The sequence below is a fragment of the Dendrobates tinctorius genome, unplaced genomic scaffold (genome assembly GCF_039654945.1).
Source record: "Dendrobates tinctorius isolate UK_male_01 unplaced genomic scaffold, ASM3965494v1 ptg000013l, whole genome shotgun sequence".
NCBI lineage: Eukaryota > Metazoa > Chordata > Amphibia > Anura > Dendrobatidae > Dendrobates > Dendrobates tinctorius.
In genome coordinates this window covers 8,372,259-8,516,437 of record NW_027361681.1, presented here as the reverse complement: position 1 = coordinate 8,516,437, position 144,179 = coordinate 8,372,259, and the positions used below count along the sequence as shown (strand labels likewise).

Sequence of the window (144,179 nt, the reverse complement as noted above, 5' to 3'; positions counted from 1 at the left end):
CGCCAGCGTTATTGCAGCGCCTTGCCAGCGGCTCAGTGGTTGCCACACTGCAGTTGCAGATTTACTCTGCGTCCGCGGTTGCGACGCTTCGCACCTTATTTGACGGTAGGTCTTGACGGAGTAGTCCTGCTGTTTAAGGCTACTCCTGTGACCGCGAATACCGCGACTGTATCGCTGTGTGTCTGTGACTCTGAACAGACTCAGCGTTTAATTGGAGCTTACTTGCCTGCAGCTCTGTGAGTATAACAGAGCTTGCTTTTGTGCACTGGGTGCCGTCTAACCCTGTGCACATTACCGCCTTGTGCTCTGCCTCTCTAGCAGCGGTTTTTCCATCCACCGCACGGTGGACCCCGGGTGGCGAAGGCACTTTATTTATTTTTTATTTAGTGTCTTCCGCCACTCCTAACATAAACATATTTGTAGCTTTTTGTCGCCAGGCTGATTCCCTGGCTTTGCCATCCATACTTAAATTGCGGACTCTCTGTTTCAAAACAGAAGATACAATAGCATACGTATTAGTCCTCTTAACCTAAATAACACCACAGGTCACATTCCGTAATACATCAATGCCAAAAAATGCCAAAAAATAAATTAATGGCACAAGGAATGTAGAAAAAAGATAAGAAAATTTTATTTAAATTATCACATTACATAAAAATACATAAAGTGCCTCAAATTCTAGAAGTCGCAAGCAGTAAACACACTGACTCAATAAAAAAGCTGCTTACTGATACATCAGATATCCGTATTGAATAGCCACTAACCTATCACAATCATTATCTATAGTCCATTAATAATAACAATGCCTACAATGCATAATCATCCTAAAGCAGTAGTGCCTGGACAACAGACCAATGAGAGGTAAAAGCAGCGAATCAAAACGATCACAATGCCAGCAAAAAAGTGCAATAGATATATTACCAGAATGCGTGTTTGAATCTGCCACTGTGACCCACCCCGATGCGCGTTTCGCCTGTTCTTCTTCCGGGGGCGTGTTGTAATGGGAGGCAGAATGTCATTAAATACACCCGGTAGCCAATCCTATCATCCCATCATCAGTGACGTAGCCCATATATTATTAAACACTTACGTGTGTGCAACATGTAAAAAGTTCCACCCATATGTTGTTAGAAAGCCAGGAGTATGACGGCGCATCCGAAGCCACGAACGCTCCTAAATGAACCACCCACTTCCAGACATGCAGTAGTAACGCAAGCATTCCATCTGGTCAGAAACCGGGCGGAAGTCAGGCGCCACCATCTTGTTGCCGGGACTGGGAGATTCAGGGCGGTCTAGGCAATGCATGCGCACACCCACCGGCTGTGAACGTGATAAATAAAGTGCCTGCAGTGTCAGCAAAGATTAATATTGGTTCATTGTATATATAATTACAAATTACTGGGCTTAAATGACATGTACACCTGATCTTAATGTGAATGTACCAAAACTCAGAAGTATTATACTTAATTAAAAATATCCATATAGCACTTATGCAAATAATAATACAGCTTAAGTGAAAATAAGGAAGTGCAATCTACATTATTAAATAACATATACCATAAAGTGCTGCAATGTTACTAAAGTGAAATTCACATGATAAATAATATAGTGCATATTATAGTGCATATTGATATTAAAATACAAAAATAAAATAAAGATAATAAGTAAAAAATAAAAAATAAATACAGGCAAGGTCACCACAATGAGAAGAAAAAATTGACAATGTTGTTAAATAAAAAATCATCCTATTAACAACTATAATTGTGTCATAAATACAACACCATATTCATATAGCAAAGCACATACAAAATGTGAAGGACTGGAAAACGAACTCTTTGCTGCCATAATGTTCCAGATATTGCAGATATTGCAGGTAATCTTCTCATACATCCATATGAACACATAAATAGGATGAAGTTCAAGCTTGTAGATGATCCTCATAAGATACATGAAACCAATTGGCTTAACCGGAATATAAAGACGAACCTAATGAAACAAAATTAAATTACTAAAAGCAATTAATAAATTAAAACCAAAAAACCCTGGATGAGGTACATCGATGACATTTGGTTCATCTGGGAGGCATCCAATCTTGAATTATCTGTATTTATGGATTCCCTCAATAATAATGACTTATAATGTCAAACTTACCTTCAAGACAGGTAGAACCATTGAATTTTTGGATCTTTTAATCAAGGCTGATGAAAAAGGTGTTTTGTCTACTGATTTATTTAGAAAACCAACTTCAACAAACTCCTTTCTACATGCTACGTCCTCGCACCCCCCGGCAACTATCAGGGGTATTCCAGTGGGACAATTCCTGCGAGCTAAAAGAATTTGTACAAGCGTTGAAGACTTTCAATTACAAGCAAAGGATCTTTCTCGGAGATTCTATGAAAGAGGCTAAAGCAAAAAAAAGTGTACGAAGAGGATATCAGCGAGCTTTGAATACATCGAGAAGTGATCTTCTATATAAACAAAAAACTCAGGATGTAGGCATAGCTAATCAGGTGCGTATGATAATAATAATAATAATAATCTTTATTTATATAGCGCCAACATATTCCGCAGCGCTTTACAGTTGAACAGTTTTAAACACAACAGTCATAAGTAACAACGTTAACAATACAATAATTAAAGCAAAATAAGATGACCCTGCTTGTGGGAGCTTACAATCTACAATGAGGTGGGGGAGATACAAAGCACAGGTTTGTATTTACAATGATGTATTTACAATGATGGTCCAGCCATCTTCAGGGGGTGGGGGTTAGATGGAGATAGTGAATGGGCTACACACACACACACAAACATAACATGACTTTGATTACTGAATGTGATAGGCCGCTCTGAACAGATGCGTTTTGAGCGAGCGCCTAAAACTATGCAAATTGTGGATGGTCCTAATATCTTGGGGTAGAGCATTCCAGAGAATTGGCGCAGCATGGGAGAAGTCTTGGAGTCAGGAGTGGGAGGTACGGATTAGGGCAGAGGTTAGTCGAAAGTCATTTGCAGAGCGCAGCGGTCGGTTAGGCCGATAGACAGAAATGAGGGAGGAGATGTAAGGGGGTGCCGCACTGTGGAGCGCTTTGTGGGTGAGAACAAGTACTTTGAATTGTACCCTGTAATGAATTGGCAGCCAGTGTAACGACTGGCGAAGAGCGGACGCGTCTGAGTAACGATTAGCCAGATGGACAACCCTGGCTGCTGCATTAAGGATAGACTGGAGAGGGGAGAGTCGAGTGAGAGGGAGGCCAATTAATAGAGCATTACAGTAGTCCAGGTGGGAGTGGATCAGGGCGACAGTGAGAGTTTTTGTTGTTTCCATGGTGAGAAAAGGGCGGATTCTAGAGATGTTCTTTAGGTGTAAGCGGCACGAGCGGGCAAGAGATTGTATATGGGAGGTGAAGGAGAGATTGGAGTCAAACATAACACCCAGATAGCGCGCCTGCTGTCGGGGTGTTATTATGGTGCCACCCACAGAGAGGGAAATGTCAGATTTAGGGAGGTTGGTAGATGGTGGGAGCAGAAGAAGTTCAGTTTTGGAGAGGTTGAGTTTCAGATAGAGAGCAGACATGATGTTGGAGACTGCAGACAGACAGTCAGTGGCGTTCTGTAGTACAGTGGAGGTAAGGTCAGGGGATGATGTGTACAGTTGTGTGTCATCAGCATAAAGATGGTACTGAAAGCCAAATCTGCTGATGGTCTGTCCAATTGGGGCCGTGTAGAGAGAGAAGAGAAGGGGGCCAAGGACTGAGCCCCGAGGTACCCCAACAGTGAGAGGAAGAGGAGATGAAGTGGAGCCAGAAAACAGAACACTGAAGGAGCGGTCGGAAAGATAGGAGGAGAACCAGGAAAGAGCAGTGTCCTTAATGCCTAGTGACTGGAGCCTAGAGAGTAGGAGAGGATGGTCAACAGTGTCAAAAGCTGCAGAAAGGTCGAGAAGAATGAGCAGAGAGTGGTCACCATTACGTTTTGCTGTGAGAAGGTCATTGGTCACTTTGATGAGTGCAGTTTCTGTCGAATGTAGGGGGCGGAAACCGGACTGTGAAGGGTCTAGGAGGGAGTGAGTGGAGAGGTAACGGGTAAGGCGGGAGTATATCAGGCGCTCCAAGAGTTTAGAGATGAAAGGGAGATTGGAGACTGGTCTGTAGTTGTTTGTGCAGGATGGGTCAAGGGTGGGTTTCTTTAGTAATGGAGTAATGATAGAGTGTTTGAAGGAGGAGGGGAAAATGCCAGAGGAGAGGGAGAGATTAAAGATTGTAGTTAGGGGAGTTGTGACGACTGGAGAGAGAGACTGGAGGAGATGTGAGGGAATGGGGTCGGTTGTGCATGTAGTCGGACGAGAAGAGGAGAGGAGCCTGGAGACTTCTTCTTCTGTGATGGGATCGAATGTGGAGAGTGAGCCAGGGGAAATGCAGGGAGGGATGGGAGTCACTGAATTTGGTGATTGGGAGCGGATTTCCTGACGGATATTGTCTATTTTCTCTATAAAGTGGGAGGCAAGGTCATCAGCGCAAATGTCTGTGATAGGGGCTTGTGCTTTTGGCCTGAGGAGAGAGTGAAAGGTGTCAAAAAGTTTCTTGGGGTTGTTGGATAGTGAGGAGATCAGGGTGGTGAAGTAGGTCTGTTTGGCGAGGTGAAGGGCAGAGTTATATGTCCTTAACATAAATTTGAAGTGTATGAAGTCTTCTGGTGTGCGTGTTTTCCTCCATAAGCGTTCAGCACACCTAGAGCATCGCTGGAGAAATCGGGTTTGCGATGTGAGCCAGGGCTGTTTCACTCTGTGTTTGGAGGTTCTGAGGGTGAGGGGAGCTACTTGGTCAAGGGTGCTTCTAAGAGTGTCATTGAAGTGATGTACAGCCAGATCAGGACAGGACAAAGAAGAGATTGGGGACAATGATGAGTGTAGGGAGTCTGAAAGTGTATGAGGGTTAATGGCTTGTAGATTTCTGACTGAATGGTAGGTAGGAGGGTGCTGGGGTGAGCGAGGATTTGTGAGTGTAAAGGAGAGAATGTTGTGGTCAGAGAGGGGAAGCGGTGAGTTATCTAGGTGGGAGATTGAGCAGAGCCGGGCGAAAACCAGGTCCAGGGTGTTACCGTCTTTGTGTGTTTCAGAGGTTGAGAGCTGAGAGAGGCCTAGAGAAGTGGTTAGTGATAGAAGCTGGAATGCAGATGTGGAAGTGGGGCTGTTAATGGGGATGTTGAAGTCTCCCAGGATAAGGGTTGGTAGTTCTGAGAACATGAAGTGCGGCAGCCAGGCAGAGAAATGGTCCAGGAAGTGGGTGGGTGAGCCTGGGGGCCGGTATATGACCGCTACTCTGAGGGAGAGGGGACGGAAGAGCCTGATGGTGTGGACTTCAAAAGAAGGGAATGAGAGTGATGGAACTGGGGGGATGACCTGGAAAGTGCATTGTGGGGACAGGAGTATGCCGACTCCACCACCAGGTCTGTTTGTCGGTCTCGGGGAATGGGAGAATTGTAAGCCACCATGGGAAATGGCAGCAGGAGAGACAGTGTCAGAATCCTGAATCCAGGTTTCCGTGAGGGCCAACAGATTCAGAGAGTTTTTCAGAAAGTAATTGTGTAGGAAAGGAAGCTTGTTGCATACAGACCGTGGATTCCAAAGGGCACAATTGAAAGAAGGAGATGAAGGAGTGCAAATAATATTAGTAAGATTATTAAGGTTTTGATGTGAGGTAGGGTAGGGGTTGAGGTTGGGGGATGGTGGACCGGGGTTGGGGGAGATGTCCCCTGAAATCAGTAGGAGCAGGAAGATAAAGAGCAAGTAGTTTTTGGAATTGTATGAAGATTGTTTGTGCAGTGTGTTCGGGCAAGATGGCCTGAGGTTTTTTAAGAAGGTGAGAAGTGCATGGGAGCTGTACATGGGAGAAGGACAGAGAGAGGAGCTGATGTATATGAGTTGTGATGGAGGGGGGATTGGTCGGTGAAAGTGGATTGCAAGAGAACATAGGAGGATAGGAATAAGGCACATGGATAAAAGGGACAGCAGAGTGTGGGTTACCTGGCTCCTGCCCTGACTAACTGCCATGTAATAAATGCTGTATCACGACGCTTATCTTCGTGATGCTTTGCTTCTGTGATGCGTGCACCCCCACATCTCTCTATATTTGTGCCACTTGCTATGGTATGTTGTAATGTATGATTACAACATTCCATAACAAGTGGCACAAATATAGAGATATCTTTCAGAAACATTGGAAAATACTCCAGATAGATCCCATTTTGAAAAAAATTTTGCCTGAAATACCTCTTGTGGTGGCTAGGTTATCTAAAAATCTACGAGATTTGTTAGTGCATAGTTTGTACAATCCAGCAGGTGATAGAGCATTGAAGGATGTTAGCGATCCAGGTTTTTATCCATGTGGCCTCTGTAAGGCTTGTCTCAATCATACCAAGATCAAAATTTTTTGTAATTTTGATAATACCAAAATTTACAATATTAGAAAACATATCACCTGTGCCTCTCGTGGTGTAATATACCACGCTACCTGTCCTTGCAATAAAATTTATGTGGGGTTAACCACACGTGAATTGAAAATACAGACACGAGAACACTATCGAGACATCACCAATGCCAAGACTATTGAGGATGAATCTACTTTAAAAAGTAGATTTTAGCATTTTAAGCATTTTAAGCATTTTAGGAAATACCATCAATGCAATCCCAATGGTTTGAAGATAAAAGGTATTGATTTGGTGACACTGGGGGTTAGAGGTGGTAACATCAGTAAAAATTTTGGCACAAATTGAGAGTAGGTGGATTTACAGACTAGGCACTTTATCACCTCAGGGGCTTAATGAGGGTTTTGGCTTTGGGGCTTTTCTGTAGTTATTTAATGTCTAAGGCAATCTTGTCTCCACGGAAGTTTTTTAGGGGGGGGTTTTGGTTTTAATTTATTAATTGCTTTTTAGTAATTTAATTTTGTTTCATTAGGTTCATCTTTATATTCCGGTTAAGCCAATTGGTTTCATGTATCTTATGAGGATCATCTACAAGCTTGAACTTCATCCTATTTATGTGTTCATATGGATGTATGAGAAGATTACCTGCAATATCTGCAATATCTGGAACATTATGGCAGCAAAGAGTTCGTTTTCCAGTCCTTCATATTTTTTTTGTGTTTTGCTTTATGAATATGGTGTTGTATTTATGACACAATTATAGTTGTTAATAGGATGATTTTTTATTTAACAACAATGTCAATTTTTTCTTCTCATTGTGGTGACCTTGCCTGTATTTATTTTTTATTATTTACTTTTTATCTTTATTTTATTTTTGTATTTTAATATCAATATGCACTATAATATGCACTATATTATTTATCATGTGAATTTCACTTTAGTAACATTGCAGCACTTTATGGTATATGTTATTTAATAATGTAGATTCCACTTCCTTATTTTCACTTAAGCTGTATTATTATTTGCATAAGCGCTATATGGATATTTTTAATTAAGTATAATACTTCTGAGTTTTGGTACATTCACATTAAGATCAGGTGTATATGTCATTTAAGCCCAGTAATTTGTAATTATATATACAATGACACAATATTAATGTTTGTTAAGGCTACTTTCACACATTAGGTTTTCGGCGTCAGGCGCGATCCGGCGTCGTGCCGGAATGCCGGATCCGGCAAATGTTTTGTAAAACCTGATGTGCCGGATCCGGTTTTCTGCCGGATCCGTCTTGTTCTTGACAGACAAAACCGGATCCGTCTCATCCGGTTCATCCGTTTTTCTATCCGTTTTTCGACGGATTACGCCGGATCTGGTTTTTAAAATTGACCCTTGTGGCCTTCCGAACGGGATTGGCTACTGGAAAACTATATATAGCATGTTCCTACAGCCCTTCTTTGACAGGTTGTAGTGGGCAGAGCTACTGAGCATGCTCAGACCAAAAAAACCGGATCCGGCCACCGGATCCGGCTTTTGCCGCATCAGGCGCATTGCGGCGCTCATAGGCTTTCATTGTGTGAAAAAGCCGGGCGCGCCGGATCCGGCGTGTCCGGCTTTTTCGCCGGAGACAAAAAACGTTACAGTAGCCGTTTTTTCCAGACGCCGGATCGCGACACATTGCCGGATCCGGCGAAAACCGGATGAAACGCATGGCCATCCGGCGCGATCCGGCGCAAATGCAAGTCAATGGGGGGGAAACCGGATCCGGCATTGCATTTCGCCGGATCCGGTTTCTGTCAAAAGCGCCGGATCGCGCCTGATGGCGAAAACCTGATGTGTGAAAGAGGCCTAACACTGCAGGCACTTTATTTATTTATCACGTTCACAGCCGGTGGGTGTGCGCATGCGTCGCCTAGACCGCCCTGAATCTCCCAGTCCCGGCAACAAGATGGTGGCGCCTGACTTCCGCCCGGTTTCTGACCAGGTGGAATGCTTGCGTTACTACTGCATGTCTGGAAGTGGGTGGTTCATTTAGGAGCGTTCGTGGCTTCGGATGCGCTGTCATACTCCTGGCTTTCTAACAACATATGGGTGGAACTTTTTACACGTTGCACACACGTAAGTGTTTAATAATATATGGGCTACGTCACTGATGATGGGATGATTGGATTGGCTATCGGGTGTATATAATGACATTCTGCCTCCCATTACAACACGCCCCCGGAAGAAGAACAGGTGAAACGCACGTCGGGGTGGGTCGCAGTGGCAGATTCAAACATGCATTCTGGTAATATATCTATTGCACTTTTTTGCTGGCATTGTGATCGTTTTGATTCACTGCTTTTACCTCTCATTGGTCTGTTGTCCAGGCACTACTGCTTTAGGATGATTATGCATTGTAGGCATTGTTATTATTAATGGACTATAGATAATGATTGTTATAGGTTAGTGGCTATTCAATACGGATATCTGATGTATCAGTAAGCACCTTTTTTATTGAGTCAGTGTGTTTACTGCTTGCGACTTCTAGAATTTGAGGCACTTTATGTATTTTTATGTAATGTGATAATTTAAATAAAATTTTCTTATCTTTTTTCTACATTCCTTGTGCCATTAATTTATTTTTTGGCATTTTTTGTCATATTCATGTATCTGTAGCTTTTTACTTCTTAGGGATTACCCTGTGCTATCACAACATCCAGGTCTTTTGCACAGCTCAACCTCACGTTTAACCTCTTAACGACCGCCGATACGCCTTTTAACGGTGGTTGTTAAGGGTACATATTCCTCAGCGACGCTTTTTAACAACGCTGAGAAATAAGTGTATAGTGTCCCCCAGCATCGGAAAATCTCCGTGGTCTCAGCTACCGGGGGTTAGCCCAGACCCTGTAAAACATAATCAGGGATGGTTTTTACGGTCGTCTGTCACGTGATCGCCGCTATTCACCGAATAATGACGATCGCAAAAAAAAGACTGATTTAAAATTAATTTCTCTCTCCTCTAATATGATCTAGCATATCAGGGAAGAGAGAAATGGGGTCCCCCCAACCTCCCCTGATATCTCCGTCATTCCTGGATTCTTCTGCTCCATCCCCCAGATGTCATGATCCAGGTTGGATTATGACAGATAAATGCACAAGTAACCTTTTTTTTTCCTTAAGCTGTGTGCTTAAAGGTAGTTTTGCCCCCGGTGGCCATTAGGGTCATTTCACTGTGGTGATTTCAGTTCTAGTTTTGCCCCCGGTGGCCGTTAGGGTCATTGCACTCTGGTTACTTTGGTTTAGTGCACGTGATTATCACTAACAGGTGTGATTGCTCTGGTTTAACTATATAGGAGTGTCTTGTTCTCTCACTCACTGTTGGTGATATTGCTCATTTACAACAAGTCTGGTGGAGGAAGGAACTACAGAGGGGAGTTCCTTGCAGCTCAGTAGAGCTCTGGTGTAAAGTCTGGTGAAGGAATGAATTACAGAGAGGTGTCCCTTGCAGCTCTGACAAAGCTTGGAGAAGTAGCAGTGATTCTGGAGGAAAGCTGCATTCTGGTGGTGGACTCTGTTGCTGGGAGCAAGAGCAACAGAGGAAAGCTAAGTGGTATTATCCCTGTTTGTGACTTCCCTTATATGTGTTTCAGTGCAGTGGTGGGATTAGTTTCTGCACCGTCCATTTCACTAGAAAGGGCTAGGTGCAGGGTGAGCTAGGGTTCTTAGGTTCCAGCTCGGCGACAGGTGCGGAGCCTGTATACTTTAGGGACTGTTAGGAGTGTAGAGACTGGCTCAGGGGAGTGCAGGAGGTCTCCACGTCCCCGTTCCCTATCGCAGGGCCCTCCATTGTATCGGTTTCCCTGGTGTTTCCCCTTATTATTTAAATTCGCCCTGCTGGAGGCAGTGTATCCAGTTTCACGTGTAATTCTGAAATTCGCCTGCTGGAGGTGGTGTATCCAGCTGCACGTTATATTATTTAAATTCGCCCTATTGGAGGTGGTGTATCCAGGGTCACGTGTGTGAGAGAAATTTGCCCCGCTGGAGGCGGTGTGTCCAGCCACACGTTGACCATCACACCAGCCCTCCGTGTCATCTTCCTGGAAAAAAATGGCAGGCGGGTGCACTGAATGTGCGATAGCTGTTTTTTGTCAACTATGCTTCCTCCGGCAGTGGAAGAAGAGTAGTTTATGCAAAACAGTTGTCACTCATTCATTCCTTTATGTCTCCTCACATGATGCCCAAATAAACTTGCCGTTTTTACACATATCAGTGGTGGGTGCCACTTTCTTCTACTTTTCATTCTTTTGTTTTGCTTGTATTTTCCCCACAACACATGGAAATTTGACTATTTTACTTGCTGCCTAAGTTATTCCACTCCTTGACACATGTCATTTTGTAAGATAATAAATTCTGTTTCTTCTATTTCACCCGTTAGAAGCTACAAGGTATTCCTACGCAGTTTATTTATTGCTCTGTGTTAGAAAATAGACTAGTTTACTAAAAAGGCTGCCCAATACTGGACAACACCTTCCTAAAGTAATCAGCACCCCATAGTGAATAAAAGCAATATACACTAATTTCCTGTAGAATCACCATTCTATGGAAGTTGGCGCTGCTGCTTCATGAGGATCATGTGCCATTGTTATTTCACATGATGGCTGCAACTACTCAGCAGCCACTGATTGTCTGTAGCTCATCGATATTCCATCAGAGTAGTCATCCACTCTGATAAAGTACTAGATGCTACTGTAACAAGGTGGCACGGCGTCGTAGTCATGACCGAGTCTATTAAAGCAGCAGTCCATAACCACCCCATCCCCTTGCACATGAAAAAGACAGGTGCGCTCCCAGTCCTACAGCACAGTCAGTTACCTTCTTTTCACGCTCACTGCAGCCACTGGGGATGAGGATCCAGGAAAACACCACAAGCACAGTTCTGATCATACAGGGACAACTTTACTGCACATGAAACAATGCTTCCTGCCCTGTCCCTGCAACTACTTGGGGCCGGTTAGCATCAGTGGCTCCTTTCTGAACTTGAGAGCCACAACAGTCTTTCTGAAGATGGTCCCACTGTCCTAGGGTCCGTCCACACTGCCCGGCAGACTGAGGCAGCGGTCTGCGGCAACTTTATCCCCTTGACTGGGGCACCTTCTGCTCTTGGCTGTGGAGAGCGTCCTGCCCTGGGCAAGCCTGCCCAGTCTCTGCTCCAAAAGCAGGAAATTCCTGCCTTGTAAGCTTGCTGGACCAGCCCCTCTTTCTTAATCCCTTCTATCCTTAAACTAATTTAATACAATTGCAATGACATGTGATGTACAAAGAATTACACATTACATTGTACACATTACAAATAACGGGACAATATAAGAACATTGAAGAACCACACATGACAGTAATAAAACAGCAATAAACACCAAAGTGCCCCATGGAATACACGTACAAAATGTTCAGGATAGAGGTTTGTGAGGGTCCCTGCCACCTCCTTACACTACAAACCAGTCAGATGTTTCGCTGAGAATGTGCTGCTGTGACAGGTGGGTATACATTGTTATTATCATGCATGGGACCCTGAATTGATTCATCAGTGACAAACCCTGACAAAAAGAAATATGTTGTGCTCAGCGTTATATACTAAAAGGAGAAGAAGAGACATTTGGTTTTCAATAGATTATATCATCTGTGGTATCGGTTTCTGAAGAAATGTATGGGTGTGAATTCACTGTGGCTTGAAAAAACTATTGCTGCACAGTTAACATTGCTTTTGCCTCGCTAGCTAAAAGTTGAGCATGTGCTAATTATCTTATTACTCAAGAACGTTTTGCAATTATAGGAAGAACAAAATACAATCTGAAAAATAGTTTTCTTTAAGATTGTATCAACATATCGTGGATCCATTAAAGAGGCATTCTCAAAGTGCTACTTTATATAAAGCTATATTCGGAAATGAACTGGCAAATAATTCTTCAGTTTAAAAATTAATATTTAAAGATTCACTTTATGGACTTAATAAGACTGACACAACACAAGGAGATGGCATCAAAATGGTAGATTCTAAATTCAAGTTACCCCTTTTAAAAACTAGACCCGATACAAGGCAAAAGCAGTTATGACAGATATTTTACAAAGTATTATTTCTTAAGGGGAACCTGTCATGCCTACAAACATTTACTTGCAGACACTTACAGGGTTAATATGCAGGTAAAGAGCTGTAGAATCATGTAGCTGCTTGCTTTCAGTCATATGGTATTGGCTACCGTCACCACTCTCTATACAGTGAGAGCGACTATGTTCACTCTCTGGTACTTTGACAGCCTGCGCTGCACACATATACATTGCACACATATATGCTGCACATACACTCCCCCGTATACACTGCACAACTACGTTCCACCCAAATACACTGCACACATACGCTCCACCCATATACTTTGCACACATACATTGAACACAAACGCTGTACACATATACCCTGCACATATGCACTGCACACATACGCTCCACCCATATACACTACACACATACACTACACACATATGCTCCACCCCTGTATACTGCACACATACACTCCACCCATATACACTGCACACATACACTCCACACCTATACACTGCACACATGCACACTCCACCCATATACACTGCACACATACACTGCATACATATACACTGCACACATATTCTGCACCCATATGCACTGCACACATATGCTCCACCCATATACACTGCACACATGCACTACACACATTTGCTCCACCCATATACACTGCACACATACACTCCACACCTATACACTGCACACATGCACACTCCACCCATATGCACTGCACACATATGCTCCACCCATATACACTGCACACATGCACTACACACATTTGCTCCACCCATATACACTGCACACATACACTCCACACCTATACACTGCACACATGCACACTCCACCCATATGCACTGCACACATATGCTCCACCCATATACACTGCACACATGCACTACACACATTTGCTCCACCCATATACACTGCACACATACACTCCACACCTATACACTGCACACATGCACACTCCACCCATATACACTGCACACATACGCTGCATACATATACACTGCACACATATGCTCCACCCATATACACTGCACACATGCACTACACACCTATACACTGCACACATACGCTCCACCCATATACACTCCACCTATATACATTGCGCACATACGCTGCTTCATATATACTGTACACATACACTGATCATATACGCTCCACCCATATACACTGCACACATGCACTCCACCCATATACACTGCACCTATATACATTGCGCACATACGCTGCACTCATATATACTGTACACATACACTGATCATATACGCTCCACCCATATACACTGCACACATGCACTCTACCCATATACACTGCACACATGCACTCCACCCATATACACTGCACACATGCACTCCACCCATATGCACTGCACACATGCACTGCACACATATGCTCCACCCATATATATTGCACACATATGCTGCACCCATACACTCCACCCATATATATACACTGCACACATATACTGCACACATATATTGCACACATACACTCCACCCATATACTGCAGAGCAGGCTGTAAATCAGTCCTGGGGAGTGTTCACAGCCATGCACGCTGCATCATGACTGCAACCTTTCTCTGCACTGCCCCTTTGACTAGATGCAAGTGACTACAGGGAGAATATAAATCCATTTTCTTCTGTAGCTGCTCCAATAAGGCATCCAAGCAAGATTTTGATGCCTTGTATCTGTATATTATCCCTATACCCTTCAGGTAAATAGCAGTTTTAGACATGAGAGGCTCCCTTTACGGCCAGGGTCATATCACAATACCTCTGCTCAGAGTGTCTGGGTATCCATGAAGGAACTCTGTCATCCTATCCTATGCTGGGGCGTACTGAGCTGTCAGTGATTTGATTGACAGCTCAATTGACCTATCTGAGATTGGGAGGTGCAGAGATTTCCCCAGGTGCTGCCTGTTCTTAGTAATTGCCATGCTATTTAGGTGAGCTGTCTGCCCCAGATCACTGCCAGTCAAAAGCTTATGCTCTCTGGTATGTGTTTGCTTGATTCCTGTGCTGCAAATTCTGAACTACTGTTGCCTGACCTTTGGGCTGTGTCCAGACTACCCATTTGTTATTGCCCCTTTGCATATCCGCTATTTCTCTGGTAGTCTGATCCTGCGGCTGCCGCGCGCTCCTCTCTCTGCCTCCTCCCGGCCGCAGCTTACCCTTCCTCCGGCATCCTGCTTCCCTCTGCGCCGCCGTCCTCGGTCCTCCCCGGCTCCTCTTCTCTGTCCGGCGGTCCCCTTCGTCCGGTCTTCCGGACCGCGCCGGGTGCACGCTCCCGCCCCTCCTGCTCGGCGGGCGCGCGCACATACTGTGCCTGGGCACGCGCGCTCCTCCTCCTCCTCCTGAGGACGCGCGCCTGCTCCTCCTCCACTTTAGGTCACGACCCGGAAGTCCTCCTACTAGCCCCTATATCTGGCCGCCTCTTCCTGCCAGCGGTGCCTGAGTATCACTGCTTTTCCCTAGTGATTCTGGCCGCCCTCTATGCACGCTATCGCATCCTGTCCATCCGTTGCTCGTTCACCTCTCCATTTTTCCTCTCTCCTAGGTCCTGTGTCTCCAAGCCGTGCCCGCCTGTCCTGTGTCTCCCAGCCGTGCCCGCCTGTCCTGTGCCTCCCAGCCGTGCCCACCTGTCCTGTGTCTCCCAGCCGTGCCCGCCTGTCCTGTGTCTCCCAGCCGTGCCCGCCTGTCCTGTGTCTCCCAGCCGTGCCCGCCTGTCCTGTGTCTCCAAGCCGGTACCGTCAGTCCTGTACCCCCAACTCGGCTCTAGTTGTCTGTCTGTCGTTACTCTCCAGGGTACCAGCTGCCGTGGTAATAGTTACCCGCGGGCTTGCCCCAAACGCTCCCTGTATAGGGGGTGGTCCACCTGGTCAGCTCGCCCCCGGGAGGTTCGTTGCCACGGTCTAGCGGGTCCACCCCAGGTGTACCTCACAGAATACTCAGGCCATGGATTCCGCTGGTACCCCGACCCAAAAGGAACTTTTGTTCCTTCGTGAGAATCAGGCGAGGATCATGTCGTTCCTCAAGTCTATGGAGTCCAGACTTTCATCTCTGCAAACCTCCGATCCGGGGATTGCCTCCCAAATCTCCGGCTTACAGCAGGAGCTTGCTCAGCAGCGCGACACCCAGGCCCATATTTTAAACTACATAGCCTCTGTAGATAACCGCCTTCTAGCTCTACAGACGGCGGCCGCTGTCCCTGTGCCTGCGGCAGCTTCCCAGTCCTCGCCCCGCTTGGCTAAACCCCCACTCTATAGTGGGGATCCCAAGCTCTGTCGGGGGTTCATTAACCAGTGTCAGTTGCACTTCGAGCTGGCACCCCTGCAGTATCCCTCCGACCGGGCCAAGGTGGCCTTTATGATTTCCCACTTAGAGGGTGAGGCATTGGCTTGGGTGAATCCTTTGTGGGAGCGAGATGACCCGATAGTCTCCCAGCTCGCAACCTTCTTGGAGACATTCCGCAAGGTCTTTGATGAGCCCGGGCGTCTGGTCTCCGCTACCGAGTCCTTATTCTGCCTTCGCCAGGGTGCGCTCTCTGTGGGACAGTACGCCATCCAGTTCCGTACGTTGTCTTCTGAACTAGGATGGAACAATGAGGCTTTAGTAGGGGCTTTTTGGCGTGGCTTGTCGCCCCGAATCAAAGATGAGTTGGCAGGCAGGGATACACCTACTTCTTTGGAAGATCTCATCTCGCTGGCAACGCGAATTGACCTGCGTTTCCGCGAGCGTTCCCGCGAGGCCGTCAGGGAGAGAAGACCCACTCGGTTCTCTCCTCCGATGCGCAGTCCTCCCCACGCTCGGCCTTCCACCTCGGCGTCAGCCCCTGAACCCATGCAGGTTGACCGACTCAGGCCCGCAGAGCTACGCCGCCAGGAGAGACTCACTCATGGTCTCTGTCTCTATTGTGGCAGTGCCTCCCACCTTCTACGTTCCTGCCCTGTGAGGCCGGGAAACTCCTCCGCCTAGGACAGGTAAGAGAGGCCTCCCTAGGTGCCTTCGACACCTCTCTACCTTTGACCCTTCCTGTTTTGTTTATCCAGGGATCCAAACGTTTCTCGGAGCTAGCCTATATTGACTCAGGGGCTGCTGGTAATTTCATCCAACTCGAGGCGGTGAAGAGATTGGGGATACCTGTTAGGTCCTTGGAGGTTCCCCGGCAGTTAGCCTCAGTTGACGGGATTCCCTTGCGCGAGACCGTAACGTTGGTCACTGAAGAGCTGGAATTACAGATCGGGGTCCTGCACCGTGAGAGAATAACCTTCTTCGTGCTGCGTCTCTATCCCACACCTTGCTCCTGGGCCTTCCGTGGTTGAGGATGCATGAACCTGTCCTAGATTGGCGGACCGGAGACATCCTTCGCTGGGGCTGCGTTTGCCAGACTAGATGTCTTCGTCCAGTACAACCCCTCAAATGCTCGTCTCCTGTCTCGGGTCCTGCGGATTTGCCCTCGGTCTATTGGGCTTTTTCAGATGTCTTTGATAAGAAAGAGGCAGAGGCTCTTCCACCGCACCGGCAATATGATTGCCCCATCGAGCTTGTTCCCGGCTCGACTCCGCCCCGGGGGCGAATCTATCCGTTGAGTCCACTTGAGTCCCAGGCCATGTCTGAATATGAGAATTTGGCCAAAGGCTTCATCCGAAAGTCTTCTTCTCCCGCTGGGGCTGGCTTCTTTTTTGTTAAGAAAAAGGACGGGTCTCTCCGCCCCTGTATTGACTATCGAGGTCTTAACCAGATTACCATCAAGAACAGATATCCTCTGCCTCTCATCCCCGAGCTGTTCGACCGGCTGCGAGGTGCGCGAATCTTCTCTAAATTGGATCTCCGTGGAGCCTATAATCTCGTCCGTATTCGCTCCGGAGATGAATGGAAGACCGCCTTCAACACCAGGGATGGACACTACGAGTACCTCGTCATGCCCTTCGGGTTGTGCAACGCTCCCGCAGTTTCTCAAGAATTCGTGAACGACATCTTCCGAGACCTTCTGTACTCCAGTGTGGTTGTATACCTTGACGATATCCTGATCTTCTCTCCCGATCTGTCAACCCACAGAAGAGATGTCCGCCGAGTGCTGTTCCGATTGAGGGAGAATCGCCTGTACGCCAAATTGGAGAAGTGCGTCTTTGAACAGTCCTCCCTTCCATTTTTGGGATATATCATCTCCGACTTCGGCCTGCGTATGGATCCGGCGAAGGTGTCTGCCGTGCTCAACTGGCCACGTCCCCAAGGGGTGAAAGCCGTTCAGCGATTTCTCGGCTTCGCAAATTATTATCGGCAGTTCATCCCTCATTTTTCCTCATTGGCCGGCTCTATCTCATCTTTGATTCGTAAAGGAGCCAACCCGCACGTCTGGACCCCTGAAGCAGAGGAGGCCTTCCTATCTCTAAAACGAGCTTTTACCACGGCTTCTGTACTCCATCGTCCTGAGGCCAACAAACCGTTCGTCCTCGAAGTGGATGCATCAGCAACTGGAGCCGGAGCGGTTTTGTCTCAAAAATCTTCTTCCGGTAAACTCGTCACGTGCGGCTTCTTTTCCAAGTCCTTTTCCACCCCAGAGCGGAATTATTCCATAGGGGACCGAGAACTGCTGGCCATCAAGTTAGCTCTAGAAGAGTGGAGATACTTATTGGAGGGCGCCGCACATCCCTTCACAATCTTCACAGATCATAAGAATCTAGCTTATCTTCGGTCTGCGCAGAGACTCAACCCACGCCAGGCCAGGTGGTCTCTGTTCTTCGCTCGATTCGATTTTGATCTACATTTTCGCCCAGGCAACAAGAACCTCAAAGCTGACGCCTTGTCCAGATCCTTCCTTCCCTCAGATGTCGAAGAAGAACCCACGCATATCTTGGATCCATCCCGGCTCATCACGGTGGCACCACTTTCTCTTCTCTCACCTCCACCTGGCAAGACTTTTGTGCCGGAGAAGGACCGAGGACGAATCCTTCACTGGGGACATGCTTCCAAGCTGGCTGGCCATCTCGGGATTAAGAAGACACTTCACCTGGTATCCCGCTACTACTGGTGGCCGACTCTTCCCCAGGATGTCCGGGATTTCGTCGCCTCCTGTCTCTCCTGTGCCAAGATCAAGGTGCCTAGGCAGCTACCTTCTGGGCTTCTACACCCGCTTCCTATACCCTCGTCCCCCTGGCAACACATTGCCATGGACTTTATTACGGACCTACCCCACTCTGCCAACTGTACAGTCGTCCTAGTGGTGGTTGATAGGTTTTCTAAGATGGCACACTTCGTTCCCCTTTCCGGCTTACCATCAGCTCCAGCCTTGGCGAAGATCTTTGTTCAGCACATCTTCCGTCTTCATGGACTGCCCCAACATATTGTTTCTGACAGAGGAGTCCAATTTACCTCTCGCTTCTGGAGAGCCCTATGCAGATCAATGGATGTCACTCTCGACTTCTCCTCATCTTACCACCCCCAGTCCAACGGTCAGGCTGAACGGACAAATCAGTGCTTGGTGAACTACCTCCGGCATTTTTCCAATGTCCACCAGAACGACTGGGCTGAACTTCTCCCGTGGGCTGAGTTCGCCTATAATAACCACGCCAGCGAGTCTTCAGGCAAGTCCCCTTTCTTTATCGTCTATGGGCAACATCCTGGTGTACCTCTACCGGTTCCTCCTGCCTCGGGTGTACCGGCGGCTGACCTTCTGACCGGGGAATTCTCCAGGATCTGGCAGGAGACCAAGGCCGCTCTCGAGTTGGTACGTAACAGAGTTAAGAGACACGCCGACAAAAGACGCCTGGATGCTCCGCCATATCACCCTGGTGATAAAGTTTGGCTGGCCTCCAAGTTTATTCGCCTCAAGGTTCCTTCCCATAAACTGGGTCCCCGTTATATTGGACCTTTTGAGATCTTGTCCCGTATTAATGATGTCTCCTATAAACTACGGCTTCCTGCCTCTCTCCGTATCCCTAATGCCTTTCATGTGTCCTTGCTAAAACCAGTCGTCTTCAATCGTTTCCTTTCTAAGGCCCCTCACTCACCTCCGCCTGTCTCCGCAGACGATGTATTTGAGGTTAAAGATATTTTGGCCATGAGGAAGCAAAAGGGGAGAACCTTTTTCTTGGTTGATTGGAAGGGCTTTGGTCCCGAGGAGAGGTCCTGGGAGCCCCAAGAGAACATCCAGGCCCCTCGAATCTTGGCCAAATTCTTTTCCGGACTGCGGAGGGGGGCGCGTAAGGAGGGGGGTACTGTCACGCGGCGGCTGCCGCGCGCTCCTCTCTCTGCCTCCTCCCGGCCGCAGCTTACCCTTCCTCCGGCATCCTGCTTCCCTCTGCGCCGCCGTCCTCGGTCCTCCCCGGCTCCTCTTCTCTGTCCGGCGGTCCCCTTCATCCGGTCTTCCGGACCGCGCCGGGTGCACGCTCCCGCCCCTCCTGCTCGGCGGGCGCGCGCACATACTGTGCCTGGGCACGCGCGCTCCTCCTCCTCCTCCTGAGGACGCGCGCCTGCTCCTCCTCCACTTTAGGTCACGACCCGGAAGTCCTCCTACTAGCCCCTATATCTGGCCGCCTCTTCCTGCCAGCGGTGCCTGAGTATCACTGCTTTTCCCTAGTGATTCTGGCCGCCCTCTATGCACGCTATCGCGTCCTGTCCATCCGTTGCTCGTTCACCTCTCCATTTTTCCTCTCTCCTAGGTCCTGTGTCTCCAAGCCGTGCCCGCCTGTCCTGTGTCTCCCAGCCGTGCCCGCCTGTCCTGTGTCTCCCAGCCGTGCCCGCCTGTCCTGTGTCTCCCAGCCGTGCCCGCCTGTCCTGTGTCTCCCAGCCGTGCCCGCCTGTCCTGTGTCTCCCAGCCGTGCCCGCCTGTCCTGTGTCTCCAACCCGGTACCGTCAGTCCTGTACCCCCAACTCGGCTCTAGTTGTCTGTCTGTCGTTACTCTCCAGGGTACCAGCTGCCGTGGTAATAGTTACCCGCGGGCTTGCCCCAAACGCTCCCTGTATAGGGGGTGGTCCACCTGGTCAACTCGCCCCCGGGAGGTTCGTTGCCACGGTCTAGCGGGTCCACCCCAGGTGTACCTCACACACTGTGATTTGACTTACACTTTTGTTTTTTCCCTTAGTTTATTGCATGCTCTCTTGGTACTGACCACGGAATGTCTGACTTCTCTGCCTCATGGCCTGTCCATGAATTGTGACTAGCATCACATTTTGACTGGCCCAATCCTTTTTTTTTCCTCAGCAATGGATCCAGTTTGTACACTCTGTGATCAGGTGACAAATCTGACCCAGATGATTCAAGATACGGCCAGGGAACACCAAAGACTAGAATCTTCATAGTCCCAGCTGCAGGGTCAGTTTTTTTGTACTATGTATGCTTCCCAAAGCTCTCCACTATCAACTGTAGCAATGACTCCAGTAGTGGCACTTCCTGACAATTTTTTTGGGGGGAGAAAGATCAGTTTAGGGTTTTCAGGGAGAGCTGCAGACTATTTTTTACCTTATGACCCTGGTCTTCTGGGGATGAGTCCCAGCAGGTGGGAATAATCATGTCCGTATTGCGAGAGGGTCCTTGGACTTATGCATTCTTTGTTTCTACTAGACTTCGAACGTTCTTCTGTTGATGCCTTTTTTGACGCCTTAGGGATGATCCATGATGAACCTGACAGGGTCCAGGGCACAGAGGCAAAGATCATGAACCTGACGCAGGGGGGGCTGCATCACAGATGACAATAGTTCAGAGTTCTGGCAAAAGTTCTCTGAGATTTTGTGGAATGATGCAGCTCTCAGGTGTCAATTTCACCTTGGCCTTTCAGATACTCTTAAAGATGCTCTTGCTCTGCATACTCCACCCTGTTCCCTGGGGGAGGCCATGACTCAGTCCATTTGAATAGATCTTGGAATTCGAGATAGATGTGATGAACGACAGGGGGCTTCAGGCATCCTGCCCAAGTCTGTTCACTTGCCAGAGACAGAACCAATGGAGATTAAAGCAGACCGCTCTCGGGATGTGGTGAGGAGGAGTCAGCGTGATCTCGGACTCTGCCTTTATTTTGGTCATGCTGGATATTTCCTCAAATACTGCTTGATAAGCCCTCAAGCCAGCAATCCATCAGGAAACGTCTATGTCTGGGTGCTCTTAGAGGAGGTCACCCAGACTTCCTGGTGCCCTTTTACTACTCAGATAAAGTACTGCTGAAAGTGGAACTTTGTTTTCAGAACCTGTGGTTTCTGCTCTTGCTTTCATTGACTGTGGGTCTGCCACCAATTTAATTGATTCTGGATTGGTTCTTAAATTAGGATTAGGGACAGTAGATTGGATAGACCCATTCAAATTCTGGCCAATGACAGGACATCGTTGCTTCAGGACTTTGTCCAGTTGGTAACGGTGGAATTGACGATTAGAGTGGGAACTCTTCACTCAGAGTCCATCTCCTGCTATTTGTTGGATAATTTACCTGCTGGATTGGTGTTGGGAATTCCATGGCTATCTATAATCCTGTTAATGACTTAGGTCAGAAGGATATTGTTTAATGGAGTTCCTACTGTCATAAGAAATGTCTTAGTTCTGAACAAATTTGCTCTTCTAGTCTGGAGGGTTTGCCGGCGTTCCTCAAAGTCTTTGGAGATGTGTTCTCAGAGAAAGAGGCAGAGATACTACCTCCCCTTGGTCCTTATGATTGTGCTATAAATCTTATTCCTAATGCCAAGTTGCCTAAAGCTTGCCTGTATAATTTGTCAAAACCTGAATGGACCGCTATGAAAGAATATGTAAATTAAAATTTACAGAAGGGTCATATCCGGCCTCCTCCTCGCCTGTAGCTGCGAGCTTCTTTTTTGTGGCCTACATCCTTGCCTCTATTTCCGTGAACTCAGCAAACTTACAGTTAAGAATACTTACCAGCTTCCACTCATCCCCAACCTATATAATCAGCTTACAAAATGTTTTTCTAAACTTGACGTTAAAGGGGCTTATAATTAGATAAGTATCTGGGAGGGTGATGAGTGGAAAACAGTGTTTTCAACGATGGAGGGTTTATTTGAAAATCTTGTCATGCATTTGTTTACAATGGATCTGCAGTCTTTCTGAACATTCTGAATGACAGTTTCTCAGATATTATTAGAAGGCTTATTGTGGTATACCTTGATGACATTCACAGCAGGAACATGTTCGGTTTGTTTTACAAAAACTCAGAACATTTTTTGTTTGCTAAATTGGGAAAATGTAGTTTTTCTGTTCTGGAAATATTGTTCCTGGGGTTCACTTTATCAACTGAAGGGTTTAAGATGGAACCTGGGAAGGTGCAGGCTATAGTTGATTGGGTTCAACCTCGTGACCTGAAAGGATTGCAACGATTATTAGGATTTGCTAATTACCATATTTTTCGGACTATAAGATGCACCAGACCATAAGACGCAGCTAGGTTTAAAAGGAGGAAATTAGAAAAAAAATTGAAGTAAAAAATGTAATCAATTCTGCACTAATCCCCATCCTGGGATGCATGGCCCCCTCATCTATATCCTGATATACACGACCCTCTCATCCCCTTCCTGGTATGCATGACCTCCTCATCCCCATCCTATCCTGGTATGCATGGCCCCATCATCTCCATCTTTACATGCATGGCCCTCACATATCTAGCCTGGTAGGCATGTCCCCCTTATCGCTAGCCTGGTATGCAGGGCCTCCATCTCCATCCTGTTATGATTGACCCCCATACTCATCATGGTATACATGGCCCCCATCAGAAAAGCATAAAATAAAACCATAAACCATTATACTTACCTTTCCTGCGCCCCCCTTGCAGCATCTTGTTCTGATGCCAGCAGCTGATTTATGTGTGTAACCGCGCATGGCAGTGGCATCATGTGCTGCTTACAAGCCAAGGACAGCTGCCGGAATATTCACTGCCATCCACGCCAGGACTATGTGCATGGAGAGCAGTGAATATTCATTGCTATTTAATAGCGAGCACCCTGTTAGCCGCAGCCGCCTACTTTCTGCACCTGTTGGCTTTCACGCGTGCCGCTACTAAAGGTAATGAATATTCACTGCATTCCACGCCTATGGGAGTGGAGCAAAGTGAATATTCATTGCCTTAAGTAGCGAGCACACGCAAATGCCTTGACAGCTGCAGGAAGTTGCAGGCTACTTTTTGAGGGCTGTTTTTTCTGTGTGATGCATATGTAGTGCTGAACAGCCCGCTTTCCATTATAGGCGTTTTTAAATAGGCTGTCATCCAGACACTCTGCATCGCACTTTCCTGTGTGACTTATGTCCTAAGCAAGCTTCATCTGTGTGCTTTTTTCCACTTAGCAGCTAACACCTTTATCATCACTGCTATAGTGATAGTGTGACTGTTTTCATCAGTGTAGGGCACCTGCGATGCTCCAGCCTTTATCTTTGGGAGCCTGCTGTATCCTACTAGTGCATTAGTCATTGGACAAGGTTTGGTGAGGCTATTTTTCATGATGTGTTTCTGCTTAGACTAACAGCATGTGCACTATTAAAGAGTGGAATGCAGTGAATATTAATTTCTTTTTAGCAATGGGCACAGGAGAGAGCAGCAGCCTCCATCTCCTTCCTCCTGTTATTATCATTATTTATTATTATGGCGCTTTACATGTGAGGAGGGGTATACATAATACATACAAGTACAGTAATCTTAAACAATACAAGTCATGACTGGTACAGGATGAGAGAGGACCCTGCCCGCGAGGGCTCACAATCTACAACGGGATTGGTGAGGATAGAGTAAGCGAGGGTAGAGCTGGTCGTGCAGCGGTTTGGTGGATCGGTGGTTGCTGCAAGTTGTAGGCTTGTCAGAAGAGGTAGGTCTTCAAGTTATTTTTGAAGGCTTCCATGGTAGGCGAGAGTCTGATATGTTGTGGTAGAGAGTTCCAGAGCAGAGGGGATGCGCGGGAGAAATCTTGTATGCGATTGTGGGAAGCGGAGAGTACAGAAGGAGATCTTGTGAGGATCGGAGGTTTCGTGCAGGTAAATACCGGGAGACTAGGTCACAGATGTACGGAGGACTCAGGTTGTGGATGGCTTTGTATGTCATGGTTAGGGTTTTGAACTGGAGTCTTTGGGTAATGGGGAGCCAGTGCAGGGATTGACAGAGGGGAGAGGCTGGGGAATAGCGGGGGGACAGGTGGATTAGTTGGGCACCAGAGTTAAGAATAGATTGGAGGGGTGCGAGAGTGCTAGAGGGGAGACCACAGAGCAGGAGATTGCAGTAGTCAAGGCGGGAGATGATGAGGGCATGGACTAGGGTTTTTGCAGATTCTTGGTTGAGGAATGAACGGATCCGTGAGATATTTTTGAGTTGAAGTCGGCAGGAAGCGGAAAGGGCTTGGATATGTGGTTTGAAAGAGAGATCAGTGTCAAGGATAACCCCGAGGCAGCGAGCTTGTGGGACTGGAGAGAGTGGGCAGCCGTTTACTTTAATGGATAGGTCTGTTGGGGGGGGTCATGTGAGATGGGTGAAAGATGATTAATTCTGTTTTGTCCATATTAAGTTTCAGAAATCCAGCGGAGAAGGATGAAATAGCTGACAGACATTGAGGGATTCTGCTTAGTAGGGAGGTGATATCTGGTCCAGAGATGTAGATCTGTGTGTCATCGGCATAGAGATGATACTGAAAGCCATGAGATTCTATGAGCTGTCCGAGGCCGAAGGTGTAAATGGAGAAGAGCAGGGGCCCTAGGACTGAACCTTGCGGGACTCAGATGGATAGGGGGCGCGGTGAGGAGGTGGTGTGCGAATGGGGGACGCTGAATGTACGGTCTGCTAGGTATGACGCAATCCAAGATAGGGCCAAGTCTGTGATATCAAGAGATGAGAGGGTCTGTAGTAATAGGGAATGGTCCACTGTGTCAAAGGCAGAGGACAGGTCCAGGAGGAGGAGGACAGAGTAGTGTTGCTTGGCCTTGGCGGCTAGTAGGTCATTGGTGACCTTAGTTAGGGCAGTTTCAGTGGAGTGGTGTGGCCGGAAGCCGGATTGCAAGTGGTCAAGGAGGGAGCAAGAAGAGAGGTGGGAGGATAGTTCAAGATGGACGTGTTGTTCCAGTAGTTTTGAGGCATAGGGGAGAAGTGATATAGGGCGATAGCTAGATACAGAGGATGGGTCAAGAGAGGGCTGTGACCCCTGCTCCACCGCTGCAGCTCCCCCACCTTCCCACCACAGCCAGAGCAGGTACATCCAGACTATTAGACACCCCCCAATTTTCCTCAACGTTTTTGGAGGAAAAAAGTATGTCTTAGGCCGGCGTCACACTAGAGAGGAATACGGACGAGTGAGAGGCGATAAAAAAGCGCATTGCCCACGGACCAATGATTCTCTATGGGGTAGCTCCCATCAGCCGTATTTTTCTCACATATTTTCTACGGTCAGTGCCAATCATAGAATCGTAGAGTTGGAAGGGACCTCCTGGGCCATCTGGTCCAACCCCCTGCTCAAAGCAGGATTCGCTAAATCATCCCAGTTAGATGTCTGTCCAGCCTCTGTTTGAAGACTTCCATTGAAGGAGAACTCACCACTTCTCGTGGCAGCCTGTTCCACTCATTGATCACTCTAACTGTCAAAAAGTTTTTTCTAATATCTAATCTGTGCCTCCTCCCATTCAGCTTCATCCCATTGCTTCTGCATGCTGCGATTGTCAGCGTATTGCGACCGTAGTACGCCAGTGCAAGTCTATGGGTGCGCTAAAAATACACATTACACACGGACCACACGTGTGACTTGCGACAAATACCCACCCGGTGTCTTTAAGAAAAGCCGGCAATTCAGTGAGCTATACAGTAAAATTACACTGACAGGTTTAATAAAGAAACGAAAGAATAGATCTAGACACATAGAATACATATATATATGTATATATATATATGCATATACATGTCATTGAGACACATATATATTTATACTTCATAGCAGAATAGCCGCTAATTCAATTGCCGGTTTCTGTCAAATCATTCCCCAACCCGATAAGAAATGACACATGGTTTACATACAGTAAACCATTTAATTTCTTGCTTTTTTCATATGTCCCTGACTAATAATTAGATGATGGTTTGTGTGCAAAATTTGGGACGTCTAGGTGTTAATTTAAGGGGTTAATTCGTTGAAAAAAAAATGTGTGGGCTCCCGCTGTAATTTGTCAACCAGAGAGGTAAAGCAGGTGAGTGAAGGCAGATTTTAATAGCCATGAGAGAGACCATTGTTTTTGGCCCCCCCCCCCCCCCGGCTACAAAAATCTGCCCCCAGACACCCCAGAAATGGCGCATCTATAAGATGTGCCAATTCTGGCACTTGAAAAAATTTTGGGCACTCAACTTTTGCGATATGTGAAGGATTTTATTTGCAGTCACAAGTATTAGACATTTCGGCTATGACAATAAGCCTTCATCAGTACACAAGACTGCTCATGTTCAAAGAATCATTGAATATTTGAATGCGGTATCTACATGCGGCACTAGCGGTGGATACCGCATTCCTCCAGGCCACACAGCGCCACCACCCACCAACGACCGCTATCCACACACAACCAAAGCTGTCACCGTCCAATAGCTGATATAAATATATTAATCCCATGTGTGAGATTGACCTTTCAAGGGATTCCACTTTATAATACACATATGCTGAGGATATTATACTGATGTCCATTCTTCTAATTTTCTGCCCAGATCTTTTGTGGACCTTTTGGCCCATATATTTCTTATGAGTGGTGCTTCATTCAAATATTCAATGATTCTTATTGTCATACCCGAAACGCCTAATATTTGAGACTGCAAATAAAATCCTTCACATATCGCAAAAGTTGAGTGACAAAAATTTTTTCAATTACTTACTCTGGTGTGGGAACCTTCTTTTTGTGCCCCTACTCAGTAGTGCCACGATATATTTGAAATTCTGGCACTGATCCTTTCTATTCCCATTGCCATGTAGCGATGGCGAGTGGGTTAATATAACAAAGAGGTTAATGTCACCATTCGATTGTAAGGTGACATTAAGCCGATTAATAATGGAGAGGTGTCAATAAGACACCGATCCATTATTAACCCTATAGTAAGAAAGGGTTAAAAACCACACACACAGACATTAATTAAAAAGTCTTTTAATGAAATAAATACACCAAGTTTTTGACAAATTTTTATTAGTCTGGTAATCCAAAATAAAACCATGACCTGCAACAAAAATAACATAAAAAAATCACCAATATCCTTACCTCTCCGCTGTTCAGTCATGTCCCACGCTGCAATCCATCAGAAGGGGTTAAATAGTTTTCAACGAGGATCGGTGCTAATGCGACCAGCCTCACTGTAATCTACTACAAAATGAATTGATTCAGCTCTGCGCAGCCTCAATGGCTGCCTGTAGATGATCTAATTACTGTGGGAACGTTTCTGACTTTTTTCCCACGGTCATTAGTTCATTCACAGATCAGCCAGGGACTCCTGCTGACATCACTGAGGCTGCGGGGATACATATTTATTCTTTTGTTTGCATTTGAAAACCTGTCATTGGGCTCCATTATATGTCCGTTTTGCAAGCCTGAGAGAAAAAAACGGTATACGGATGCCATACGGATTACATACGAATGCTAACATGAGAAAAATACGTGGCCACACCCTGACAACAGATGACATATGGAGCACTATTTAGGGACCATTTATGCGTATTACGGACGTAAAATACGGTTCCGTATTTTTCTACCTTGTGTGTGACTCCAGCCTTATAGTCCAAAAAATACAGTACTATAGAAATTTTAGGGGTTTTTCTCAGATCGTTAAAGACCTCACACGTAAGGGGGTGGATCTTAAGGTTTGGTCGTTAGATGCTGATGGCTCTTTTGATAAGCTAAATGAGTGCTTCTGGTCCGCTCCAGTTTTAATTCAACCCGATCTCCAGAAAAAAATTCTTCATAGAGGTAGATGCCTCAGAGGTTGGAGTAGGGGCTGTTTTTTCTCAAGGTTCCAAAACTCTGAACAAGTTGCGACCATGTGCATTTTTCTCTAGGAAATTTTCATCTGTGAGAGAAATTATGAAGTGAATCGCAAGCTGCTCACTGTCAAGTTAGCCTTTGAAAAATAGAGACTTTTATTGATTGAGCTATTCATCCTGTTACTGTGGTGGCAAATCATAAAAATTTAGTTTATATTGAATCTGCTAAATATTTAACCCTGAGACAGAACAGATGGTCCTTATTTTTTTCTAGATTCAGTATTTTCATCACGTTCAGAATGGGGTCTAAGGACGTTAGGGCTGGCGCTTTGTTAAGCAGCCTTGATTCCATTTGTCATCCATCCTCCATTCTTCCTCTAGGAATTGTGATTTGTATCCTCAGAATTGGAAGCTGAAATTTGCGAGGTCTAGTCGTTGGCCCCACCTGCTACTGTTAAATCTAAATTATTTGTCCCTGTGTATGTAAAATGACGTCTATTGCAAGAGTTTCATTATTCAGTCTTAAATGGTCATCCGGGGGTCACTGCTACAACGGAAAGCTGTTGTTAGACTCTTTTGGTGGCCATCCAATAACAATATTAAGGATTCTGTATTATCTTGTGAGATTTGCGCACATGCTAAAATTTGTCATAATCTGCCGACTGGAGAACTGGCTCCATTGCCTATTGCAGAAAGACCATTGACTCATTTGTTTATGGATTTCATTACTGATTTGTCGTTGTCTGGTGGAAAAACTATTATTTGGGTGATAGTAAGCAAGGTCATGGAATGCATGGCATTCCTTAGAACATTGTATCTGATAGTGGGGTACAGTTTGTGTCTAAAATTTGGAGAGTGTTTTGTAGGAAATTGTGGATTGATTTGTCGTTTTCCTCTGCTTACCAAAATGAAACGAATGATAAGACAGAGGACAAATCAATCACTAGAACAAATTTTAAGATGGTTTGTTACAGCTCCTTGGGAAAACTGGTCCTCATTTTTGCCTCTTGGTGACTTCGCCTTTAATAATCGGTTCAATCTGTCCACTGGAACCTCGCCTTTCTTATGTAATTATAGGTTTCATTCTCATTTTGGGGCAGGGGGGCCGGTCGCTGCTGCGTCATATGTAGCGAGATCGCTGTTGCGTCACAAAATTGGTGACGCATTAGCGATCTCGCTATGTGAGACGGGGCCTTAAGTTCACAGATGTCTGACTGCATTCGGTTGACAGTCCAGTGTCTCACACACATTCCTAGATTTGTATGGGTTTGCATGATCTGAATTGCGGAGTCACTCACAGGATGCTGTGATTTTTTTTTTTTAATCATTCTGAATTGGCATGAGAAAAAAATAGCAGCTCTGCACAACCCCTAGTACAACATTGAACCAAGTGCTATCTGATGTCAGATAGCACTCTGCAGTGTTATACGCTTGGGCGAGCGAGTATAGGAGAACAATTTGTTTTAAAACGTTTGAGCTTAAAGATATTAAACCTCCGAAGGCGCCTAAATGGGAAGTCATTTATTACAGTCTCAGCATTATGAAACATTACAAAACACGCCACTAACATAAGGGAAAATTTGATGATTACAGTATAGATTTTGTTAGTCATGAATGTTGGAAGAGATGATCCATAGGATTCCTGTGGATCTTCGGAAACCAGTAGAATGTAGGCAACAGGAGGTTCAGAGCTTGAATGGCCTCTAGCATACATTTAGGGATAATCCCTTCCGTAACGGCTTTCTCCAATATTGAGAGTAGTTAGTAATGGGAAAGGTAGTAATAGGATTAAAGCTCTGAACCCCCAGTTGCCTACATTCTGCTTGCTCCCGAAGATCAACAAGAATCCCGTGGACCCTCCTGGAAGACCAATAGAAGCAGGTAATGGTGGTCTCTGTGAAATTACTGTTTATACTCATGTATAAGCCGATTTTTTTCACCCTTTTTTTGAGCTGAAAACACCCCCCTCGGCTTATACACGAGTCAATTGTCTCAAAAACGACAAGGGAGGGGAAGCATCAGGTCACAGAGGCAGTAGTCAGCGGTTGTGGATAAAGCCTGTGCCACTGCTGTAATAGCGCACAGTGCTAGCTGCAGCCACCGGCTTCCAGTGCACATCATACTCACCTACCTACGCGCCCTCGCTCGTTGGCACTGCATTTCGTTCGTTCCAGTGCCAGCAGCTCTTCCGGCCGAGCGATCACGTGGCCCCGCTCACTAAGGTAATGAATATGCGCGCCTCCCAACTCCCATAGGCGTGGAGTGCATATTCATTACGTTAATGAGCGGAGCCACATGATTGCTTGGCCGGAAGAGATGCTGGTGCCGCAACGAGATGCAGTGCCAGCAAGGGCGCGCAGGCAGATAAATAGGATGTTTATTTTCTTTTTAACAAGAATCATGGATACAAGGAAAGGGGATAAATAGCCATGCATTCCAGGACAGCGATGGGCGAGCCATGCATACAATTGCAGGGACAGGGGAGCCATGCATACAATGACAGGGACGGGGGAGCCATACATAAGTAGGAAGGTGGACCGGGCCGGTGGTACCTTTCTTGTGCGCGTGGGAAAGCAGGAGACTTGGCGGGAAGACAGAGGGCGCAGCAGGAAAAGATTGGTTCACTCTCCTGTCAGCGACGCGATACCCCAGTCCAAAGCTGCATTTCCCCGGCCTATGCGCGTACTGACTGTGAGCAGCCAAAAGCTGTGGTTCCACTCACCCCTGACACCGATAATCCTACTCTCACCGTCCCGCTGATTACCACGGGCTTGCGGCCTAAGACTGATCTGGTGCCTGATCTGGTGCCTCACACAGAGCAGGGCAGTTTCACCTCTGCTGTCACCGATGTATTGCGCCACGCTTCGGTGTTCTCACAGACTGCGACACCTCAGGTTCGTCAACTCGGGAACACAGAACCACACTTAGGAGAGCTAGGATACACCGCCTTAGTTGTGAGCCAGTTCCTCGACTATCTGCAGGATCACACCAGAGACTTCACGCGTCACTTACATGGACGCCACCATGGGATTACAAGCCTTCACAGCCAGGACACCACCAGACTGATAAGTATACCTGTTTCATGAATCATTGTTCTTATTCAGACGTAATTTTCACGTTTACGCCCTATTAACCCAATACCTCTCTGGGTGGAGTATTCCCTGTAATAAACCCGTTAACTCTTGTTCTACCTCCTGCTTGTCACTGCATCCTCCGTTTCCTGCTATCTCAAACATACAATGACAAGGACGGGGGAGCCATGCATACAATGACAGGGACGGGGGAGCCATGCATACCAGGACAGCGACGGGGGAGCCATGCATACAAGCACAGGGACGGAGGAGCCATGCATACAAGGACAGGGATGGGGGAGCCATGCATACAAGGATAGGGATGAGGGGACAATACATACCCAGCTTATACTTGAGTCAATAAGCTTACCCAGTTTTTCATGGCAAAATTAGGTGCCTCGGCTTATACTGGGGTCGGCTTATACTCGAGTATATACGGTATATGTGATACTGTTAACTATTTTCTGAAACCATTGGTTGCAACATTGCCATCTTACAAAGACACCATGGTGGCATTATGTAGATTGGGCAGTATGTTTCTATCGGACAACAGAATGATGGTTACAGCCGACGTTGAGTCGCTTTACACATCAATCGGATAGATGGACTGGCAGCTACTGCACCTTGAATCTTGCTTCGCCATACTTCTCATCTTACTTGAATTAATACTTACGAACAACTGCTTCATGTTTAATAAGCAAATTTTTCTGCAATTACAAGGCACTGCTATGGGTGCCTCATGTGCACCTTCCTACACCAATCTATTTTTAGGGGCGTGGGAGAGGGACATTCCAGCTTTTTTCCCCACGATTCCAAAAATACAAAAGTAAATACAAGAAAAAAGACTTACTGCCCACTGTGCTTCTATTTACTGCTGCGTAAACTCACCCGTTTTGGGTTTACGAGCCGCAGCGAGGATTTTGACCAAATGAATGTCCTTCCATGTGGCGAGTCCGCATGTACTGACAAACAAGTGCGGTAATTAGAATGCAGCGTTTTGGACTCAGCGAAAATAAGCTGCCTCCAAAATATTGCTATTCCTGATGGTGGCGATGTAGCCTTTGGGATTGTTGTGTCTAGAACAATCTGATCTGTAAAACTGACACATTATTTAACTCCTTAAGTGAACACCAAAGAAATAAACATTGTGAAGATTGTTTTTTCATCATGCAACTGAACAAAACGCAGAATAAAATTCTATAAAAAAGTCACATGTAAATAGAAATGGTATAGCTGGAAACATCTTGTCCTGTAAAAAATAAGCCTTCACTTAGCTCTGTCAATGGAGAAATAAAAAAAAAAAAGCTATACTGTAGGTGTCAGACTATAGTGTTGCAAAACCATTATTTTTCTACAACATTGCTTTTGTGTAAAATAAGCAAAAGAAAAAAAAATATATAAATATGGTATCACTGTAATTATACTGACTCAAAGAATAAAGTTTCCTTATCACTTTTACCACAAGGCGAACAGCATAAATAAAAAAAAAAGAAAAAAACAAACATTCTGCTCCCAAAAAACTGAATAGAAAGCTAGACTGTCATTAGGTAAACTCTCAAAATTTTTTTTGCAAAAAAACATTTTTTTAGTGTGTAATAGCCCAAATCATAAGAAAACTATAGAAATCTGCTATTGCTACACTCGTTTTGACCTGAAGAATAAAACCGCCTAATCACTTATACTGCAAAATGAACGGTGTAAAATAAAAAAATAAGTAAAACAGGGTCAGTTTTTTGTACTATGTATGCTTCCCAAAGCTCTCCACTATCGACTGTAGCAATGACTCCAGTAGTGGCACTTCCTGACAATTTTTTTGGGGGGAGAAAGATCAGTTTAGGGTATTCAGGGAGAGCTGCAGACTATTTTTTACCTTATGACCCTGGTCTTCTGGGGATGAGTCCCAGCGGGTGGGAATAATCATGTCCGTATTGCGAGAGGGTCCTTGGACTTATGCATTCTTTGTTTCTACTAGCCTTCGAACGGTCTTCTGTTGATGCCTTTTTTGACGCCTTAGGGATGATCCATGATGAACTTGACAGGGTCCAGGGCACAGAGGCAAAGATCATGAACCTGACGCTGGGAGGGCCGCATCACAGATGACTATAGTTCAGAGTTCTGGCAAAAGTTCTCTGAGATTTTGTGGAATGATGCAGCTCTCAGGTGTCAGTTTCACCTCGGCCTTTCAGATACTCTTAAAGATGCTCTTGCTCTGCGTACTACACCCTGTTCCCTGGGGGGGCCATGACTCAGTCCATTTGAATAGATCACGGAATTTGAGATAGATGTGATGAACGACAGGGGGTTTCAGGCATCCTGCCCATGTCTGTTCACTTGCCAGAGACAGAACCAATGGAGATTAAAGCAGACCGCTCTCAGGACGTGGTGAGGAGGAGTCAGCGTGATCTCGGACTCTGCCTTTATTTTGGTCATGCTGGATATTTCCTCAAATACTGCTCGATAAGCCCTCAAGCCAGCAATCCATCAGGAAACGTCTATGTCTGGGTGATTTTAGAGGAGGTCACCCAGACTTCCAGGTGCCCTTTTACTACTCAGATAAAGTACTGCTGAAAGTGGAACTTTGTTTTCAGAACCTGTGGTTTCTGCTCTTGCTTTTATTGACTGTGGGTCTGCCACCAATTTAATTGATTCTGGATTGGTTCTTAAATTAGGATTAGGGACAGTAGATTGGATAGACCCATTCAAATTGTGGCCAATGACAGGACATCGTTGCTTCAGGGCTTTGTCCAGCTGGTAACGGTGGAATTGACGCTTAGAGTGGGAACTCTTCACTCAGAGTCCATCTCCTGCTATGTGTTGGATAATTTACCTGCTGGATTGGTGTTGGGAATTCCATGGCTATCTATAATCCTGTTAATGATTTAGGTCAGAAGGATATTGTTTAATGAAGTTCCTACTGTCATAAGAAATGTCTTAGTTCTGTACAAATTTGCTCTTCTAGTCTGGAGGGTTTGCCGGCGTTCCTCAAAGTCTTTGGAGATGTGTTCTCAGAAAAAGAGGCAGAGATACTACCTCCCCTTGGTCCTTATGATTGTGCTATAAATCTTATTCCTAATGCCAAATTGCATAAAGCTTGCCTGTATAATTTGTCAGGACATGAATGGACCGCTATGAAAGAATATGTAAATTAAAATTTACAGAAGGGTCATATCCGGCCTCCTCCTCGCCTGTAGCTGTGAGGTTCTTTTTTGTGGCCTACATCCTTGCCTCTATTTCCGTGAACTCAGCAAACTTACAGTTAAGAATACTTACCAGCTTCCACTCATCCCCAACCTATATAATCAGCTTGCGAAATGTTTTTCTAAACTTGACGTTAAAGGGGCTTATAATTTGATGAGTATCTGGGAGGGTGATTAGTGGAAAACAGTGTTTTTTAACAATGGAGGGTTTATTTGAAAATCTTGTCATGCATTTGTTTACAATGGATCTGCAGTCTTTCTGAACATTCTGAATGACAGTTTCTCAGATATTATTAGAAGGCTTATTGTGGTATACCTTGATGACATGCACAGTAGGAACATGTTCGGTGTGTTTTACAAAAACTCAGAACATTTTTTTGTTTGCTAAATTGGGAAAATGTAGTTTTTCTGTTCTGGAAATATTGTTCCTGGGGTTCATTTTATCAACTGAAGGGTTTAAGATGGAACCTGGCAAGGTGCAGGCTATAGTTGATTGGGTTCAACCTCGTGACCTGAAAGGATTGCAACGATTATTAGGATTTGCTAATTACCATATTTTTCGGACTATAAGATGCACCAGACCTTAAGACGCAGCTATGTTTTAAATGAGGAAATTAGAAAAGAAAATGAAGTAAAAAATGTTATCAATTCTGCACTAATCCCCATCCTGGGATGCATGGCCCCTTCATCTATATCCTGATATGCACAACGCTCTCATCCCCATCCTGCTATGCATAACCTCCTCATCCCCATCCTATCCTGGTATGCATGGCTCCATCATCTCCATCTTTACATGCATGGCCCTCACATATCTAGCCTGGTAGGCATGTCCCCCTTATCGCTAGCCTGGTATGCAGGGCCTCCATCTCCATCCTGTTATGATTGACCCCCATACTCATCATGGTATACATGGCCCCCATCAGAAAAGCATAAAATAAAACCATAAACCATTATACTTACCTTTCCTGCGCCCCCTTGCAGTATCTTGTTCTGATGCCAGCAGCTGATTTATGTGTGTAACAGCGCATGGCAGTGGCATCATGTGCTGTTTACAAGCCAAGGACAGCTGCCGGAATATTCACTGCCATCCACGCCAGGACTATGTGCATGGAGAGCAGTGAATATTCATTGCTATTTAATAGCGAGCACCATGTTAGCCGCAGCCGCCTACTTCTTGCACCTGCTGGCTATCACGCGTGCCGCTACTAAAGGTAATGAATATTCACTGCATTCCACGCCTACGGGAGTGGAGCAAAGTGAATATTCATTGCCTTAAGTAGCGAGAACATGCAAACGCCTTGGCAGCTGCAGGCTACTTTTTGATGGCTGTTTTTTCTGTGTGATGCATATATAGTGCTGAACAGCCCGCTTTCCATTATAAAAATGGTGGGGGGAACAAGAGGCGCAATAGTGCCCTATCACTAGTGACACTTGAAGTATGAGCGGTATAATACAGTTCCACTCACCTATTCCAGTTGTGTAACCCACAACTGGCTTGAGAGCATATCACAGAATCAGCTGCTGCAGGACCTCCACCAACCACTCGCACGTGGAAAAACCTTTAAAGTTGTGGGAAGCAGGGTGTGTTGCAGTCCGCGCTGCCGAGATTCACAAATCACCTGGGATACAAGATGTTATAGCAGTGTACTCCTTTATTTCCTCCTACGCGTTTCGGCGCCCTTCCTGGCACCTTCCTCAGGGTACCGGGAGACTAGGTCACAGATGTACGGAGGACTCAGGATGTGGATGGCTTTGTATGTCATGGTTAGGGTCTTGAACTGGAGTCTTTGGGTAATGGGGAGCCAGTGCAGGGATTGACAGAGGGGAGAGGCCGGGGAATAGCGGGGGGACAGGTGGATTAGTCAGGCAGCAGAGTTAAGAATAGATTGGAGGGGTGCAAGAGTGCTAGAGGGGAGGCCACAAAGCAGGAGGTTGCAGTAGTCAAGGTGGGAGATGATGAGGGCATGGACTAGGGTTTTTGCAGATTCTTGGTTGAGGAATGTACGGATCCATGAGATATTTCTGAGTTGGAGTCAGCAGGAAGCGGAAAGAGCTTGGATATGTGGTTTGAAAGAGAGATCAGTGTCAAGGATAACCCCAAGGCAGCGAGCTTGTGGGACTGGAGAGAGTGGGCAGCCGTTTACTTTAATGGATAGGTCTGTTGGGGGGGTGACATGAGATGGGTGAAAGATGATTAATTCTGTTTTGTCCATATTAAGTTTTAGAAATCTAGCGGAGAAGGATGAAATAGCAGACAGACATTGAGGGATTCTGTTTAGTAGGGAGGTGATATCTGGTCCAGAGATGTAGATCTGTGTGTCATCAGCATAGAGGTGATACTGCAAGCCATGAGATTCTATGAGCTGTCCGAGGCCGAAGGTGTAAACGGAGGAGAGCAGGGGCCCTAGGACTGAACCTTACGGGACTCCGACGGATAGGGGGCGCGGTGAGGAGGTGGTGTGCGAATGGGAGACGCTGAATGTCCGGTCTGCTAGGTATGACGCAATCCAAGATAGGGCCAAGTCTGTGATACCAAGAGATGAGAGGGTCTGTAGTAATAGGGAATGGTCCACTGTGTCAAAGGCAGAGGACAGGTCCAGGAGGAGGAGGACAGAGTAGTGTCGCTTGGCCTTGGCGGCTAGTAGGTCATTGGTGACCTTAGTTAGGGCAGTTTCAGTGCAGTGGTGTGGCCGGAAGCTGGAGTGCAATTGGCCAAGGAGGGAGCAAGAAGAGAGGTGGGAGGATAGTTCAAGATGGACGTGTTGTTCCAGTAGTTTTGAGGCATAGGGGAGAAGTGATATAGGGCGATAGCTAGATACACAGGATGGGTCAAGAGAGGGCTGTGACCCCTGCTCCACCGCTGCAGCTCCCCCACCTTCCCACCACAGCCAGAGCAGGTACATCCAGACTATTAGACACCCCCCCCATTTTCCTCAACATTTTTGGAGGAAAAAGTATGTCTTAGGCCGGCGACACACTAGAGAGGAATAAGGATGAGTGAGAGGCAATAAAAAAAGCGCATTGACGACGGACCAATGATTCTCTATGGGGTAGCTCCCATCAGCCGTATTTTTCGCGCGGATTTTCTACAGTCCGTGCCAATTGCAGCATGAGAAAAAAATAGCAGATCTGCACAGCCCCTAGTACAACATTGAACCAAGTGCTATCTGATGTCAGATAGCACTCTGCAGTGTTATACGCTTGGGCGAGCGAGTATAGGAGAACAATTTGTTTTAAAACATTTGAGCTTAAAGATATTAAACCTCCGAAGGCGCCTAAATGGGAAGTCAATTATTACAGTCTCAGCATTATGAAACATTACAAAACACGGCACTAACATAGGGGAAAATTTGATGATTACAGTAAAGTATAGATTTTGTTAGTCATGAATGTTGGAAGAGATGATCTACAACAGGCAGCCCTTAATAAAAATAAGGAACTAGAGCTTTGTGTTTCCTCTTTATTAATACCTCATTGTCATTTTATTATAGTAATTGTCAGGAAATGCTTGACTAAATATTGGTTTATCAAATCAATATAGAAAACCATACTGATGAAGAAATATGGTGGAAGGTAAGCAGAAAAAAAACACTAAGGTATCATAAAGCAAAAATATTTATTTAAACAGACATAATAGCAGTGCAATAGTAAAATCACAATAGCGTAGATACCTCACAAACATAGGAGAAAGACTGACAATATAGCCCATGCAAACCAGCCAACATGCAATTGCAATACAGGGAAGTGGGATGAAGAAAGGCCCTGTATTATCCCTCAGCATGTATAGTCCAGGAGGTAAATATATAGTCTCTGTCCAAAAACTGCAAGAATGTGACTATTGGAGACGTTTTAACCGTAGACTAAATAAGGAGGCTACAATGTAAAGTGCATGTGCATAGTAGCAGCCACCAATATTTTTCCTAATATAGTGACAGTGCTAGAAGTAAAAGCAGACGGGCCAAGTAAGTAAAGATAAAGTTATATTATCTAGAAAAATGCATGGCAGTGGCCACGGGTATGTCAGGCATTCCCCAAACCCGATGCGCGTTTCAAATCCGCTTCCTCAGGGGGGCATGTCAGGGAGGGAGACGCCGGATGTTATAAGGATGGTATCCTATCAGAGCGTGGACCGCATAGTAACGAGGTATGGGGTACAGCTCATGCAGGCTCGTGGTCAGTATGATCTGGCGCGATACGTCATGTGCACACTCCCATCACGTGACTCGCCGCTTCTGGTCGGTGACATGCAGTCCAGCACCGCAGTCAGGGAAATGACTGCCATGCATGCCAACAATGTCTGTGGTGCCGAGATCGGTATGAGTCAGGGGGCAGTGCACAATGATATGTACACACGACTGCCGTCAGCCACAAAAGCAGAAAAAGAATGGAGGGGCTGCCTAAGCAATTATAACGAGTCTGAATGGACTCACATTAACCACATATGTGGAAAGGGAAAGGGTAAAAGAAATGATGGCGACTATATAATAGGCCATATGGGGGATGAAAAATGAAAATATTAGATACAAAGTAAAAAGCAAAGAAGGGCTATAATGAAATAAAATAGAAAAACAAAGATATGTGAGATAATATGTGGGGAAGATAAAGTGTCATGTGGAGTGGTAGGTAAATAAGATACAAGATGGCTGTGGCGACAACTAGCAAAAAAAAGGTGAAATGGGTTGACATACTTTAATAAGGGAAGGTGATACAAATCAAGACACATGTAAAGAGGTGAGAATGCATGATAAAAACAGTGAATATTAGTCTAAAAAAAATTATGTATAGGTACAAATCAAATACATAATCAAGTATAAAAAATGAAGTCTTGCAGGAGGGTCCATAGGATTCCAGTGGATCTTCGGAAACCAGTAGAATGTAGGCAACAGGAGGTTCAGAGCTTGAATGGCCTCTAGCACACATTTAGGGATAATCCCTTCCGTAACGGCTTTCTCCAATATAGAGAGAAGTTAGTAATGGGAAAGGTAGTAATAGGATTAAAGCTCTGAACCCCCAGTTGCCTACATTCTGCTTGCTCCCGAAGATCCACAAGAATCCCATGGACCCTCCTGGAAGACCAATAGAAGCAGGTAACGGTGGTCTCTGTGAAATTACTGTTTATACTCGTGTATAAGACGATTTTTTTTTTTTTACCCTTTTTTTGTGCTGAAAACACCCCCCTCGGCTTATACACAAGTCAATTGTCTCAAAAACGGCGAGGAAGGGGAAGCAGCAGGTCACAGAGGTAGTAGCCAGCGGTTGTGGATAAAGCCTGTGCCGCTGCTGTAATAGCACAGTGCTAGCTGCAGCCACCAGCTTCCAGTACACATCATACTCACCTACCTACGCGCCCTCGCTCGCTGGCACTGCATTTCGTTCTTTCCAGCGCCAGCAGCTCTTCCGGCCGAGCGATCACGTGGCCCCACTCACTAAGGTAATTAATATGAGCGCCTCCCCACTCCCATAGGCGTGGATTGCATATTCATTACGTTAATGAGCGGAGCCACGATGGCTTGGCCGGAAGAGATGCTGGTGCCGCAACGAGATGCAGTGCCAGCAGATAAATAGGATGCTTATTTATTTTCTTTTTAACAAGAATCATGCATAAAAGGATAGGGGATAAATAGCCATGCATTCCAGGACAGGGACGGGGGAACCATGCATACAATGACAGGGACGGGGGAGCCATATAATAAGTAGGAAGGTGGACCGGGCCGGTGGTACCTTTCTTGCGCGCGTGGGACATCAGGAGACTTGGCGGGAAGACAGAGTGCGCAGCAGGAAAAGATTGGTTCACTCTCCTGTCAGCAACGCGATACCCCAGTCCAAAGCTGCATTTCCCCGGCCTATGCGCGTACTGACTGTGAGCAGCCAAAAGCTGTGGTTCCTCTCACCCCCGACACCGATAATCCTACTCTCACCGTCCCGCTGATTACCGCGGGCTTGCGGCCTAAGACTGATCTGGTGCCTCACACAAAGCAGGACAGTTTCACCTCCACTGTCACCGATGTATTGCGCCACGCTTCGGTGTTCTCACAGACTGCGACACCTCAGGTTCGTCAACTCGGGAACGCAGGACCACACTTAGGAGAGCTAGGATACACCGCCTTAGTTGTGAGCCAGTTCCTCTACTATCTGCAGGATCACGCCAGAGACTTCATGCGTCACTTACATGGACGCCACCGTGGGATTACAAGCCTTCACAGCCAGGACACCACCAGACTGATAAGTATACCTGCTTCATGAATCATTTGTTCTTATTCAGACATAATTTTCACGTTTATGCCCTATTAACCCAATACCTCTCTGGGTGTATTCCCTGTAATAAACCCGTTAAGTCTTGTTCTGCCTCCTGCTTGTCACTGCATCCTCTGTTTCCTGCTATCTCACACATACAATGACAAGGACGGGGGAGCCATGCATACAATGACAGGGACAGGGGAGCCATGCATACCAGGACAGCGACGGGCGAGCCAGGCATACAAGGATAGGGATGAGGGGACAATGCATACCCAGCTTATACTTGAGTCCATAAGCTTACCCAGTTTTTCATGGCAAAATTAGGTGCCTCGGCTTATACTCGAGTATATACGGTATATGTGATACTGTTAACTATTTTCTGAAACCATTGGTTGCAACATTGCCATCTTACAAAGACACCATGGCGGCATTATGTAGATTGGACAGTATGTTTCTATCGGACAACAGGATGATGGTTACAGCCGACGTTGAGTCGCTTTACACATCAATCGGATAGATGGACTGGCAGCTACTGCACCTCGAATCTTGCTTCGCCATACTTCTCATCTTACTTGAATTAATACTTACGCACAACTGCTTCATGTTTAATAAGCAAATTTTTCTGCAATTACAAGGCACTGCTATGGGTGCCTCATGTGCACCCTCCTACACCAATCTATTTTTAGGGGCATGGGAGAGGGACATTCCAGCTTTCATCCCCACGATTCCAAAAATACAAAAGTACAAGAATTAAGACTTACTGCTCACTGTGCTTCTATTTACTGCTGCGTAAACTCACCCGTTTTGGGTTTACGAGCCGCAGCGAGGATTTTGACCAAATGAATGTTCCTTCCATGTGGTGAGTCTGCATGTACTGACAAACAAGTGCGGTAATTAGAATGCAGCGTTTTGGACTCAGCGAAAATAAGCTGCCTCCAAAATATTGCTAATCCTGATGGTGGCGATGTAGCCTTTGGGATTGTTGCGTCCAGAACAATCTGATCTGTAAAACTGACACATTATTTAACTCCTTAAGTGAACACCAAAGAAATAAACATTGTGAAGATTGTTTTTTCATCATGCAACTGAACAAAACGTAGAATAAAATTCAATAAAAAAGTCTCACATGTAAATAGAAATGGTATAGCTGGAAACATCTTGTCCTGTAAAAAATAAGCCTTCACTTAGATCTGTCAATGGAGAAATAAAAAAAAAAAGCTATACTGTAGGTGTCAGACGTGTTGCAAAACCATTATTTTTCTACAACATTGTTTTTGTGTAAAATAAGCAAAAGAAAAAAAATATATATAAATATGGTATCACTGTAATTATACTGACTCAAAGAATAAAGTTGCCTTATCACTTTTACCACAAGGCGAACAGCATAAATAAAAAAAAAAGAAAAAAACAAACATTCTGCTCCCAAAAAACTGAATAGAAAGCTAGACTGTCATTAGCTAAACTCAAAATTTTTTTTTGCAAAAAAACATTTTTTTAGTGTGTAATAGCCCAAATCATAAGAAAACTATAGAAATCTGCTATTGCTACACTCGTTTTGACCTGAAGAATAAAGCCGCCTAATCACTTATACTGCAAAATGAACGGTGTAAAATAAAAAAAATAAGTAAAACCCATTCTATAACTACTATTGATTTGCTCAGTCTGTCTCCCAAGGATCGCTGTAAGGCTCGGATCCCGTTTATCCTGTGCTCTACGCTGAGCAGCTAAATCTGAGTTTCCGTGTTAACCTCTGAAATAGATGATTCACACAAAATCCCCAGAGGGAGATGGAGTCATTTCAGACTGTCTTGCCTTTGATCCGGTGGTGTCCGACCATTTAGGTGTCTTTTTAGGCATGCACAAAAGCACAGTTGCTCACAGTTTTGGACATCTGTCATGATTCAGACCGGGTTTTTCCTGTCTCTCCTTTTCCTGGTCTGGTCATGTCAAGGGTTAACTTTCTCTTCCTTGTTCTGGTGTCAGGTCTGCTATTTCTCTGTGCTGCATCCTGCTGGCATTGTCAGTTATATTTTTTTGCCTACGGCGAGAGTAGCTGACTCTGGTGATACCCTGATTTTTCCTGTGTACGGCGATATGCATGGGGCCACTGTTTTGGGCTTCCATTCATGGCCCTGCTTTTCTGAATTTTCCTGCATGATATTGATCTGGTAACGTTCTTCCCCTTGCTTTCTCATAATCGGGCTCTTTGAACGCTGGTTACTGCATTGACTGTTTGGCTATTTGGTTTGTCGGTGTTGTACTAGGTTGCTTATTCTAGCCCCAGCTTGTTTTTCATGTTCATTACAATTCCCTGTGCCATTATCTTGGCATGGATGTTTTTAGCCCATTATTTTGGTTCTTTGTGGAGTGGTCATTACGGCATTATTACAGTTTATCTTTTTGTATGCTTTTTGATCTGCTACTCTATTTACCTGGATATCTTGGGGTTTCTCCCTCATGAGCCATATTATTGTGGGATTCATTTTTCATATGGTGATTCTTTTACCAGATATATTATGTTGTGTATTATATATTTAATGCAGGTGACCGAGTGGCTATAGCCACATTTTTACTTGTCTTAATGTTCCTTGTTTTTGTGTGCCAATAAAATGCATACCTGCTTTTCATTATTATTACTATCATGCTCTTTATTTTTTGGTGTAGTGTGCATGCTTTACAGTAGTGCTTTTTCTCGTCTTCCTGGTTCCACACCTCCTTAATTTCATGTTTATATGTTGTTGGTGCGCCTGGTCTCTTTTTTACATATTGGGTTTCAGGAGAAAGGTCTTTCCCAGTTGGTTGGCGATGTCTTCTGGGATAAAGAAGTGGGAAAGTAACAAGAGACCGGTTTCATGTTTGGAGGTCCCTCCTCTGCTTCCGATTGCCTCTTTCTGGCCAAAAAGATCATGCTTTTCCCTATTAAGAACAATGTCACTGTCAGATCCATGGATCCTGCCGGAGAGATCCCAGACCTTTGACGCAAGGGTCAATATTCCACACTCAAGTGAAAGGCTTCCATCTAGCAGCGAGGAATTTGAAAGGGCAATATTGAGTAGCAAATTTTTGCCAGGGTTAGTTTCCACCTTCCTAAGAAATAGAAAACTGATAAGAATTTATGTAAAAATGTCTTGGGATCTTTAGGGAATCCATTTCCATACCTGGCAAACCAGGTGGTCATTGTTTGAACTCCGGGTGCCATGACAACCATTAGCTTCCCCATGATTGGGGCTGCCAATGTCGTGAGAGAGGGAGGCCTTCTAAATGCCGCAATCGCGCCATCTGGAGGGTTAAACAGACAACGGCAGTGTTGTCATGGTCCCTGACTGTTACCGAAGGAGTTCGGCTATCAGCTAAGTCGAAATCCCTGCGGTGATTGTGCAAAGTAGTGCTGCTGCTTCAGAACCTCCGGCCAATCACATGCTGTGATTGGTTAGTCACATTAACTAACCAATCATAGCGGTCGGTCAGAGAGCAGGGACCACTATAATTTGTCATGCCCTTCAGCTGTTTGTGACTTCTGCCGGCATAGTATTGTCAGTGTATTTACGAACAATGACAGTTCAATTTTATGACTGGTAGATCCATGATAATACGGGAAAGGACAACTGCTTATGACATATATCTGTTATTGGGTGTTAAGGGGTTAAAGGCCTATTTACATAGGCAGACTACAATAAACAATGTACACTACACAGTCAAATTATTAGACATTGTTATGGAAGTTTTTTTGGCATATCTACAAGCTCTCCATATTGATGTGTATGAATGCAACTAAACTGAATAAAAAAAAGAAGTGCCAGCCGACAGAGCAGAAATGGATCAAAGCGGACTATAGAAAGGAGATTCTACGCAAGATAAATTGATTCTTTTATTCTGTTTCTCACCACAAGTTTGAATCATTCTGTGCCTTGCATACCGGCCCATTGAGCAGAAAAGGCTTACGTGGAAGAGATGGGATAGGATGTCCTTTTCACCCCTACAAAGTGTTGGACTCTCCTTTCTTTGGTTGCTTTGATCTATTTCTGCTGTCGGCCGCCGCTCCTTTTTTTCATTTTGGTTGCATTTACAGAATTTTGGTGTCCAGAGCCCAGGACAACCAGATTTGGAAGCAAAAGGCTTTCATGGATTCATTTCCCAGCTGAGTGGCAGCCACAGCCACTCTCCGAGTGCAAGTCTGTTTTCCCATTTACTCGTCTTGTCAGAATTCTTCGGTTTAGCTCCTTTTTTGTGCGTTTTCATTCCAGATTGATGTCTGCCAGTTATGGAAACATCTGAGTAACCTCACTCTGTGTTTTTCTTGCAGAACAAGGGTTTTCTGGTTGGACCACAACCAAATCAGACAATTATGGTATGGCAAATCCACTCATTTGAAAAGTCGTTTTTTTATTGCAAACCACTGTTGATTTTCATTTTTTATGACTTTATATTAACGCTCAAAATTTTAATGTATTCATATATTAAACAGTGCAGATGGAATGCCTGCAAATAAATGAAAACTTCACAGACTTAAGATCGACTCTTGGAGATGCCTATTCAAAGAATCTGTTCCTATCACAAATCAATGTAAAAAAAAATCATCAGCACAAGATTGTCTGTAATTAGCTACAGCAATGATTGCATTTATTTTTGCATGTTAATATATGTAGTGGTGAATGTTAATGCTTTGCCTTTAAATAAAAAGGCTATAAAACCTCGCAAATAAGTCAACAGCAGTTAAATTGATCCATTGCGAAACATTTTTTTAACCCCATCCAGACAGAGCCCCATTTTTCAAGACTGACGTGTTACCTTATGGGGCAACAATTCTGGAATGCTTCTTCAGATCCCAGTGATAGAGATTTTTTTTTATGACACTTTATACTTCCTACTGGTGGTAAACTAAAGTGGGTAGGAATTGCATTTATTTATGAAGATATCGGAGATTTAGTAAAAAAAAATTATCAATGATTAAACTTTGAATTTTTATGCCCTTATAGCAGAGAGTCATAACATACAAAATTAATTACCGTAGTAAGTAACATCTCCGATATGTTTAAACATCCTTTTATTTTAAGGCTAAGAGTGCTCAGATGGGAAGGAGCGCTTTTTGACAATTAGTGCGCTATTTTTGCTGGTAAAGGTTGCGAACACAATATTGCACTTGCAGAGCCCCAGAAGTATCCAAACAGCAGAAAACCCCCTTACAACTGCCCCCCCCTATTTTGGAAACTACACACTCATGGAATTAACCTATGGGTTTAGTGAGCATTCTGAACCCAAATGGGCTTCACAAAAGTTTATATTTCTGAAATGTGAAAATGAAAAAAAATTATTTTTCCCCACTGAAATGTTGTTTTAGGCTCAATACATTTGATTCTCAAAAGGGCAATAGGAGAAAATGGATCCCACAATTTGTTGAATCAAAAACTACTGTATGGATACATGGCAAGGCTCGGAAGATAAGAAATGATATTTGGCTTTTACATGGCAAATTTGAACAGGACAGTTTGTTGGCACCACTTGCAAAGCACCCGAGGTGCTAGAACAGAAAATTCCTAAAGTGACCCCATTTCAAAAACTAAACCTCTGAAGAAGTCTCCTCACTCCGGCAAACCAGGACTGGCTTGTCACTCTCCATAAGGAGAAACCATATCCCTTAGATCCCATTAAGAGGCTTCTCATACAGCCAAATCACATCTGATACTTCGCACTGATGAGGGGCAATACTCTGAAACACAGTGTCTGCAAATTGAGATACTGGCTTGGCTTTTATCCTAAGTCATATGGCAAAAGGGTAGATATTGACTTGTAAGATTGCTACTTCCAATAGGTGGCGCTAGAATTCTAATCCTCTTCCTCTCTGAAGAGGCAATTTGCATATTTAATTTCCCAGAGGAGCACGCATGGCATATAAGTCTCCTCACTCTGACATGCCAGGCCTGGCTTGTTACTCTCGACAGGGAGAAATCTTACCCATTAAATCTCATTTTCACAGGGAGTAATTTAAGAAAATGGGCTGCAAAATTTGTAAAGCAATTTCTCCAGGATGAAGCAATACCAGATATGTGGCCAGAAACTACTGTTTTTGAGCCCTGCTGTGTGCACAAGGGAAGAAAAGCCGCTTGACTTTTAGCGTACATAATTGGCAACCACAAACTTTTCTGCCACTTCCAGAGCCCATATGGTGCCAAAACCACAAAAAACTCCCAAAGTGACCCCATTTTGGAACCTAGACCCCTCAGGGAATTCTTTTAGGGGCATAATGAACATTTTTACCCCATAGGTTTAAACTGCTGTGGCAGTGGCCAGAACTGAGCGATGCATGGGCAGCACACAGCAGCCGATGGCGAGTGCTGCACTACATTCACTTCAATGGTAGATAATTCACAATACTCGGCTGCTAAGCAGCGTACGGAGCTGCAGCGTTCAGCCTGTAAATCTCTCAGGTCCGGCTGCTGCCGGAGAAGTTTTCAGCTGATCGGTAGGTGCGCGGGGTGTTAGACCCCCACCAATCTCATATTGATGACCTAGTCACTGGAGAGCACTGTCTTACATGTGGGCACGAACTGTGGTTTGGGCACTGTGTTGGCGCACAAGTGGGGCCATTTGGCTTTGGTAGTGTGGATCTTACTGGATTGGTTTTGGGAGCCAAGTCATAGTTCCAGCTCCTCTGTGCGAGTAATAATGCAGAAAACCTATACATTTTTTGTTGACTGACAACAGATTTGAGTGAGGGCTTTGGTATGACTTAGTTTTTATTGGAGGCAGCAGGGGATAACCTTTTTTTAATCATTTTTCCTTCTGATTTTTGAGAGACAAAATTAACAAAACACAGAAATTTTGAAAAGACCCATATTTTATGCTGATCACCAATAAGACGACTTTGGGTAGATTTGACTACAGCAATGCCAGGATTAGGTAGGGGTTTTTTTTTTATTTTTTTTTTTATTTTTTTAAGATTCTGCAATTTTTTGCCCACTAAAACACTGACAAATATATTTGCTTTTGAATCGCAATATTCTGCGAAGCTTATTTTTCTGCTGAATAAGCTATCCTGCTTCTTGCAGGACTAGTTTAAGTATTTATTGGTACTACACTACAGTATGTGACATTTGTTTAATGGCTTCTTTTTGGTTGGTACAGTGAGAAAAAAAACTGCAATTCATTAACTGCTTTTATGCCATTCATTGTGCGGTAAGAGTGATAAGTACTTGTGCAGTACAATTACATCAATACCAGATTAATATGTTTTTTTGCTACTTTTACACCTAATTTGTTTTTGCATTGCTATATTCTGATAGTGGTAACTTATTTTCCCGCCGGCAGAGCTTTATTAGCGCGTTTCCTTTCGCATATTTTCAGCTATACTAATAAAATCTATTAAATTAAAACATGGCAATGTTCTTACATACTTTTTCCTTACTTTTTTATTATAACTACATTTTGTTGGATTTTTTTTCTACATTTTTAGTACTTTGTGCCACTATGGGACTTGTCTTTCATTAGTCTGATTGGTGGTTTATTACCCTGCAATACTTATGTTTTGGATGCCATTAGTTTATCATCTTGGGGGTGTAGAAGATGGCCATGGCAACCCAAGGTAAAGAGGGGGAGCCCTTCATCAAATAACTATCTAGATGGTGATGTAACTACAGAGATAAATGGCGTAGTCTGCGCTAGCACCGATTGCAGCCGTTGTAGCACTGCACCGTACATTTTTGGAAGTTCGCGGTAAAGAGTTGCACATGTACAGCAGATATCGGAGGGGCAAAGAGCATAACATGAGACAACAGCTAAATCTGCCAAGGTTGCAAAAACAAGAACCTATTTCAAGAAATTCGTAGGAAATTCTCCATATACTGAAAACTCATCATCACCTAACACACAGGTTCAATAAAAAAACAAAAATCAGTTAGTGACCAGTTTGTTGACTGGGCTAAGGACAAATATTGGTTGGCATTCACTGGAACCAATGAAATCTTCCAGTAGCTCTGAATTATTCTGAGGAGCTGTGTCACTCTGTGCCGATGAGCTGTAGGGATATAGGTCATCTTCTAAAGTGGCCACGAAGGCCCCTGGATCTACAGACGATGATGCAGGATGGCTTGACGGAAGGTCAAAAAGAGAAAGCAAAGGGTTCCCCATGTACTGCATTAGCTGCTTATCTACAGGCAAAATACAAACAATTAGTACAGTACCAAACTAAGTATTACAGAAAAACTATACTATACATTAGTTACAGCATACCACAGAAAAAAACCAAAGCTGAATCAAGAGTTAATGAAATGAATAAAAAGATAAGTATCAATATAATAACATTACGGGTATTCAGGAAAGGGACACAGACCCAAACAGGGGACTGTGTACAAAGCAATATCATGCATGTACATGAAACAGACCATACATGGATTACAACAGAATATACAACACTATAATGATAGAGATCGAGATCTATATCTAGCCGCAATATGCATAATGATGGAGTACCATGAAATTCCTTCTATGATGGTGAATTCCCATCTGCATGGTGCCCACCCTGTTGCGCGTTTTGCCGCTAGCCTTCGTCTGGGGCTGGCAGCATCCAGGGTGCAGCAGTTTAAATAGTGCATTCATTCAATGGCTGTGGCCAAACAAAAATAGGCACATACGCCGTCCTGGAGGACCTGGAAGTATCCCGCAGCCCGCTTCAGGGAGACCACGACGTCATGAGTAAATAAGATTTCATGTGATCAAGTGTCATGATAACCATAAAGATACGGAGGCTGGAGAAGACCAGGACTCTGGGGGCATATGCGCACTGTCCAGGCCACAAAAGAGCCACAGAAGAGCAATGTATGCATTGTATTTAAAAATAACACCACTATGTGGTGATAGATGAAGCCACTATGGAAGTAAATAAGTGAAGTGTACAAGGTCACAGATGACCAGACAATTGGATGCAGTGAGAAAGACATAGGAAGGAAAGAGGGGAAAGATAAGTGAATAGAAAATGTTAGATGCAATGAATGTGTGTGAACATAGGAACCATAAGGGTAAGTATAGCTGTGTAACAGTAAGGAAAGATGAGAACCAAGGGGAAATGTGGAAACAAGGTTCCACAAAGGCGAATAATGAAGAAAGCTGCATTTGCGGCTGCATAATGAATGCACAAAATGAAATAAAGCCCATAATACAAAGTGTTAGTGTATGATACATTACACAAAATTAGGTACTAAATGTCCACTTTGCTAGAATCAAAGGGAGAGTCATCAGGAATCCATACAACCAACACTATAGAGCAGATAAAGATGAAGACAATGCAGAAAACGAAGGATAAAACAAATTAAAAACAAGAACGTATAAAAATATAACAGCCATGCCTGAAGGAATGTGATCAGAGGAAAAGGATAAAACTAGGGCTTTCATTGAGTCATAGAAGGTGTACGGTTTTAAACGGAAAAGGTAATATAAAAAAAACCCCGCTATTAACCTGCAGGTCATATAATAACTAATAATTGATTTTGCCAGTGTGGAGTCTGCAAGTAAAAATTTGCCAAGAACTTTCTGACCAATCCCTCATGTAGGAAAAATGTGAATGAAGATTGGTGATGAAACACACATGCAAATTAGGTGTAGGTACATTGCTAGCACAACAGCTGATGGCGTGACTTGTGTTTGGCATGATGAGTGCGTTAAGGCCTCTTTCACACATCAGTTTTTTGCAGTCAGGCGCGATCCGGCCTTTTTTTGTAAAACCGGATCCGGCGAAATGCAATGCCGGATCCAGTTTTTCCCCATTGACTCGCATTGCGTTTCATCCGTTTTTTGCCGGATCCGGCTACTTGTCTCATTCTGGCATCTGGAAAAAACGGCTACTGTAACGTTTTTTGTCTCCGGTGAAAAAGCCGGAAGCGCCGGATCCGACGCTTCCGGCTTTTTGCCACAATGAAAGTCTATGGGCGCCGGATCCAGAAAAAGACGGATCCAGCCACCGGATCCGTTTTTTTTAAGTCTGCGCATGCTCAGATCCAATTGGCCAGCCCCCAGGAAACAGATATAACCTGCTAGACGGATCCAGCAGAAAAACAGATCCATTTCTACAGTTCTCCAAAATTTATGCAGGATCCGTTTTTTCTAAAAATAGCCGGATCCTGCCTGACGGCAAAAAACTGATGTGTGAAAGTAGCCTTAATCATCCGATAGCTGTAACCTTGGACATCAAATCTGTGCGTGAAGTCCTGAGCCTGTCTCCAAAAGTCCACGTTTGCAGAGCATAGATGTCGCATGTGAAGAGGTTGGCCAGTAGGTATGGCCTGTATTTTGGAGAAAGGATGTGAAGATGTAGCATGGAGTAATGAATTATCAGATTTGCAGTGCATATCAGTTCGTAAAAATTTGGGATGGTCCCGTGTAATCATTACATCCAGGAAGTCAATGGATTGTCGCTCGTACTTATAAGTAATATGTATATTGTACTGATTGGACTTCAACAAGCACATTAAAGTCTTTCAGTTTTGTAGGGGAACCTTGCCAAATCAAAAATAGGTCGTCAATGTACCACGTCTAAAAAGGGGCATGGTCCATCGATACACAGCAATCTGACAGGAAGAGGTCCCGCTTCCACAGCCCCAAGGGTGGGTGTCATCCAGACAAGCGAATTCACAAACATAGTTCTCACTCTTTATGCATTTGTGGCTATAATACTTTTACTACTTTACTATTGTGATTTCATGTCTTGGACCATATTAATATGTACACACTTGGATATCTACACTGATATAAATACATGAGGGTGTAATCTTTACATAGTCTTTTTCTATCACTATATAGTATTTCACACTATTTTATGTGCCTCACACATTGCATCTTACTACATTGTATTCTTTTATACCTCACATGTACTTGCATGACATTGCTTTGTACACAGTCTCTTGTTTGGGAATATATATATATATATATATATATATATATATATATATATATATATATATATATATATATATATATATATTTATTTTATTTATTTTTAAATGTAACGGTCATTCATACAATATTACTAATCATTGAGAAAGATTTCTTTTGTTTCCTGTAAGATTAGTTACACAATATAACACTTTAATGTGGGCAGTTGGCAGATTATACGACATCCTATATGCATGAGTAATTACAGTAAGGCCTCGTCACATTTCGATAAACACCAATTCCAGCGTGAAAATAGCCACAGTGAATAACGGTGACCCATTAAATCGAAAAACTCTTAATTTAGTAATTCTATCAAAAGAATAGTTAAAATTCACAGAGTACCTAGAAAGGGGGACTACCACCCCACCCAGAATAGGTTAAAGGCTATACTGCTATTTGAATATGAAAACATGGAAAAACATGCAAGAAAAAGAGAATTTCTATTGGTCTGTCAAACTAAATGGGTCTAGATTTAGTATATGGTATTTTTCTTCACATTGGAATTAATTTTACCTTTATGCCATGTGATCCTTTACTTAATGTATTACACTTTCTTGTACATACATGACAGATTCCATCTTTGTTCTTACAATCTGTCACTTTATATAAAAAAACGATTTTTACTGATCGTCCTTTACTCTTTATTGCTGCTGACACACTTGTCTCACTAGATTCAAGCTCTAATGGCACAGTGCACTTTTCTGTCTTGCGATCTGCAGATACTGATCACTGGTCTTTTTTCATCTTCTGCTCCTTAGGCTGGTTTCACATTTGTGTTCAGGAGGGCTGTGGATGGCTGCCTACTTCGTCCTTTCTTCCTCCCTGAAGCTCCGCCTACGATCCTCCTACTTCTGCTTTTCCATGCAGTCGCCACACATGTCTAATCGCTGCATGCGGACGCATCCACATACAACGCATGTTCATGCGTATCCAATGTTAAAGATAGGTACGCAGGGAAACGCAGGACGCATACAGAAGTAGGCAGAGCTTCAGGGAGGAAGAAAGGAGGAAGTAGGCAGCCATCCACAGCCCTCCTGAACACAAATGTGAACCTAGCCTTAGACAGTGAGCAAGCGTAGCCTCTTAAGTCTCAGGAACTTCTGGAAGCGTTTGGCATTGACCGCATGCGTTCTACTGTGCGTGTCAGTAAGCACTATCCAGGAAGTTTGATTTGCATATGGAGAGTAGCGTACCCGACAAGCTCCACAAGTGTGCTCGTCCGTCGGCTTGTATTTTCATTGGTATACACCATATATAAAAAGGCTGGTCACCCTTTACCCGGATGAGCCCCTGGAAGAAACAAGTAGTGAAACATGCGTTGGGGGGGAGGGAGACGCAGCTCCATCCAGGTTTTCTGCGCCTGCACTATTGCAGTCCAGTTGAATAGGTATTTTATCACTTATGACATCTATATTTATGGCTGTCAGATGCACATGACACTTTACACTCCTGGGTATACACATACTCTAATGTGGTCTAAGTAGACTTATCACATTAAAGAGAAGCGTCAGTTATACCACAACTATCTTACCTATATTATATGTCTATGGGGCCACATGATTATATTAAGTCAGTCTGACTTTTTTCAGTATTTTGCATTTATAACAGGTTTGTTTACCATCGTTTATGGCTATATATGGTGTGTTCTAACTAATAATGAATGTTTGGAGGTATCTTTCGGAACCTTTTGATATAACCACAGGTGAGGCCATCTGATACCGATCGGATTACGGTTCTATTTCTCCTGCATGTTTTTCCATGTTTTCTTCTGACTCGTATAGCAATATAGCCTTTAAACTATTCTGGGTGGGGTGGTAGTCCCCCTGACTAAGTACTCTGTGAATTTTAATAAACGTAGTTAGTAGTATACACAGTTCCTGGTTCTGTTATTGTATATTTGTAGCAAGCTTGGATCTGTTACTGCTTCTATGGGGTATTCCAAGCCCTACACAAATTTCATATAGAGCGATGTATTAAGTCCATCTATTGTGGACAACAACTGGATTTCTATGTGCGATGCTAATGATGGACGTACCATACATTAGTTATGTCACTCAATGCTGCCCACCTGCAGGACTATGCGGTTACTGACAGCTCAGTGTATCTGGCATTCTAAAACAGTGTGCGATCCCATTATGCCAACTTTATCATTTTAAACCCTTGTTAAATCTACTCCATTTATGAAGCAGTCAGATAAGTGCAAAGGCTCCGATTTATGAACGTATTCTGCTGGCATGCAACACCTTCAAATGCAGCCAAATTTTTGTCCAACTCAAAAGTTGAGCAAAAATTTTTCTACTTTTGGTGTTTTCACACGAGTCCCGTCCATCCCATGTAACTAAACCTGCCCATCCGATTCATTAAAACTTATGCTAAAAGTGCTTTAAATTTCGCAAGAAATGTATTCCAGTCAGGAAGGGCACAGCACATATTATTGAGACTAATTAATTTAGTTGCAAATGCATCTTAGACTCGTTTTACTCCAATATGCCCCTACATTAAGATTTTAGTGATATGCACCGATACAAATAGGCTGCTAATCATAGGTCACTGCTTTGTGTTTGCCCTCCAGGACAAAATTTTCCAGCTAGTCTCTGTCTATGCCGCAGCCCTACGTCTCCCATGCGAGGACTATGCCGCAGCCCGTCTCCCATGCGAGGTCTATGCCACAACCCCACATGTCTATGCCACAGCCCTATGTCTCCCTTGTGAGGTCTGAGCCACAGCCCTATGTCTCCTGTCAAGTATATAGAGCAGTCTCTGTGTCCTCTACGTGATTTATATACAGTAGTCTTGGTGCCCCCTATATGATGTATATACAGCGGTCTCATATACGAAATCTCAACATATATTACAATACCGTGGTGTTGCAGAATATAGTGTAAGCGATCAAACGAAGTTAAAGCCCCCAAGGGAATTTTTATTCCATTATTTTTCAGTATGCAATATAGTAAAATTAATGGTGTCATTCAAAACTGCAATGTGTCCTACAAAAACATGGGGAGGACAGGAAAAAGATAAAAGCACCAAAATTAAAATTTGTCTTGTTCAGAAGAGGTTAAGGCCAGCATCTTGTCTTTTTTTCTATGTTGAAGCAGTGCTTTAAGGTAATGTTCTCTACTCACTCTCTGGCGTCTTCAACTTTCTACGGTGCTGCACTGGTCCCGCAACGCGATCTTGTGACCACATCTTTTGACTGGTCGAAAGTCAGAAGTTACGTCACACAGTCTCAATGCAAGTCTATGAGCTTGTGAACTAGGCTCCTATAGAATTTGAGCTGTGACATTCAGCTCACTCCATGAAACACTGGAGCAGCCAGCAGCTCATATAGTGCTGGAGATGAACGTGAGCGGTGATAACAGATGAAGACACTGGAAGGTGACTATAACACAGGGGGGGTAGAGGACTTGGATTTGAAAGTGCACTCTAGCGGTAAAATAAAAATAAAAGCTGGAGGGAGCTTTAAGCAATATATTTGCTTTACAAGATGTACTCTTTATTCAGAGCAGATCTGAACATGTGCTCCTGCCCCAGTTAGTCACGGTGTTCTTCAATGCACTCATAACAGGTCATCTGCTGCAGAATCAATACAGTTACAGCATGGACCATCAGGATCCAGTGTCTCAGCCTATTGTCAGGTGCATACGACTGACAGTGATTGGACGCGTGCTGTGGTATCCATCCACCATAGGGACCCCCTGCTGCGCTCTCCTATACAGTTAAACATGGCAAATGCAAAACAGACAGATGGAGGGCAAAGGACCCCTCTAAGGGCTTTATTCACCAATCCAAAAACAATACTTGTTAACTGAACAGTTATTGGTTAACTCGAACCTTTATTCATATGATCATCGCTGTCCAACACCACAATCTCTCCTGGGGTCTGTGTTAGATCCTACAGATAAAGTACACACAATTACAAATCAAATACATTTAAATGCATACATGTAGTACATATATTATAAATATATCTACAAAAGAATGGTAAATGTACTCACATCGACTATGCTGGTGGTTGTATCAACAACTGGAGTATCTGAGGATGACAAGTCAGGTTTAAAAAGCTGCAAAAAGTTGGAGAATAAAGGAGATTTGTCCACAAGATTCATTTTATGTTCTAGCGGCACTTAGCAGTATAAATTAGATAATTTAGAAATTCGGGATCTAAACAGAGAAATGTGCTGGACACAGACAAGATCAGGGGCAAACATTTCATTTCAGAAATGAAGGCCCCCATACTCTGACCAGCTTGTTTAGCGGATAGTTTTTAATCCCCTTGTACACATACAGTGGGGAAAATAAGTATTTGATACACTGACAGTTTTGCATACTTTCCCACCTACAAAGAATGGAGAGGACTAACTTTTATCGTATGTAAAATATCATTGTATGATATTTACATAATTAATTTGCATTTTATTGAATTAAATAAGTATTTTATACAATAGAGAAACAGAACTTAATGTTTAGTACAGAAACAATTGGTCAGACGTTTCCTGTAGTTCTTGACCAAGTTTGCAAACACAGCAGCAGAAATTTTGGCCCACTCCTCCATAAAGATCTTCTCCAAATTATTATTACAGTTAGGTCCATATATATATTTGGACAGAGACAACATTTTTCTAATTTTGGTTCTAGACATTACCACAATGAATTTTAAACAAAACAATTTGGATGCAGTTGAAGTTCAGACTTTCAGCTTTCATTTGAGGGTATCCACATTAACATTGGATGAAGGGTTTAGGAGTTTCAGCTCCTTAGCATGTGCCACCCTGTTTTTAAAGGGACCAAAAGTAATTGGACAGTTGACTCCAAGGCTATTTCATGGACAGGTGTGGGCAATCCCTTCGTTATGTCATTCTCAATTAAGCAGATAAAAGGCCTGGAGTTGATTTGAGGTGTGGTGCTTGCATTTGGAAGGTTTTGCTGTGAATAAAACATGCGGTCAAAGGAGCTCTACATGCAGGTGAAACAAGCCATCCTTAAGCTGCAAAAACAGAAAATACCCAACCGAGAAATTGCTACAACATTAGGAGTGGCAAAATCTACAGTTTGGTACATCCTGAGAAAGAAAGCACTGGTGAACTCAATGAAAAAAGACCTGGGTGCCCACGGAAGACAACAGTGGTGGATGATCACAGAATAGTCTCCATGGTGAAGAGAAACCCCTTCACAACAGCCAACCAAGTGAACAACACTCTCCAGGAGGTAGGCGTATCAATATCCAAATCTACCATAAAGAGAAGACTGCTTGAAAGTAAATACAGAGGGTTCACTGCACGGTGCCAGCCACTCATAAGCATCAAGAATAAAAGGGCTAGACTGGACTTTGCTAAAAAACATCTAAAAAAGCCAGCACAGTTCTGGAAGAACATTCTTTGGACAGATGAAACCAAGATCAACCTCTGCCAGAATGATGGAAAGAGAATAGTATGGCAAAGGCGTGGTACAGCTTATGATCCAAAGCATACCACATCATTTGTAAAACACGGCAGAGGCAGTGTGATGGCTTGGGCATGCATGACTGCCAGTGGCACTGGGTCACTAGTGTTTATTGATGATGTGACACAGGACAGAAGCAGCCGAATGAATTCTGAGGTATTCAGAGCCATACTGTGTGCTCAGATCCAGCCAAATGCAGCCAAACTGATAGGTCTTCGTTTCATACTACAGATGGACAATGACCCAAAACATAAAGCCAAAGCAACCCAGGCGTTTATTAAAGCAAAGAAGTGGAATATTCTTGAATGGCCAAGTCAGTCACCTGATCTCAATCCAATTGAGCATGCATTTCACTTGTTAAAGACTAAACTTCAGACAGAAAGGCCCACAAACAAACAGCAAATGAAAACCACCGCAGTGAAGGCCTGGCAGAGCATCTAAAAGGAGGAAACAGCGTCTGGTGATGTCCATGAGTTCAAGACTTCAGGCAGTCATTGCCAACAAAGGGTTTTCAATCAAGTACTAGAAATGAACATTTTATTCACATTTATTTAATCTGTCCAGTTACTTTTGGCTCCTTTAAAACAGGGTGGCACATGTTAAGGAGCAGAAACTCCTAAACCGTTCATCCAATTTTAATGTGGATACCCTCAAATGAAAGCTGAAAGTCTGAACTTCAACTGCATCTGAATTGTTTTGTTTAAAATTCATTGTGGTAATGTCTAGAACCAAAATTAGAAAAAATGTCTCTGTCCAAATATATATGGACCTAACTATTATTATTTATATAGCATCATTGATTGCATGGTGCTGTACATGAGAAGGTGTTACATACAAATTACAGTTATCACTTACAGTAAACAAACTAACAATCACAGACTGATATAGAGTGGAGAAAGGACCCTGCCTTTGCGGGCCAACATTCTACAGGATGGTGGGGAAAAAAACAGTAGGTTAGGGGGTTGCAGCAGCTCCAGTAGTGGTGTGGAGGCAGCAGGGTCTTTGCAGGCTGTAAGCTTTCCTGAAGAGGTGGGTTTTCAGGTTCCGTCTGAAGGATCCGAGTGTGGTTGATAGCCGGACGTGTTGGGGCAAGGAATTCCAGAGGATGGGGGCTATTCGGGAGAAGCCTTGGAGGCGGTTGGGTGAGGAGCGAATAAGTGTGGAGGAGAGAAGGAAGTCTTGGGAGGATCGGAGATTACGTGAGGGAAGATATCGGGATATTAGTTCAGAGATATATGGAGGAGACAGGTTACGGTTGGCCTTGTAGGTCAGTATTAGTAATTTGAATTGGATACGCTGAGGGAGTGGGAGCCGGTGAAGAGATTTGCAGAGGGAAGAAGCGAAGGAGTAGTGAGGAGAGAGATGAATTAGTCGGGCAGCAGAGTTAAGGATGGACTGGCGAGGTGCGAGGGTGTTAGCAGGGAGGCCACAGAAAAGAATGTTGCAGTAGTCGAGACGGGAGATAAGTCCATGCACAAGCATTTTAGTAGAGTGAGGGTTGAGGAAGGGACGGATTCTGGAAATATTTTTGAGCTGGAGGCGGCAGGAGGTGGAGAGAGCTTGGATGTGCGGTTTGAAAGAGAGGGCGGAGTCAACGGTTACTCCAAGGCAGCGGACCTCCACTACGCGTGGAAAGAGTGATGTCGTCAATTGTTATAGATAGGTCAGGTAAGGAAGATCTGTGAGATGGAAAGATGATCAGTTCAGATAGTATTAAGTTACGTACCGGTAACGGTATTTTTCGGAAGCCCATGACAGCACCACGAGAGAGGGGATCCGCCCCATAGGAACAGGAAACCTACAGATACAAAAAGGGCGGCACCTCTCCCACGCATCAGTTGGATTACAGAGCTTGAGAGGCTACCATGGTTAGTACACAACATATAATATATACAACCTATCTACCCTATTTACCAGAACTATTTTATACCATCTCCCCCATAAGGTGACTTTATGAACAATCTTCTAAAGGAGTGCACCCCTATATGTGAACAAGGGAGGGAACTAAGGGTGCTGTCATGGGCTTCCGAAAAATACAGTTACCGGTACGTAACTTAATACTTTATTCGGACTCCCATGACAGCACCACGAGAGAATTACAGAGATGTAAACTAACTTAGGGAGGGACTACAGCCTGCAGCACCCTTAGCTCGAAGGTGAGGTCTGAGGAGGCCCCTCATGTCTAACCGATAGTGGTTAAAGAAGGTAGAAGGAGATGACCAGGTGGCCGCCTTACATATTTGATCAATTGATACTCCAGATCTTTCTGCCCAGGATGATGCCATGGCCCGAGTGGAATGCGCCCTCAGATTCTGTGGAGCTGGCCCGCCACCTGCTGTGTAGGCAAGAGAGATAGCCTCCCTAATCCACCTTGCTAACGTGCGTTTTGATACTCTGTATCCTTTCCTGGGACCTTGGAAGGATAGGAATAATGCGTTTTCCTTCTTCCAAGGATCCGTGGCTGCTAAATATGTAAGTAAGCACCTCCTAATATCTAATGCCTGAAGTTTCTGCTCTTTAGGGTTGGTTGGATTAGGGAGGAAGGAAGGCAGAACTATCTCCTGTGTCCTGTGGAATTGTGTTGCTACCTTGGGAAGGTATGCTGGATCTGGCCTTAGGATTACCCTATCTTGTAAGAACTCTGTGTAAGGGGGCAATCTGGAAAGTGCCTGTATGTCGCTCACCCTACGTGCGGATGTTATCGCTACCAGAAATGCTGTCTTAAGAGATATAATCTTTAGTGAGGCAGAATCTAAAGGTTCAAACGGACTTTCCGTCATGGCTGTAAGGACTAAGTTTAAGTCCCACGGCACACATCTGTCTTTGTGTATAGGTCTCGATCTGGCCGCTGCTCTGATGAACCTTGCTACCCAATAATTTTTTGCAATATCACCTGCAAACAGGGCCCCTAAGGCTGAAACCTGCACTTTTAATGTACTTGTGGAGAGACCCAATTCGAAACCTTTCTGGAGAAATTCCAGAATATGTTTCGTGGGAATTCCGTCTCTGACGTCAAAGTGAAAGGTGGACAGGAAACGTTTCCAGGTTCTAGCATAGATGTTAGTGGTAGTTAATTTTCTGCTCTTTAGGAGGGTGTCAATTAAGTTCTTGGAGAACCCTCTATCTTTTAATAGTGACCTTTCAAACACCACGCCGTCAAATGAAGTCCCGCTACTTGTGGGTGGCTGACTGGCCCCTGGTAGAGGAGATCCGGAAGGTTCGGCAGTACCCAGGGATCGCCTACCGACATGGTCCTCAACCATGCGAACCAGGTCCTCCTGGGCCAAAAGGGGGCAATTAGTATGACTTTTGCCCGATCCTCTCTGATCTTCATGACTACCAGAGGAAGAAGATTCAATGGCGGGAAGGCGTATGCCAGAGAAAAGTCCCATCTTATCAGGAGGGCATCCACCGCCAGGGGATTTTCCCTGGGGTTCAGAGAGCAGAACGATCTTTCTTTTCTGTTTTCTCTGGTGGCAAAGAGGTCTACCTCTGGCCGACCCCATCTGCGGACAATCTGGTGGTAAATATCTTTGTTCAAAGACCATTCTCCTTGTCTTAGAGCCTTGCGGCTTAAAAAGTCTGCTCTTACATTGTCCTTTCCGCTGATGTGGAGCGCGGTTAAAGACAGAAAATTTCTCTCTGCTATCTGGAGGAGCCGTTCTGTTATCTGCATTAGCGCGCTGGAGCGGGTTCCACCTTGGTGGTTGACATATGCTACCGCTACTTGGTTGTCCGAGTGTATCCTCACATGATGGCCCTGTAGATACATAATGAGTTTTTTGACTGCCCGTTCTATCGCCAATAGCTCTCTCTGGTTGGATGAGATTTCAGAATCAGAATCCCACTGTCCCTGTAACACTATGTCCCCCATATGGGTTCCCCAACCAAAGGAACTTGCGTCTGTGGTTATAATACGGGTTATCTGTGTTATCCAGGGCACCCCTGATGCTAGGTTCTCGCTATCGAGCCACCATCTCAGTGATGTAACAGCTGAGGGGCTTAGCAACATTCGACCTTGTAAGGAGCCTTCCAGGGCCCTGCTATTAACCAAGACGTCGTTTTGAAGGGCTCTGGTGTGGAATTGTGCCCACCTAACTGCTGGGATGCATGAAGTTAGAGAGCCTAACAGGGACATGGCCTGTCTGAGGGTCATAGATGGATTATCAATTGCCCGAAGAACCTGCTCCTGTATTTTTTGTAATTTATCTAGTGGCAGCAGGCACTGCTGAGTCTCTGAATTTAGTAATAAGCCTAGAAACTTCTGTATTTTCAAGGGCTGGAGTCGGGATTTCTCGTAGTTTAAAATCCATCCGAGGTTTTGTAACCTGGATCTAGCTTTTTCTATCTGGGATCTACAATGACCCACTGATTTTCCCACAATCAAGAAATCGTCTAAATATGGAATGATTAAGACGTCAACCTCCCGTAAATGAGCCATAACTTCGGCCACTATCTTTGTAAATACCCTGGGTGCTGCCGAGAGACCAAAGGGAAGGGCTCTATACTGATAATGACGCACTGTGCCATCTACTGAAACTGCCACCCTCAGGAACTGTTGGAAGTCTGTATGGATAGGTACATGATAGTACGCATCTTTCAAATCTATGACTGCCATAAAACAACATTTAAACAATATTTTTATTGTTGTATTAATGGACTCCATTTTAAATGTACGATTAATCAAAAACTCGTTAAGGGAACGAAGGTTTATAATCGTTCTGAATGTCTTATCAGGTTTCTGGATTAGAAACAGGGGAGAGTAAAACCCTCTTCCTCTTTCAGCTTCTGGAACCTCTACCAGGACATTTTTTTGGCATAGGCTCAAGACTTCCGCTTCTAAGGCCGCTTGTTCGAGATGAGAAGATCTTAAGGGGGTTAGTTTAAAGGTATCCTGCGGGATCTGGGTAAATTCCAATCTAAGCCCGGTGGATATTACCTTGCGCACCCAGTCACTATTTGTAATCTGTGACCATGCCAGGAAGAAGGATGACAGTCTACCCCCCACGGGAATTGCTAGTCATTGATTTGGTCTCTTTTGATCTCTCGACGAGCGTGTGAACATATAGCCCGTACCTCTTCTCCTTCTGTCTTCCCATCTGGGGCGATCTCTAAAAGGCGAAGAGTTGCGCCTTCTCCCCTGGGCGAATCTCCTTCTACCAAATGGACGACGGTAGGACGCAGACGAAAGGTTTGGGAATTTTTTCTTGTCGTCTCCCGCCTTCTCGAGCAGCTCGTCTAGGACAGTGCCGAACAAATATTCGCCCTCACATGGAATCGCACAGAGCTTTGCTCTGGACTGAATGTCTCCCTGCCAGCACTTTAGCCACAGGGCTCTGCGAGCTGCATTAGAGAGACCTGCTGCTCTGGCGGCCATTCTCACTGCATCCGCTGAGGCATCTGCTAGGAAGGCTGCTCCCTCTTGGATGGTCGGTAGGGCCCCAAGAATTGTCTGTCTTGATGTACCCTGTTTTAATTGTGACTCCAACTGGTCCAACCAGACCATCATGGACCTGGCCGTGCACGTTGAAGCCACTGCTGGTCTTAAGGACCCGGCCGCCATTTCCCAGGTGTTTTTAAGGAAAGTATCAGCCTTTCTGTCTAGGGGATCTTTAAGGGATCCCAAGTCCTCAAAGGGCAGCGAGGATTTTTTCGATGCCTTTGCGATGGCTGCGTCTAATTTGGGGGCTCTGTCCCACGTATTCACTGCCGGATCGTCGAAGGGGTATCTGCGTTTGAGGGCTGGTGGTAGTGACCCTCTTTTATCCGGCTTTTTCCACTCTCTGTGGATCAGATCCTGGATTTTTTGATTTAACGGGAAGACTCTCCGCTTCCTCTGTTCCAGCCCACAGAACATGACATCCTGCATGGACAATTGGGGCTTAGGCTCCTCTACCTCCATTGTCCCTCTGACTGCTTTGACCAGCTTGTCTACCCGGTCAAGAGGCAGACAAAATCGCCCCGAGTCCTCTTCTCCTGAGGAGGACAAGGGAGATGAAGCCTGGGAGTCTATGCTTTTTCTCCACTCTACCGAGGAATCCGACTCCGCCGGGACCTCGCCCCTTAGACTTCCCGGCTGGGATAAGGACTTTAGGGTTTCCCTCATTTCTGCCCTGACAATGTCCCTTAAACTCGCCGCTACCGCGGGCGACTCTTCTGCCACTGTCTGCTGAATACAGAGGGGGGGGGGGCACAATTTTTTGAGGCACGCGTCCGGTAACGGGCATGCACAGAGTGCGCATTCCCTATGTTTAGTTTTACTTGTAGCTTTTTTCCCCCTAGAAAAAAACACAGAAGGGGGGTCCCGTCACTGAGAGAACTTTCACGAAGATCACTTACCAGTGCCACAATCAAGTACCGGAGAATGAGGGGGATTCCTTTCAGCCGATGCTCCTGTCTGCCTGGAGGAGCTCTTACGAGTGGACTGCTCACCTCGTCCCGGCCGCTCATTACTGTCACGGGACACTTTCTTTTTCTGTTTGACCTGCCGAAGGTCATCCAGGGGCGGCAGTGATGTTTGCCGCTGCTGTCGCCCTTGCTTCTGCCGCTGCTGCTGCTCTCGATTACTCTCCATTACCACTGCTGCTGCTGTACGCTGCTGCTTGTAATAATGTGGCCAAGGCAAGGTACCCTGCCGGGGTCCTGCCTAAATACCCCTCCTCCGGTCAGCAGTATCTATGCCGCGCCCCTCCCCCCCTTAACAGGGCTCCCTACCCCAGCTGGTGCCCGACCCGGTCCGAAAGCCGACGCCATCGGTGTTTCCGATGGGCGCCGCCATCTTGGATCCTTCGCGCATGCGCAGTGGCGCGCTGACCCGGAAGCGCATCCTCCGCCCGCCCCCTGACGTCACCGCTACCCCGGGAAAGACCGGAAGCCACGCGGGACGCCCTGGAAGCAGCGCCACCCGGTCACAGCCCCCTGCAGCCGCGCTGCCGTCGTACCTGCGCCGCCGGGAACCCCCGGGGGGAAAATACTTACCGGCGGCGGCCTAATCCCGGAGATGGACATCCTCCGGACGCCGCTCCCTGCTGCACACGCCACCGCCGTGACACCCATCCTGGGCCACCGTGGCGTCCTCCAGGAGATCCGCACCAGGCCGAGGTAGGAGACCCCCTCGCTACCGGTATCGGCTGGCCGGCCTGGGATCCGGTTCTTCTGTAGGATCCCGTCCCCTCAGGAACAGGAAACCAAACTGATGCGTGGGAGAGGTGCCGCCCTTTTTGTATCTGTAGGTTTCCTGTTCCTATAGGGCGGATCCCCTCTCTCGTGGTGCTGTCATGGGAGTCCGAATAAATGGCTGATCGACACTCCGGGATTCTGGAGAGCAAAGAGGTGACATCTGGGCCAGAGAGGTAGATCTGAGTATCATCGGCATAAAGGTGGTACTGGAATCCGTGGGACTTTATGAGTTGCCCCAGGCCAAGTGTATAGATTGAGAAGAGTAGGGGTCCTACAACAGAGCCTTGGGGGACGCTAACAGAGAGAGGGTGGGATGAGGAGGTAGGATAGGGCGAGGTCTTCGGTGCCAAAGGAAGAGGATCTGTAGTAGGAGGCAGTGGTCAACTGTGTCGAAGGCAGAGGACAGGTCTAGAAGGAGTATAGAGTATTGTCCATTCGCTTTGGCTGTAAGTAGGTCATTAGTAATTTTGGTCAGGGCTGTCTCAGTGGAGTGATGAGGGCGGAAACCAGATTGTAGATTGTCAAAGAGCAGGTTAGATGAGAGATGAGAGGAAAGTTCAGCGTGGAAGTGCTGCTCCAGGAGTTTGGAAGTGAATGGGAGCAGCGATATTGGGCGATAGCTGGACATAGCGGTTGGGTCGAGGGTTGGCTTTTTGAGGATAAGCGTGATTGTGGCATGTTTGAAAGCAGAAGGAAAGGTACCGGAAGTTAGTGATAGGTTGAAGAAGTGGGTTAGGAATGGGATAAGAGTGGTGGTGAGGTTGGGAGGAGGTGGGATGGGGTCGAGTGCACAAGTGGTGAGGTGTGATTTGGAGAGAAGATGAGAAAGCTCCTCTTCAGTGATGTTGGATAAGGAGGTTATGGGGTTTGGGCATTGGTCTGGTATACAAAGGGGTTGTGGTGGTTGAATAATAAAGACTTGCCGTGTTAGGTCCATCTTGTTTTTAAAAGTGCGTTGTGAAGTCCTCAGCGCAGAGATTACGGAAGTTGGAGGGGGCAGTGGTGGGCGGAGGAGGGAGTTAAAAGTATTGCACAACTGTTTAGGGTTGTGGGATAAGGAAGATACAAGGGATGTAAAGAAGGCCTGTTTAGCAGTGGTGAGAGCGGATTTGAATGCAAGTGTTGCTTGTTAGAGTTCAGTGAAGTCTTCTTGCGAGTGCGTTTTCTTCCAGCACCGTTCACCAATTCTGGATGCTTGCCGAAGCTTTTTAGTGGTGTTATTGTGCCAGGGTTGTCTATTGATTCGTTGCACTCTGTTATGCATGACAGGGGCGACTGCGTCGATGGCTGATGCAAGAGTGGCATTGTAGAAACTAGTGGCAGTGGCAGTGTCGTGGAGTGAAGATATAAAGGACAGTGGTAGAATAGAGTCAGAGAGTGTGCGAGTATCTAGATGTGCGAGGTTTCTGCGAGGGTGCGCATGTTACTGGACATGGGTGACAGGTGAGAAGGACAGGGATGAGAAAGAGTAGATGGTGGTCAGATATAGAGAGAGGGGAGGTTGTGAAGTTAGATAGGAAGCAGAGACGGGTGAAGACTAGGTCTAATGTGTGTCCGTCTGTGTGGGTGGCTGAGGAGGACCACTGAGTAAGTCCAAAGGATGAAGTAAGGGACAGGCCTTTGGAAGCTGCTGATTGGTGGGTGTCAATGGGGATGTTGAAGTCACCCATGATGATGGTGGGAATGTCAGCAGAGAGAGAAAGTGAAGGAGCCAGGTAAAGAATTGGTCAATGAAGGCAGTGGTTGGGCCTGGAGGTCGGTATATGACAGCCACTTGGAGGTTGTAAGGAGAGTAGATGCGGACAGAGTGGACTTAAAAAGAGGGGAGGATAAGGGAGGGAAGAAGTGGAATTGGGTTGAAGGTGCAGTTGGAAGAAAGGGGTAATAATGGAAGGTATGAGCTGTGGGGGTCCAGGATTGGGAGACATGTCGCCAGCAGTGAGGAGAAGCAGAGAGGCAGAGCAGGTGGGAGAAGGTGAGTGGGCGATTTGTTTTGTGTGTTATTAGTAGAGATGTGAGGTTGAGGAGCAGGTCAGCGGAGGAGGTCAGGTGGGGGGGCAAGAGGGAAGGAGAGATTATTACTTGGTTAGAGGGTGCTGGGGTTTGTGGATAGCGAAAGAGTCAGGAGTAATGGAGGCAAAATCATTACAGCATATCTCAGCATGATGAGTAAGTGTGGAGGAAAGAGAAAGAAATTTAGTATATATAAACAGTGGTTATTCATACCTTCTGTTCACTTCGGGCATATTTCTATTGTTATCCTTAAAGAGACATCCTTACAGAGACCAGGTCAAGACAGACCGATGACTCTGAGTTTATAACAAGTTAACTGCACATCAAAACAGGCCAGGTGTGAACAGGAGGGAGGGGCAGCAGGGAGACTGGTCACAGACACAGGAGGAAATTAATTAGAAGTCAGAAAAAAAAAAAAAAAAAAAAAGGAAATAGTAAATAGTCAGATCCAAAAGGACAGATAAAGCTTTGATAGCAGACAGATACAGGGGTGATTGGGGTTCCGGAAAGATGGGTAATGATGGTATTGCAGCCAGGGGACAAAATCTTTCAGGTTTTGGGGCTGTCACTGGGCAGCAATGAGTTTCAGCAACCTACAAGGATTTTCCATTAGGCTCAGTATTGGAGACTGGCTAGGCCACTGCAGCACCTTGAAATTCTATTGACGGAGTGCCTCCTTAGTTGCCCTGGCTGAGTGTTTGGGCCATTGTCATGCTGGAAGACCCTGCCACGACCATCTTAAATGCTCTTAGGCTAGTTTCACATTAGCGTTCTTAGGCGCAGTGCAGGGCCGCCGCTAAGCCCCGCCCACGACCCCTCCGGTCAGTTCCTCCTCTGATCGCATGAGGCTGCATGCGATTAGCGTATCCTATATTTAGCGGTGGATATGCTGATCGTGCGCTGACCGCGCGCTGGTCTGATTTTGCTGGCGCTGCACCCAGAGCACAAAAATGCAACAATGCGTTTTTGTGCGCTGGGCGCAGCGCCAGCAAAATCAGACCAGCGCACGGTCAGCGCATGCAACGCTAAATATAGGATACGCTGATCGCATGCAGCCTCATGCGATCAGAGGACGAACTGACCGGAGGGGGCACGGCCGGGGCTTAGCTGCGGCCCTGCGCCCAAGAACGCTAGTGTGAAACTAGCCTGAGGGAAGAAGGTTGTTGGCCAAAATCTTGGGATACATGATCCCTTCCATCCTCCCTTCAATACAGCGCAGTCATCCTATCTCCTTTGCAGAAAAGCACCCCCAAAGTATGAAGTTTCCCCCACCACACTACATGCTTGAGATGTTGTTCCTGTGGTTGTATTCATCCTTCTTCCTCCAAACACAGCGAGTGGAGTGGATACCAAACAGTTCTATTTTGGTCTCATCTGACCACATGACCTTCTCCCATGCCTCCTCTGTGTGCGTTCCTGACCTTGGGCTCATCCTTACCCCACGAGGCAAGATCTTGCATGGAGCCCCAGACTGAGGAAGATTGACAGTCCTCTTGTGTTTCTTCCATTTTGTAATAATTGTGCCAACAGTCACCCTCTCATCCAGTTGCTTGCCTGGTGTCCTGTAGCCCATCCCAGCCTTGTCTACAATTTAGTCCCTGATGTCCTTAGACAGCTCTTTGGTCTTTGTCATGAAGGAGAGGTTGAAGTGTGATTGACTGTGTGGACAGTCTTTTATACATGTAATGAGTTCAAACAGGAGCAATTAATACAGGTAATTTAGAAAACAGGTCTGTGAGAGGAAGTATTCTTGCTGGTTGGTAGGTGATCAAATACTTATTTCATGCAATTTAATTATTTAAAACTCATACAATGTGATTTTCTGTTTTTTATTTTTAGGTTCTGTCTCACCCAGTTAAAATATATCTACAATAAAAATTACAGACCTCTCCATTCTTTGTAGGGGAGAAAACTTGCAAAATCAGCAGTGTATCAAATACTTATTTTCCCCAATGTAGATGCATTTTGGACGTGGAAAAGAAAAGGAACATTGTTATATTTAAAATGATCCTGCTTTTTCCTGATGTCATCAGTTGAGAGGCCACCATACAGTTCGGTAGATAGAAACAATAATGGATGCAGCATTTTCAGTTAGCAAAAGTGGTCTTACCTCATCAGTAACATCAGTGTCTACATTTAACTTTTTTTGGGACAACATGCTTTGTAGCTCCTCTAGACTAGCATCAATGCAATTAAGGAAGTCTTGGATTTCATCTCTAGGAAACAAAAAACAAAACAAAAGTGTTTCCGCCTGAATGCTAGGCTTACAATGTTCTGAAAAACATATGATCTTAAGCATGGGGGTACCCCTTTAACACCGCTCTAGTGTGTGTTTACATTCCACGACATGTGATATTAATGATCAAAGCTCGGATCAAGCTCCAAAACAGATCAATCAAGAACAAGTAGGTAAAATGGCTTTCAGATGATATGGCTGGTGAAACAGTGTTTGCACCCTTGCAAATTTGCAATTTCCATATTTCAACTTCCCAGAGAAGCATGCGTGGCGTATAGTTCTCCTCACTCTGACATGTCAGGCCCGGCTTGTCACTCCTCACACAAGGAGAAACTATACCCCTTAGATCTTAAGCCTCTCACCTAGCCAAATCAGATCTCATACTTTGCACTGATGAGAGGCAACACCCCAAAACAGTGTCTACAAATTGGATAAAAGCCAAACCATAATCTCAAAGTCATATAAGCAAGGCTCGTTAAAGGGTCGATATTGACGTTTACGATTGCTACTTCCAATAGCTGGCACTAGAGTTCAAGTTTTCTTCCTCTCTGAAGAAGTAATTTACAAACCCTAGTAAATACATATATAATCGGATTAGACATCGGTAATGACCGCTGGCTTTAGCCTGGTTGTGTAGATTCATACTTATTTACCATCTTCAAACAAAAAGACTGATATTTTATGGCTCTCGTTAGAAGACAACATGTTTGTACTCTCCAAAGATACGGAGCTCAGAACAAATATGGCAAATAATAAATAGAAGTATTAATGTATCTCATGACACTTACTCTGCCCTAACCTTGTTTAAATGACTAGGTAATGTAATGGAAGAATTGTAATATACTGATGGCAGGCTTCCCGGTTTCCAGCACAGCTCCAATCTTCTCGCTTCAAAGACTGCAATTCCAACTGACCCAATGACATTGGGGGTGTGAGCCGAATGTCGTTTTTTAGCGAACGTGCTTGGAAAAGGGGTTATCAGAGCACGTTCACTCATCACTATCACTTTTCCAATGTAAGTGCACGGAGCAGCCAGCTTCAGGCTCACACAAACCCCAGGGTGATTCGGTTAGTTGAAGTTGTAGTCCAGTGATCAGACTGGAGTGGTGGCGGAAACCAGGGAAGGCGGCGATCGGCAAGTAGATTTACTACTATATACAAGTACACAGATTTCATGGCACTGCTTCATTATATCAAGCTTCTACAGATAAAGAGACTTACAAAGTTACGAGTGTCTTACTCTGAAGTATCTGTTCCACCCTACATCACAAACCCACTGACTTGATTAAGCATTATGCAATGCTTTGTAGGTGGAACTGAACTCTAAGGGCTGGTTCACATGTTACATTTTTGCAGTAGAGTGAATGAGATTTCTGAAGTCTCCTGCACACACTTATTTTTTCCTTGCAGATTTGAAGTAGTTTTTCATCCGTTTACATGAATGGGGGAGCAAAGCGAGCACAAGAGAACTTTGAACAAAAGAATGAAAGATACAGTTCTCAGGATGACTCCCCCACCCAGAAATATATTTCTGGTATAAAAAAAAAAACATTTTCTTCTGCAACAGTAGTAAAAGACAAAAAAAAGGTACCAAAAAAATGAAAAAAATGATAGCAGTGAAAACTAATTGGTCCAAAAAAAAGCCTTCAACCAGATCTGCCTACAGAAAAATAAAGTTATGGTTCTAAGAATATGGTGACCAATTAACAGAAAAATACAGTTTAGCAGAAGCTAACAGCTGATACATGCTGTCCATGGATTAGGCAGCATATATCAGGCACTGGCTGTATGAACTTGGCCACATAAAAGGTATTGCCATTTGAAACATCCGTTCCCAATATTACCAAATAGATGTAATAGTATTAGCAAATAGCTCCAATTAGAAATGTGGTACAGTTTACTAAACTGCCATGCTGCTTACCCCATGTGCAGGGCATTGCAGTAGCTGAAGCAGCCATGCTTACGTCCATTCATATAGTGACTGTTCACTAGCTGTTAGTGGTAGTAACCATGGATACCTAAGCTACTGCAATGCCCTGAACATGGGGTAAGCAACATAGCGAATCAGAAGAACTATACTACATTTCTAATTGGAAGCATTTGATAACATTTCTTTTTAGAGAACTGTTGATTTCATGATGTACATGTACATGAGAAGGGGTTACATGCAAAATATAAAATTACAGTGAACAAATTATAGAGAACAAACTAAACACTAACAGACTGGTACAAAAAAAAAAAAAAAAAAAAAGAGAGGGACCTGCCCTTGTGGACTTACAGTCGGGAGAAGTCTTAGAGGCGATTGGAGGAAGAGCGTATAAGTGTGGAGGGGAGGAGGAAGCCTTGAGAGAATCGGAGATTACTCGTTGGAATATATTGGGAGATTAGTTTGGAGATATTTGGAAGAGATTATGGACGGCTCTGTAGGTCAATGCTAGTAGTTTGAACGTGAGTTGGGGAATTGGGAGACAATGAAGGAATTTGCACAGGGGAGAGTTCAGGACGGACTAGAGAGGTGCAAGAGTGTTAGCTGGGAGGTCACAGAGGAGGATATTGCAGTAATTGGGGTGAAGACTATGAGGGCACGCACAAGAATTTTAGTACATTCAGGGTTCGGAAAAGATGGGATTCTGGAGATATTTTTGAGTTGGAGGTAGCAAGAGTTGGCGAGAGCTTGGATGTATGGTTTGAAGGACAGGACAGAGTCGAGGGATACAGCGAATTTCTGGTACATGGGGAAGCATGATATCATTTATTGTGATGGATAGATCAGGTAGTGGGGTTAGGCAAGATGGAGGAGATGAGGATTTCCGTTTTGTCCACTTTGAGCTTTAGCAAGTGTGAAGAGAAGGAGGATATGGCTGATAAGACACTGGACAGCAGAGGTGACTTCTGGGCCAGAGAGGTAGATCCGAGTATCATCATCATACAGATGGTACTGGAAGACATAGCACTTTATGAGTTGTCCTGGGCCAAAGGTATAGATTGAGAAGAGTAGGGGTCCCAGGACTGAGCCTTGAGGAACACTGACAGAGAAGATGGGATGAGGCGGTAGTGTGGGAGACGTTAAATACACCTAACTACATACTGGGATAGGATCTTGAAGGAGACGGCAATACCTCTTTAATTTTGAAACTCTGCACTGTTTTAGTGAAAAACCACCATGGTTACTTACCGCTAGCCGGTTTTTCCGGAACCCATGACAGCTGAGGGATCCGCCCCGCGCTGGACAGGAACCTGAGACATAAGGGGCGGCACCTCTCCCCCGCTTCAGTTGGGTTACAGAGCAATGAGAGGACTTCCAGGTTAGTTACATGTTTAATCCAAAACCACATCACTCAAAAGCACCCTACTAACTGTGCACACCCATACGGTGAAAAGGGGGGGGGGGAATATACGGGTGCTGTCATTGGTTCCGGAAAAACCGGCTACCGGTAAGTAACCATGGTGGTTTTCCCTTCACCCATGACAGCACACCTGAGAGATTTTTGGAGGCTACAAAACACCTTAGGGAGGGACCACCACTTGCAGCACCCTTCTACCAAAGGTTAAGTCAGCAGAGGAGGATAGATTTAATCTATAGTGCCTAAAGAAGGTGGAAGGTGAGGCCCAGGTAGCGGTCTTACAAATCTGTTCAATTGATACCTCTGCCTTTTCAGCCCAGGTTGCCACGGCTCTGGTGGAATGAGCCTTGATGCCGTCAGGAATCGGGATACCACTAGCTGAGTAGGCTACACTAATGGCCTCCCTAATCCATCTAGCAATAGTCCCTTTCGAAACCCCATAGACTTTCCTGGCACCCTGAAAGGCTACGAATAGGGACTGGGACCTCCTCCACTGGCTAGTGACAGATATGTATTCTAATAGAGCTCTCTTAACATCCAAACTATGGAATTTTTCCTCCCCCAAATTTTTTGGATTCTCGCAGAAGGATGGGAGGACAATCTCCTGACCCCTATGGAAATCTGATGCTACCTTAGGCAGATAAGTGGGGTCTGTTCTTACCACCCTATCCTGAAAAACTTGTCTATAAGGTGAATTTACCGAGAGAGCCTGTAAGTTGCTTATTCTGTGTGCTAACGTAAGGGCCACTAAAATGATCGTTTTTAGGGTCAGAAACTTTAGGGGTAGCTGGTGTAACGGCTCATACAGTTCCTTTGTAAGGGCTTCTAGCACTAGGTTTAAATCCCAGGGGGATATTCTGGGTTGTGGGATAGGCCTAGCTCTATGGCAGGATTTAATGAATCTGGCTACCCATCTATTTGATGCCAATTTGCAGTTGTAGAGCGCTCCTAGTGCAGACACCTGAACTTTAAGCGTGTTCACCGCTAACCCCATCTGCAACCCCGAACTCCAGGATGGCACTAATAGGGGGTTCTTTTTCTAATGGCTTACCTAGGAACTGATTCCATGTTCTGCCGTAGATGTTAGTAGTCACTGGTTTCCTACTCTTTAGCAGGGTGGCCACCAACCCGGGGGAGAACCCTCTATCCGTTAAAAGCCACCTTTCAAATTCCACGCCGTCAGATGGAATCCTTTGACCTGAGCGTGGAATATTGGGCCCTGAGCTAGTAGGTCCGGGATTTCTGGCAGAACCCATGGATCGGAGAGGGACATTCTTTGTAGTAGAGAAAACCAGGGCCTTTTCGGCCAAAACGGGGCTATTAGAATCACCCTGGCTTGATCGTTTCTGATCTTCCTGACAACTGTTGGGATCAGAGCCACTGGGGGGGGGGGGGACGCATAAGCTAGCCTGAAGTTCCACTGGATGTGCAACGAGTCCACTGCCCATGGCTTTTCTCTATGGTTTAGAGAGCAAAACCTGTTTGCCTGTTGTGCTTGTTGGCAAAGAGGTCTATTACTGGTTTCCCCCAAAGCTGCGTTATTTTTTGAAAAATGGACCGATTTAGCGCCCATTCTCCTTGCCTCAGGGTATATTGACTCAGAAAATCTGCCTCTATGTTTTCTGCCCCTTTTATGTGTAAGGCTGTCAAGGAGTGTAGGTGTTCCTCTGCTCAGAATGTCGCTCGCCGCTTTCATTAGGGAGCGTGATCTTGTCCCCCCTTGGTGGTTGATGTATGCCACTGTTACCCTGTTGTCTGACATGATGAGTACATTGCGACCCTGGAGTAGCGGAATGAAGTAACTTAGAGCCTTGTTCACTGCCCACAATTCTCTTAGGTTGGAAGATGCCTCCATTTCTTGAGGTGTCCAGGAGCCCTGGCCTATGAGGCCCCTTAGGTGTGCCCCCCACCCCGAGGAGCTTGCATCTGTTAAAATCACATCTGTCGTCTCTCTGTCCCACGGTATTCCTGAGGTCAGATTTGTACCGTCCAGCCACCAGTTGAGAGTCTCTGGTTTTTACGGAAAGCTCCAGCTTTCCTTCTGAACGCCCTCTTAGCGATCTTTGTGCTAATAATATCTCCCCCTGGAGTTGTCGGGTGTGAAATTGAGCCCACCTGACCGTCAGAATACAAGACGTTAGGGTACCTAGTAGGGACATTGCCCTTCTTAATGTCATACATGGTTGGTTTCGGGCCGCCAAGGCCAGATTCTGTACCTTCTCTATTTTGGACTCTGGGAGCAGACACACCTGCCTTTCTGAATCCAGTATAAATCCCAGGAAGGTCTGTTTCTTTTAAGGGGTTGTAATTTCGATTTTTTGAAATTGATTACCCACCCTAATTCTTGCAAGGTGTCGGTCACCCGGCTCAACTGCGCCATGCAGTGGTCCTCTGAGCTGCCCACTATAAGGAAATCGTCCAAGTATGGTATTATGACCGTATCGTGAATCCGGAGAAAGGCTGTCACCTCCGCTATGACCTTGGTGAAAACTCTCGGGGCTATGGATATGCCAAATGGAAGAGCTCTGAACTGGAAATGCCTCAGTACGCCTTGGATATAAAGCGCTACCCTCAAGTATTTTTGGTAATCTGGATGGATAGGGATGTGATAATATGCATCCTTTAAGTCGACTACAGCCATAAAACAATTTTGATGTAGTAGCTTCACGGCCGTAGCCACTGACTTGAAGGTCTGGTTTCTTATCCATTGATTGAGCCGTCTGAGATTTATAATCGTCCTGAATGATTGATCCGGTTTTTTTATCAGAAAAAGGGGTGAATAGAACCCCCTTCCTTCCTGTGTGTGTGGGACCTCGTAAAGTACCCGCTTGTCTATCAGGCTCAGGATCTCCGCTTCTAAGGCCAACTGTTCTTCGGTCACCTTCCTGATGGGTGTAATGATAACCATGGGTTTTGGCTGGCGAAAAAAGGGGATTCTCAGGCCTTCTCTTAAGAGGACCAGGAAGGGAGTGCCAATCTCCCCCCACACTGGAATACTGGCGTCATTGTGGCGATTTCTTTGAGGTGGAGGTGCTTCCACCAAACATAAATCCCGACTCTTTTTCCTTTTATCCTCCCATCTTCTCCTGTCAGCTGGTGGACGCCCCCTATTGAATCTTCCCCTCCGAAAGGGCTGTCTCCTCTGTTCCGTCGGGAACCTGGGGAAGCCTTTTTTCCTATCGCTTGCTTTCTCCAGGATATCGTCCAAGTTCTTGCCGAATAAGAACCGACCATCGCAGGGGAGAGAGCACAATTTAGCTTTAGACTGTAGGTCACCCGGGCAGCCCTTAAGCCATAACGTGCATCTGGCAGCATTTGATAGTTCCGCTGCCCTAGCCGTCAACCTCAGAGTCCGCCGAGGTATCTGCCAAAAAAGCTGCTGCCCTGTGCAAGAGATACATATCTGCTAAAATTTTCTCTCTTGGGACCTTTGATGCCAGCTTCTCTTCTAACTGCTGCAGACAGATCATGAGGGAGCGTGCCGTGCAGGTGCCTGCTATCGCCGGCTTTAGTCCCCCTGCTGTCGCTTCCTACGCGTGCCTCAAATATGAGTCCGCCATTTTGTCCAGCGGGTCTCTAAGAACCCCTGAGTCTTCCAAGGGCAGGGCCGACTTTTTGGAAGACCTGGATACTGCTGCATCTATTTTTGGGACTTTGTCCCATATCTCCGCATCCTTGTGCTCAAAGGGGTATCGTCTCTTAGAAGTGGACGGAAGGGCCCCAGATTTTTCGGGTTTCCTCCACTCTCTCTCAATAAGCGCCTGGATCTTCTGGTTCACTGGAAATTCCGCTTTTTCCTCTCTTGAAGCCCCCCAAACATGACATCCTCTAGGATTTTAGCCGCCCTTTCTTCCTGTAGGCCCATTGTAGTTCTAATGGCCTTTAGGAGAGCATCTGTGTCTTCTACAGGGAAACATGGCTTACCCCCCGTGTCACTGTCTGAGGAGGATGCCTGTTCTGCCTGAGACGAGGCTGATGAGGAATATGAGGGAGAACTAGGGGGATTCTTCCTACTTTTCTTCCCTTTTTTCAATAGGGTCTTAATTGAACCCTCCATTTCTGACCTGAGGGCAGATATCAAATTGGCTGCGAAACTAGGCGCTTCCTCCGCCATGGTCCGATGAATGCAAGAGGCACAGAGATCTTTCTGCCAGTCTCTTGCTAGGGGAGTTTTACATATAGCACAGTCCCTATTGTTCTTCTTGCTTCCTGCTTTTTTGGGCCTTTCCTACAGGGTAAAGAATACAACAGAGAATCCAGATTAACATAAATGCTAGCATTCACGAAGATCACTCACCACCCGTAATCAAGGGTACCGGACTCGGAGGCTGCGTCGGAGCACGTGACCTGTGCTCTCTCGACCTTGAGGATTCTCCTGATCTGCAGCTGGGGTGGCTGCTACTTGAGCGGCTTTCATGTTTGCCTGAGGGTTGTGAGGGAGGCAGAGACAGCGATCTCTCCTGCTCCGACTCCATTTTCCACCATCTCCCCCGCCGCTGGTCCTTGATTATATGCAGCCTCTGACGGTGGTGTCTCCTCCCCTCCCCCCTGCGACCGCCGGCCGACCGCTTCAAAAGCCGTCCGGCGTCGCACCCGGCGCCATGACACCGTCGCCCTGAGCTGACGTCAGCCAGCGCACCCACAATCCATAGCGCCGCTGACGTCAGCGGCCGGAAGGAGCCAGCGTCTCTCCCCTGCCACGGGGATCGAGATGCGGCGTGCGCGAGGGGAGGGCGGCGCGGTGAGGGCTCCCCGAAGCCACCGGGATCCCATCCGCGCCCACACGAACCCGGAGCCCAGAGGAACACCGCGGACTGTGCTTCCAGGACCCGACGGCCGGCGCTACAGGTAAGTTAACAGTTCTTCCCGCGCCGGGAGGGGCCTGGGTCCCTTTCTTTCTTTTTTTTCTTCTTTCTTCGCCCATGACGGGCACCGCCACAGTGGGATTCCTTCCAGGACAGGAACACAACTGAAGCAGGGGAAAGGTGCCGCCCCTTGTGTCTCAGTAGGTTCCTGTCCTGGCGGGGCGGATCCCTCTCTCAGGTGTGCTGTCATGGGTGAAGGGAAAACACAGTTTAGTAAACATTGGGGACCAAGTCACGTGGGGTACTTGCCAGACAAAGGGGTCTGCGGCAGCTTCTCCCTGCCCTGGAGTGACCGATTTCTCTCTACTTATTTCTATATGATATACCAAGTATAGTAGGGAAAAAAAAATAAACAAAAAAAGAAGTAAAGGTATTGTAATTCTATTGACCTGCCCAGCATTTCAGTGTGAATCACCAGCTCCTCCTCACTATGCTCTGCTCTATCAATCTCAAGAACACCGTTCTCTCTTGGTTCTCCTCCTACCTCTTATCACTCCTTTAGAGTATTTTTACTGGCTCTTCTTCCCTTCCTCTTACTGTTGGGGTTCCTTATGGTATAATCCTAGGCCCCCTCATTTTTTCTCCATACACCACATACACTATTGGACAAACTATCAGCAGATTTAGTGTTCAGTACCATACTATTGAATAGTTGGGACATGTAATAAACTGCTAGCTGGGCAGTGTGCTATATATGTGTGTGACTTGAGCTCTATTACAAACTTCATGTGTGCAATTCTAATACCAGAATCACCCCCTCCATGAATTGGTAGGCTGAGTATGGTTGTTTCATCAGTATTTTTCATCTGTGTTACCGTCTTTATAGTTAAGGGGTCTGCTGTATTCTGTTTGTGCATATTCCTTTGTGACCTTGGCTGGTAAATACTATTGCCTTTTTGCTATGTGTATAATGGAATTTAGGGAATTTGTAAAGTTCCTTTTATTGTCCTGGCTGTGCTTTTTATTTCCGTCTTGGTTCTCCTACCTCTTCTCACTCCTTCAGTGTATCTTTCACTAACTCTTGTTCTCCTGATACTATGAGGGTTCCTCAGGGTTTAATCCTAATCCAATATATATATTCCAGAACGCGCAACATGGAAAACGCAGCCTTAGGATTCACCATGCATTACAACAGAGAGCTGGAAGTCCCCAAAGAAACAATGTCAAGGGTCTTGTCTAACAAATAGGAACAGTCAAATTTCAAGGTTTTAAAAGATCTAACTTGGCATTTTATTTCCATCTAATTTTCATACTTACTGGTCTAGGAGATCAATGTTGCTTCCTGTACAGTTTTCACTTAGGATAGAGTTAATGACGTTGTCTGGGTCTTCAGAGGCATTTGATTGCACGACATCTAGTGCCAGCTCAGGAGGCTTGCTTGGATTTAGGTTTTGACCAGCGAACGTTTGCAACTGTAGAACTGGATCGTCAATAACTTCTTGAACTGAATCCCTAGATAAAGACAAAAGTAAGGCATGAGATTCTTCAGACCCCATTTCATACTTAGTAACTAAACCCACAATACTACCTCTCAACAAGCGGTCCTCCTTACCCAAGATGTGAAGATGGTGGGTTAACAGTGACAATCTGTGCTGGATCTATGGTATAAGTGGAAGCATCTGAGGTGCCCTCTCCAGGACTGATGATCTCATGGATCTCTAGCATGTTATCAATAGAGACCTGAGGGTTTGGAGAAGAATAGTCTACCTATGTAAAAACAAGTATGGTGTCATTACTAAGGTGAAGGTTAAAAAAAAAAAAAAAAGAAATACAAATATAAAAAATCATTATAAATTTAACATTTTGTTATCAGATTAAAGGACCAATATTTAACAAATATGGAGGAAGGAAGACACTAAACACCCCCAATACCAACATCTCCACTATGAGAAGGACCTGCTTTAGGTTCACAAAAATTACATTAGATAGAGGAATAAACATGCTTAAGCACACATTTCTGATCACAAGTGGCTATTCAATCATTAATTAAATTTGCTGTGAATCTTACATGGAATCTGTCAGTAGGATCATCCCTGTGCACGGGCGCCGCTAAGCCCCGCCTCCTGCAGCGCCCTCTGATAGCTCCGCCTCCGGGCGCATGACGCTGCATGCGTCCCCTATCTTTATCACTGAGGACGCAGGCTGTGCGCAGTATGCGTTTGGCAGCGCCTGCGTCCTTTTGACGGTGTGCCGAGCGCAACCAAATTGCAACAGGCCTGCGTCCTCAGTGATAAAGATAGGGGACGCATGACGCATGCAGCGTCATGCGCCTGGAGGCGGAGCTATTGGAGGGGGCACGGCAGGGGCGGGGCTTAGCGGCAGCCGTGCGCAAGTCGTCACTGCGCCCTGAAACGCAAATGTGAAACTAGCCTTAGGGAGATGGCAAACAAGTGGCCAGTTGTCATGAAGGAGCAGCTAACTTACAATAGCATTAGGGCTGGAGGACAGCGAGGTCATCCTGGACGCTGACTAGAACCATCTTCTAGCTCCTCAGAAGAATCTCTGCTATGGGGCACTGGTTTGGTTAGAACGCTCCTCCGTTTGGAAGAACATTGTAGCAGATAATGTTACTCCATTATTCAGAAAAGCTAAACAAAAACCAACAAAAATAATCTCACCTCTTCCTCCACACGCTTTGGTATTCCTAATATATGCCGACTGTATTTTGGTGAAGGAGACTGAGTTGGCTCCAGAGTTAACTGTCTGCAAGCAAAGCAAAAGGAAACATAAAAGGCAGTGCCTGCACCTCAGAGAAGAAACCCGTACAATGCTAGCACAGGGATTACAGGAATGTGGAAAGTATACCATAAAGTTAGAAATAAAATGTACACATTTATAAAAAAAAAAAGGTCATACATAAGAGGTTATAGTATTAGTGTGTGTGCACACACCACCATCTTTCAGGTGGGCGAACCCGCAGAGCTTTTTCAAGAGGAAAATGCATCAACAAATGCCGGATTTTTTTAATCCCCTTATTCTTCCTTAAGACTAAGTTCATACGTTCAGTATTTTACCTCAGTATTTGTAATCCAAAACCAGGAGTGTGACAATCAGAGGAAAAGTATAATAGAAACACATCACTTCTGGTTTTGGCTTACACCTACTGATGTAAAAACCTCACCAAATACTGGACATGTGAATGTGGCATAAAGGGTTTTCCCAGGAATAAACAAAGTACACTGTAATCATTAGATCTTGGAATAATAATAATTTCCACAATTGGATGTGTATATACAAAATGTTCCTGTGCTGAGATAATCTTATAAATGTGCCCCTGGTGGTTTGTTTGTTTTTAATGATTCCATAATTTTTTCCCTCAGAATTGAGTGATTCCATAATTTTTCCCCTATGCGTGGTTTAAAAAAGTAACCATTACTGACTACCACATTTTTTGTTCTTTATTTCTTTTAATATTTCTTAAAGCCAGAAAGTTGCCATTTGAATTGACTTTAGTTTTGTGCCATGTCTGTGATCTGCTTTTTTTCTACAAAATTAAACAACTCAATGAACATCCTCCAAGGCCGGGGATTCCATAATTTTTGCCAGGGGTTGTACAATCACATAGAAAAAATGTACACCAGAACCGTATATATCAGAAAACATATCACACTTATTTAATGACAATATAAAAACATTTTCAAATATTAACCCCTTCCTGCCATCCGACGTACTATCCCGTCCATGGGACCTGGACCCCTATGCCCATGGACGGGATAGTACGTCTCAGCGATCAGCGGCGCCCACATGGTGAGCGCCGCTGATAGCGGCCGGGTGTCAGCTGATTATCACAGCTGACACCCGGCACAATGTGTCAGGGGCGGTCACGGACCGCCCCCGACACGCTAACCCCTTGCACACCGCGATCAAACATGATCGCGGTGTACCGGGAGTTAAAGGGAAGCATCGGCAGGGAGGGGGCTCCCTCCGTGCTTCCCTGAGCCCCCCACGGCAGCGCAATGTGCAGCGCTGCTGCGGGGGGCTCCTTTCCTCCAGGCCCCTGAATCCAAGATGGCGACGGGGGCCTTCGGGGGCCTGCAGGAAGCTGGCTTCCTCAGTGCCTGCAAAGCGCAGGCATGAGGAAGCCTTCAGCACTGCCTGTGACAGATCGCTGATCTGTCACAGTGATCTGTGATGTGACAGATCAGCGATCTGTCACAGGACAGTGATGTCCCACCTGGGACTATGTAATAAAGTAAAAAAAAATAAAAAAAAAGTGTAAAAATAAATTAAAAAAAAAAAAAAAAAAAAAAAAAATCGCCAAATAAATTAGTAAAAAAAAAAAAAAAATATTCCCCAATAAATTCATTTTTTGAAAATAAAAAAAAAACAAAAGTACACATTAGGTATCGCCGCGTCTGTAACGACCCGCCCTATAAAACTGTCCAATTAGTTAACCCCTTTAGCGAACCCCTTAAAAATAAAAAATGAAGCAAAAAATAATGATTTATTATCATACCGCCAAACAAAAAGTGTAATAACGCGCGATCAAAAAGACGCATATAAATATCCATGGTACCGCTGAAAACGTCATCTTGTCCCGCAAAAAAACGAGCTGCCACACAGCATCATCAGCGAAAAAATAAAAAGTTATAGCTCGCAGAATAAAGCGATGCAAAAATAATTATTTTTTTATATAAAATAGTTTTCATTGCATAAAACCGACAAAACATAAAAAAACGACCTAAATGAGGTATCGCTGTAACCGTACTGACCCGAAGAATAAAACCGTTTTATCAATTTCACCGCACGCGGAACGGTGTAAACGCACCCCCCCCAAAAAAGAAATTCATGAAACGCTGGTTTTTGTTCATTCTGCGTCCCAAAAAAATCGGAATAAAAACGTCAAAAAATGTCACGTGCCCGAAAATGGTACCGATAAAAACGTCAACTCGTCCCGCAAAAAATAAGACCTCACATGACTCGGTGGGTCAAAATACGGAAAAATTATAGCTCTCAATATGTGGCGATGCAAAAACTATTTTTACAATAAAAAAGCGTCTTTTAGCGTGCGACAGCTGCCAAACATAAAAACCGCCATAAATAGTAAATCAAACCCCCCGTTATCACCCCCTTAGGCCGGTTTCACATTAGCGCATTTTATGCGCACGCACGGCCGGGGGTAGCTCCGCCCCCGAGTCGGCTCTCTGCCCGGCGTGCCCGCCCCTTGCCTGTAGCGCCGCCTCCTAGCGGACGGCGGCGCCTGCGATCGGCGCACCCTATCTTTAGCATAGGGTGCGCCGATCGTGCGCAGGTCGTGCGCTAGTTGCGCTTTGACCTGCGCTGCGCACTTTTGACGGTGCGCCGTGCGCGCCAAAATCGAACTTTTCGGATTTTGGCGCGCACGGCGCACCGTCATAAGTGCGCAGCGCAGGTCAAAGCGCAACTAGCGCACGACCTGCGCACGATCGGCGCACCCTATGCTAAAGATAGGGTGCGCCGATCGCAGGCGCCGCCGTCCGCTAGGAGGCGGCGCTACAGGCAAGGGGCGGGCACGCCGGGCAGAGAGCCGGCTCGGGGGAGGAGCTACCCCCGGCCGTGCGCATAAAATGCGCTAATGTGAAACCGGCCTTAGTTAGGGAAAAATAATAAAATAAAAAAAAATGTATTTATTTCCGTTAGGGCTAGGGCTAGGGTTAGGGCTAGGGTTAGGGCTAGGGTTAGGGCTAGGGTTAGGGTTAGGGTTAGGGCTAGGGCCAGGGCTTAGATTAGGGTTAGGGGTGTGTTGGGGTTCGGGTTGGGGGTTTCCACTGCTTGGGCACATCAGGGGCTCTCCAAATGCAACATTGCGTCTGATCTCAATTCCAGCCAATTCGGAGTTGAAAAAGTCATATGGTGCTCCTTCCCTTCCAAGCTCTGCCATGCGCCCAAACAGTGTTTTACCCCCATATGTAGGGTATCAGCCTACTCAGGACAAATTGCAAAACAATTTTTGGCGTCCAATTTCTCCTGTAACCCTTAGGAAAATAAAAAATTGGGGGCAAAAATATCATTTTTGTGGAAAAAAATGATTTTTTTATTTTCACGTCCGAGCGTTATAAACTTCTGTGAAGCATTTGGGGGTTCAAAGTGCTCACCACACATCTAGATAAGTTCCGTGGGGGGGTCTAGTGTCCAAATTGGGGTCACTTGTGGGGAGTTTCAATAGTTTAGGTACATCAGGGGCTCTCCAAACGCACATGACACCCGCAGAACATTCCATCAAAGTCTGCATTCCAAAACGTCACTGCTTCCCTTCCGAGCCCTGACGTGTGTCCATACAGTAGTTTTCTCCCACATATGGGGTGTCAGCGTACTCAGGACAAATTGGACAACAACTTTTGGGGTTCAATTTCTCCTGTTACCCTTGGGAAAATAAAAAAATTGGGGACTAATTGATCATGTTTGTGGAAAAAATACGATTTTTTTATTTTCATGCCCTGGCATTATAAACTTCTGTGAAGCCCTTGGGGGTTCAAAGTGCTCACCTCACATCTAGATAAGTTCCTTAGGGGGTCTAGTTTTCAAAATGGGGTCATTTGTGGGGGGTTTCCACTGTTTAGGTACATTAGGGGCTCTCCAAAGGCAACATGACACCCGCAGACCATTCCATCAATGTCTGCATTCCAAAACGTCACTACTTCCCTTCCGAGCCCCGATGTGTGCCACACAGTAGTTTTCTCCCACACATGGGGTATCAGCATACTCAGGACAAATTGGACAACAACTTTTGGGGTCCAATTTCTCCTGTTACCCTTGGGAAAATAAAAAAAATGGTGACTAAAAGATCATGTTTGTGGAAAAAATACGAATTTTTTATTTTCACGCCCGGGCGTTATATACTTCTGTGAAGCACTGGGGGGTTCAAAGTGCTCACCACACATCTAGATAAGTTCCTTAGGGGGTCTAGTTTCCAAAATGGGGTCATTTGTGGGGGGTTTCCACTGTTTAGGTACATTAGGGGCTCTCCAAAGGCAACATGACACCCGCAGACCATTCCATCAATGTCTGCATTCCAAAACGTCACTACTTCCCTTCCGAGCCCCGATGTGTGCCACACAGTAGTTTTCTCCCACACATGGGGTATCAGCATACTCAGGACAAATTGGACAACAACTTTTGGGGTCCAATTTCTCCTGTTACCCTTGGGAAAATAAAAAAAATGGTGACTAAAAGATCATGTTTGTGGAAAAAATACGAATTTTTTATTTTCACGCCCGGGCGTTATATACTTCTGTGAAGCACTGGGGGGTTCAAAGTGCTCACCACACATCTAGATAAGTTCCTTAGGGGGTCTAGTTTCCAAAATGGGGTCATTTGTGGGGGGTTTCCACTGTTTTGGTACATCAGGGGTTTTCCAATCGCGACATGATGTCCGATCTCAATTCCAGCCAAAAACGTCAAATGGCGCTGCTTCCCTTCCGAGCACAGCCATGCGCCCAAATAGTGGTTTACCCCCACATGGGGGGGTATCAGCATACTCAGGACAAATTGCACAATAACTTTTAGGGTCCTGTTACCCTTGGGAAAATAAAAATTGCGGTGAAAAGATAATTTTTGTGGAAAAAATATGATTTTTTAATTGTACCGCTGTACGTTATAAACTTCTGTAAAGCCCTTGTGGGTTCAAAGTTCTCACCACATATCTAGATAAGTTCCTTGGGGGGTCTAGTTTCCAAAATGGGGTCACTTGTAGGGGGTTTCCACTGTTTAGGTACATCAGGGACTCTCCAAACGTGACATGGCGTCCGATCTGAATTCCAGCCAATTTTGCATTGAAAAAGTCAAACGGCGCTCCTTCCATTCTGAGCTCTGCCATGCGCCGAAACAGTCGTTCCCCCCCCACAAATCAGGTATCAGCGTACTCAGGACAAATTGCACAATAACTTTTGCAGTCCAATTTCTCCTGTTACCCTTGGTAAAATAAAAAAAATTGAACCTGAAGTATTTTTTTTGTGAAAAAAAGTTAGATGTTCATTTCTTTTTAAATATTCAAAAAAATTCCTGTGACGCACCCAATGGGTTAATAAACTTCTTGAATGTGGTTTTGAGCACCTTAAGGGGGTGCAGTTTTTAGAATGGTGTCACTTTTGGGTATTTTCTATCATATAGACCCCTCAAAGTGGCTTCAAATGTGATGTAGTCCTAAAAATAAAATGGTGTTGTAAAAATGAGAAATCGCTGGTCAACTTTTAACCCTTATAACTTCCTAACAAAAAAAAAAATTTTGTTCCAAAATTGTGCTGATGTAAAGTAAACATGTGGGAAATGTTAGTTATCAAGTTTTTTGTGTGCCGTATCTCTGTGATTTAAGGGCATAAAAATTCAAAGTTGGAAAATTGCGAAATTTTCTAAATTTTTGCCAAATTTCCGTTTTTTTTCACAAATAAACGCAAGTTATTTGAATGAAATTTTACCACTAACATGAAGTACAATATGTCACGAGAAAACAATGTCAGAATCACCGGGATCCATGGAAGCGTTCCAGAGTTATGACGTCATAAAGGTACAGTGGTCAGAATTGTAAAAATTGGCCCGGTCATGAACGTGCAAACCACCCTTGGGGGTGAAGGGGTTAAAAAAACAGGTTTCAAAAGTGTGAAACCACAAGATGGTGCCACAATCCCAAAGGTGGCATGTAACAACAAGCATTCTATCAAATAGTCTACATTATCTCTCAATCCAATGGGTGGACAAAATATCTACATCCTGCTAATGCCATACTTTTGTGAATTCGCTTTCTGGCCTACCTCTGGTTACTACTGAAGGTACTGGAGCTGGTCAAATTGACAGAGAGGTTGCGAGTTCTCTTTCTGGGCTCCCTCTGGTGGTTGCTGGAGGTAATGGAGCTGATCTAATTAACAGAGGCTTGCCACCTGATAATGAGGACGACGATTGGAGATCTGGAGTTTCTGACTGGGATTTAAGACAGCCGACTCCCTCTATCCCTGCTGGTGATTTTCTTCCTGCCTCCTGAGGTCTTAGTTTCCAGCTCAGTTCCTGCATGTTCAGCTAAGTGTTCATTTGCTATTCTGTTTACATTTGATCTGGTTTTGTCTATTTCAGTTTTGTGTGTTCAGCCAACTCCGGCTGGGGCTGTGCTGAATTTCCATCCTTATGTTACTGCTTGTGCCAGTTTGTTTTTGTCCCTTATTAGATTGGCCTCTTTTTGCTCTGCTTTCAGAACATACCAGAGTGCTGATATAGTGGGCAAAGTCGTGCGACTTCGGTATTATTTGCATCAGACGTGTTGGACTTTTTGCAGGGTTTTTTGCGTGATTGAAGACAGTGTCTTTCCTTTCCTGTCCTGTCTAGTCAGTGTGGCCCCCATCGTTTGCTCAGTCTATTTTCCTACCTGCGTTTGTGTTTTCATCTTGTCTCACCAACAATATATGTTTGGGGGCTATCTATTCCTTTGGGGGTCTGCTCTGGGGAAGTTTAGATTTCCCCTTTCTTGCTTTAGGCTTAGTTAGCTCTCCGGCTGTGTCGAGGCGTCTAGGATCATCGTAGGTACGCTCCACGGCTATTGCTAGTTGTGTGGATAGGATCAGGGGTCTGCAATCCGCTTAGTTACCAACCTCTCTGGTTTTCTGTGGCTAAGCTTGGGCTTGCTCTTCTCCTCGGTGACCCAATCATAACACCATACTATTTTATACATAATATCATACATAGAAAGGATCACTGACAGGGGTGCATTTATTAAATCATGATTAGGAGAGCGTTCTCAAGCACATCAACTGCAGTGAGACGTGGTGGCAACCCACAAATACGTTTTGGCAAAACCTCTGTGACTATAATAAAAGTTGTTTTTTGGATCTGCAGACTGGATTGGGGACTTTTTTTTTGGGCCCTAATGGTACTGGCCATACTTCATATGGGAAAAACCTGGTGACAGGTTCCCTTTACATATCAGTACTGCTCTAAATTCTACAATAATTTTTCACAACTTGTTACATTTGCTCTTAAAGTGATCCAAATATCATAGGCAAAAAATACAATTTCAGGGAAAAAAAAACACAATCCTATCATTTATATGACCATATCTATAAAAGATAGATGGAGCAAAATAACAGCTAATGAAATGTAGTAAATAAGGGAAAAGGGACACTGCAAAAGAAAAAAAACCCAAACAAACAAACAAAAAAAAAACCTTAGAAATACCTTTTCCTGTTTGGTGCCAGCACAATATTGCCCCTCATTAAGCTCAGGATGAATTGAAGCAACTGGAAAAAGATGGAAAACAATTGAATAGATTAGGTACTAGCCTGAGATGTCATAAAGTAGCTTTTATTAAAGGGAATGTGTCAGTAACATTAACCTCCCAAACTTGTGTCTTTGAACAACAAATCAATGAAAAGCTTTACATGTTATCTGTGCAGCATTTCACAATAATTAGCATTTGAATGTGTAAGCAAATTAGCTATTAAGTGCTCTGGGCAAAAAAGAGCATTTTGCAAGTATGTACCTCCAATACTAGTCCGTTTAGCTTTATAAATAGCTCACTGTCAGATTTCTGTGCCCGACATCACTGACAGTGAACCATCAATCAAGATAAAGAGTCCGTGCTGGTGCTAGGTGGGGAGACCAGCTCAGGGAGTCCGTGCTGGTGCTAGGTGGGGAGACCAGCTCAGGGAGTCCGTGCTGGTGCTAGGTGAGGAGACCAGCTCAGGGAGTCCGTGCTGGTGCTAGGTGGGGAGACCAGCTCAGGGAGTCCGTGCTGGTGCTAGGTGGGGAGACCAGCTCAGGGAGTCCGTGCTGGTGCTAGGTGGGGAGACCAGCTCAGGGAGTCCGTGCTGGTGCTAGGTGGGGAGACCAGCTCAGGGAGTCCGTGCTGGTGCTAGGTGGGGAGACCAGCTCAGGGAGTCCGTGCTGGTGCTAGGTGGGGAGACCAGCTCAGGGAGTCCGTGCTGGTGCTAGGTGGGGAGACCAGCTCAGGGAGTCCGTGCTGGTGCTAGGTGGGGAGACCAGCTCAGGGAGGCAGTGCTGGTGCTAGGTGGGGAGACCAGCTCAGGGAGTCCGTGCTGGTGCTAGGTGGGGAGACCAGCTCAGGGAGTCCGTGCGGGTGCTAGGTGGGGAGACCAGCTCAGGGAGGCAGTGCGGGTGCTAGGTGGGGAGACCAGCTCAGGGAGGCAGTGCGGGTGCTAGGTGGGGAGACCAGCTCAGGGAGGCAGTGCTGGTGCTAGGTGGGGAGAACAGCTCAGGGAGGCAGTGCGGGTGCTAGGTGGGGAGACCAGCTCAGGGAGGCAGTGCGGGTGCTAGGTGGGGAGACCAGCTCAGGGAGGCAGTGCTGGTGCTAGGTGGGGAGATCAGCTCAGGGAGTCCGTGCTGGTGCTAGGTGGGGAGATCAGCTCAGGGAGTCCGTGCTGGTGCTAGGTGGGGAGATCAGCTCAGGGAGGCAGTGCTGGAGCTAGGTGGGGAGACCAGCACAGGGAGGCAGTGTTGGTCAATAAAGGCAATGCACAGGAAAGTATGCCATAACGTCCACCTATGCACCCATTTCCAAAAATGCTCATTAGTAATGTGTGCCAGGACGGAGAGTTTGAAATTTGCTAAACTCCATATACCCAGATGTCTGCTGCAATCACCAAGCTAGGTTAGCACAGCATACAACAGCACTGCACACTGGAGTGATGTGTGCAGAGTGTTGGTGTGGTTGTTAAAATGTCTGTCATCGCTTGCCGTTCACGGCAGCAATTGGGTGGCATCACTCCCAAGGTTTCCACCACGTAAATACTTGCCAGTAATTGTGGCTATCCTAGACAATCGCTCTGAATTGCTGCAATTTACAGGTCAGAAATGACCAGCGAAGTGCAGCAATCTCCAATGAGGTTGGGTAGGAGGGTGGGTTATCCCCTTGGTGACATGTAAAGATGGTTTGTGTTGCCTGGAACAACAGCTAACTTTACCCCGTCACAATTTCAGGACACATAGAACTTCCCTAGTCCATATATTTGCCTGGTTTCGACAAGCATTTGGCATCAGCATTGGATATTTATGCTAATTGTCGCAAAAGGGTTAAAAACAGACATGTATTACTGAGTAATGGTCACACACTGTCAATCTACACCATAATTTTGTGCTGCCACCACCAGCAAGAACGGCATAAGTCACCTTTGACAGAATCTTTTGCTGCTGGCTGTGTCTTCTCCTCAGTGAAGATACTTCTTTCCAGAGATCTCGGTTTTCTCTACATTGTATTAAAAGGAAGACAAAAATTAATTGCAAGCATAAAATGCTAAAAATATAAAAGCAAAAAAAAAAAAAAAAAAAAAAACCACAAACTTTTTTCCGCTAGGATTGAGCACTGATCATATGGGATTAAATCCCACCAAGGAAAACATCTACAAGGAGTTTTTAAGATCTCCCCACACTTGCGGGGCGTTCCTCCAAAGACATACGGATAGGAAATGTAGACAGCGATGCTGATGTCTGTAAAGCGATTTTTTTCTATATACGCACATAAAATACATAAATCACCAAAACTGATAACGGCAGAAGTAGAGGTAGACCTGAAGTCATTAGATCTTCTTTAAATATATATACACACACACACACACAAACTCGATAAAGGAGAGCTCAATGACTGATACCACGAGGAGCAGGGGATAAACAGATTTATGACACACAAGTTAATTTTTACATTTTGCACAAGGTTGGCCACATTGTCACAAAGAACGGGTCTGCTGGTTTTGAGGTGTGAAAAATACAGTGCTCAAAAAAATAAAGGGAACACTTAAACAACAGACTATAACTCCAAGTAAATCAAACTTCTGTGAAATCAAACTGTCCACTTAGGAAGCAACACTGACTGACAATCAGTTTCACATGCTGTTGTGCAAATGGAATAGAAAACAGATGGAAATTATTGGCAATTATCAAGACACCCTCAATAAAGGAGTGGTTCTGCCGGTGGGGACCACAGACCACATCTCAGTACCAATGCTTTCTGGCTGATGTTTTGGTCACTTTTGAATGTTGGTTCTGCTTTCACACTCGTGGTAGCATGAGACGGACTCTACAACACACACACACACACGTGGATCAGGTAGTGCAGCTCATTCAGGATGGCACATCAATGTAAGCTGTGGCAAGCAGGTTTGTGTGTCTGTCAGCGTAGTGTCCAGAGGCTGGAGGCTCTATAAGGAGACAGGCCAGTACACCAGGAGACGTAGAGAGGGCCGTAGGAGGGCAACAACCTAGCAGCAGGATTGCTACCTCCGCCTTTGTGCAAGGAGGAACAGGAGGAGCACTGCAAAATGACCTCCAACAGGCCACAAATCTACATGTGTCTGCACAAACGGTTAGAAACCGACTCCATGAGGATGGTCCGAGTGCCCGACATCCACAGGTGGGGGTTGTGCTCACAGCCCAACACCATGCAGGAGGCTATTTGCCACAGAACACCAAGGTTGGCAAATTCGCCACTGGTGCCCTGTGCTCTTCACAGATGAAAGCAGGTTCACACTGAGCACGTGACAGTCTAGAGACGCCGTGGAGAGCGATTTGCTGCCTGCAACGTCCTTCAGCATGACCGGTCTGGCAGTGGGTCAGTAATGGTGTGGGGTGGCATTTCTTTAGAGGGCTGCAATGGTATTGGGCTGTGAGCACACATTTGCATGTTCAAAAGTGCGGTAGTACCATAGTCCGTATTCATTACAATTTCTGACAGGTTAGCACACAGGGCCCATTGGTTTGCCAGCAGCTATCAGCACACATTTATGTTCATCCTTTTACTAGGCGCTATTGTTATCTGTGTATAGAAAATGTGTGTCCCAAGAGCTGGCTACTTTACAACTTATAAATTCTCACATTAACGTGGAATCCATCCGCCACATACCGTCTCATATTTTCCAGCATAGTATCCATGTTGCTTTGCACATGTTTAAGATCTTGCAACTCCGTAACTATTTTCTGTAGATCTTCCTGAGTGAGATTAGGATCTTCTGCCTTCACTGGAGGCATCTAAAATACAAGTCCAGATGTAATAATCCACTGAATAAATATAACTGCTTGGTATGTTAAGAAAGTGAAAATGTTAAGCTAAAATGTTAAGACCAAAATTTCTGAACTTAGTAACAAAATAGCAGTCTCAGAAACAGGAATGACAAAAACCAAGTTGCTCATGGTGGCAGATAACATTAAGTTGCTAAAGAAAACGTGGCAATATTTTAAGGCCATGTTTTAAATCACATCATGATCACATTGAAAAAGCATGATTGATTTCACATGTCGTGTTCAATTGCGTTGACTTGTATTACATTGCTGAACACACACTTTTTCCAATGCACTTATTAACTATGACCTGTGAATAAATCCTTAAAGGGGTTGTCCAGGTTTGCGATGAAAGTCTGCACTCATCTATAAAAATAAATGCCCTTACCAGCTTCCGGTTGTAACAACTTCCGTCCAGTTGTAACCGGTGACGTCACCACACACACGCACATGTTAACCCTCAACACACCACACCGCCTCAACACACACTCCTCTCACCTTTCACCTCCACTCATGTCCACTCACTCTTTCACTCCACATACGTTCCTTTCTCTCACTCCGTTTCTCATACTCACACCGTCATCGTCGCTGCCCCGACATCTTCCTCCGCCGCCGCGATCCAGGATCCAGACGTTCTCCAGGCCGCCGACATGTTCTTGCGGGACGCCATCTTGGATTTCGTGAAATCCCGCGATATTCAAGATGGCGTCGCCGCAACAACATGTCGCTGGCGTGGACGACATCGGGATCCAAAAAGATGGCGTCGGCGAAATCTCGCGATGGTGTTGAGGCGGTGTGGTGTGTTGAGGGTTAACATGGCAAGAGGTGTTAACGACGTCGGCGAAATCTCGCGAGATTTCGCCGACGCATCTTGCATTCGTGAAATTGCGTCATTTACCTCACGCCGACTTGCTGTGCGGACGCTTGGCATTGCCTGTACCACCATAACTACTGCTGCCTTGGTCCTATGCCTGTTTACTGCCGGTGTCTAATTACTGGACCAGTTTGCCTGTACTGCCATAACTATTGCTACCTTGCTACTCTGCCGGTGTCTAATTACAGGGCTAATTTGCCTCTACCGCCATAACTACTGCTGAATTGCTCCTCTTCCGGTGTCTAATTACAGGGCCAATTTGCCTATACCGCCATAACTACTGCCTTTGTCCTCTGCCGGTGTCTAATTACAGGGCCAATTTGCCTATACTGCCATAACTACTGCTGCCTTGTCCTCTCTGCCAGTGTCTAATTACAGGGCCAATTTGCCTCTATCGCCATAACTACTGCTGCTTTGGTCATCTGCCTGTTTACTGCCGGTGTCTAATTACAAGGCCAATTTGCCTCTACCGCCATAACTACTGCTGCCTTGCTCCTCTGCCGGTGTCTAATTACAGGGCTAATTTGCCTCTACCGCCATAACTACTGCATTGCTCCTCTGCCGGTGTCTAATTACAGGGCCAATTTGCCTCTACCGCCATAACTACTGCTGCCTTGCTCCTCTGCCGGTGTCTAATTACAGGGCCAATTTGCCTCTACCGCCATAACTACTGCTGCCTTGCTCCTCTGCCGGTGTCTAACTACAGGGCCAATTTGCCACTACCACTTCATAACTACTGCTGGGCAATTACAGGGTCAATTAGTATCTGTTTACTCTACAATACTCCAGGACGCCTTCTTCACTGCCAGATAACTGCCAAATAGACTCCTTTACCTGTGCCAACATGAGTCATAACAAAAAGTATGCCAATGCCAGTGAAAGGAAAGCAGCTTTAGCACTACTACAAAAACAACGCCGTGCTAATGAGACTCCTGAGGAAAAACACCATCGCCTTGAGAAGATTAAGGCTTATAAACGCCGTCGCCTCACACACGAATCCCCTAACTCTAAATCCATAAGATTGGCTGAAGAAGCCTCTGCACGCCGTCACCGCCGACAACAGACGGCCTCTTCCTCATCATTATTATTAGACTCACAACAGGATGCTTCCACATCAGCATGTGGAACAATTTACTGCTACACTTCATCCCATATGCCGTTCACTGACATAACTAAATCAGCAATCTGTTTCTGCCCTATCAATACCACCATTCAATACTGATGCACAGTATGCCAATGCCAGTGAAAGGAAAGCAGCTTTAGCACTACGACAAAAACAACGCCGTGCTAATGAGACTCCTGAGGAAAAACAGCATCAACTTGACAAGATTAAGGCTTATAAACGCCGTCGTCTCACACACGAATCCCCTAACTCTAAATCTATTACATTGGCTGAAGAAGCCTCTACACGCCATCACCGCCAACAACAGACGGCTTCTTCCTCATCATTATTAGTAGACTCACAACAGGATGCTTCCACATCAGCATGTGGAACAAGTTACTACCACACTTCATCCTATATGCCGTTCACTGACATAACTAATCAGCAATCTGTTTCTGCCCTATCAATACCACCATTAGTCAATACCAACGCACAGTTTCTTCACATACAAGCTGCAGTTAGCCCGCAGAAAGTGCAACCAAGACAAATATACGTTGGTCTCAAAACTAGGCGCACCCCATCGGTTGGACATGCACTTCTACTACAACCTCACATTTTCACTAATGATGAAAATAGTATTACCGAACACAGCTGTGGTGACATGACCCATGTATGTGAGCATTGCGAAGCTTTGCATTTTGTAGCAGAGATACCTTCTGATAACAACTTTACGCTCTGCTGTCAGAAGGGTAAAGTCCATGTACCCATACTACAATATCCTGATGTCTTTACACGTTTGCTGAAAGGGCAATGTGAATTTAGCAAAAATTTCATGGATAATATTCGAAGTATTAACAGTTCCTTTGCTTTTGCCTCCATGGGTGCAAATATTTCACCACCTCCTGGATATGGCCCATACTGTTTCCGCATACATGGCCAGATCTATCATAGAACTGGAACACTACATCCCTCAGATGACCAGCAACGCGCATTTGCCCAACTTTACATTCTCGATACCACTACCGCAAACGAACAACGCTTACGATGTAAAGAAAATCAAAAATGTCATCCTACATTGATGAACATTATTGCCCTTCAAATCCAAACTATTAATCCTTTTGTGGAAGCTTATCAAATGTTACGTGATGTGGAAGAACAAGAAAAAATTAAATCTCTACAAAACGGAACTGTCATGCCAAACATAACTATGGCTATTAAACAAGATCGTACTCAAGACCCTCGACGCTACAATAATCCCACTGTCAGTGAAGTAGCAGTCGTGTTTCAAAATGACAATGGTGAGCCACTAATGTCCACTCGCAGGATTTCAGAATCCTCAAGATGGCATGGCCGCAAGAACATGTCGCCGGCGTGGACAATGTCGGGATCCAGGATGGCGCCGGCGGAAGATGTCGGGGATCGTGGAGCAGCGACGATGACGGTGTGAGTATGAGAGACGGAGTGAGAGAAAGGGTTGTATGTGGAGTGAAAGAGTGAATGGACGTGAGTGGAGATGGTGAAAGGTGAGAGGAGTGTGTGTTGAGGCGGTGTGGTGTGTTGAGGAGGTGTGTGTGTATTGAGGGTTAACATGGCAAGAGGTGTGTCACTATCCTCTCGATGCGATAGCATCGGGCCTTAATCTAGTTACTTATAAATGCTCAAAACGTGCAGATCTCAAAGCTGTACGGATTCTCCGATGCCGGTGGAGAACACGGGTGTTAATGTAACTCCAAGTATATGATTTGCATACTTCTGGCCACATTCAGATTAGACGTGCATGGTCTCATTCAATACGAGTGAACTGAGCAAATCGGAGTACGTCAAGTCACCATATCTATGCACATCGCATACTTGTCATGTCATCGCCCGCTCTCACCACCGGCACTGGGAGAATCCTGAAAACATTCAGTGCACTGTGACAGAGTGACTGTAGACTTTCATTCCAAACCTGGACAACCCCTTTGAAATGGCAAGAAAGCCTGATTCCAGGGATGGATCACTTACTGGGCTGCTTGGCGTAGTTTTCATAGAATAACTTTTTTCTCTGATAGTTGGAAAGAGAAAGACTGGCACACTAGCCTTTTAAAAGAATTGTGTGCTTGAGGAAGGGACTCGTGGTCCAGACTAAAGCCCCCCCGTCACACACAGCGATCTTGCTGGCGAGATCGCTGCGGAGTCACAAGTTTTGTGACGCAACAGCAATCTCACCAGCGAGATCGGTGTGTGTGACAGCTATCAGCGAACGGGCCCCCCTGCCGGGTATCGCTGTGGAAACCTCTGGACATTTTTGGGGTCGCTGGTCTCCCGCTGGCCAGCACGCATCGCTGCGTGTGACAGGCGGGAGACCAGTGACCAGGAGCTGGTAACTAAGGTAAACGCAGGGTTTCTAAGGGGCACGCAGCGCCTAGAAACCCGATGTGTACCTTAGTTACCAGTGCGCTGATGCAGGGAGCTGGTAACCAAGGTACAAATCGGGTTTCTAAGTGACACACGCCCCTTAGAAACCCGATGTGTACCTTAGTTACCAGCTCCCTGCATCAGCGCGCTGGTAACTAAAGTACACAGTGACGCCGCACTCTCGGCGTCGCTGGTGCTGATCGCTGGTGAAGCTGTCTGTTTGGCAGTTCACCAGCGATCATGTAGCGACTCACCAGCGATCCTGACACGTTGATATAGTGGTCGGGATCGCTGGTGAGTCGCTATGTGTGACGGGGCCCTAATAGAGGTAGGAACCTCAGCACCACAAAAGAAAACGAGACTATATGTTATGCTGCAGTGTAAATTGATTTTGATCTGACAAGGAGATAAAAAACAGATATGGTCCAATGTTTTGACCAATTACTTCCTGACATCTACACTAGTGTGTGCCGGACTCATGACAAGGAGCTGTGGCCTCATGAGTCCCACGGCTTACACTGTTATGAATGGGAAACCGAGGAGGAAAAAAAGACAACAAGCTAAGTCTCAGAAAACCAGAGAAGTTGGTAACTATGCAGATTGCAGATTCCGGATCTTAACCGCACAACTAGCAGCAGTCGTGGAGCGTTCCTACGTTAGTCCTAGACACCTCTTCACAACCGGAGAACTACATAAGCCTAAAGCAAGAAAAGAGGAAAACTAACTGCCCCAGAGCAGACCCCAAAGGAAAGACAGCCCCCCACATGTATTGATGGTGAAACAAGATGAAAATACAAACAAAGGCAGGAAAATAGGCTGAGCAAACGATGGGCCCGGCTAACTAAAAAGGACAGAAAAGGAAAGACACAGTCTGCAATCTGCCAAAAAAAAAGTACAAAAATATTGTCCAACACTTCTGATAGCAAAATTAACCCTGAAGTCACTAGACTTCTAAACCTATATCAGCACTCTGAAATATTCTGAGACAGAGCAAAAAAGATGCCAATCTAATAAGGGACAAAAAGCAGATTGGCAAATACTGATTAATAGGAGTGGAATTTCAGCATAGCCCCAGCAGGGGCAGGCTGATTACACAACAAACTGAATTGACCAACAAGCGCAAGTGTGACGAATAGCAAAAAACAAACAACTTGAGAAGACTGGAAGAGAGCTGAAGTCCAGGACCTGAGAAGCAGACTGAATCAACAGCACCCGGATAGGGCGTCGGCTGTCTTATATCCAGTCTGATACTCCAGAGATCCAATCGTTATCTTCCTCATCAGGTGGCAGATCACTACCACTTAAACCAACCGCACTACCTCCGGTCACCACCAGAGGGAGAACGGAAGGGGAACTCTCAACTGGTGGAGCAGAAAATGAGTTCATGACATTACACCCTGCTTGCCACATTTCCAGAGTCCCGCTCCACACAGGTAATCAGCTGTCCTGCCTATGTGTCCACACTATCTCTATTACCTTTCTGCATATACTCTTATGGCTACATGCATTTATATTAAATATTTTGATTTATCATATACATACATAATCCTATATTCCATGACAAAGATACTCCTGCTGACTATGTATTAACCCTTCACATACGTTCATATTTTTTCTTAAGCAGTGCTTTTCTACCAATCCTCTTTATATCTCTGCATCACCCCTACCTCCACCTCCTCCTCTCCTTGGCTTCACCTCTCCCTCATCCTTGTATGATGTTTATTATGTCTATATCGATTACTGACTGTACTTATATACCTTATATGATCTTTAGCTCCACCTTGACATGAAAAAGATCTTACCATTTACGTTATTGCTCTACTAGATTTTGCCTACCTGCATGTTGATTGTGATTAAGATTCCACTGGACCTCTTGCTCACTGTTCCCTTCACTTTTCCCTCCCCCCTTACATTTGATCCATGTATTTTTACTTTTGCATATTTTGTATAACTTTTGTACATATTCTTTTGTATATATATCATCTGATACGCTGTATAATATGCATCTATGTTGTAATTTCACGCACTTCAGATGTCCTTGACAAAGACAGCTCCCGGTCAAAACGTTGGATCATATTTGTTTTTGGCTCCTGGATCAAAATAAACTTTCACTACAGCAAGACCTGCAGTCTCATTTTCTTCTGTGGTGCAGAGGTTCCTACCACTGTTTTCTCTGACAGAGATGTAACAGAGCTAAAAATTAAACTGTATATAAAGCGCTCCATGCTCCTGACTGGCAGCTTCCTGTATACACTTTTGCGCCATTTTCCGAGACCCGTAGCCTCTCCATTTTTTATGATCTCAGGTCGGGTGAGGGCTTATTTTTGGCGTGCCGAGATGACGTTCTTATTGATACCATTTTGGTGCATACACGTTCTTTTGATGGCCCGTTATTGCATTTTAATGCAATGTCGCGGCGACTGAAAAACGTAGTTCTGGCATTTTTACTTTTTTTTCTTGCTATACCATTTAGCGATCAGGTTTTTTATTGATAGATCAGGCGATTCTGAACGCGCCGATACCAAATATGTGTATGTCTGATTTTTTTTCTGTCTTAATTTGAATAGAGCGAAAGGAGGGAGATTTAATTTTTTTTTTTTTTTTTTTTTTACTTTTGATGCGTTTCAATTGTCTCCATGGGATTTAAGTGTCCAAGTCATTTAAGGGTTATTCTGGAAGGGTTAGAGAGCAAATTTGCTTCAAGAAGCTTTAATTCCAATGTCAAAGCCTCTTGTTTCAGTTTATAGTCTTTAAGTCTAAGTGCTCATGGCTATACATTGATCCAGTTCAGGAAGTAGGTGACAGGAGGATTCTGGCCAAGGTGAGCTACATGGTGCAGAATGATTCCCATCCCATGCATGAGACCGTGACAAAGATGTGCAGTACTGTCAGTGACCGGCTACTTCATCCTAAATGTGAGAGAAAGCGCTATCGACAGTCCTTCCTTCCTGCTGCAGTTAGGCTGTATAACCAGCACTGTCCAAAACGGAGAACGACCCAAACAGTGAACTGACAGATCCAAAGTTGTGATAGTCCGGTTATATCTTTTTTTTTTTTTTTCCTCCTCTCCGTATATGTACCTACCTACTGTCAATGTAATGCCTTTATGCATCTGTACTTGTTCCTGCCTTGCTGCTGTAATGCTCTGAATTTCCCCATGGTGGGACGATTAAAGGATTATCTTATCTTATCTTAAAGACTGCTTTGCAAGCTTCCCATAACTTCCTTCTGATGAAACTGAACCTACAGATGCTTCTCACTAAATTAGAATATCATCAAAAAGTTAATCTATTTCAGTTCTTCAATACAAAAAGTGAAACTCATTATATAGAGTCATTACACACAGAGTGATCTATTTCACGTGTTTATTTCTGTTAATGTTGATGATTATGGCTTACAGCCAATGAAAACCCAAAAGTCATTCTCAGTAAATTAGAATAAAAAAAACACCTGCAAAGGATTCTTAGGTGTTTAAAAAGATCCCTTATTCTGTTTCAGTAGGCTCCACAATCATGGGGAAGACTGCTGACTTGACAGATGTCTAGAAGGCAGTTATTGACACACCCCACTGGGAGGGTAACCCACAAAAGGTCATTATGAAAGAAGCTGGCTGTTCAGAGTGCTGTATCCAAGCATATTAATGGAAAGCTGAGTGGAAGGAAAAAGTGTGGTAGAAAAAGGTGCACAAGCAACCGGGATAACCGCAGCCTTGAAAGGATTTTAAGAAAAGGCCATTCAAAAATTTGGGGTAGATTCACAAGGAGTGGACTGCTGCTGGAGTCATTGCTTCAAGAGCCACCACACACAGATGTATCCAGGACATGGGCTACAAGTGTCACATTCCTTGTGTCAAGCCACTCATGACCAACAGACACACGATCCAAGCTGCTTGAAGTCTAGTGTGAAGTTTTCACAATCAGTGATGGTTTGGGGAGCCATGTCGTCTGCTGGTGTAGGTCCACAGAGGGGTTTTATCAAGACCAATGTCAACGCAGCCGTCTACCAGGAAATTTTAGAGCACTTCATACTTCCCTCTGATGACAAGATTTTTGGAGATGGAAATTTCATTTTCCAGCAGGACTTGGCACCTGTCCACAAGGCCAAAAGTACCAATACCCGGTTTACAAACAACAGTATCACTGTGCTTGATTGGCCAGCAAACTTGCCTGAACTTAATCCCATAGAGAATCTATGGGTTGTCAATAGGAAGATGAGAAACACCAGACCCAACAATGCAGATTAGCTGAAGGCTGCTATCAAAGCAACCTGGGCTTCCATAACACCTCAGCAGTGCCACAGGCTGATCGCCTCCATGCCACACCGCATTGATGCACTAATTGATGCAAAAGGAGCCCCAAACAAGTATTGAGTGCATTTACTGAACATATATTTCAGTAGCACAATGAAAGAATAAAGGATGGCACTCACCGTTACCAAAAGTAAAAGTCTTCATCTCATGGATAAAAATGCATGGGCTCGGGAGCAATGCAAAGAGTGCGGACAACGGCCGTTTCGCGCTCCTGCGCTTCAAAAGGTCCTAATGGCAAGCGCCGGTAGAAAGGTGCCTATAACCACACACCTGTGGAGCACCGCCTCCTGACAGCCGACATTAATAACACTCTTACTTACCAGAGTGAATGCATAGAACATTAAAATCAACATATGCACAAACAGTTAAAAACAAAACGTATAAATCTTAAAGAGCACAAATTACAGTAAATTCAGAGAAAAACGGACATATCCACCCTTTCATTCAAGCCCAAAGCACCTGTTGCATTGGACCGCAGTATCCAGCTAGCTTCTCTTTGCAGAAGGAGCCTGCGATGGTTACCTCCCTGACTGGGAGGATTAACCCTTTCTAAACCCCCAAACCGCTGTGATTCTGCCATATCACCATGGAATTCTTTAATGTGGCTGATCAACCGGGGGACTCCTTTGCCAGATGAAATGGAATGAAAATGCTCCCTAAACTTAACGTAAAGGTGACAGATTGTTTTACCGATATAGAAAAAAAAACACACGGACAGAAAAGAATATAAACTTCAAATGAGATTTTGTAAGAAATAAACTGACGAATTTCATGCTGAATGGGACCAACCTTCATAGAATTGCCAACACGTTTAAATGGACAAAAAGGACAGTTATTGCACTTAGTTACCCTTGGGAATGCCTGAACGTATCCAATTATTATTGTCACTCCTGACTCTATTATGGACTAAAAGATCTCTTAAATTAGCACTGCGGCAGCAAGCAAAAAGGGGGCCCCCTCTGAACTACTTCTGCCAGGTCTTTATCTCTTTCTAACATGTGCCAGTTTTTTCTTATCACCCATCTGATTATCCATAGGACAAAGAATTAAACTCCGACTCAGTGCCGTCCCAGATTACAAGGATATCATCTACATAGCGAATAAATAGCCTGCGATGGGGACGCCAGTCACATGTACGTTTGCGAATTTGTTTCTTTCCGTTTTTGAAGAAAGATTTGTGTACTCTGTGAATAACCCTTTTCTGAAACACATCAGGCTATTTATACGCTATGTGGATGATATCCTTGTAATCTGGGACGGCACTGAGTCGGAGTTTAATTCTTTTGTCCTATGGATAATCAGATCGGTGATTAGAAAAAACTGGCACCTGTTAGAAAGAGATAAAGACCTGGCAGAAGTAGTTCAGAGGGGGCCCCCTTTTTGCTAATTTAAGAGATCTTTTAGTCCGCAATAGTCAGGAGTGACAATAATAATTGGATACGTTCAGGCATTCCCAAGGGTAACTAAGTGCAATAACGGTCCTTTTTGTCCATTTAAACTTGTTGGCAATTCTATGAAGGTTGGTCCCATTCAGCATGAAATTCGTCAGTTTATTTCTTACAAAACCTCATTTGTAGTTTATATTCTTTTCTGTCCGTTTGTTTTTTTTCTATATAGGTAAAACAATCCGTCCCCTTTACGTTAGGTTTAGAGAGCATTTTCATTCCATTTCATCTGGCAAAGGAGTCCCCCGGTTGATCAGCCACATTAAAGAATTCCATGGTGATAAGGCAGAATCACAGCGGTTTGGGGGTTTAGAAAGGGTTAATCCTCCCAGTCAGGGAGGTAATCATCGCAGGCTCCTTCTGCAAAAAGCTAGCTGGAAACTGCGGTCCAATGCAACAGGTGCGTTGAGCTTGAATGAAAGGGTGGACATGTCAGTTTTTCTCTGAATCTACTGTAATTTGTGCTCTTTAAGATTAAGGCTGTGTGCACACGCTGCGGATTAGGTGCGAATTCATCCGCGCGGATTTTGTCAAATCCGCAGGTCAAAATACCTGCGGTTTTACCTGCGGATTGCTCTGCGGTTTTGCCCTGCGGTTTTTCATCTCCTCAATGGAGGAGATGGCAAACCGCAGGAGAATCCGCAGAAAGAATTGACATGTCAATTCTTTCTGCGGATTGAAAACCGCAGATAATCCGCGTGGAACATTCCGCACCGTCTGCACTGCGGTTTTTGATTCCCATAGGGAATCATGGTACTGTACACCGCAGCAGAAACTGCTGCGGGTCCGCAGCGGCCAAAACCGCTGCGGAACCACAGCAAAATCCGCAGCGTGTGCACACAGCCTTATACGTTTTGCTTTTGTTTTTAACTGTTTGTGCATATGTTGATTTTAATGTTCTATGCATTCACTCTGGTAAGTAAGAGTGTTATTAATGTCGGCTGTCAGGAGGCGGTGCTCCACAGGTGTGTGGTTATAGGCACCTTTCTCCTGCCGCTTGCCAATAGGACCTGTTGAAGCGCAGGAGCGCGAAACGGCCGTTGTCCGCACTCTTTGCATTGCTCCCGAGCCCATGCATTTTTATCCATGAAATAAAGACTTCTACTTTTGGTAACGGTGAGTGCCATCCTTTATTCTTTCATTGTACTATTGGATTTTGTTACATTTCTTCAGGATTGAGCACCCGTTATTTGGGGTATGTGGCGTTCATACAGTGTGTCAAGGGTCTCTAGATTTGTTTAAGAGAACACGGTGGTGCAGCGGTGCCGAATCTGTTTCTCTTTTTTGGACATATATTTCAGTAGGCCAACATTTTAGATTTTGAAATAATTTTTCAAGCTGGTGTTATAAAGTATTCCAGTTTACTGAGATAATGACTTTTGGGTTTTCATTGGCTGTAAGCCATAATTATCAACACTAACAGAAATAAACACGTGAAACAGATCACTCTGTGTGTAATTACTCTATATATGAGTTTCACTTTTTGTATTGAAGATCTGAAACATTAACGTTTTGATGATATTCTAATTTTGTAAGAAGCACCTGTATATTAAGTTCAAAGTATTCTTTTAAATTAGGACAAAGCTCCTCTCTGAGATTAGGCCTTTTCAATATACATACAATTATACATACAATTCGTATATACAATGAGGCGCTCTGCAGTGAAATTTCAATTTTTTTTGTTTTTGTAGTTTTGCATTTCCACTGCATAGATATTCGAAATCCAAGTATTTGGCACCTGATGTGTTAACACCCACTTGACTTAACAAAAGTCATCACAGTTTTCACTGGGGGGTGCAGGTCTTTTCCCTGTAGGAGTTGCTATCTGATAACTACCACTTGGACAAAGAAGAAAGTTAACTCATTAGGAGCCAAAATATTTTGATTACTAATACCTCCAAAATGGGAAGGCAAAATATATATATATATATATATATATATATATATATATATATATATATATATATATATATATATATATATATATATATATATATATATATAAAGTTTTATTCCATGTTGCAGCCACTATTACATAGTGTGTCCAGCTCAAAATGTAAAAATTAGCGAAGGGTCCTCTATAAAGCAGTTCACCTGGCAAAAGGGTGCAAGCAAAGTCTACACCGCCTGCTCTAATTCCACTTAATGACAGAAAAAACTGACGGCACATCTTAAAGACAAAAATGTCCAGGAAGGATGGGAAATCTTGAAAAATGAAATTCTCAAAGCACAGTTGTTAACAATTCCGAAAAGAGGGAAGAATAGGAAGCATTTAAGGAAACCAGGATGGATGAACACAGAACTTAAGCACATGCTAAAAAGGAAGAAAAAAATGTTTATAAAATGGAAAGAGGGAGGCATATCTAAAGAAGAATATAATGCTGTCTGCAGAACCTGCAGGGCACAAATCAGATTAGCTAAAGCTGAAAATGAATTGAGGCTTGCAAGAGATGTCAAAAGCAATAATAAAGGATTTTGGGGATATGTCAAAAGTAAAAGAAAAGTCAAAGATGCTATAGGATTTTTACAGGATGAAAATGATGAAATGGTAAGACAGGATGTTGAGAAGGCTGAACTTTTAAATTCCTATTTTGCATCTGTTTTCTCTCAGAAAGGAAATGTAACATCAACTGTTATTCATTGTCCTATTAAGGGAATAGAAGAATCCAGGATATCTATAAACAGAAAGATAGTGAGGAAACACTTAGCTAACCTAAATGAATTCAAGTCTCCAGGTCCAGATGAATTACACCCCAGAGTACTGAAGGAGATAGCAGAAGAAATTTTTGAACCCCTCTCCATAATCTTTGAAAATTCTTGGAGAACAGGAGAAGTACCAGAAGACTGGAGAATAGCAAATGTTGTTCCTATCTTCAAAAAGGGGAAGAAGGTGGACCCAGGCAACTATAGGCCGGTGAGTCTGACATACCAGGAAAGATCTTTGAACAAATTATTAAACAACATGTATGTCAATACCTGGATAAGAATGAAGTGATTAAACAGAGTCAACATGGGTTTGTAACTAATAAGTCATGTCAGACTAACTTAATTTCCTTCTATGACGGTATCACTGATTGGGTGGATCAAGGAAATGCTGTAGATATAGTATATCTTGACTTCAGCAAAGCATTTGACAAAGTCTCTCATACAATCCTTATTGAAAAAATGACTAAGTATGGAATGGACAAGGCAACTGTTAGGTGGATTCATAACTGGCTTAGTGATCGGACCCAAAGAGTGGTCATAAATGGCTGCACATCCAGTTGGAAGAATGTCTCAAGTGGGATACCACAGGGCTCTGTCCTGGGCCCTGTATTGTTCAACATCTTTATCAACGATTTAGATGAAGGAATTGAGGGTAAACTGATTAAATTTGCTGATGACACAAAGCTAGGAGGGATAGCTAATACTAGAGAAGAGAGAGAGAGGATTCAAAAAGATTTAAATAATCTGGAGAAGTGGGCAGCAACTAACAGAATGGTTTTTAACAGGGAGAAATGCAAAGTACTACATCTGGGCAATAAAAATGAAAAAAGCATATATAGAATGGCAGGAATAGGGCTAAGTGACAGCACATGTGAAAAAGACTTGGGTATACTAATAGATCACAGACTGAATATGAGTCAACAGTGTGATGCAGCAGCAAAAAAGGCAAATGCAATTCTAGGATGTATTAACAGAAGCATACAGTCTAGATCACGTGAAGTCATTATTTCCCTCTACTCCTCTTTGGTCAGACCTCATCTGGAATATTGTGTCCAGTTTTGGGCACCACATTTTAAAAAAAGACATCAACAAACTGGAGCAAGTTCAGAAAAGAGCGACCAGAATGGTGACCGGTCTGCAAACCCTGTCTTATGAGGAAAGGTTGCAGGATTTGGGAATGTTTAGTTTGCAAAAGAGAAGACTGAGAGGAGACTTAATAGCTGTCTACAAATATCTAAAGGGCTGTCACATTGTAGAAGGATCAACTTTATTCTCATTTGCACAAGGAAAGACTAGAAGCAATGGGATGAAACTGAATGGGAGGAGACACAGATTAGATATTAGAAAAAACTTTTTGACAGTTAGAGTGATCAATGAGTGGAACAGGCTGCCACGAGAAGTGGTGAGTTCTCCTTCAATGGAAGTCTTCAAACAGAGGCTGGACAGACATCTGACTGGGATGATTTAGCGAATCCTGCTTTGAGCAGGGGGTTGGACCAGATGGCCCAGGAGGTCCCTTCCAACTCTACGATTCTATGATCTAGAACTAGTCTGAATAGGTGCATACCAAAAAACAGCTTACATATCAAATAAGGAAATGGTTGCACTCAATTGCATCAAGGCATATCAAATATGAAATATGTGAAATATGAATAGCATAATGGCTTTTGTAATCTAGAAAAACATATGAGATACTTAGCACAAAATTTGGCCAAAAGATGTGAGCCCATTCACCAGCGACAAGGTGATCTCAGATTGAACGGGTCCCTATACTGACTGCCTGGTGTGAACTGACCTCTGGCTAATAACATGGTAAAGCCTGTATTTAATAATAATCTTTATATAGCGCCAACATATTCCGCAGCTATAGGCTGTGTGCACACGTAGCGATTTTTAAGCGTTTTTGCCGCGATTTTCGGCACGAAAACGCTTAAAAATCGTGTACAGAACTCCCCCTATGCATTCCTATGGCATTCCGCACATGCTGTGCTAATGCTGCGCTTTTTTCCGCGGAGGAATCACATCGCGGAAAAAATCACAGCATGCTCATTCTTTTGTGCGGAATCGCAAAGAATTTCCGCGATTCCGCACCCATAGGAATGCATGAGAATCGCTTACTTCCCGCATGTGGCTATGCCCACCATGCGGGAAGTTAAGCGTCTCATGTGCGGTTGGTACCCACGGTGTGGAGGAGAGGAGACTGTCCTCCAGGCCCTGGGTACCATACCCCTGTAAAAAAAAAAAAAAGAATAAAAAATAAAAAATCGGGGTATATTTACCTTCCGGTGTACCGCGCTGCCTTCCCGGCCTAAGCGTTCCCAGTAATGCCTTGCGGCAAGGTCCTGTGATGATCGCTATAGTAACGCGAGATCGCTATAGCAACGTGAGACTACGTCATCACAGGTCTCGCAAGGCATTACTGGGAACGCTGAGGCCCGGGAATGCAGCGCGGGACGCCGGAAGGTAAATATACCCCGATTTTTTATTTTTTTTTTAGCATCCTATCTTTTACTATTAATGCTGCATAGGCGGCCTCAATAGTAAAAATTTGGTCACACTCGTCAAACACTATGTTTGACGAGTGTGACCAACCTGTCAATCACTTTCCAAGCGATGCTTCAAATCGCTTGGAAAGTGCTTGAATATCGCACGTGAAAATCGCGGTGAAATCGGGCGGAAAAAAAACGTGCGATTTCTGGGAAGGAGTCCGGTTTTTAGTGTGCGTTTTAAAACGCTACGTGTGCACAGCGCTTTACAGTTTAACAGTTTCAAAACACAAGTCATAAGTAACAACGATAAAAATACAATAATTAAAGCAAAATAAGACGACCCTGCTCGTGAGAGCTTACAATCTACAATGAGGTGGGGGAGATACAAAGTACAGGTGTGTATTTACAATGATGGTAGAGTCTGTATTTATAGGAAGATAGGAACCAAAATGTGATTGGATGCAATTAAAATCACAGCTTGATGAAGGGCGGAGTGCTCAGTCAGAAAACTAACATACAAAAGACAGAAAAAACTGACGGCACATCTAGAACTAGTCTGAATAGGTGCCTACCAAAAAACAGCTTACATATCAAATATAAATACAGGCTTTACCATGTTATTAGCCAGAGGTCAGTTCACACCAGGCAGTCAGTATAGGGACCCATTCAATGAGATCACCTTGTCGTTGGTGAATGGACTCACATCTTTTGGCCAAATTTTGTGCTAAGTATCTCATATGTTTTTTCTAGATTACAAAAGCCATTATGCTATTCATATTTCACTTATTTCATACTTGATATGCCTTGATGCAATTGAGTGCAACCATTTCCTTATTTGATATGTAAGGCTACTTTCACACTTGCTTTGTTTTGCAGCGCATTTTTCCCGCAAAAAAAACGCATAGAAAAAACGCATACAAATGCTGCATTTTTTTCAAGCATTTTTATGAGCATGCATGAAAAAAACGCAGCGTTTTTATGCGTTTTTAGTGCTTTTTTACCGCGTTTGCGTTTTTTCCAACATTAGTTGGCCCCTCACACTAACCCAAACCATGACTTTATTAACCCTAACCCTTAACCAAACCATACCCTAACCCTGACCCTTTACCAAACCATACTAACCCTAACCCTTAACCAAACCCTACCCAAACCCTAACCCCTAACTAACCCTAAACCCTAACCCTTAACCAAACCATACTAACCCTAACCCAAACCCTAACCCAAACCCCTAAATTCCATTGTCTAACTAATGGTCAACAAAAAAACACATGCGCAAAAAAACGCATACATGAGCATGCCAATGCGCACCCATAGACTTATAATGGGTGTCTCGCTGTAAAAAAACGCATTGCGCGCGCATGCGTTTTTTTGAGGCAAGTCGGACGCCCAAAAAATGCAACAGGATGCATTTTGTGCGCCCGAGCGCACACCACAAAAAAACGCATGCGCAGAAAAACACATACAAACGCATGTGTATGCGCACATAAGCGCATCCCATGCAAAATATAGGAAAAAAACGTATGCGTTTTTTAGCGCAAAAAAACGCAAGTGTGAAACCAGCCTAAGCTGTTTTTTGGTATGCACCTATTCCGACGAGTTCTAGATGTGCCGTCAGTTTTTTCTGTCATTTGTACTTGTTCTCACCCACAAAGTTCTCCACAGTGCGGCACCCCCCTACATCTCCTCCCTCATTTCTGTCTGCCTAGCCGATCACTGCGCTCTGCAAACGGCTTTCAACTAACCTCTGCACTAATCTGTACCTCCCACTCCCGACTCCAAGACTTCTCCTGCGCTGCGCCAATCCTCTGGAACGCTCTACCCCAAGAAATTAGGACTAACCACAATTTGCATAGTTTTAGGCGCTCCCTCAAAACACATCTGTTCAGAGCGGCCTATCACGTTCACTAATCAAAGTCATTCCATGTGTAAGTGTGCGTGTGTAGCCCATTCACTATCTCCATCTATCCCTCACTCCCTCAAGATGGCTGGACCATCATTGTAAATACTCCATTGTAAATACACACCTGTACTTTGTATCTCCCTCACCTCATTGTAGATTGTAAGCTCCACGAGCAGGGTCGTCTTATTTTACTTTAATTATTGTATTGTTAACGTTGTTACTTATGACTTGTGTTTTGAAACTGTTAAACTGTAAAGCTGCGGAATATGTTGGCGCTATATAAAGATTATTATTAAATACAGGCGTTACCATGTTATTAGCCACAGGTTAGTTCACACTAGGCAGTTAGAATAGGGACCCGTTCAATGAGAACACCTTGACGTTGGTGAATGGGCTCACATCTTTTGGCCAAATTTTGTGCTAAGTATCTCATATGTTTTTCTAGATTACAAAAGCCATTATGCTATTCGTATTTCACATATTTCATATTTGATATGCCTTGATGCAACTGAGTGCAACCATTTCCTTATTTGATATCTAATTCCACTTAAGACCTACTGAGACACAAAGTGCTGAAAAGGTGCATAATGATATGATAGAACAGTGCCAGAGCGTCCATGTTCGGATGGATAACCACTGCTGAAAACAACCAAAAAGCGGCCAGTAGAGTGCTGTAGGTCTTACCTGGGGAAGACACAAAGGCAAGCCACCAGGTTAAAGCTCTGGACAATGAGCTACTGGGAAAGTTTTGTCCTAGCACCCATGGGGATGATACACTGACATTTTCCATAGACTAAATATTGTCAGAGGCCAAGTACATGCCTTCACGGCAAATATATTCCCCAATGGCAGAGGCTTATTTCAGCAGGATTATGTGCCTTGTTGCACAACAAACTGCCAAGATCCTGAGCTAATTGATAGCTGTGAAAACCAAAACCAATAAACCGAGGCCCCTGTCAATTTATGGACTACAAAAGGATTCACTGCTAAAGTCTTGGTGCCATATACCACAGAAAAGATTCAGAGGTTGTCCGGTATTGAGGTTTCCAAGGGACGGAGCTCTTGAATCACAAGGGGGAACCTACACTATATTAGGCCTCATTCAGAAGTCAGTGCTTTTCACATATGCAAAAAGAATGGCACAGGAGTCATCAGTAATTGGTCAGTGTGTTTTTCACGCATAGATAACTACATAAAGCTCCTCCTGATCACGGACAGCACACACATTGTACACTGACACCATCCGTGTGCTGTACGCATTTCTCACGGACCTGTAGACTTGTATTGGTACTTTTCATCCATGCTGCCGGGAATAAACAATGGACACACTGTTTTGGTTAATGGAAACTAGAGACATGTCAATAGATCATAATGGGGATGTCTTCTATTTATGAAAAACACAGAATATGCACGAGAAACACGGATGTCTGAATGAGGCCTTACACAGGCAGTAGTCGCTGCTCTATGTGAAAACAGGGTTTTGAGCGTTTCGGTGACTACAAGAGTTCTGGCCATTTAAAGGAAATCTGTCAGCAGGTGTTAGCTATATAATTGTAGAACAGCACAATGTGGTAGTGATGCGTTACATATTAGGCTGTGTGCTGTTTCCATACAATGAAGGTTTTATCACCAGATTATCACTGCCAGGACTGGTGCTCACATGAGCAGTGGTCTGACTCCGCCCCCTCCTCTGACAAGCAGCTCACTGTCCATAAACAATGTACATAGAGATCCTGGTGTTGGCAGGGGAAGCTTTCTGAGAGCTGCTACATCTGTGTACCAACTGCTGCATGCAGTAAACTAAGTGAAACACCGCTGGAATCAGGGTCTCTTTTTAATAAATTATGCTGCTATGAGATGAGGTAGCAAAAGCCTGAGATTCTCTTTAAAAACTGAATGCTGAAATTTGAGCAGTCAAATGTGCCATATAACTTATTTTGTGACAAGTCTACTGGGAACACAATACTTACTGCATATATTTTCTTGGCTTTAAAAGAACTGAATGCTTCTGTAATGAGGGAATCCACCAAACCATAAGGAAAGGACTCATTTCATTAGGCAGCATTACAGATCATCATGGACTGAGAATAAGGCTTTACACTGCAACATTCATACATACCTTTCGTTTAATATTTTCTAAAAGTTCGGCCTTCCCCTTTTTAAAAAACTGATGTTGGAACACAATTCCTGAGCCACTATCACATTTCAAAAGTCCACTCTCAAGACTTAGCACCTTCTTGAAGCCATCTATAAAAATGCAAATCAAGTTGTTACCAAAATGGGAAATATTTGTAGACAACACATTTTCTGATCACTTGATTCAGCGTTGGGATGTCCATCAATCACTTCAGGTGTAGGCACCTCCATCTGTCCCATTGAGGTGGAAAGGAGCAGCAGCGCACATGCCTGACCACGCTCCGTTAATCACCCTGAACATATCAGTAGTACGCAGAACGAGAAGAGCGAACTGAACTTTAAAGTTCGGGGTTCGTACCTGACAGTTTGGGTCACCACAGATTTCAATGGGGTTCAAGTTTGGCTAAAGTTTTGGAATTGGAACTTCCACGGGTCCGCTCATTACTACTCAAAGCTGAAAGTCTAGTTATTTTACAGATGGACAAGCGCATTTGAATTTTTTTTATTAATATCTGGAATAGTGATCACACCATGCACATCACTGATATGCCTCTACTTCATGCAACTAAAACCACGAGGCTTCATACCACACGCTGCGTTCTGCCATCATGCAATACTGCATTTAAAGGGAATGTCCAGGATGGTCACTAAAGTCTGCAGTCACCCTATACGAGTTCAGACTTGTGAATCCTCGCATGCACATGAACTGAGGGAGGCCGTGCACATCGCAGCTTCCTGAACGATTGGTCTCGCCACTGGAGAATCCTGACAGTATACTGAGGATTCACAAGTCTGAGGCAGAGTAACTGAAGACTATCATACCAAGCCCGGACAACCCCTTTATATTAACAGCGTCCATCTGTTATGCTGTGGATATCTCTTGTCGAGCACCAGATTTTCTTTTCTAGTACATGAAGGAAGATCCCAGAGTAAATGGAGCAAGAATCGGCAGCCACTGCTTAATTTCCTGTCCATCAGAGTGGTGGTCCCCCATGTTTGCGCCCTCTTCAGGGACACAGGGTTTTCGGATTGTTGGGGGGTCCTAGTGAGAATACATTTGTGGATGATATATGAAATACATTTACTTGACAACTGATTAAAGTCATAACTAGCCTATAAATTTATTAGAACCGGGACAACCCTTATAAAAATACCTAGTGTATGATAAGAGTATATAAACCTTGAACGCATTGTGAATGCATATTAGACATTGCACTCCATTTCCTGCATTAGACTGGTGGAGACCTCATACATACACATGTTAAGCTGGCGGATGAAGCTGGACAGGTTGTTGTGCTTGAAGTACATTGGCAGGATCTCTTTGGAGAACCTTTGTTCATCCAGGATACAGAAGTTCTGACCATTCTGCAAAAGACACAATTCAGACATTTTATGAGCAAACAACAAAGAAAAGTGGGAAAAATGACTGGATTCACATTAGCAGGATCACACAGGCTGGCCTAGCAAAAACATTGAGGAACGGTAGCGCTCCAAATCAGAAGAAGTGTCTTAGGCTGGATTCACATTTGCGGTTGTGTCCGCAGCATTTATGCATGTGTCGTGTTTTCCGATCTATAACTTTGTGGACGCAGGTATATGCGTTTGTATGTTTTCAGCCGCATTTCACTACACATGCATCATTTTGTGTTTTGCTGCAGGGCGCGGCTAACGCAACATGTTGCAATTTTGGAGGCGGCAATTTGCCACCGCCAAAAGCATGCGGCCGCTTGCGATAGGAATGCGTCGAAGCAATGCAATACAGTTTATGAGAACGCATGCTTACGCTAGTACATGCGTTCGCTAGCATTTCCGTACACGTGTTTTTCCTGATTAAACCTGTCTAGACACTGGTTAGCCATCCCCCACACCTAGATAGATAAAAAGAGGGGCTGGGCAGTCATTGTCCATTATTCTAGACACTGGAGACAGAAAGACTTTACATCATCGAATTCCAGGCAAACGTACGTATACAACCTAATGTCTGTGTGTCTTTATTTTACTCCCTGCAGTCTGTAATGTTCTGTCTCTTTCTTGCAGCATTCTTCAGCATGGCCTCTGGCCCTGAGCAGACAGGACAGGATTCAGAAGTGAGTACCTTTGTAAGTATCACTGTACATGTGCCAAAATCATGTTTTTTCTTTTACAGAACACTTCATCAAGTGTCCAGGATCCAGACCAGCAGGAGCAGGACCAGCAGTGGGAGGCACAAGGACCGGTGGGCAGATGGCGTGTAAGTTTTTTTTTTTTTCTTCTTGGAGTGTTGCTGGTTTTTCTGCCTATTTTTTTTGAGGGGGATTTTCCTTGATTTATCTTGACAACAGTAATGTTTTTTTTCATTTATAGGTTCCACAACGGTAGGAGGACTACATTGACAATGACATCCTCATCTCCCTCACTCAGGAGAGAGTCGCCCTCTGGGACACCCGTCATCGTGACCACACGGACATGGTGATGCTTCGGCGGCAGTGGAATGAGGTGGCCCAAGAGCTGATGGATGACTGGGACAACGCTACGCCAAGAGCCAAAAAGGACTTTCGTAAGTATTGCAATGTGGTCTGACGCGGCAGTGAACCTGTAAAGGCCGTGAGTGCACAACCGTGTGTGATGCGATAAACTCCTGCGAGCTTCTTGCATCACACACGGTTGTGTGCTCATGGCATAAAGTGCATTGTTTAACCCTATTTTTTTTTTTTTTAATCTCCCTTCACAGTGACTAAAGTCAGAACCCGGTGGCGTTCAATGAAGGATCGCTTCAATAAGGACCTCAGACACGAGAACCAGGCTCTCAGTGGCAGTGGTGCAGCAAGGCTCAGGAAGTACAAGTATCACCGTATGCTGGCTTTCTAGAGGCTCGTCCTTGCTTAGAGAACGCAAGTATTTTTGTGTTGTATTCCATTGTGTTTTTCTATTCCACAGGAGATGGCGCTTGTACAATTTATTATTTTGTGGTACTAATGTTTAGCTTTCTTTTCACAGTACCTGGAGCAGCACCCTGGAACCTGGTTCGTCCTCCGGAGCGGTCCTTCAACGAACAGCCTCGGAGCAGTCCCAGTCATCCACCAGCGACACAAAGTAGGCCGGTGTCACAAGCTGGCCCATCAGGTCTTCCCCTGTCCCAGGCCTCCTCTGCCTCTTTTTCTAATGTTGGGGTCTTCCCGACAGCTGCAGAAGGCCTCAGACAGGACAGTCATGCTTGAGTTTCTCCACTTGAGCTCGGTTTTTCAGGATGGCATGAAGTCGATGGTAGATAGACTGGAAAGTGTTAGGAGCCATGTTGACACTTTTCCAGTCTGTCCACCAGCGACTTGACCGTCTGGAAACCAACATACAGAGGCCAGCACATCATATTTTTACGGCCATTGAACGGGGCATGGCCGAAAACCTTACGCCTGATCTAAAGCTGAATGTGATGCAGGCCTGCAATGCAGCATACGTTCAGGCTATGTAGCAGACTCGGTTGTACCCGCTGGCACCGGTATTTCTCACTCTGCCACCAGTTACCCGGTTCACAGCTCTACCGAGTTCTGCTGCATACCCATGTATGGCCACCACCATGCCCAGTCCTGCCGCAATCCACTGCAGCGCCTCCACCATGCCGAGTGCAGCTGAGAGCCACTCCACTACCACGCCTAGTCCTGCTCCTGTGCGGATTCCCACCGCCACCATCACCCGAAGTCCCAATCCTGCACAGCCGTCCACCGCCTCAAGCACACAGGTTCCAGCACCATCTAGGCCAGGGGTCTCAAACATGCGGCCCGCATGCAGCCCCTGAGGCAGGCATCTGCGGCCCACCACATATCTCACTCCCTGAGGCAGGGGGAAGGCACGCATTCAGGAGCGGCGATGGCATTGGCTGTTCTGTGTGCACAAACTGCACAGGACATGTGATGACGTCACAGGAGGGGGAGTTGTCATGGGTCACATGATCAGGTGCCTCAGTGTGTGCATGACGGACACTGCTGTCTGTGTGAGGGTTCTCATAGTACTGGATGAAGGTAAGTTTATGCGTGGGGTCAGGAGGGGCGTACGAGGTGTGCGGAGCCGAGCCGCGTGCGTACGAGGTGTGCGGAGCCGAGCCGCGTGCGTACGAGGTGTGCGGAGCCGAGCCGCGTGCGTACGAGGTGTGCGGAGCCGAGCCGCGTGCGTACGAGGTGTGCGGAGCCGAGCCGCGTGCGTACGAGGTGTGCGGAGCCGAGCCGCGTGCGTACGAGGTGTGCGGAGCCGAGCCGCGTGCGTACGAGGTGTGCGGAGCCGAGCCGCGTGCGTACAAGGTGTGCGGAGCCGAGGTGTATTAAGTCTGAAAGAAATGTGGCCCCCCAGCTCAAATTTTTGTTTTTTTTTTATGTGCGGCCCATTTACTCTGCCGAGTTTGAGACCCCTGATCTAGACCGTCCACCAGCTCCCAAATACCAGGTCCTGCTTCCTCCACCGCCACATGCCTTCTCATCCCACGACAAGCAGCCACCCAACAAATGGGAGACAGAAAAAAAAATAAAAAGGAGCCGAGGTGGGAAAGGACAGTGGTGCTCCCTTCTAATGCGTCTCTTCCGTCCCATGTTTCCACTCCTAATGTGTCCACCTCCATCCTTAATCTCCCACACCCCACACATCTAGTAGCCCCTTCCCCTGGAACCCCTTCAGCATCCACCCCAAGCCAATTCTCCCGTCTGCACACACCCCTGGTCCGTAACATTTCCCCCTCGGCATTTAAAAAAAATTATAATTTATTTTTGTAAATAAAACTTTTTGTTGCTTGCCCCATACCACTGTTTGTCTCTTTCGTCACTGGCAACATACACTGTGCACCGTTAACACACAAATCGCCGTATACACAAACTGTGGCTTTTTTTCTACCTCATAGCTCCATGAAACACAATTTTTGTTTTATTTTTTGTTTTTTTTCTCTCATGTAAAAGCTATGAGGTGGGAAAAAAAACAAAGAGACCTTATAATCATCACCCCAAAAAATGTCAACAACAGAAATGGTCAGGGGTCTGCAATACTCACCTGCCCAGGTGTAAGTACTATTACAGTCAGGATGCTGTATTTTTTGGTATCCTGATTGCAGTAGTTCTTAACACGGGCTGGTAAATAAAATTATGCAGTACATTCCCTCCATCATCTACTCAGTGTGCATTAATATACTGAAGAATAATGCAGACTGAAGAGATGATGAAGCTCATGAGAGCCAACTATAGCACACAGAGAACAAGGGAAGTGTAAACCATGGGAACATAAACAAAGTAACACGTGTTGTACAATTTATTTTTATGTAACATAAAACATATAAAATACAGGTAAACATTGAAAAGACCACAACATTACATACAATTTAAAAACTAAACCATTGCATCTTGCCATGCCACACGTCCAACATCAGAAACAAAGTAGTCTGCAAATGTATCCCTCATTTCGGCAACTTCCCTTGTTGTCCTCAGAGGGTGATGCTGGTAATCGGGCAATGGGTTAGCGATTGGTTTGTCTAGTTCAAAGGATGTTCACTCTTTAACCATTATGTAATTGTGGAGAACTACACAAGCCTTGACGTCCTCATCGACTGTTTGAATTTTCAGATTAATTGCTGTCCCTAAAATGCGCCATTTTGAGACAAGAATACCAAAGGCACACTCAACAGTTCTGAGGGCCCTGGTGAGTCGGTAATTAAAAATCCTTTTTGCGTGGTTCAAGTCCCAACTGGAGTATGGCTTGAGTAAGTTTCCACACATCTGAAAGGCCTCATCCCCTACCACAACAAATGGCATTGGCGGGCCTTGAGTATTGTGAAGAGGGCGTTTGAGGGGAAAATTAAAAGTATTGGTATTCAAGCGTTGGCCCATGTTCGAGTTTTTAAAGGTTTGGGAGTCATTTCCACGGCCAAAAGAACCAATGTCGATGGCAATGAAACTACAGTCTGCAGCTGCTATGGCCATGAGCACTATGGAGAAGTACTTTTTCTAGTTAAAGTACTCTCATCCACTTCGAGACGGTTTGGTTATCCTAATATGTTTCCCATCCACAGCTCCCACACAGTTGGGGAAATTACACATTTCCCACAATTTTTCCGCGGTGGCTAGGGGGATAAATTCCTCACAAAGCACATCCCACAAAGCCTGGCAAGTGTCCGCATCTATTCCAGAAAGGGTAGAAATTCCAATCCGGAACTGCAAATGGAGCGATGATTGGCGACCGGAGAGAGCCTAACAGAAAAAGAAACATTTTTTATGAATAATATTAACTACAAGGGGTTTTGACAAAAAAAAAAAAAAAAAAAAAAAGGGACATTGCAGAACAATACTAATTATGACAGGCGTGTGTTCATTTTTAAATATTTCGCACCTTAGTGTCACCAGCAGACGTTCCGCAGCTGGAATAGCTCTATGGAGCTGGGTGTTGTCTGCTGATGGCTCCCTCTACATGACTCAGCAATTCCTGGAAGCTCTGTTGAGACATCTTCGTGTAGTCAAAATTTTTGGCCGGGTTTTCACAGAGCTCCCCGAATAAGGAGCTGTAGGCTCCAAGGCTCTCCCGGACTTCAAGAATGAGGTGTTGCCAAAAGCGCAGACGCCGTCTTCTCCTTTCTCTTTACCTTTCTTCGTCACAAGCAAAGGCAACAGCTAATTTGATATTCAAATCCAGTTTAAACAAGAAACTCTCCTTGGAAATATCCATCTAGACGCAAGATACAGGAGCAAAACATGCTGTTTTCAGCTCTACAAGGGTCTATATAACGAAATCCCATGAGACAGGCCCATTGGGCATGGCTTGTGTCCCAGAATATGTCCTGGAAAATTTTTCCAAATGGGAAGCATACGCATAAAAAATGCACATGCATGCAAAAACACATACAAACACATGAAAACGCCACTTTTATTTCAGTCTTGCGCAAGATGATGCAGCTAGAAACCGCTGCATTTTTAGGCGTTTGCAGGGGTGGATTAAGGGTAGCCAGGGCCCGGGGCAGTTCAGACTCTGTGGGCCCCCCTCGTCACGTGACGGGGGTCACGAATCGTAGAGCCACACTCTACATAGAGAATAATGGGGCCTCCAGCACCGACCTCCACCCGCAGAGCCACACTCTACATAGAGAATAATGGGGCCTCCAGCACCGACCTCCACCCGCAGAGCCACACTCCACATAGAGAATAATGGAGCCTCCAGCACCGACCTCCACCCGCAGAGCCCCACTCCACATAGAGAATAATGGGGCCTGCAGCACCGACCTCCACCCGCAGAGCCACACTCTACATAGAGAATAATGGGGCCTCCGGCACCTACCTCCACCCGCAGAGCCGCACTCCACATAGAGAATAATGGAGCCTCCAGCACCGACCTCCACCCGCAGAGCCCCACTCCACATAGAGAATAATGGGGCCTGCAGCACCGACCTCCACCCGCAGAGCCGCACTCCACATAGAGAATAATGGAGCCTCCAGCACCGACCTCCATCCGCAGAGCCGCACTCCACATAGAGAATAATGGAGCCTCCGGCACCGACCTCCACCAGCAGAGCCGCACTCCACATAGAGAATAATGGAGCCTCCAGCACCTACCTCCACCCGCAGAGCCGCACTCCACATAGAAAATAATGGAGCCTCCAGCACCTACCTCCACCCGCAGAGCCACACTCCACATAGAGAATAATGGGGCCTGCAGCACCGACCTCCACCCGCAGAGCCGCACTCCACATAGAGAATAATGGAGCCTCCAGCACCGACCTCCACCCGCAGAGCCGCACTCCACATAGAGAATAATGGAGCCTCCAGCACCTACCTCCACCCGCACTCCACATAGAGAATAATGGAGCCTCCAGCACCTACCTCCACCCGCAGAGCCGCACTCCACATAGAGAATAATGGAGCCTCCAGCACCGACCTCCACCCGCAGAGCCGCACTCTACATAGAGAATAATGGGGCCTCCAGCACCGACCTCCACCCGCAGAGCCGCACTCCACATAGAGAATAATGGAGCCTCCAGCACCGACCTCCACCCGCAGAGCCGCACTCCACATAGAGAATAATGGAGCCTCCAGCACTGACCTCCACCCGCAGAGCCGCACTCCACATAGAGAATAATGGAGCCTCCAGCACCGACCTCCACCCGCAGAGCCGCACTCCACATAGAGAATAATGGAGCCTCCAGCACCGACCTCCACCCGCAGAGCCGCACTCCACATAGAGAATAATGGAGCCTCCAGCACCTACCTCCACCCGCAGAGCCACACTCCACATAGAGAACAATGGAGCCTCCAGCACTGACCTCCACCCACACTCCACATAGAGAATAATGGAGCCTCCGGCACCGACCTCCACCCGCAGAGCCGCACTCCACATAGAGAATAATGGGGCCTCCGGCACCGACCTCCACCCGCACTCCACATAGAGAATAATGGGGCCTCCAGCACCGACCTCCACCCGCAGAGCCACACTCCACATAGAGAATAATGGAGCCTCCAGCACCGACCTCCACCCACAGAGCCGCACTCCACATAGAGAATAATGGAGCCTCCAGCACCGACCTCCATCCGCAGAGCCGCACTCCACATACATGGCTGCTCTCAGTGCTCTGTGCTGTGCGCACAGGACCTGTGATGAGGTCACAGGAGGGGAGGAGACAGGGGTCACATGATCGGGGGCCCTGATACCTTACCTCCTGTGATCTCATCACAAGCCTTTGCACGCTACCAGCAGCATCAGCGTTCACGCTACTTGTAGATGCTGCTGGTAGCAGAGCACATAATGCCGCCCCCACGGTCACTCACTTTTAGGTGGGGAGAAGATGGAGTGCCATTGCAGCAGCCAGCAGGAATGTGGTGGGGGCCCCCTTAGAAGCTCTTGTGGTGGGGGCCCCGGGGCTGAAGCCCCGCCTGCCCTGCCTATAATCCGGCCCTGCGCGGTGGCGGATTATAATGGGGCAATTTACTGGCCTGGGCTGTGGGCCCCTTAACCCCACTGGGCCCGGGGCAACTGCCCAAATTGACCTCATTATAATCCGCCACTGGGCGTTTGCATGCGTTCATGATTGCGGACAATATGCAGCGGACTGACCCGCAAATGTGAACCTAGCCTTATTTATTCACCCAGGGTTGTGACGATTCCCCTGAGATTCTTTCCAGCAATATTTATATCAATTATGCAGTATTTCCACTACCAGACATGTATGTGCAACCAGGGCTGTGGAGTTACTAAGCCAAACCTCCTTCTCATCAATTTCTCCGACCACACAGCACTGGTCACTACTGAGCATGTACATAAAGGGCAGCACAGATTCATCTCATCTACGACCCCACAGCACTGGTCACTACTGAGCATGTACATAAAGGGCAGCACAGATTCATCTCATCTACGACTCCACAGCACTGGTCACTACTGACATGTACATAAAGGGCAGCACAGATTCATCTCATCTACCACCCCACAGCAGTGGTCACTACTGAGCATGTACATAAAGGGCAGCACAGATTCATCTCATCTATGACCCCACAGCACTGGTCACTACTGAGCATGTACATAAAGGGCAGCACAGATTCATCTCATCTACGACCCCACAGCACTGGTCACTACTGAGCATGTACATAAAGGGCAGCACAGATTCATCTCATCTACGACCCCACAGCACTGGTCACTACTGACATGTACATGAAGTGCAGCAGATTCATCTCATCTACGACCCCACAGCACTGGTCACTACTGAGCATGTACATAAAGGGCAGCACAGATTCATCTCATCTACGACCCCACAGCACTGGTCACTACTGAGCATGTACATAAAGTGCAGCACAGATTCATCTCACCTACAACCCCACAGCACTGGTCACTACTGACATGTACATAAAGTGCAGCACAGATTCATCTCATCTACATCTCCACAGCACTGGTCACTACTTGTGACATGTACATAAAGTGCAGCACAGATTCATCTCATCTACATCTCCACAGCACTGGTCACTACTGAGCATGTACATAAAGGGCAGCACAGATTCATCTCATCTACGACCCCACAGCACTGGTCACTACTGACATGTACATGAAGTGCAGCAGATTCATCTCATCTACGACCCCACAGCACTGGTCACTACTGAGCATGTACATAAAGGGCAGCACAGATTCATCTCATCTACGACCCCACAGCACTGGTCACTACTGAGCATGTACATAAAGTGCAGCACAGATTCATCTCACCTACAACCCCACAGCACTGGTCACTACTGACATGTACATAAAGTGCAGCACAGATTCATCTCATCTACATCTCCACAGCACTGGTCACTACTTGTGACATGTACATAAAGTGCAGCACAGATTCATCTCATCTACATCTCCACAGCACTGGTCACTACTGAGCATGTACATAAAGGGCAGCACAGATTCATCTCATCTACGACCCCACAGCACTGGTCACTACAGAGCATGTACATAAAGTGCAGCACAGATTCATCTCATCTACAACCCCACAGCACTGGTCACTACTGACATGTACATAAAGGGCAGCACAGATTCATCTCATCTACATCTCCACAGCACTGGTCACTACAGAGCATGTACATAAAGGGCAGCACAGATTCATCTCATCTACGACTCCACAGCACTGGTCACTACTGACATGTACATAAAGTGCAGCACAGATTCATCTCATCTACGACACCACAGCACTGGTCACTACTGAGCATGTACATAAAGTGCAGCACAGATTCATCTCATCTACATCTCCACAGCACTGGTCACTACTGAGCATGTACATAAAGGGCAGCACAGATTCATCTCATCTACGACTCCACAGCACTGGTCACTACTGACATGTACATAAAGTGCAGCACAGATTCATCTCATCTACAACCCCACAGCACTGGTCACTACTGAGCATGTACATAAAGTGCAGCACAAATTCATCTCATCTACAACCCCACAGCACTGGTCACTACTGAGCATGTATATAAAGGGCAGCACAGATTCATCTCATCTACAACCCCACAGCACTGGTCACTACTGAGCATGTAGATAAAGGGCAGCACAGATTCATCTCATCTACAACCCCACAGCACTGGTCACTACTGAGCATGTACATAAAGGGCAGCACAGATTCATCTCATCTACAACCCCACAGCACTGGTCACTACTGAGCATGTATATAAAGGGCAGCACAGATTCATCTCATCTACGACCCCACAGCACCGGTCACTACTGAGCATGTACATAAAGGGCAGCACAGATTCATCTCATCTACGACCCCACAGCACCGGTCACTACTGAGCATGTACATAAAGGGCAGCACAGATTCATCTCATCTACGACCCCACAGCACCGGTCACTACTGAGCATGTACATAAAGGGCAGCACAGATTCATCTCATCTACGACCCCACAGCACCGGTCACTACTGAGCATGTACATAAAGGGCAGCACAGATTCATCTCATCTACGGCCCCACAGCACTGGTCACTACTGAGCATGTACATAAAGGGCAGCACAGATTCATCTCCTCTATAACCCCACAGCACTGGTCACTACTGACATGTACATAAAGGGCAGCACAGATTCATCTCATCTACGACCCCACAGCACTGGTCACTACTGAGCATGTACATAAAGGGCAGCACAGATTCATCTCATCTACGACCGCACAGCACTGGTCACTACTGACATGTACATAAAGGGCAGCACAGATACATCTCATCTACAACCCCACAGCACTGGTCACTACTGAGCATGTACATAAAGGGCAGCACAGATTCATCTCATCTACGGCCCCACAGCACTGGTCACTACTGAGCATGTACATAAAGGGCAGCACAGATTCATCTCCTCTATAACCCCACAGCACTGGTCACTACTGACATGTACATAAAGGGCAGCACAGATTCATCTCATCTACGACCCCACAGCATTGGTCACTACTGAGCATGTATATAAAGGGCAGCACAGATTCATCTCATCTACGACCCCACAGCACTGGTCACTACTGACATGTACATAAAGGGCAGCACAGATTCATCTCATCTACGACCCCACAGCATTGGTCACTACTGAGCATGTATATAAAGGGCAGCACAGATTCATCTCATCTACGACTCCACAGCACTGGTCACTACTGAGCATGTACATAAAGGGCAGCACAGATTCATCTCCTCTATAACCCCACAGCACTGGTCACTACTGAGCATGTACATAAAGGGCAGCACAGATTCATCTCATCTACGACCCTACAGCACTGGTCACTACTGAGCATGTACATAAAGGGCAGCACAGATTCATCTCATCTACGACCCCACAGCACTGGTCACTACTGAGCATGTACATAAAGTGCAGCACAGATTCATCTCATCTACGACCCCACAGCACTGGTCACTACTGAGCATGTACATAAAAGGCAGCACAGATTCATCTCATCTACGACCCCACAGCACTGGTCACTACTGACATGTACATAAAGGGCAGCACAGATTCATCTCATCTACAACTCCACAGCACTGGTCACTACTGAGCATGTACATAAAGGGCAGCACAGATTCATCTCATCTACGACCCCACAGCACTGGTCACTACTGAGCATGTATATAAAGGGCAGCACAGATTCATCTCATCTACGACCCTACAGCACTGGTCACTACTGAGCATGTACATAAAGGGCAGCACAGATTCATCTCATCTACGACCACACAGCACTGGTCACTAATGAGCATGTACATAAAGGGCAGCACAGATTCATCTCATCTACGACCCCACAGCACTGGTCACTACTGAGCATGTACATAAAGGGCAGCACAGATTCATCTCATCTATGACCCCACAGCACTGGTCACTAGTGAGCATGTACATAAAGGGCAGCACAGATTCATCTCATCTACGACCCCACAGCACTGGTCACTACTGACATGTACATAAAGTGCAGCACAGATTCATCTCATCTACGACCCCACAGCACTGGTCACTACTGACATGTACATAAAAGGCAACACAGATTCATCTCATCTACGACTCGACAGCACTGGTCACTAATGAGCATGTACATAAAGGGCAGCACAGATTCATCTCATCTACAGCCTCACAGCACTGGTCACTACTGACATGTACATAAAGGGCAGCACAGATTCATCTCATCTACAACCCCACAGCACTGGTCACTACTGAGCATGTACATAAAGGGCAGCACAGATTCATCTCATCTACGACCCCACAGCACTGATCACTAATGACATGTATATAAAGGGCAGCACAGAATCATCTCATCTACAACCCCACAGCACTGGTCACTACTGAGCATGTACATAAAGGGCAGCACAGATTCATCTCATCTACGACCCCACAGCACTGGTCACTACTGAGCATGTACATAAAGGGCAGCACAGAATCATCTAATCTACATCTCCACAGCACTGGTCACTACTGAGCATGTGCATAAAGGGCAGCACAGATTCATCTCATCTACGACCCCACAGCACTGGTCACTACTGAGCATGTACATAAAGGGCAGCACAGATTCATCTCATCTACAACCCCACAGCACTGGTCACTACTGACATGTACATAAAGGGCAGCACAGATTCATCTCATCTACGACCCCACAGCACTGGTCACTACTGACATGTACATAAATGGCAGCACAGATTCATCTCATCTACGACCCCACAGCACTGGTCACTACTGACATGTACATAAAGGGCAGCACAGATTCATCTCATCTACGACTCCACAGCACTGGTCACTACTGAGCATGTACATAAAGGGCAGCACAGATTCATCTCATCTACGACTCCACAGCACTTGTCACTACTGACATGTACATAAAGGGCAGCACAGATTCATCTCATCTACGACTCCACAGCACTGGTCACTACTGAGCATGTACATAAAGGGCAGCACAGATTCATCTCATCTACGACTCCACAGCACTGGTCACTACTGAGCATGTACATAAAGGGCAGCACAGATTCATCTCATCTACGACTCCACAGTACTGGTCACTACTGACATGTACATAAAGGGCAGCACAGATTCATCTCATCTACAACCCCACAGCACTGGTCACTACTGACATGTACATAAAGGGCAGCACAGATTCATCTCATCTACGACTCCACAGCACTGGTCACTACTGAGCATGTACATAAAGGGCAGCACAGATTCATCTCATCTATAACCCCACAGCACTGGTCACTACTGACATGTATATAAAGGGCAGCACAGATTCATCTCATCTACGACCCCACAGCACTGGTCACTACTGACATGTACATAAAGGGCAGCACAGATTCATCTCATCTACATCTCCACAGCACTGGTCACTACTGACATGTATATAAAGGGCAGCACAGAGTCATCTCATCTACGACTCCACAGCACTGGTCACTACTGACATGTACATAAATGGCAGCACAGATTCATCTCATCTACATCTCCACAGCACTGGTCACTACTGACATGTATATAAAGGGCAGCACAGAGTCATCTCATCTACGACTCCACAGCACTGGTCACTACTGACATGTACATAAATGGCAGCACAGATTCATCTCATCTACATCTCCACAGCACTGGTCACTACTGACATGTACATAAAGGGCAGCACAGATTCATCTCATCTACGACCCCACAGCACTGGTCACTACTGACATGTACATAAAGGGCAGCACAGATTCATCTCATCTACGACCCCACAGCACTGGTCACTACTGACATGTACATAAATGGCAGCACAGATTCATCTCATCTACGACCCCACAGCACTGGTCACTACTGAGCATGTACATAAAGGGCAGCACAGATTCATCTCATCTACGACCCCACAGCACTGGTCACTACTGACATGTACATAAATGGCAGCACAGATTCATCTCATCTACGACTCCACAGCACTGGTCACTACTGACATGTACATAAAGGGCAGCACAGATTCATCTCATCTACGACTCCACAGCACTTGTCACTACTGAGCATGTACATAAAGGGCAGCACAGATTCATCTCATCTATAACCCCACAGCACTGGTCACTACTGACATGTACATAAAGGGCAGCACAGATACATCTCATCTACGACTCCACAGCACTGGTCACTACTGACATGTACATAAAGGGCAGCACAGATTCATCTCATCTACGACTCCACAGCACTGGTCACTACTGAGCATGTACATAAAGGGCAGCACAGATTCATCTCATCTACGACTCCACAGCACTTGTCACTACTGACATGTACATAAAGGGCAGCACAGATTCATCTCATCTACGACTCCACAGCACTGGTCACTACTGAGCATGTACATAAAGGGCAGCACAGATTCATCTCATCTACGACTCCACAGCACTGGTCACTACTGAGCATGTACATAAAGGGCAGCACAGATTCATCTCATCTACGACTCCACAGTACTGGTCACTACTGACATGTACATAAAGGGCAGCACAGATTCATCTCATCTACGACTCCACAGCACTGGTCACTACTGAACATGTACATAAAGGGCAGCACAGATTCATCTCATCTACATCTCCACAGCACTGGTCACTACTGACATGTACATAAAGGGCAGCACAGATTCATCTCATCTACATCTCCACAGCACTGGTCACTACTGACATGTATATAAAGGGCAGCACAGATTCATCTCATCTACAACCCCACAGCACTGGTCACTACTGACATATACATAAAGGGCAGCACAGATTCATCTCATCTACATCTCCACAGCACTGGTCACTACTGACATGTATATAAAGGGCAGCACAGAGTCATCTCATCTACGACTCCACAGCACTGGTCACTACTGACATGTACATAAAGTGCAGCACAGATTCATCTCATCTACAACCCCACAGCACTGGTCACTACTGACATATACATAAAGGGCAGCACAGATTCATCTCATCTACATCTCCACAGCACTGGTCACTATTGACATGTATATAAAGGGCAGAACAGATACATCTCATCTACGACTCCACAGCACTGGTCACTACTGAGCATGTACATAAAGGGCAGCACAGAGTCATCTCATCTACGACTCCACAGCACTGGTCACTACTGACATGTACATAAATGGCAGCACAGATTCATCTCATCTACATCTCCACAGCACTGGTCACTACTGACATGTATATAAAGGGCAGCACAGAGTCATCTCATCTACGACTCCACAGCACTGGTCACTACTGACATGTACATAAATGGCAGCACAGATTCATCTCATCTACATCTCCACAGCACTGGTCACTACTGACATGTACATAAAGGGCAGCACAGATTCATCTCATCTACGACCCCACAGCACTGGTCACTACTGAGCATGTACATAAATGGCAGCACAGATTCATCTCATCTACGACCCCACAGCACTGGTCACTACTGACATGTACATAAATGGCAGCACAGATTCATCTCATCTACGACTCCACAGCACTGGTCACTACTGAGCATGTACATAAAGGGCAGCACAGATTCATCTCATCTACGACCCCACAGCACTGGTCACTACTGACATGTACATAAATGGCAGCACAGATTCATCTCATCTACGACTCCACAGTACTGGTCACTACTGAGCATGTACATAAAGGGCAGCACAGATTCATCTCATCTACGACCCCACAGCACTGGTCACTACTGACATGTACATAAATGGCAGCACAGATTCATCTCATCTACGACTCCACAGCACTGGTCACTACTGACATGTACATAAAGGGCAGCACAGATTCATCTCATCTACGACTCCACAGCACTTGTCACTACTGAGCATGTACATAAAGGGCAGCACAGATTCATCTCATCTATAACCCCACAGCACTGGTCACTACTGAGCATGTACATAAAGGGCAGCACAGATACATCTCATCTACGACCCCACAGCACTGGTCACTACTGACATGTACATAAATGGCAGCACAGATTCATCTCATCTACGACTCCACAGCACTGGTCACTACTGAGCATGTACATAAAGGGCAGCACAGATTCATCTCATCTACGACCCCACAGCACTGGTCACTACTGACATGTACATAAATGGCAGCACAGATTCATCTCATCTACGACTCCACAGCACTGGTCACTACTGACATGTACATAAAGGGCAGCACAGATTCATCTCATCTACGACTCCACAGCACTTGTCACTACTGAGCATGTACATAAAGGGCAGCACAGATTCATCTCATCTATAACCCCACAGCACTGGTCACTACTGAGCATGTACATAAAGTGCAGCACAGATTCATCTCACCTACAACCCCACAGCACTGGTCACTACTGACATGTACATAAAGTGCAGCACAGATTCATCTCATCTACATCTCCACAGCACTGGTCACTACTTGTGACATGTACATAAAGTGCAGCACAGATTCATCTCATCTACATCTCCACAGCACTGGTCACTACTGAGCATGTACATAAAGGGCAGCACAGATTCATCTCATCTACGACCCCACAGCACTGGTCACTACAGAGCATGTACATAAAGGGCAGCACAGATTCATCTCATCTACATCTCCACAGCACTGGTCACTACAGAGCATGTACATAAAGGGCAGCACAGATTCATCTCATCTACGACTCCACAGCACTGGTCACTACTGACATGTACATAAAGTGCAGCACAGATTCATCTCATCTACGACACCACAGCACTGGTCACTACTGAGCATGTACATAAAGTGCAGCACAGATTCATCTCATCTACATCTCCACAGCACTGGTCACTACTGAGCATGTACATAAAGGGCAGCACAGATTCATCTCATCTACGACTCCACAGCACTGGTCACTACTGACATGTACATAAAGTGCAGCACAGATTCATCTCATCTACAACCCCACAGCACTGGTCACTACTGAGCATGTACATAAAGTGCAGCACAAATTCATCTCATCTACAACCCCACAGCACTGGTCACTACTGAGCATGTATATAAAGGGCAGCACAGATTCATCTCATCTACAACCCCACAGCACTGGTCACTACTGAGCATGTAGATAAAGGGCAGCACAGATTCATCTCATCTACAACCCCACAGCACTGGTCACTACTGAGCATGTACATAAAGGGCAGCACAGATTCATCTCATCTACAACCCCACAGCACTGGTCACTACTGAGCATGTATATAAAGGGCAGCACAGATTCATCTCATCTACGACCCCACAGCACCGGTCACTACTGAGCATGTACATAAAGGGCAGCACAGATTCATCTCATCTACGACCCCACAGCACCGGTCACTACTGAGCATGTACATAAAGGGCAGCACAGATTCATCTCATCTACGACCCCACAGCACCGGTCACTACTGAGCATGTACATAAAGGGCAGCACAGATTCATCTCATCTACGACCCCACAGCACCGGTCACTACTGAGCATGTACATAAAGGGCAGCACAGATTCATCTCATCTACGGCCCCACAGCACTGGTCACTACTGAGCATGTACATAAAGGGCAGCACAGATTCATCTCCTCTATAACCCCACAGCACTGGTCACTACTGACATGTACATAAAGGGCAGCACAGATTCATCTCATCTACGACCCCACAGCACTGGTCACTACTGAGCATGTACATAAAGGGCAGCACAGATTCATCTCATCTACGACCGCACAGCACTGGTCACTACTGACATGTACATAAAGGGCAGCACAGATACATCTCATCTACAACCCCACAGCACTGGTCACTACTGAGCATGTACATAAAGGGCAGCACAGATTCATCTCATCTACGGCCCCACAGCACTGGTCACTACTGAGCATGTACATAAAGGGCAGCACAGATTCATCTCCTCTATAACCCCACAGCACTGGTCACTGAGCATGTACATAAAGGGCAGCACAGATTCATCTCATCTACGACTCCACAGCACTGGTCACTACTGACATGTATATAAAGGGCAGCACAGATTCATCTCATCTACAACCCCACAGCACTGGTCACTACTGACATGTACATAAAGGGCAGCACAGATTCATCTCATCTACATCTCCACAGCACTGGTCACTACTGACATGTACATAAAGGGCAGCACAGATACATCTCATCTACAACCCCACAGCACTGGTCACTACTGACATGTATATAAAGGGCAGCACAGATTCATCTCATCTACAACCCCACAGCACTGGTCACTAATGAGCATGTACATAAAGGGCAGCACAGATTCATCTCCTCTATAACCCCACAGCACTGGTCACTACTGACATGTACATAAAGGGCAGCACAGATTCATCTCATCTACGACCCCACAGCATTGGTCACTACTGAGCATGTATATAAAGGGCAGCACAGATTCATCTCATCTACGACCCCACAGCACTGGTCACTACTGACATGTACATAAAGGGCAGCACAGATTCATCTCATCTACGACCCCACAGCATTGGTCACTACTGAGCATGTATATAAAGGGCAGCACAGATTCATCTCATCTACGACTCCACAGCACTGGTCACTACTGAGCATGTACATAAAGGGCAGCACAGATTCATCTCCTCTATAACCCCACAGCACTGGTCACTACTGAGCATGTACATAAAGGGCAGCACAGATTCATCTCATCTACGACCCTACAGCACTGGTCACTACTGAGCATGTACATAAAGGGCAGCACAGATTCATCTCATCTACGACCCCACAGCACTGGTCACTACTGAGCATGTACATAAAGTGCAGCACAGATTCATCTCATCTACGACCCCACAGCACTGGTCACTACTGAGCATGTACATAAAAGGCAGCACAGATTCATCTCATCTACGACCCCACAGCACTGGTCACTACTGACATGTACATAAAGGGCAGCACAGATTCATCTCATCTACAACTCCACAGCACTGGTCACTACTGAGCATGTACATAAAGGGCAGCACAGATTCATCTCATCTACGACCCCACAGCACTGGTCACTACTGAGCATGTATATAAAGGGCAGCACAGATTCATCTCATCTACGACCCTACAGCACTGGTCACTACTGAGCATGTACATAAAGGGCAGCACAGATTCATCTCATCTACGACCACACAGCACTGGTCACTAATGAGCATGTACATAAAGGGCAGCACAGATTCATCTCATCTACGACCCCACAGCACTGGTCACTACTGAGCATGTACATAAAGGGCAGCACAGATTCATCTCATCTACGACCCCACAGCACTGGTCACTACTGACATGTACATAAAGTGCAGCACAGATTCATCTCATCTACGACCCCACAGCACTGGTCACTACTGACATGTACATAAAAGGCAACACAGATTCATCTCATCTACGACTCGACAGCACTGGTCACTAATGAGCATGTACATAAAGGGCAGCACAGATTCATCTCATCTACAGCCTCACAGCACTGGTCACTACTGACATGTACATAAAGGGCAGCACAGATTCATCTCATCTACAACCCCACAGCACTGGTCACTACTGAGCATGTACATAAAGGGCAGCACAGATTCATCTCATCTACGACCCCACAGCACTGATCACTAATGACATGTATATAAAGGGCAGCACAGATTCATCTCATCTACAACCCCACAGCACTGGTCACTACTGAGCATGTACATAAAGGGCAGCACAGATTCATCTCATCTACGACCCCACAGCACTGGTCACTACTGAGCATGTACATAAAGGGCAGCACAGAATCATCTAATCTACATCTCCACAGCACTGGTCACTACTGAGCATGTGCATAAAGGGCAGCACAGATTCATCTCATCTACGACCCCACAGCACTGGTCACTACTGAGCATGTACATAAAGGGCAGCACAGATTCATCTCATCTACAACCCCACAGCACTGGTCACTACTGACATGTACATAAAGGGCAGCACAGATTCATCTCATCTACGACCCCACAGCACTGGTCACTACTGACATGTACATAAATGGCAGCACAGATTCATCTCATCTACGACCCCACAGCACTGGTCACTACTGACATGTACATAAAGGGCAGCACAGATTCATCTCATCTACGACTCCACAGCACTGGTCACTACTGAGCATGTACATAAAGGGCAGCACAGATTCATCTCATCTACGACTCCACAGCACTTGTCACTACTGAGCATGTACATAAAGGGCAGCACAGATTCATCTCATCTACGACTCCACAGCACTTGTCACTACTGACATGTACATAAAGGGCAGCACAGATTCATCTCATCTACGACTCCACAGCACTGGTCACTACTGAGCATGTACATAAAGGGCAGCACAGATTCATCTCATCTACGACTCCACAGCACTGGTCACTACTGAGCATGTACATAAAGGGCAGCACAGATTCATCTCATCTACGACTCCACAGCACTGGTCACTACTGAGCATGTACATAAAGGGCAGCACAGATTCATCTCATCTACAACCCCACAGCACTGGTCACTACTGACATGTACATAAAGGGCAGCACAGATTCATCTCATCTACGACTCCACAGCACTGGTCACTACTGAGCATGTACATAAAGGGCAGCACAGATTCATCTCATCTATAACCCCACAGCACTGGTCACTACTGACATGTATATAAAGGGCAGCACAGATTCATCTCATCTACGACCCCACAGCACTGGTCACTACTGACATGTACATAAAGGGCAGCACAGATTCATCTCATCTACATCTCCACAGCACTGGTCACTACTGACATGTATATAAAGGGCAGCACAGAGTCATCTCATCTACGACTCCACAGCACTGGTCACTACTGACATGTACATAAATGGCAGCACAGATTCATCTCATCTACATCTCCACAGCACTGGTCACTACTGACATGTACATAAAGGGCAGCACAGATTCATCTCCTCTACGACCCCACAGCACTGGTCACTACTGACATGTACATAAAGGGCAGCACAGATTCATCTCATCTAAAAGCCCAGATCCTTAGATCAGGAACAGAACAGCCGATAAAGTATATAGCAAAAAAAATTCTAATTTGGACTGACACTATTATTCACTTAATTAACTGCAGAAGGCATCTGTGCCAGCGACATAGTGAAAGTATTCAGCACCAACTTCTTCCACAGCAGTTTACAATTCAGAAGTTACGTCTACAGAGTGACACATAATTGACCTATTCAGACAAGAGAAGTGAGAACTTGGGTAACAAGATATAGGGGTGACACTACCGGTCCTACCATCTGCCTCCTGATATAGGGGTGTACAGCCTGACACTACCGGTCCTACCATCTGCCTCCTGATATAGGGGTGTACAGCCTGACACTACCGGTCCTACCATCTGCCTCCTGATATAGGGGTGTACAGCCTGACACTACCGGTCCTGCCATCTGCCTCCTGATATAGGGGTGTACAGCCTGACACTACCGGTCCCGCCATCTGCCTCCTGATATAGGGGTGTACAGCCTGACACTACCGGTCCCGCCATCTGCCTCCTGATATAGGGGTGTACAGCCTGACACTACCGGTCCCGCCATCTGCCTCCTGGTATAGGGGTGTACAGCCTGACACTACCAGTCCTACCATCTGCCTCCTGATATAGGGGTGTACAGCCTGACACTACCGGTCCTACCATCTGCCTCCTGATATAGGGGTGTACAGCCTGACACTACCGGTCCTGCCCTCTGCCTCCTGATATAGGGGTGTACAGCCTGACACTACCGGTCCTACCATCTGCCTCCTGATATAGGGGTGTACAGCCTGACACTACAGGTCCTGCCATCTGCCTCCTGATATATACAGGTGTACAGCCTGACACTACCGGTCCTGCCATCTGCCTCCTGATATATACAGGTGTACAGCCTGACACTACCGGTCCTGCCATCTGCCTCCTGATATAGGGGTGTACAGCCTGACACTACCGGTCCTACCATCTGCCTCCTGATATAGGGGTGTACAGCCTGACACTACAGGTCCTGCCATCTGCCTCCTGATATATACAGGTGTACAGCCTGACACTACCGGTCCTGCCATCTGCCTCCTGATATATACAGGTGTACAGCCTGACACTACCGGTCCTGCCATCTGCCTCCTGATATAGGGGTGTACAGCCTGACACTACCGGTCCTGCCCTCTGCCTCCTGATATAGGGGTGTACAGCCTGACACTACCGGTCCTGCCCTCTGCCTCCTGATATAGGGGTGTACAGCCTGACACTACCGGTCCTGCCCTCTGCCTCCTGATATAGGGGTGTACAGCCTGACACTACCGGTCCTGCCCTCTGCCTCCTGATATAGGGGTGTACAGCCTGACACTACCGGTCCTACCATCTGCCTCCTGGTATAGGGGTGTACAGCCTGACACTACCGGTCCTACCATCTGCCTCCTGGTATAGGGGTGTACAGCCTGACACTACCGGTCCTACCATCTGCCTCCTGATATAGGGGTGTACAGCCTGACACTACCGGTCCTACCATCTGCCTCCTGATATAGGGGTGTACAGCCTGACACTACCGGTCCTGCCCTCTGCCTCCTGATATAGGGGTGTACAGCCTGACACTACCGGTCCTACCATCTGCCTCCTGATATAGGGGTGTACAGCCTGACACTACCGGTCCTACCATCTGCCTCCTGGTATAGGGGTGTACAGCCTGACACTACCGGTCCTACCATCTGCCTCCTGATATAGGGGTGTACAGCCTGACACTACCGGTCCTACCATCTGCCTCCTGATATAGGGGTGTACAGCCTGACACTACCGGGCCCGTTAGCCCGTGACCTGAGGTGTGATTACCGAGCTCCATGTGATGACATCACTGTTTCTCGGATCTTCCAGCAGCGCCCACAGCTTCATTAGGAAGGCAGACACCGGCGGAGATCCGACAGATGCGCTGGGCTCCTTCATGCCGTCACCCAAGCGGACACAGCAAGACTGGGCTAGAACGACGCAAACACTACGCTAGCTCTTCCGGTATGAATGTGTCCCCGCCCACATACCAAGCCGGAACCGCTCATTGGGTTAGACTAGATTGGCGAGTACAACTTTAGGCCCCGCCCCTTTCAGGACGTCTTGCGAGTGCTGCTGGCAGGGAGGATTGTGGGAGCTGCGGAGTAGCGTCTGTGTGGGGAGTGTGCGGCTCCTACAGGAGGGGGAGGGGCTGACGGCAGGGTAGTGTGTGGGCGTATCCTCAGGAGAGGGCGGCACTAGTATTAACCCCTCAGGTCTCATGCTCTGTACAATGGCGCTGACTTATGGCTGTGCTGGCAGAGGCCTACTTGAAGGGAACCTGTCAGCAGGATTGTGCCCAGTAACCTACAGTGTCAGGTTGGCGCCGTTATACTGATTGAAGTGATACCTTAGTTGATGAAAGCCATATTGTGGTTGTTGTTTAATCTTTATTTTCAGCTTACAGTTAATGATATGCTCGTGCTCCGGGGCGGCCTGTGGGAGGTCTTCATGTGGTGCTCTGATTAGGTATTCACCAGTATGGCTTCTGACAGGTCACTGATCCCTCGCTGACCTGCCCCCTAGTTTACCTAATGAATATATACATACCGAAGAAAGACAAAGCCTCTCTGCAGGCAGGCCCGGCTGTGGCACCTGCGCTGCAGCATAATCGCATGTTTATTGTGCCCAGAATAGATTATTTTCAGGTTATTCAGCTAGAGTGGCAGTAGCTCGGCTAGCTCAGAGCGGGCGCTCTCCAGGGGCTCCAGTAATACAGTGACGGGAGATAATCCTCTGCATTGTATCACTCCGCCACCGACAGGCCACCGGAGTTCACCTGTCACTTTGCGGAGGCCTATAGAGTGGTCACATCTGCTGATGTGACCGCTCTATAGGGGAGATCGTCGTGGGACAATCATTATTAAAGGGAATCTGTCACCTATTTTTCAACTATCAGCTGCGGCCACCGCCATCAGGGGCTTAACTATAGCATTCTGTAATGTCCTTAGATAAGCCCCCGATGTAACCTGAAAGATAAGAAAAGCGAGTTAGATTATACTCACCGGAGGGGGCGGTCCTGTCCAATGGGTGTCGCGGTCCAGTCCAGCGCCTCCCATCTTCTAGGGATGCCGTCCTCCTTCTTACTTCTGCCGCGACTCCTGCGCACTTTAGCTGCCCTGTTGAGAGCAGAGTAAAGTACCGCAGTGCGCAGGCGCCGGACCTCTCTGACCTCAACAGGACAGAGAAGTACGCCTGCACAGGAGCCGCAGCAGAAGTAAGGAGGAGGACGTCATCGTATGAAGATGGGAGGCGCTGGACCGGTCTGCGACACCCATCGGACCGGACCAGACCCCCGCGTGAGTATAATCTAACTCGTTTTTCTTATCTTTCAGGTTACATTGGGGGCTTATCTACAGCATTACAGAATGCTATAGATAAGCCCCTGATGGCGGTGGCCGCAGCTCATAGGGCTAAAAATAGGTGACAGATTCCCTTTAAAGGGATTACGTCGGACAGGGAGTATATTGTTGGTTTGTTTTTTAATTTTTTTTCAGGTGATCGATGGATTCAAATGGATTAGGCATATAATAAAAATTTTGAAAAAATATGTCATGTTTTATTTCATTAAAATACTTTATTCTTGTGTGTGTGTTTTTTAACCATTTATTAATATAAGATTAATAATGGATGTGTCTTATTGACGCCTCTCCATTATTAACCAGGCTAAATGTCACCTTACAATAGCAAGGTGACATTAACCCCTTATTACCCCATATGCCACCGCTACACGGCAGTGGGAAGAGAGGGGCTAAGTGCCAGGATTGGCGCATCTTAGAGATTCGCCATTTCTGGGGCGACTGTGGGCTGGTATTTGTAGCTGGGGGGCAATATCCATGGCCCCTTCCTAGGCTATGAATATCAGCCCGCAGCTGTCTGCGTAGCCTTTCTGGCTATAAAATATAGGGGGACCCCACATCATTTTTTTTAGGGTGTCCCCTTATTTTAATAGCCAGCAAAGGCTACGCAGACAGCTGCGGGCTGATATTCATAGCCTGGAAAGGGGCCATGGGTATTACCCCCTTCCCAGGCTACAAATATTGGCCCCCGGCCGTCTTTTTTTTCCTCCTCTGGTGCAGAAAATTGTGCGGGAGCCCATGCCATTTTTTTCTGTTTATTTTTTTTTTAAATAAAACATTGTTCATTAATAAGCATTGGCCTTGCTATTATCTATCTATCTCTATCCACAGATATATCAAAAGATAGATATATCTATGTATATATCTATAGATATACACTACCGTTCAAAAGTTTGGGGTCACCCAGACAATTTTGTCTTTTCCATGAAAACTCATACTTTTACTTATTAAATAAGTTGCCAAATGAATTTAAAATCTAGTCCAGACATTGACAAGGTTCGGAAAAAAGATTTTTATTTGAAATAATAATTTTCTCCTTCACACTTTGCTTTCGGCAAAGAATGCTCCCTTTTCAGCAATTACAGCATTGCACACCTTTGGCATTCTAGCAGTTAATTTGCTGAGGAAATCTGGAGAAATTTCACCCCATGCTTCCAGAAGCCCCTCCCACAAGTTGGTTTGGCTTGATGGGCACTTTTTGCGCACAATACGGTCAAGCTGCTCCCACAACAGCTCAATGGGGTTGAGATCTGGTGACTGTGCTGGCCACTCCATTACAGATAGAATACCAGCTGCCTGCTTCTTCCCTAAATAGTTCTTGCATAATTTGGAGGTGTGCTTTGGCTCATTGTCCTGTTGTAGGATGAAATTGGCTCCAATCAAGCGCTGTCCACAGGGTATGGTATGGCATTGCAAAATGGAGTGATAGCCTTCCTTATTCAAAATCCCTTTTACTTTGTACAAATCTCCCACTTTACCAACACCAAAGCAACCCCAGACCATCACATTACCTCCACCATGCTTGACAGATGGCGTCAGGCACTCTTCCAGCATCTTTTCAGTCGTTCTGCATCTCACAAATGTTCTTCTGTGTGATCCAAACACGTCAAACTTGGATTCATCTTGTTAGGCGTCAGGTTTCTGCGTCTGCTCTGCAGGAATACAGGGACTAAGCTTAGAGTCAGCGCCAGCGCGCCACTACTACATCATCCACAGTTGCTAGCATCCGACATTGCGCTTGCGTACTAGCGACAGTGTCCTACGCCGCGCTGCAATTGCAGCCCTCCTTGGCGTCCGCAGTTGCGACGTTGCACGCACGGTAGGTCTAGACGGACGCAGTTCCGCTGTCTTTGGCTCTGCTCCTGTGACCAGATACCATGTGTGCATTTACTCTGAGTACTGTGACTCCAACAGGCTCAGCCTTATTGTATTTGTCTTAGTTGGCACCTCTGTGACTTAACAGAGATTGCTCTGCGCATCGGGGTGACGTTTAACCCACGTGCGCATTTCCGCCATATTGCTCCTGCCACCACTTAGCAGCAGTCATATCATCTACTGCACGGTGGACCCCGAGCGGTGAACGCACTTTATTATTATTTTTATTTAGTGCGTTCCGCCGTTCCTAACATTATACTAGCACCAGGGTCTGGCTAGTGATGGCAGAACAGCAGCAACTCTTAGGCTGGAGTCACACACAACGAATAAAAAATCGGTCCGATTTTAACGGTACGAAATCGCACAAAGAATTCTTGTCCAGGGATCCGTCTGTCATCCCATTTTCCGGAGATGAACCAATTTTAATCGCATCTAAGCATCAAATTGACATCCAGTGCCAATGCCTGATGCTCTTTCCTGTGACCAGGAGAAGTCGTGAGATTTAATCGCAAGTCACATGTGTGGTGCTTTTTCAATGCGATTTTTATTCGCATCCATAGACTTGCATTGTCGAATCCGATCCGAAAATCGGTGACAATCGCAGCATGCTGCGATTGTCTCGGTCCGAGGAACGGATCCGATAAAAAAACGCATGATTGGAGCAGCACCATTGAATAACATTGGGACGAATGCAATGCGATTTTTTTATCGCATTGCATTCGTCTAATTTTATCGCTAGTGTGACTCCGGCCTTACAGTGTATTCGGCAGCTGGAGGGTCAGTTGGCTACTCTTGAGAGTGCTATCTCAGCTGCGAAATCCACTGAAGCTGCTGTACAGTCAATCGCAGACGCGGTTTCTCGTATGTCCACGTCCTCCCACGCGCAGACAGTTTCCCGCCTCCCGTTGCCCGATAAATTTTCTGGTGATGGCGCCTCCTGTAGGGGTTTCGTCAGCCAGTGCTCTATCCAGCTGGAGTTACTGGCTGCGCGATTCCCTACGGAGCGGGCCAAGGTGGGGTTTATTGTTTCCCTTCTGTCGGGCAAGACGCTGGAGTGGGCTACGCCACTATGGGAGCGTGGTGACCCAGAGGTTCGGACTGCTGCTCAGTTTTTAACAGCTGTTAAGCAGGTCTTCCTGGGACCACGGGTCACACACCTCTCTACAGCTACTGGCTTTGACTCAGGGATCCCTCTCGGTTAGTCAGTATGCCGTTCGTTTTCGGACACTGGCCTCCGAGCTGGAAGCTGGGTACCATCCACACATTTTCCGCTTACTTTGCACATGGTGGGCACAGCCACATGCGGAAAGTAAGCTGAACAATGCATTCCTATGTGTGCGGAATCCCTGTGATTCCGCAAAAAGAATGAGCATGATTCGTATTTTTCCGCGATGCGATTCCGTGGCGGAAAAATACGCAGCATTAGCACAGCATGTGCGGAATGCCATTGACTACAATGGGTTGCGGATTTTTTGTGTTTACGCAGCGTTTTTGCGGCGAAAAAACGTGGCAAAAACGCTAAAGATCTGCAATGTGTGCACACAGTCTGACAATTAAAGAGGTTAACCACTACTTTTGAACTGATGACCTATCCTTAGGCTAGGTCATCAATGTCTGATCGACCAGTGTCTGACACCCAGGATTCCCACATGTTATCACTAGCATCGGCCGGAGGTGCTGACTTACCGAGCTGCTCCGTCTACTTGTAGTGGCCGAGGCATGGTACTGCACATCCTCCTCCTATTCAAATCAATGGGAGGCAGATGTGCAGTACCCTGCGGCGGCCACTACAAATAGACGGAGCAGCTCGGTAAGTGAGCACTTCCAGCTGGAGGCTGCCTCCACCACCACTGATAACAGCTGATCGGCGGCGGATATGAGTGAGTAAATTGTGACTCAGCAGCGATCTCGCTGAGTGTGACGGGGGCTTAAGGCATGATACAGAGGAAAATTCCTTGGTTACTCGTAATCGGGTATATAGTGCACATTTGTTGAGTGCTAATTTAATACAGTAATATGTACTGAGACAGTTCTTGTTTTTGTCCTCACATGTATCAAAAAATTTGCTAGGTGAAATGACATTACCTAGTATACAAAATCTACGTGCTACAAACTGACCCCCTTATCTAATATATGTGCTAATTGTCCATTTTCATATAGAATAGTTAGGTATTTGCTTATGATACTTGTGATTTTATGAAATTCTTTACTGTAAGGGGTTGAGAAAGTTATATACCGTATATACTCGAGTATAAGTCGAGTTTTTCAGCCCCCTTTTGGGGCTGAAAAAGACCCACCTTGACTTATATTCGGGTCACGGTGCCAACTTACCTGGTCCCCGTCATCTCCGCGGTCCCAGTCGTCTCCGCGGTCCCCGGTGTTTGTCTGCGGTCCCCTGCAGCGTCCTGGCGGCGGCGGGTGATGATAGGGCCGCGGTGGCGTTCAAAATCTCTGTGCACCGTTCTCTCCCGTCCTCCGGCAGTGATGTGCAGGGGGCGCGAAGACGTGGAAAGCACGCGCCCTCTGCCTGAGTCACTGAAGAGCCGGCGACGCTCAGGAGCAGCTGTCATCAACGTAGGTGAGTATATAGTGTTGTTTTTTAAATTCCAGCAGGGGCAGCGGCAGCAACATGATAGGATTACCAGTAATCCTATCACTTTGGGGGCAGCATTACGGTATTTAGGCCACCATTCACTGTGCAGCATCTATGGGGGCATATGTTGTGCAGCGTTATTTGGGCCACCATTCACTGTGCAGCATTTTGGGGGCATACTGTATGTTGTGCAGCATTATTTGGGCCACTATTCACTGTGCAGCATTTTGGGGGCATACTGTATGTTGTGCAGCATTATTTGGGCCACCATTGACTGTGCAGCATTTATGGGGGCATACTGTATGTTGTGCAGCATTATTTGGGCCAGCATTCACTGTGCAGCATTTTGGGGGCATACTGTATGTTGTGCAGCGTTATTTGGGCCACCATTCACTGTGCAGCATTTTGGGGGCATACTGTATGTTGTGCAGCGTTATTTGGGCCACCATTCACTGTGCAGCATTTTGGGGGCATACTGTATGTTGTGCAGCATAAAATTTACCAGTATCTTCGGCAATTCCCACCCTAGACTTATACTCGAGTCAATACGTTTTCCCAGGTTTTTGAGGCAAATTTAGGGGGGTCGACTTATACTCGGATCGACTTATACTCGAGTATATACGGTAGATTAATTTTGGCATATAATCACAATTTTTGTGTAAATAATGATTTCAACTGTGCAAACTGATTATCACTTTTGGTCATTGACGAATAGGTAAAAGGTAACCTCCTTTATGTAGTCTTTTCATAATAATGGCACTTTCCTAGACATAGTATTGTTCCTCAGAGCATGGATGTCATCCTTTCACATATTTACATATAGGTAGGTTTTTAGTGGTATGTTTGGGCGATTACTGTCAAAATGAAGTTTAATGTTACCATTACCAGAAAGGGGCTTCTTGTATAATTTAATAATAATGTTATTGTCAGAATTACTTGTTAGAAATATAAAAAAGGCATGGATGTTAATTCAAAATGCACAGAAAAATTAAACTGGCCTAATTAGGATTAGGGTAATATTCAAAAAGTGGAATAAGTTATCACTCCAAATAAATAAAAAATTGTTTATATACCTCCCGTACACAATTCTCCTCCCATCAGGCCATGCATAGATTCATAAGAGAATGGTAAAATCATGAGCCCTCCTGTCCTAGACATACAATCTATGCAGATTATAGTGTAACACACACATATCCCATATAAACGTGTATATTTTAGTTTCTATACTTGATATATGGGGAACATACCTGGAAAATACTGTATGTAGATAATAGGAGAATGAGCACAAATCCCATATAAGTAGATGTACCATATATACTCGTATAAGCCAAATTTTTCAGGCCATTTTTTTGTGCTTAAAACGCCCCCTCGGCTTATGCATAAGTCAATTGTCCCAGAGGGCTGGAGGGGGAGCGGCGGAGCAGCGGGTCACACAGGAGGCAGGAGCCAGTGGCTGTGGGTGTCACAGTTTCTGCTGCTAAAGAGAAATGAATATTACCGTATTTTTCGCTTTATAAGACGCACTTTTGTTCCCCCAAATTTTGGGGGAAAGTAGGGGGTGCGTCTTATAATCCGAATATACGGGGGAGGGGGTGTATATATATATATGTACTGCAGGGTCCAGGGGAGGTGGGGGCAGCTTTGGAGCGGTGCTGTGAGCTGGTAAAAGCTGCCGAAGGGAGCCTTTGATCTCCTGCTCCCGCTCATATAATATGCACTGCCGCTGTCCATCACCATGGTGCTGAAACCGCACCACGGTGACTGGCTGGGGGAGCGGTGCATATTATAGCTGCCTGCGCCCTCCTTTGATCGCACATGATCCCCTGTGTTAGATATCGCCCCCATGCTGCTGCCCATAGTAAAATAAAAAACTCTTTCCTTACCTCCTCCAGCGCTGATCTCCCGGTGTCTCTGCTGCTGCTGTCATCAGCACTCTGCTGTGCTGATCACATGACCGGCTCTGAGAACCAGGAAGTGGAGGAGGAGCTCAACCACACTGAGGGAGACACGAGGAGGGACAGCGCTGAGAAGGTAAGGAAAGAGTTTATTTTAATAAAAGCAGCAGCATGGAGGCGATATCTAACACAGGGTGATGTGTGCCAGCCACAGGGGGGCCAGTGTGCCAGCCACAGGGGGGCCAGTGTGCCAGCCACAGGGGGGCCAGTGTGCCAGCCACAGGGTAATGTGTGCCAGCCACAGGGGGCCAGTGTGCCAGCCACAGGGTGATGTGTGCCAGCCACAGGGGCCAGTGTGCCAGCCACAGGGGCCAGTGTGCCAGCCACAGGGGGCCAGTGTGCCAGCCACAGGGGGGCCAGTGTGCCAGCCACAGGGTGATGTGTGCCAGCCACAGGGGGGCCAGTGTGCCAGCCACAGGGTGATGTGTGCCAGCCACTGGGGGCCGTGTGCCAGCCACAGGGTGATGTGTGCCAGCCACAGGGGGGCCAGTGTGCCAGCCACAGGGGGGCCAGTGTGCCAGCCACAGGGGGCCAGTGTGCCAGCCACAGGGTGATGTGTGCCAGCCACAGGGGCCAGTGTGCCAGCCACAGGGTGATGTGTGCCAGCCACAGGGGGCCCGTGTGCCAGCACAAGGGGGCTATATTCAATATAAGGTGGCCATATCCAGATTAAGGGGGCTAATTTTAGGGTGGGGGGGCTATGAGGGACATATACCCTATATGATTTGTTAGACGGACACTGGCATTATAAGACGGACCCCATTTATTAAAAAATTCTCTATTCCTTCACCACATTTGGGGGTGCGTCTTATAATCAGGTGCGTCTTATAAAGCGAAAAATACGGTAATTTCTCTTATAGCGCTGGCTTCCAGAAGACATCCTTACTGACCCTCCTGTGCTACCTCGCAGCATCTTGTTCCAGCTTTTAGCTGCTCCTGAGGCTGAGTGATCATGTGTCCCTGCTGAGTGGAGAAGGGTGAATATTTATTACCCTAAAGAGCGGGGACACATGATCGGCCAGCCGCAGGAGCTGCTGGAAGCCGGAACAAGATGCTGCGAGGGAGCGCAGGGAAGGTAAGTAGGAGGCTTTTTTTTCGTTATGCTTTTATCATGGGGGGGGGCCACGTATACAAGGATAGGGATGAGGAACCATGCATACAAGGATAGGGATGAGGAGCCATGCATACCAGGACAGGGATGAGGAGCCATGCATACAAGGATAGGGATGAGGAACCATGCATACAAGGATAGGAATGAGGAGCCATGTATACCAGGATAGGGATGAGAAACCATGCATACAAGGATAGGTATGAGGAAAGATGCATACCAGGACAGGGCTGAGGAGCCATACAGACAAGGACGGGGATGAGGAGCCATGCATATAAGGATGGTGTTGACAGCGGATTACTCACGATACTCCTCAAGCGTATGACAACAGAACTTGTTTATTCAGGAACAATCAGGAACAATATATTATAAGCTTAATAGATCAGGAGTAAATCATTTGTGTGTCTCTATCTGTGCAGCATCTGCAGCAGGCTGCTTCATCTTACATATACAGACACAGGAATACAGGAAATACAGTCACATGCTCTCCCTGTGTGAGCCTCTGGGAGGTTTTTTTTACTTTATAAACAGCATATAAATGTAGCAACTAAACACTCATATACAGGAATGGAGTTGTTGCACCAAACATATTCCAACACCCCCACTCAACAACTACTTATCCTGTTAGTCCCATTGTGGTTCTGAAGTCCACAAACTTGGCTCTTGATAATGACTTTGCCATACCATCGGCTATCATCTTGTCAGACTCGCAATACACAAACTCAATTACACCCCGTTCCACTAAGGCTATGTGCCCACGTTAGTGTTTTTAAATGCTCAGAATACCGGATTCCCTCCCAGAAACCGAGCGTTTTATTTCCGAGCGTTTTGTGTGCGATTTATGCACAAAAAACGTGCGTTTTTGATGCGTTTTTTTTCCACGCAGTTTCTGGGAACATTGGAAATGGCTAAAAACGCGGACCTTTGCAGAAATTAATGAGCATGCTGCATTTTTAGCCGCTAAGCGTTTTCTAAGCGGAAAAAAACGCATGCATTGGCACAAAAAGCCAAAAATGCATTAAATTGAATGGGAAGCTTCTTTTAAGCGTTTCTGAAGTGTCTGATCTGGCACAAACGCTTTAAAAACACCACGTGGGCACACAGCCTTAGTCACATAAGTGGTGATGTTTTACATCAATGTGCTTAGTCCTT

The 144,179-nt window shown here is 45.6% G+C and overlaps 1 protein-coding gene across 1 annotated transcript; it reads right to left on the bottom strand.

Moving 5' to 3' along the window:
• Nucleotides 1-45,499: 45,499 nt before the first annotated feature.
• Nucleotides 45,500-134,112, bottom strand: LOC141069062 (heat shock factor protein 3-like). The gene is made up of 13 exons (XM_073558367.1): nt 133,926-134,112; nt 111,493-111,601; nt 110,220-110,347; nt 90,724-90,848; nt 88,998-89,073; nt 87,048-87,109; nt 79,529-79,613; nt 78,463-78,617; nt 78,168-78,362; nt 68,576-68,681; nt 55,830-55,895; nt 55,666-55,726; nt 45,500-49,055 (listed from the first exon to the last, which is right to left on the bottom strand). Exons 1-13 carry the CDS (start codon nt 134,034-134,036, stop codon nt 48,799-48,801), a joined length of 1,536 nt encoding a protein of 511 aa, XP_073414468.1. The 5' UTR covers nt 134,037-134,112; the 3' UTR covers nt 45,500-48,798.
• Between the last annotated feature and the right edge of the window lie 10,067 nt (nt 134,113-144,179).

What these genes read in the sequence shown, in the direction of transcription:
- LOC141069062 (XM_073558367.1), bottom strand. Translation starts at nt 134,036, where the DNA reads ATGAAGGAGCCCAGCGCATCTGTCGGATCTCCGCCGGTGTCTGCCTTC. An exon ending in CTGGCACCAAACAGGAAAAG is followed by an intron (nt 79,614 to 87,047) that starts GTATTTCTAAGG and finishes CTTTGCTTGCAG; the next exon opens with ACAGTTAACTCTGGAGCCAA. An exon ending in CAACCACCAGCATAGTCGAT is followed by an intron (nt 55,727 to 55,829) that starts GTGAGTACATTT and finishes CTTTATCTGTAG; the next exon opens with GATCTAACACAGACCCCAGG.